This window comes from Oenanthe melanoleuca, chromosome 6, assembly GCF_029582105.1.
Source record: "Oenanthe melanoleuca isolate GR-GAL-2019-014 chromosome 6, OMel1.0, whole genome shotgun sequence".
Taxonomy (NCBI): Eukaryota; Metazoa; Chordata; class Aves; order Passeriformes; family Muscicapidae; genus Oenanthe; species Oenanthe melanoleuca.
In genome coordinates this window covers 6,396,721-6,540,899 of record NC_079340.1, presented here as the reverse complement: position 1 = coordinate 6,540,899, position 144,179 = coordinate 6,396,721, and the positions used below count along the sequence as shown (strand labels likewise).

General features: G+C 39.8%; 2 protein-coding genes and 1 long non-coding RNA gene across 8 annotated transcripts in view; 1 reads left to right on the top strand and 2 right to left on the bottom strand.

The window, feature by feature from the left end:
- The window catches only part of LOC130254879 (uncharacterized), a 2,194-nt gene extending 190 nt beyond the window's left edge, over window positions 1-2,004 (bottom strand). Inside the window, exons 1-2 of the long non-coding RNA XR_008840831.1 lie at window positions 1,786-2,004; window positions 394-521 (exon numbers count right to left, since the gene is read on the bottom strand). This is a non-coding gene — a long non-coding RNA (uncharacterized LOC130254879). The remainder of the gene's footprint in view (window positions 1-393; window positions 522-1,785) is intronic.
- Window positions 2,005-2,881: 877 nt separating this feature from the next.
- Window positions 2,882-11,728, top strand: CDK1 (cyclin dependent kinase 1). The gene is made up of 8 exons (XM_056494938.1): window positions 2,882-3,291; window positions 4,131-4,181; window positions 5,558-5,714; window positions 6,770-6,893; window positions 7,283-7,453; window positions 7,994-8,157; window positions 8,286-8,427; window positions 11,388-11,728. The coding sequence occupies exons 2-8, from the start codon at window positions 4,145-4,147 to the stop codon at window positions 11,499-11,501; spliced, it is 909 nt and encodes a 302-aa protein (XP_056350913.1). The 5' UTR covers window positions 2,882-3,291; window positions 4,131-4,144; the 3' UTR covers window positions 11,502-11,728.
- A 20,127-nt stretch (window positions 11,729-31,855) lies between these two features.
- Window positions 31,856-84,279, bottom strand: RHOBTB1 (Rho related BTB domain containing 1). 6 transcript variants are annotated; one of them, XM_056494754.1, is made up of 11 exons: window positions 83,879-84,279; window positions 79,517-79,612; window positions 54,840-55,041; window positions 54,395-54,498; window positions 42,660-42,845; window positions 39,960-40,927; window positions 39,425-39,543; window positions 37,458-37,608; window positions 35,815-35,903; window positions 34,619-34,724; window positions 31,856-34,115 (listed from the first exon to the last, which is right to left on the bottom strand). In XM_056494754.1, the coding sequence occupies exons 3-11, from the start codon at window positions 55,029-55,031 to the stop codon at window positions 33,946-33,948; spliced, it is 2,085 nt and encodes a 694-aa protein (XP_056350729.1). In that variant the 5' UTR covers window positions 55,032-55,041; window positions 79,517-79,612; window positions 83,879-84,279; the 3' UTR covers window positions 31,856-33,945. The 6 variants fall into 6 exon arrangements, with proteins under 6 accessions (XP_056350729.1, XP_056350731.1, XP_056350730.1 ...); XM_056494756.1 differs by lacking the exon at window positions 83,879-84,279 and adding an exon at window positions 83,655-83,757; XM_056494755.1 differs by lacking the exon at window positions 83,879-84,279 and adding an exon at window positions 83,650-83,756.
- Between the last annotated feature and the right edge of the window lie 59,900 nt (window positions 84,280-144,179).

The window sequence follows — 144,179 nt, the reverse complement described above, 5'->3', positions numbered from 1 at the left end:
TTTTATAGAGTTTTCACAGACCTTGCGCTTAACTACAATTGGCTAGTAGTTTTTTTGCCACTCAATTCATTGGTTAGTAAGTGTCATTCTACCCATCTATCAAATCTCTCTATTCTTAGATGGTTTACATGTTTTCTTCGCTGATTCTTATGAGATAGCTTTATTGTTTATGCAGGTGAAAAGTTAGTTTTTTTCTTACTAGAATAGGCTGTGATGTTAACTGCCTCTCATTCCTTTGATTCTGTCTTCTGGGAACTTATAGGCTAGTTGGTCATTCAGCAGGCATTTTATAAGGCCTTTCTTTTACAATATCTTTACCTGTATGCAACAGGCACGGCCACCAGTTCACCCAACACAGAGACCACAGCAAAATAATGTCCCTGAGCTGCTTACCTGATTAAGCCAGCACAGCCTTGGCCCTGAGGCACAAGAGCTGACACAAAGGCAGGAGCAGTGATGCTGGGCTTTGAGTGCAACAGCGATCAGACGGATCTCAAAGCCATCCACCTTTCAGACTTTTCCTAAAGGTATCAGAAAAGTCAAAATTTGTGACCTTAGGTGCTGACAAAAGGGATGACCAATGACCTCAAACAGATCACAGTGCTGTGTGCAGCTGGCTCGTGGAGAAGTCCCCTCACATATGAAACAAGCAGGGTTCCTTCACAAGAGAGAACTGCTATCTAACCAGCTTTCCTTCTGGTGCCTCCTGGTCCTTCCCACTCAAAGCCCATGACACAATGGGATGTATGGAAAAAGATGTGTTCTCAAAGAGCTGGAAAATTCAGCAAGCGCTCCGAGAATGAACAGTCAGTGACCAGCAGGAAGGACAGTCTGAGCACAGCTAAGGAATACTTGTGTATATTTAAACTAAAGCTAGGAAAAAAGACCTCACTATCAAGAAAATTCGGATCAGTGTATTCAGTACTTTCAGACATGGTACCATCACCAACCCCTGTAAATTAACTAGGGTTACCACATGTCTGGCACTTCCAAGACATGTTTTCTTTTCCTCTGAAGGGAAGTTGGACTTTGGCTGCATACCTAAGGTCTCTAGGCAAGCACTAGTCCAGCAGCAGTAGCTCCAGCCCTGTGCTGGCATCAGAAAACAACTCCCCCAAAGCTGCAGAGCACATTTATTGATAGTGATGCCTGTGCAGAGCCAGGCCTGAGGGGTGTGTTCCATACTCTGTCTGAGCTGTGCAGCTGATCCACAGGCATTGATGTGCCCAGACTGTCCTGGCTGCTTTGGACTTGGTAAACACACAGGGTAGAAATTCTCTGTCACTGTGCACAGCTGAGCACATCAGGCTCTTTTCCATGAATTGCACAAGATGTGAGGCCATGTTCCCATACAGAATTTCCCAGATATACAGAAGCCTGTTCCAGGCAGGCAAAGCCCCAGCAAGTGGTGAGAATACAGGATTCAAAGTAAACAGAGACCCGCGAGCATGCGCGCCATATGCTGCAAAAATTCTCCAGGAGGGCGGGAAAAGTAGGGGGGCTTTATCCCTGAAACACACTCAGGGGGAGGAGTTGAGCTGTCTGTCGCCTTTGCCACGGGGCAGGGATGAGAAGGAAGTGTAGCATAAATAGTCCTGCCTCCTGGAATCACCGTGCCAAAGAAATGCTTTAAGGGAGAAGCTGCATGTTTTTGTTCGCAGCGCCCTGCTCTGCTTACATTTAAGGCAAGCAGCAAAGCCGTCCTTCAAGAATGCTGTAAACTAGTGCAATGAAGTAATTTTAAAAGGCAATAACATCAGCAGTGTGAAGCAGTGCCTGTCTCACCCCTGCAGGGACTGCAGATTTCCACAGGAGATGTTGGTCCAGGACTGTCAGTGCCGATGATAAATTGCTGCTAGAGCGGGTCAGCAGCACCACAGAGCCCACAGTGGAACTGTCCTGCACGGGAATGACTTGTAAAACTAGAAACACTAACCTCTGCTCATCTATTCAGCATTTCAGTTTCTCAGTAACAAAATTTGTTTGGAGTAGTATTTTCCCAGGCTTTTTGTTAACTCGTGTACTGTTAGTCCCACTTTCCTGGGTACCAGTGGAACAATGTTGCAGCTGGCAGAGCACTCGCTGAGCAGGGCCCACACCTGCCTCTCTAATTACATCCCCAAGCTGCCTTTCAGAAACTGGGATAGCACAACTGATTTTTCTTAATCTGGGAGGAGGGATGCAGAACTCTATTTTGCCTACTGACACATGTCCCAGCTTCGGGGGAATTAAGTTACCTAATGACCTTCTATTAAGGCGTATACCTTAAAGGCAGCTCCCAAGGCTGCAGCAGCAGCAGCCAGGAACAATGAATTTGTGCTCTGGCCTGTTATGGCATCCAAATCTTAACAGATTAAAAGGACAAGCTGCAGCCAACGCCTAGCCTGGTCCAAGCACAGTTACACTCCCCAAACCATTCCAAAAGCCCAAAGTGTTATTCCAGTGACCCAGGGTCCTGTGAAGAGATACAAAGTTGATCAACTGGACCCTCTCTCCGAGGAGGAAAGGTTGAAAGAGCCGGGGCTGTTCAGCCTGGAGCAGAGACAGCCGAGGGGGAACATCATCCCTGTGTGTCCCTGAGGGAACACCATCCCTGTGCGCAGGGAAGGCTCAGAGCAGGGACTGGGCGCTGCTCCTTGGGACCAGCAATGGACAAGAGGAGCGGGCAGGAAGTGATGCCCATGAGTTCTACCAGTACACGAGGAGGAATTTTACTGTGCGGTGACCGAGCTCTGGGAGACAGATTGCCCAAGAGGATGTGGAGAGGATGGCTAGAGATATTCCAAAACCGACGCTGTCCGGTGTCATGTGCTCTGGGACGGCCCTGTGTGAGCAGAGATAGGACCAGGTGACCCTTGCAGCCCGACCCATTCCGTGATTCTGGGATCGTGACCGGTCCGCCCAGCGGCGCCATCCCAGGGTCCCCGTACCACCGGCTTAAGGCTGCGCGCGGCGACCCGCCCGCCCCGCCAGACTGCCTCCACTTGCGTCGTCCGTGAGCCACTGTGACATCCGGTGTATCCTCAGTTTGCAGTGCCCGGCCGTGCAGCATTTCTCTATTTTTTTTTCCCCCGGCGGAGCCGAAAGCCGCCCTTTGGGCCTCGCTTTGGCGCGGAGCGCGCTGATTGGCCGCTTTGAACGGGCCCGGCGCGGCGCCATTGGCGGAGCACGGCCGGGCGGCCGGTTCGAATGCGCTGCGGCCCCGCCTCCGGCTCGCGCGGCGCTGCGGACGTGCCTGTGCAGCGACGGCGGCTCCGGCTCGTGCGGCGCGCGCGCGCAGCGGCTCCGCAGGTGAGGGGCGCGCGGCGGGGCCGTTGGCGCGCGCGGCCGCGTGAGGGGCAGGGGGGAGCCGGGGGAGAGGGATGCGCGCTCCCGAGCCCGTGCGGGGTCCCGCTCCCCAGCCCGGGGGGACAGCGCGGCCACCCGGCCCCTCCCGGTCTGCGGCGGGGAGCGCCCCGGAGAGCCGGGCAGGGAGCGGGGGAGCGCCTCGGGCCGGCGGGAGCGGGGCAGGGGCTGGCCTGCACCGAGCGGGGCCTGCGCGGCGAGCGGGCGCTGCCCGCCCTGGCCGGAGCTGGCAGCCTCCCGGAGCCGTAGGTAACTCGGGTCTGCTCGGTGTCTGTAACCCCCTCGAAGCTGGCGCCGCTCCGGAGCAGCGGGGAGGTGTGAAGTGCCAGCTCCGGCTGCTGCCTCCGCGTCCCGCTCCGGGGCTATGCGGGGCACTCAGCCGGCGACCCTCTGGGCCGCTGTGCCCCGGCTTGGCTAACACCCTCTTGTTCCCGGATTCTTACATCCCTATCTGTCTCTAGCTTATTCCTCTTGAGCGAGTAGTTAGGTAAAAAATATGAGTAGGGTGCATTTTTTCAGTTCCCTAGACGAGCTTTCTTCAAAGATTTTTTTTTCTCCTTGGAATTATTGCCCACTCGTACTTTGTGGTGCAGTTTTTCTAGCTGGATTTCTGAATAAATGTATTCTGTATTTTTGTTGATGAGAACAGTTAAGTATTTCATATTTCATCTTAATTATGTGAGGCACAACTGCTAAATAGTTGCCATAGGTTCCATGACTTGTCTGTGTTCAGGACAGCAACTATTCACCCTCATTTTCTGTTTCTTTTTTCCTGTCCATTTCAGGGATAACCACAGCAATGGATGATTACACAAAAATAGAGAAGATTGGGGAAGGTAAGTATGGGGAACAGTGAGCTTTTAAATGCTCCACAGTCCAAGTTATGAAGTGTCCCAGAAGCTCTATGCACTCTGTTACCAGAACCACTGGGATTCAGTCCACTGGCTAAATAAGCCTGTGGCTTAGTTACTCTGGTAGTTATATCTATATCTGTAAAAATTTTCAACCTGCCCCCTTTTTTGAAAGTGACATGGTGTTTTTAAAACAACTTACCAGTGTTGAAAGGTGCCTTCATTTTGATGACTAGTGGTGTAACATTCCTCCAAAAGGGAGAAAAAATATGTTCTGAGTCGTGAAATCAGCTTACAGTTTAGGATGCTCCCTCATTTCTCTGAGTATGAACTTACCAGTTGCCCCTGAAGTTGTGCAATGTGTTGTTTTGCTTGGAGCTCCTGTTAGGGAATAGTATTTTGTGGATTGTTCTGCTCTATGATTATATGTGGGCAGTGTGGGTGTCAAGGGAAAGTAAGATGGTAAAACTCTGTGGAGAAATGAATTTTTAACAATTACTTACATTGAGGCACTAAGAAGATGGCTTCAATGCAGAAATCCAGCCTGTGTTAACTATATAGAAGTCAGTGTGTTTTATAACACACTACATAGGTCTCTAGCCTTATATAGACCTGAAAATTCAAAGTACATTGCTCTGAATTGCACACTGAGGCAATAGTGAAAGGTGTGTTTGGATCTTGCAACAAAGCTTTGTGTGTGAATCTTCCTGAAATAAACTAGCTTGGGCTTCAGGTGAGGGATTCATGCTTCAAGAAGGGTAAAAAGAGAAGGCTTATGCTGTCTTGGTTTGAGGGTTCTACTTCTGAGAACACTGATGATTAAGATGGATTCATTTCAGATTTACTATTGGTTCAGATTCAGCTTCTGCTGAGACCCACAGCACTAGCCTCTCTCCTGCACTGAGGATTGTGCCAGAGGTTTTTCTACAGCTCACACCCATGGATGGCTGGATCTCAGACTGCAGAAAGAGCACTGCTTCCATTTGCAGCTAAACCTTTAGCATTTTAATATGATGTTTCAATGGCAAAATCATACTCCTTTATAATGATCTTGCCTGAAAGTTAATATACTTAAAACACAAATAGTATCTGATTTTGTAACTACATCTGCCCAATATTCACCTTTCACACTTAGGCTTCTAAGTACCCTACCCTAACAGATCAGCTACACTTCATGGGTGGCTGCTTTAAACAAGCAGAAATGTTGCTCAGTTAAACTCCACAGCTAAGTACTAGTTTGTAATCTAAACCACTACTCCATTTGTAAGGACTTTTCCTATGTTAGCAGCTCGTGTTTGCAATAGCTTTTTTGTACCGGAAGCTGGTGCTTCCTATATTTGTTTCACTGTCTTTTTGTTCAGGTACCTATGGTGTTGTGTATAAAGGTCGTCACAAAACCACAGGCCAAGTGGTTGCAATGAAGAAAATACGTCTAGAAAGTGAGGAGGAAGGTGTTCCAAGTACTGCTATCCGAGAAATTTCTTTATTAAAAGAGCTGAATCATCCCAATATAGTCTGGTATGCATATACTGGTATTTACCTAAACTCTTTGAGGGGGCACTAGGTCCCATCAGATCATAAATTATTTTCACTTATCTAGTGAGGTAAGAACCTCTCTGCTTAATACAGTGGCTGCTTTGCAGCAAATAGTTTAAATGCCATATTTATGCCAGTTTCCTAATTAAGCCTTTCTTATGCTGCCTCTTTTCGTTCTAGGAATCTAACACATTTTTGTTAATTTAGAAATTTCTGTAAATTCTTTTCAGAGAGGTTTTTGTGAGAATGGAGGCAGCATACCTCATGAAAACTGGCTGTTACTTCAGGCTGTCTCAAAAGTTTATTTACCACCTTGGAACAGGTCATTAGACTTAAGTGTTCTGATGTTCCTCCCTGCTGTTCTGTAGCACGAATTTAGATGTGCTTTGATGCTGTCCTAGCTAGCACACCTGAGCTATGACTGAAATTTCCATCAGTGACTACTTGACTTGTAAAAATGATTGCAGTTATTGTCTTGCCCACGACATATTTGCTTGCTCTTTGATGCAGCAAAATACTTGATCTTTAATGTGCCTTAAAACTGGCCAAGTTCCAGCCAGGTAGTGTCTCAATGTATGCTTGGGTTTAGGACCTCCTATACTCTAATAAAGATGAAGAAGATACGTAAAATTGTGTGCAAATCCTGCTGTGTTTATTAGATTCCTATTAAGTATTCCCTTAAACCCTCCTAGTAATTCAGGCTCTGCTGTGACAAGCCAGCTTCAAAGGGAAGCTAGGCACCAACACCCACAGGTGGGTCTTTTTTTAACTGCAACAGTATCTTTTCTTGAGACTCCTGTGTCTGATTTGAGAGAACATAAGTTTAAGAGGAAGCAGATAGGCTTTTCTCTCAGTTTGACACTATTTCAGATACACTGTTATCTGGAAAATCAAGTGTAACTCACTAAGTCTCTTGTTTGAAGACTTTTACGACTTCTATAGTAGGCAGCTGGAAATATCAGCTTGTAACCCTGTTGAGAGAAGAAATGTGTGTTCATGCATTTTGCAGTGGAAGTAATTGTACACTGAATTTTTAGCCTTCAGGATGTTCTCATGCAGGATTCAAGACTGTACCTCGTCTTTGAATTCCTTTCCATGGATCTCAAGAAATACTTGGATAGCATTCCATCAGGCCAGTATTTGGAGCGTTCACGTGTTAAGGTAATGAGGACAATATCTTAACCTATGAGGGAATTTATTTAAAGATGACCTACTAAGCCATAAGCAACTAATTTTTAGTATAATTAACTCCTTGAGGAGAAATGAAAGGTTAAGTAAGCAGCTGTAGATAATAAGATGAATGTGAGTTTTGCTTTCAAATGCCACTTGAAAATCTTTTAATTACTGAGATTAAACTACCTTGAACTAATCTTCAGAATTAATTTGTGTAGCTTTTTGATTGATATTAACTCAATATCTGCCATGCTTTGGATCTCCATTTCCTGCTGCTGTGGGGAGAGCTAATGAAGGGAACACCTTTGTGTTGCAGGACACTGACGTGTACTAAAGGTAACTCCTTTCTTTCTTTCCTACCACCTCATCCTTTCTAGAGTTATCTGTATCAAATTTTGCAAGGTATTGTCTTCTGCCACTCAAGAAGAGTTCTGCACAGAGACTTGAAACCTCAGAATCTCCTGATAGATGACAAGGGGGTGATTAAACTGGCAGACTTCGGGTTGGCCCGAGCCTTTGGAATTCCAGTGCGGGTCTACACTCATGAAGTGAGTTGGGACATAGTTTTGGTGGTTTGGATAGTGTGTACTTGCTTCCTGCTAAGAACTGATTCTGAAACAGCTAAAGATAATCAGTTTTTTCAAGCCATAAGCTAACAAAACTATGAAAACGTTATGTTTTGTTTTCCAAAACAGTTTTCCACCTCTTTGACTGTGGTTTCACTCTAAGGTTCCAAAGCATTTTATGAATTCCACTCACAGTCAGATGAACTTAAACTTGTTGTTTGCCGTCTCACAAAGATGTTTTTGCTTTGCAAAGCATTTGGGTTTGAGGGGTTTTGTGGCTGGTTGCCAAAGGATTTCTGCCCTTAAGGAAGTCGTGCAGGCAGCTGCTTTTCTTGAAGTACTGCAATGGAGTTGGTTTGTCTACAAAGGAAGTTTAAAACTAGTATTACACTTTCACAAAAATTTATAGTAATGGCTACTTTTAGCAAAAAACTGAATGCTCCTTAATAACAAATGAGCCATCTATCTTGCAGTCAATTAAAGGACCAAATTCCACAAAGTTTACCTTTCCTTGTTCCACAGGTAGTGACGCTGTGGTACAGGTCTCCAGAGGTGTTGCTGGGATCTGCTCGTTACTCTACTCCTGTAGATATCTGGAGCATAGGAACCATATTTGCTGAGTTGGCAACTAAAAAGCCACTTTTCCATGGGGATTCAGAGATTGACCAGATCTTCAGAATCTTCAGGTATGTAAGGCTGAACCTTTCCTTGCTACCTCTGTGGCACCACACAACAGTTTTGTGTAATTAAAAGTGTAACAGCACATAACAGATTTAAGACTAAATTTCTTAATATTTTGCTTATGCCTGCACAGAGCTTTAGGGACCCCCAACAATGAGGTATGGCCTGAGGTGGAATCCCTTCAAGACTATAAAAACACATTCCCAAAATGGAAACCTGTCAGCCTTGAAACACATGTCAAAAACTTGGATAAAGATGGACTTGATCTGCTGGCTGTAAGTAGTCTGTCCTAAACTGCTGATTAAGAAACTGAGTGGGCTGTTTGAAATATTCCAGAATACACAAAGCTGTACTTAATTAGTCAGGGCGAGAAGGAAAATATGGATATCTTCAAGCTATCAGCAGTGGTATGAGCCCTCATTCTTCTAGAACACCGTGTATGATATTCACTCCTTTCACAAATAATACCAGACTATTTTTCACATGAAGCAATTATGCCTCAGCTTTTCTTATAATAAGCCAGTTACAACTTGAAAGTAAGGATGCGTCTTTACAAAGAGGTTTAAGCGAAGGCTTCTCCCCATAAAGTAGCTGTCACCTTTCTGCTGCCAGCACCAGTTGTGGCTGCATGGCTGCTGAGCCAGTTGGAAGTGTTTATTTTATGGTAGCTTATGGATTAATCTTGGCAGGCTCTTGGTTAAACTTTCACGATAGTCTTAACTGAACAAGCAGGGATAGAAACAGCCGATTGTATTGATTAGCTGAGATAAGAAACTTAGTTCAAGTCTATCTCTAGTGTCTGTCTCAATTGCCCTTACATTTTGAGTTAAATATTTTTAGCTGTGGTGTATTAACTTTTAATTGGTCTAGTGTGAGTTTCCTTTAGTTCTGTGGCCAGGCAGTTAAACTTTCACCAGTCTTTTAATTGGAGAGCTCTTCATCAATCTTTTCCATTTAGTGCTCTTCCATCTCATGTGCTACTACTGTGGGCTAATTTAGGTCACATCTCAGGAGTGCTCTTAGATGTCCTGAGCTATAATAATGTACCTTGGTTGTCATTTGGCTGTTCTGCATTTGTACAGTGCAGACTTATGTTTGGGGGTGTGGGTCGGGTGCTCTGTGTCTAAAGACAAGCTGACACTTCAGGACTCCCTTGTACAGTACCTGGTTTATGGCTGTAAGCAGTCACAAAGTAGTTCATTACCCATCTTAGTAATATGGCAGAATACTCTGCATGAAGCAGTGTTACCCAAAGAGCTCAAATGATCAGAGTTTTTCTTGGAGGACAGAGCCCCAGTTCACACGGACAGCCTGAACATTTGTTGAATGTGTAGTTGTCCTGGACAGCTCTGAACCTTGCAGCACAGTTGTCTTACAGAGATAAGACCCCTGACAGCATCTTTATTAAATCAGTTTGAAGTAGAATGTTGCTGACTGTATTTGCAAACTAAAATCAATGGAACAGGCAGAGAATATTGTTGAAACAGCTGTATTAAAAGGACCTGTCGAGGGCTTATCTGAGCTTAGGTGGGGCATCATTGTGTGAAACTAATGGTTGGGGCTTCTGCTAATAAAGGCAAAAAAATGTACTAGCTCTTCATGGTGTTAACATAATTCTAGTCTCCAAGCATATTAAATTCTCTAAAGTCTTGTACAGTTCTGCCTTAATCAATGTTGGCGTTTTAGTCTCCTATTCCTGACTGGAATCCCTTTAAGTTTCCCATGGCACTTTTAAGCCTTTTAAAGCCATAATATAACTTCAAAGGCAACAAAACTGAATAGTTTGTTCTAGAGCACAAGTGCAGGTATGTTGATGAAAATGTTTTAATGTTTTTTCCTATAGATTACTGCAGATGGAATCAATATGTAAAGGAGCTGTCTTTTTGAAAATGTCAAAAATGTGTAGTTCAAATTGCATGATTGAGGTTGTGAGTTTAAGAACTTCAGAAGCTAAATTACTTCTATGGCCAGCATTTCAAAGCACCTGATGTCTGTCCTTAAACTTGAATTATCAGAACAGTAGGTGCCAGGAAAAGACTAATATTCCAGATGGCTCAGAGAAGTTTCCTTCATTTACTCTATCAGTTGTGGTACTGTAGTCTCAGCATCCCTTTTTCAGAGAAATTTCCCTCTTTGAGTCAATTTTGAAAGAACCTTTGATATCAGAATTAACATAAGACACTGTTCTGGGTATAGGTAATTGTAAATTGGACATGCAAGGTTAAATCTAGAGGCAGCATTGTATTTGGCAGAAGTTCAGAGAATATAAATGCAAATTCAGCGGTTAAATTGACTTGGAAGACTCCCTGTAGAATGAAGTGTAAAGATAGCTAAATGTCAAGACTGAATACTGGGCAGAGTAATACTGGTTTTGTTCTGGAAGACAGATTTCTTGTGCAGACAGTGGAGAAGCAGCTGGTGGAATTCTGGTTTACTTGAATTTGAAATGGTCTATTGTTTAGTAAGGAGAAATAAGGACTTTGCTCATTTTGGGTCTAGTACAGACTTGAATTCTTCCTTCCTTTTTTGACCCCTTGCATGATATAAGCTATAGATACTTTTTTTTTTTTTTTTTTTAAATAGCTAGAAAAAAGAAATTTCCTACTGTTTTACAAACTTCTGAGAGTTATTTTAATGTCTCTGACACCCTCCTTTTTGCTCTCATCACCTTTGAGGTATTCAATTGAAGTATTTTATTGCAAAGAGACTCAAGTTTTAACTGTTTTCTTCAGTTTTACCTGCTTGTTGTCAAAATCCAATTTGGATTTTGAAACTGAGGGAGCATCCACTTATTTTAATTGTAAAGTCACCAATCTGAGCAGAAGCAATTTGACATCACTTTGTTCAGTGTCAGTAACAAAACCAAGTGTAAGACCACTTGTCCTTGTAACCATTTAGAGCTTTAACAGCCTAAAGCTTATTCATTTCCCTCAATAAGAAGCTGAAACAATTATTGCTGCTTGGTGCCTGGTTCTGGATTTAGATCAGTGGACAGGCACACACAAGGGCTTAGTTATTGAACAGGGGGGTAAAATGGGATTCTTCATTTCTAAGATGTTATGCACTGCTACTGACTTGCAGGGGAAATAACCTCTCCAACTAGGAGAGCACAGAGCAAAGAGGGAAAATGTCTTTATGGTTACTTTATTATTATTGTTATGGTTAAATATGTATCTATTTAACATTATTCTAGTTCACATTTCATGAGGAAGTAAATGTTTCTTTTTTATTTCAGAAAATGTTAATTTATGATCCTGCAAAAAGAATTTCTGGCAAAATGGCCTTGAACCATCCATATTTTGATGACTTGGATAAATCCACTCTTCCTGCTAATCTGATTAAGAAATAGACCTTTGGACTAAATCATCCAGGATGAAATAATTGTGATTACTTTTACTCTTAAGTCTGCAATTTGTATGTCTGTCTTTTTGCCCTTAAGATTGGCTGTATTCAGTTTGTTTTGATTTAAGTGTTATCTAAATGTAAATATTAACCTGTTAGTGCTTAGTTCAAATACAATGCAAATATTGCTGCAATTAATGCAGTCAACTTTCTATAAATAAAGCTTTAACCCCAGTGAAGGACTGAATTTATTTCCTGCCCATGGCTGCTCTACAGATGGACTGTTGTTTTCTTTGGAATGCACTGGAAAGGTACCACTTGGCTAAAAAAGCTGCTAACACGAACTTCTAAATGGTTGTTCCTGATACGATAGGAAATTCTCAAGTTTGAGTTGTTTCAGTGTCACATCAGTTATAATTTTAGTTGAGCATGGCAACTGATGCGCCAAAGGATATCAACTGTGAGAAATGCTGAAGAACAAAAGCGTGGATGGGGTGGCCAAATGGATTTTAATGTACCTGCGAGTCATTATTTGAGAATTCCTTTTGATGTTTTAACAAAAACATCTATGCTCTTATTATTTTGGCGGCCCAAGAATTTACCAAGATGTTGGCGTGTGAACTCCTAGGAACTGTAATCATAAACTGAGCTGCCACATGGCTGCAGACTTTCCCATAATTAAAGCAGAAGCTTTTTAAAACTCCCTGGCATTTAACTGAACAGGTGAGAGTATTGTCAAAAGTTGAAATAAAGTTCACAGGTGTGTACAAATAATGGATTGTGTGTTAGCTTCCAATTGCAACCTCCATTCTTGGCCTTCAGACACAGCAGTAGGGCTGGGGTGTGTATATGGCGTAAGTTTTATTGGCTCTAGGCACTTTTCCTTGCTTGTTAGGGGCCAAGGCTTGCAGCACAGTAGGGGATAGTAGTATTGAAAGCATTTCGATTTCTAAATCAGATGTGTGAAAGCACTGATAAAAACTATGGAGTGAGGTTTGTAGAAGCCCTGTCCTACAGCTGCTGAATCTGGACACTAAAAGCAGAGGAAATGATGACATCCATCCAGTTCATCGGATATTTATTATGTCCATGAGTAGCTGAAAGTATTAGACCTAGCTTTTGTAAGCAAGCAGCATGGTGAGAGATAAATACCACTAGGGCTGTTACTGCTGTTCTCTGCAAACTACCACTGCTCTTAATCTCCAGAAATGTTGGAGACTTGGCTTAATGGAATCATTTGATAGCAGAGCACTGAGGAGGAGAGGTTTTTTTTAAAATCATACAGATAAGTTACTTAATTGAAGGCAGGGGGAGAAGATTGTGATGGCTGACTCCTATCTGGTTACACCAGTGAAAGGATGCAATTTCAAGACAAAGCAGGGACCTAATTTGTCTCTATTTGCATGTAGTAACTTGATACACGTTTTACAGGCCAAGAGATTTGTAATGGTTGCTGCTAATTGGCTACCTTGGTGTAGAAAATGAGGGGAATCTGCCAGTAACTGCATTAAAAATCAGAAGCTAGTGCATAGACTAGGTAAAGATTTCTTCTGGGCAAACTAAATATTTTGTTGCAAAGCCTTATTTTTGTTTTGTGAATAACATGTCTGTCTCAGTTTAATGTGATACAGGGAATGCTTTAGCTATCTTAACTAACAACTTAAGTACTAAAATTTCCAAAGAGAGCTTTTCTAACAATAACTTACTCCAAGTCTGCAATCTTTCTTGTTTAGCCAGGCACTGTAACAGCTGCTGTGACATCACTAGTTCTGAAAGAGCTATTATAGTGCTCCTAGTAAAGGGGAAAGGCAGGGGAACACAATACTGTCTATCTGCACCTCAGGTGAGATCAGGTGCTGAATATCGTGCTGAGACACCTGACTCACTGTCACAGCTCCACTGTTATCAATGAGGTAAAGTTATCAGTGAGGCAAATTGCTTTGCTTATGGAAAATAACATCTGCTCTTGGTAACTGCCCTGCTGCCTGCACCTAGCATGTGGAAGGTTTGTGAAGTTCAAGCTTTGGCCACCTCAAACTCAATTTTACTCTAGTGAAAACTGGGTGTGCCCTGCACTTTGGGGATTTAATCCACTGTGGGTGATAATCAGCAGACCTATTTATTTCTCCCTATTGCAGTAGCTTTCTTCTGAATGTTGTAAGAACTGGGGATGAAATTACCTTATTTAAAAGCAATCTGCTCCTGTCTAAAATGAAGTTCTATAATGTAATGTTGCATCAGTATTGCCTCATACTATGGCTGCTCAAGATCTTGTTTTCTACTAGAGCACAAGTAAACCCCAGCTGAAAATGATAAACTTAACTTGGGTGTTTGACTTCACTTGCTTGTCCTCCATACCATTAAAAACTAGTGTAGATGAAAAAGTTTCATGTATGCAAGAATGGGATTTTATACAGGATAAAACTGGGGGTTTGGCAGTGGTCTGGGTGTTTTTTAAGTTGCCAAGTGCTAGTGGGCTGCTGAAATGTGAGGTAGGTATAAGTTTTATATTGGTCCAGAGGGGATGGGAAATGTACCTGTTGGAGTCAGAAAGAAGATACCTATTCAGTCTGATTGCATTTGCTACACTTAAAATTACTTTAAAGCAGCAAATGACTGGGAACTTACCAGTGTTCCTGTGTTGGTATCTGGGGTTACTTCTGAACAGCCAGTTTTGAACAGCACTATTTTCTTCTTGGTGCCCACAGACCTGCACAAAGGCACAGCACTTCCACTGGCTCTGATTTTATTTTATATCAAGTCTGTGAAGACTGAGTGGGAATACGGAAACATTGATCTACAGGCCCTACTTTCATTAAGCCTGACTATTTATTCTGCAGCAAGCTCCTTGCCTTATTTTCTGACAAGCTGCATCAATTTATGGAGTAATCTAAGAATTTCCCATTGCTTTTCCCATAACAAACTGCTCTGGTTTACATCTGCTGCATCAATGGCTCATTCCAGGTAATAGCTTTTGATTTTGTTCCCTGTTATTCCTGTATAAAGCATTGTCTCCTCGTGTGTAAATGTCAGCAGGGTGCTGGGTGTTCTCCTCTGTTGTTGGGCATATTTTACTTTCACCTGGCTATTTCAATATATTCTTGTTGTGTTTGAATTAATAGCAGGCTATTGATGCTGCTGCTAACTGATTAATTGAATGATCTTAAACATACATCTCCAGTACAGGTGGCTGGCTGCCTTTAATGGAAGAACTGGAGGTGAGAGCTGGTCTCTCCAAATTGCTAAAGTGATTGGCATTATGCCCTGAGGAATAATTAGTAGCTTTACAGGAATAGTTATATTCAGTTTTTTGAATTTAATGAAAACCTGCCTGCTGACATCTGAAGGATTTAGATTAGACTACTGGGAGTGGATTTTTAAAAAAATATTTTTCCCAAACTATTTTAAGTGGCAACCAATTGAATTCTTAAAAAAGTCTGCATACAACTCACAAAATACCTGGCCAAATGCAAGGCAAAGTGTTTGACTGGGAGCCAAAACCAGCGATCTGGGTACTTTCCAGCACAGATCCTTAGGCCTGAGGAACATGTTTTTCCCGTGACAGCCTGGGACCCTTTTTAATTTGCTCTGCATCTACTGCTTTTCTGCACACAAAAAACATTAACTATCACTTTTCCTGCCAATTGTTCGTCTTTCAGAAGAGGTTGGGGTTTTTGTGTAAAAAAGGAGATTTTATGCCTGTATCAACAGTCCTCATTGCCATTTCCAACTACCTTCAGTGCTATTTTTCTCCTCTTTTATCTCATCTATTGCCTTAAGAGGCACCACAAATTGACTATTTTTGAGGCCATTCCCCTAGACGAAGAACATCACAGTTTAGCCAAGGGCTGGCTCTGCATGTCTTGCTTCCAGTGGAAACTAAAGATGAGGAGGAGGGTTATCTAACCACCTGAGGGTTAGCTAACGCCCATCTTGACTCTTTCATATAAGAGGACTCTAAAATGCTCCCAGTTGGTGGCATGGGCAGATGAAAGGAGAGGTCAGTCTTTTTCCTTCCCCCTGTAGGGTCTCTCATGGATCTTGCTGTGAACAGTTTCCTGATGGGGCCTAGCAGGCCTTCAGACCCCTGTGGAGATCAGGAAGGATTTAACTAGTTAAAGGCAGGCAGGGAAAAGACTGTGTCTTCCAGTGTCCCTCTTGGTGGGTCATCTTTGGTAGCTCCCCAAAGGATCTCAATCTTTCTTGTGTTACCTCAGAGCTCCCTCAGTGTGAGCCAATTCTTGACTTTTTGTGCTTCATTTCAACCCTTTGCCATGTAAGCTATGGACAGGAGTGTAAATATTTCACAGTAATTTGCTGAACTGTGTTTGATTTGGGCTCTGAGCATATAATATTTTGTACTACAAACGTGCGTGAGACCTGTCAGTTTTTCTCCCCACAACCCAGATATGTTTCTGAAATATCTATTAATTCACTGGCTGCAAGAAAGGAGGGGAGGTCTCTCTTCTCTTAGATTTGTCTTGATTTTTTTGATTTTAAAACTATTACCTGAGGATGAGGAATTAGAATTTCTATTAATTATTTCACCCACCTCAGAATCTCTCCCTGAAGTGTACTGGAACTAATGAATTCCTGAGAAGCTACTCAGCATCCTTTGGTGACAGGCAAAAGGATAAAAAGAGGAATCAAAACTGTAGAATATATAAAATTGGCAGATGGATAAGAAAGCTTGAATTATTTTGTGTTTCTATATGGAAAAAAGTATTTCTTAAAAGTTGTCAAGATATTATCATGAATAGTTAAACAGCATTTAAAAGACTTCAGGAAAGTGTAATTTATTTTTTTTTAAATCTCATGATGTAATTTGGTACTTTTCCCTAGATCAGTAATTAAATAAATTTGATTTTCTTTCCTAGTATTTGGGACTTAATATATAAATATATGAAAATAAAAATAATGGAACTGTAGCAAAGATTATTTCTGATGAGCTGCAACAAGACATGTAAAGTCCTGATGTGTATTTGGGATATAAGTTACATTTTCTTATTATTCCTAAAGTTTGTGTTGCCTCTCCCTTGGCCACACGGTGTCACTCTGGCACCTCGGTACTGGCAGCCAGGCAGGGGGGGCAGGGAATAGGAGAAAAACTCTCTCAGACTCTCCTGGCTCCATGAAAAATTGAAGGGTATTTATTTTCTGGTAGGCAGCCAGGCTGAAAATAATATCTGAATTGAAAGCCTTTCATGAAACATCTGGGCAGTTAAATTTTGCAAACTTCAAAGATGTCCAGTACCATACTGACATACTGATTTCTCTCTTTAGTGAAGAATCACTTAGGCTAATGCACAAAAGTCTCTGCAAAAACTGTTTCATGCTGAAATTAATGATCAAAATGACTATGCTTAATAAAGCAACTATCACAGGAGTGCCAGTCAATATAGTTAAACTACAACAGGCTCATAATCAGTCTCTCAAATCACTATCAATTGTCCACAGTGGCCAGTTTTGCAGTGGATTTTTTTTAGGTCGGTATGCTTAATCCCCAGATTTTCCATCTTGGATTTGCTACGTGTGTGCAAAATTGCGCCTGTGGTTTTATTTTGCAGTCTGTCATTTTTTTAAGTACCTTTCATAAGCTTGACTAGATTCTCTGCTGGTAGATAATAGTAGTGATAATAAAAATAGAGGCACATTTATAGCAGTTGAGAATCTGGCCCTCAACACTGACTTCAAATATAAGGTCTTATTTTTACTTGTTGATATGTGTTCACCTAAATGCAAAAGCTAAAAGCAGAACTATGTCAAATACTTCCTAGATGACTTGATCTGCTCTTAGGGCCAAGGGATTATACAGTCACATGCCTAGTAAAATTCACCCAGTGCTGGTACATGAAGCATTAGGATTTTCTTCTCTCAATGTACAGAGTGATGTACTGCTAAATAACCACCATCAGTTTACACTAATAATTCTGTTCACTGAGCTGCTTGAGGCAGAAATGCAAGTGCTAATGTTTGATAGTTATTCTGGGGAATGTAAAAACACACTAGTAATTCTTCAGTTCTCATTCAGGTGCTCATAATATGGTCTAGGTAAAATTGCATTTTACACATAGTACAAGATCAGAAAAAAATGTAAAACATAGCAGGTGTCCCTCTCTTATGCCATGTGGACCTGTCAGAGTACCTGTTCTGGTAAGTAGGGAAAAATACTAAAGCAGCTGCTTTATACTGGAGCGATTTTCAAAGAGAAGCAAGAATCACACATAACAGTCTTTTCCATAAGTAACATTAATTTTATAGACAGAGATTAAGCACAAAGAAAAAGAAAGTCTTTAGCAGAATCTGTCATTGACTTAACTCTGAGAGTCTCCATACATCACTGTTCAACTCCTGGAAACCCCAGCCCATGACTGACTGTGATTTAACCCTTGCTGCACATCTCCAGCACCCCAGACCATAAGCCAGGCTGTGCTCCTTTGCAACCTCATGCTCAGGAGGTTCAGGATGGCTTGCAATGCAATGCACACACACTGTCAGCTGCAGGAGAGGCAATAACAAGCACCACAGTGCTTGAATGACCCTGTGCTTGGGGAGCTTGAGACAGCACTCAACTTCTTGCTGAAAAGCTACAGGAAAGAAATCTATGAAAAATGGGGGTTTTTTAAATTTTTTTTTTTTTTATTTCCTTAGAAAATTATTATATGTATCCTAACTAGAGTCATCAGACGGCTACTGCCATGTACAATTAAAACTAGACTGGTTCCCTTGAAGAAAAAGCTAGAGAAATAAGGTAGAGTTTAATTTGCTCTCATATCAGTAAGAATAAAAAAATAGCTCTGACATTATGGGTTGATGCAATGAAAAAATTATGCATAGCATTTTATTAATCTATGTAAAATAATTTTTTCATGTAATGTTTTCCTATTTAAGAATAACCCTGACTTAGAAAAAAGATAATTTTATGAATAACAAAGAGCAGTGCTTGTCCAAGTTCTCCTTTCTCCAAGCTTTGAACAAGTATCAACTGTTTTAATTAGCTCTCAACACCTTTATATTGTCATATGAACTAGGAGTACTCTGCATACATATAGGAGTTATTTTAAACAGGGAGCATTTGCAAAGCAAATGATTGTGTTTGACAATCTCTCTGCAGCCAAGCAGCATTAAAAATGGTTTTGCTTGTCTGATTTGATTTCTTTAATTTCTTAGGATAGAAGTAAATGGCCTTAAAATCCACTTGGTATTTTGAAATATGGAGAGTATCTCCCAGCTGATGAAGCCAACAGGCTCAGAGGATGTGCGTTCATGTCTAGGGAGTATGGACATAGCTGGGAATTTGAACTTTGGTGATTCCAGCACCATTTCCGCAATGAGTTTTGTGTGAACGTGGCTGTTTCCCTGGGAGAAGTTAAAGCAAAATTGCAGGCTTTGGGCCTCCCATTTGTAGATCTCACATGCCAGTTTTCCTCCTGAATGTGATTATTACATTTACAATACAACACTCAGCTGAAACTTCAAGAAAACTGGAAACTAGTGTTATCTCCAGCAGAGAGTAAAATAAACACATTCCTGCAGTGTGTTTTTCCATGGCCAGACTCAAATTTCACATCAAACAAATTTAGCAAGTGACAGGTCACAACACATGCCTTTAAAATACCAGAGGAAGGAAAGCTTCTTCAGCAGCAACCAGATAAACAAAACCAAACGCCCAAAATTCTGAACAGCCTCAGAGCATGTTAAGGGCACACCCCCAATAGTTTTCAGTAGCCCACAAACAGCACTAGTTATTCTGCAGTCATTCCTTGTGTTAGGAAGAGATTGTCCTGCTGTCTGGCTCTTAAGCCCTGTACTGAAAGTATTCTGTTACATCAAGTCTCCCGGGGAAAAAACAACCAAACAAACCAAACTAACATGCCACTGCCTTACAATTGTGGCTTGCTAAGACTGAGGAGGAACACACAACAAGGAGTAAACTCACAGGCTTCTTTGATTTGCCAAAGGCATGGTCAAATGGAAAGGTTATTCTGGGACATGACATTACCCTCAAGCAGCTGGCCTATACTAGGTGATACGTGCTGTTAACCTATGACAAATGAGAGGTAATCCAAGTTTAGTTCTTACAGAAAACATGCTTTAAAAAACACCCAAAAAACAGTCTTTAAGTAACTGAGCATTCAGAAAGCTCCCTGACCAGCAGGAAAGTTTCTCACCATCTGGACCATCAATTTCAAAGCGACAGGGTCAAAGCATTTGCCATGATTTTGACAGTGCCTGACTTTGCCATTTTAATAAACTGGCTTCCAAAGAAAAAAAAATCTATTCAGTGAATTCTCTTATAAGGGCCCAGAAAGACTTTTACCTATTGAGGAGTTCAAGTCAGCTTTTCAGATTTTATCCTTGGGATTGTGGAACAAGAGCACGGAGCTCCTACAGAAGAGTTTCAGGCTATGGGAGTTATATGCAAGCTGAAGGAATTGTCATAAAGATTTGTCATTAAAGTAAGTGAAGGTTTATTATTACTACTTTATTGTTATTATTTTAATAATTTCTGGCCATAAAATTATGAGCTATGTGATTTAAATTGGCCCCATAAGACTTTCTGACCAGATAAATGAGTCCAAGTGAGACATCAATACTACAGGCTTAATGTCCTGTGTCTACATGGGATTATCAGTGTGTCTGCTCTCTTTTAAAAGGCTTCTTATTTCAGAGAAGTGGTCACAGCACCAAGCCTCACAGAGCTCAAGAAGCATTTGGATAATATTCTTGGGCACATGGTGTGTTTCTTGGGGATGGCACTGTTCAGGGTTAGGAGCTGGACTCGATGACCATTGTGCATCCCTTCCAACACAGCATATTCTGTGAGTCTGTCCAGGACAGAGTCTCTAGACCTTACAGAGGGACTGCAAGATAAATAGCCCCACAGCAACTACCTGTACTTGATTGTGGCTTGTCAGCCTGGATTTGCAGGAAGAGCACAACCACTCCCTTGTACAAAGCACCTAAAAAAATTCCACATCCCCGCACCAGCCCCCTGCAAGGACCAAGAGAGAAGGGTGTGAGGCTGGGCTCAGCTGTCCCCATCTGTGTGCAGGGACCCGTCCCCCAGAGATCTCTGCTGGTGGGAGCAGGTCAGTCCCAGGGGCCACCTGGGCCTGTCCCATGTCCCGCAACAGCAGCGGGCTCCGGGCTCGGGAGCTGTTGGGTCTTCTCTCACTTGTTACCTGTGGAATTTTTCCCATTGACTTACTAAGAAGCACTGAATGGCTGAGTATTTGAGACAAGGGAGGGGAAACTCCTCTGGTTTTTGGGAGGCAGAGAGACACTGCAAGATTAGAAACGGGTAAGAGGGAAGAGCGGGCAGTCGCTCTCTCTCGCTCGCTCTTGCCTTCAGGTGAGGGAGGTCGCTGCTACCACTGCCATGACCCAGTCGGGAGCCTCCTCTTCTGCTGCTGGACCCCGCAGCCCAGCCCTGCTAGGACGCCCTGCTGTTTCAGCTTGCTGTTTCCGAGCTCCTGCTGGAGCACCGGGACCGACACGCCCCAGGGCTGGTGAGCAAAGCCTCTCTTTTCCGTCCCTTCCCGCCTGGGCCCAGCCGCCATCGCCGCCGCTCCCCAGCCCGCGGCACAGCGCCCCCTGCAGGCGCGGGGGAATCATCGCCCCGCCCCGCCCGCCGGGGCCACCGGCGCCCCTGCCGGCTGTGACGGGAACTGCGCCCAGGGAAAGCGCCGCGGCCCGGAGGGCTGGAGCCGGGTTACTGTTCTGCTTGTTGCTAATTCCATCGTTGTTTCGTTGTTTGCCTTGTTATATATACTAGTAAAGAACTGCTATTCCTATCCCCATATCTTTGCTGAGAGCCCCTTAATTTCAAATATACACTAATTCAGAGGGAGGCAGTTTACATTCTCCATTTCAAGGGAGGGCCTTGCTGTCCCTAGCAGACACCTCTCTTCTCAAACCAACACAGGAGGTCACTACCCCAGTGAGCAAACCCTGTTCGCAGTAACAGGGGCTGGCAGGAGCTGGTGAAGGGAGCCCACATGTGTTTTATAAAATACCCATCACTTTCCTGGTAGGAGGCATCTCCCCTACAGCAGGTAGAATTACAGCACTAGGAGTATTTACCTGGGTCACAGAACAGATTGGCAGAGCATCCCCGAGAGTTTCATCATGCTGAAGAAAACACACAGCTCTGGATGCATCCAAAGCATGTGGGTATCCCCCGTAATTTCTTCATATATTTAGTCACATATACCTGCTCCCTACAAATGTGGACTCAGCATCAAAGAAGGGGTGAACCTCTCACTCTGTGGGAGGCCAAGGAGCAGACACAGAGGAGTGTTTGCCTCCTATTGTGCAAAGGACAACAACACTGAAATACTGCAATCTTTCCTCAGACCTTGCCACCTGATGGAAGCGAGGAAGAAAGGTTACATTTTAACAATTTCAGGAAAATTTCAGCTGCAGACTGAAAGCGAAGCAGCACACACAAAAGGATTAAACACCACTTATCTTTTCTCTCATGATCAGCAGAATTCTCTTACCTTTCTTTCTCAAGATCCTCTGAGGAGACGCTCTCTGTGAGAGCCAAGCTCCGAATTTTAGACAGGGCTGTAGCAGATGACTCCACAACAGAAGAACATGTCAAAGCTTATGAGTAAATCTACACTATGATGTAAAAATATTTTAAATTAAAAGGCATTATTGCACTTAGTTGAACACAATTTCAGCAGAAAAAGATGGATATAATTAATTATAATTAAATTAAAACTTATGCTGAATTTAGTATGTTAAAGCTCACTGAAATAAAACCCAGGGGAGGAGAAAGAGGAGGGGAGGGACTGCAAAAAAGGTTTCTGGGGAGCAAGAGAGCTCTAAAAACTGAAGGAGCAGCAGAAGTGCTCATTCAGTTTGTTGCTGGAGAGCCAGAGAAGAGTGCTCAGAGCTAAAGGAAGTAGAAGGTAAACTGCTTCGTGCTTCTTGGGCTTAAATGGATCTTTTTCTTCTATTATGAATGAAGTGCAAACTGGAAAAGGAGATTTTTATCTTCCAAAACCTACAGAAACCCTTTGCATGAAATCTTCCACCCCATGGCACTTCAGTGATTGCCCACTCTTAGCAGTTTAGTTCTGTGTTTGTTTAATCTGTATGTTTGCTTAGCCTTAACTAAGGGGTCCTTACAGCTTCCTCTGTCTTTTTTCTGATATCTGGACTTCTGCTGGCTATAAGCCTTCTTCTGCTGGTTTCACTGGGGTTGGCTTGTACTAGTTTATGACACTGCTGGATGTCTGTAATAAGAAAATAGCTGTAAATTCCCATATTCTTTGGACTTCAGTCACTGCTCCCTGCTGCTATACTACACTACTGTGCTAAAGAAAGAGGTGTTTAATTAAGGAATAAGTAGTAAAACATCTAATAACTGTAGGGATGAGCTGTCATGTGGGATATCTTGACCACAAATCCCAGGTGGTCACTAATAGCAGGGCAAATGCCTTGCTTAAAGCTGTAAGAGGGAATTGTTGTTGTAGCTTTATAGAATGAGTGAGGACAAGTAGGTCTGGGGCTCTGTGCAGCTGATGTACTTACAATTAACTTTCACACAGTACTTTTCTATTACTTTTTCCCTATTCAGGGAGGTAATCCACCTACTTAAAAGAGGTGTTGTGGAGCAAAATTTATTAATCTTAATAATAAGCTTTTATAGCACTGCTTGCCCTACTATGGAAAAGTTAATGATCAGCTTCTGCTATTACTCGAATTAGGCTTCCAACAGCCCATTCAGATTTTAATTTACCCTCTTTAGATGTTGTAATGCATTTTTTGTAGATACATTTTCCTCTTCTCCTGGCAACCCTCGAAACCCTTACAACAAGCAGGTAAAATATCCCAAAACAGGAAAGGAGCCTCCTACTTCTGAGGGAATATGATGCTCCTTCACAACCAGCCATACAGCTCTGTTCTAGCTAGTGATGTAAAGGCAGATTTGATGTGAGGCAGGTTCCAAACCTCACAATTCAGCAGAAAGCTAAGCCAAGAGGAAGCCACCTGTGCAGGTGGCAGTTATCCAAAGGGAAGGGTGTGAAGGTTGTCCTAAGGACTCACCTGTGGCCCTGCCTCATGAGTTGCTGCAGTGCTTCCCTGCAGGAGGTCAGAGGGGGACGGGATGAGGTGGATGATCTGGAGCTGAGTGTGCATGAGGCGTGCAAAGACCCTTCTCAGCTGAGGGGAATCCACCCATGGGCATGATTCTGCATCTAATAACAAGGCCTGGTTTCTCCTCCTGTTCCCTACCATGAACACTTCAGCCTCTCTAAATATTCTTTTTTTTCCTGCCAGTCCAAAAGGCAGTAAGTGTTATAGTACTACTGAGGGCCTAGTCTAGTGAACAGGATGCCAGTGAGGCAGGACAAGGACAGAAGGTGCTATTCTCCCTGAACTTTAAATCCTCTGAATCTGTCTTCAGGAAAAGCTGTGGGTTTTGTTAACCAGATTAGTTTAATAACAATAGAATCCATTGACAAATATAGGTGTCCTCTCTAAGGTTTGGATCTCTATTAAAAAACCCTGGTCCTAAGCCTCACATAAACATGGCTTTCAGCTGAACCTGGGCACTTCCCAAAAAGCATTTATGGCAGATCAAGTGATGTGCTGTGACTGAAATCTTTTTATCAGCATATCTGAGAGGAGTGTGATGCCTCTTCATCCTTTCACAAAAAACAGTGAGGACTGGGCAGTGTCTGGTGGCTCTGACTGTGCCTTGGTCTGCTACCTGAGGTGCTGCACAAGCTCTCAGTCCCTGATGGCACTTGCACAAAAACAACTTTAGCTGTGCTCTGATGTGAACACACCCACAGCTAGATTTAATCACACTTGTTGCCACACTTTAGAGTTTACAAAAGGCTTATGTTCCAAAAGGGAGGAGAATGTATGGCGAGGAAAGAAGTGCTTCAGTTTTATAGGCAAGAGTAGACAGAGCCTAACCTTTTCAAACTATATGTAAGAAATATATGGAAAAATATATGTCACTTAAACTAAGGGCACAAATCCAGAAAACCCAAGGACAGCATCTCAGAGGGACAGTTGCAGTTTGCTGTTTAAATTGTCCTCAGCTACTCTGGACAAAAGTGAGATGGTCCCACTACAGGGAAGGTGCCAGGCTCTACTGTGTCTGCTGAAGTTGAGAATTGAACTGGTGTGAAGTGGCAGGAGTCAGAGGTCTGAAGTCTCATTTTGAGGTGAAAAATTGCACTGCGAAAGCAGAAAGCTACAGTAAAAAAAACCCTAAAAACTAAAAAAACCCACAACACTCATCCACTAGCCAAAAAAGAGCTCATCTGAGACATATAAATAGAACTTCACACACTTCAATGTGTAAACCACTCAACAAAATAAATTATGCTATGCTGGCAAAGTTGTAAAAGGCCTTACAAAAAGTGAAAAAGCTTATAGCAATGAAGGATTATTCCCAGTGCAATAGAAGGAATGTGTTTCACACTAAGTGACGGTGATTTGTCTGTGAAAATCAGCCAAGTGAGGAAGAAGCAAGGCCAAGGGCAGGCAGAAGTGATGCTGGACACATATTTACCTTGGCTCTCTGCAGTCAGCAACAGACTCAGGGCCATACTTAAGGCAGACATATCTCCCTCTTTCCCTGCTCTCACTGCTCACAGCAGGGATTTCTTTTGTTAATATGCTACTGTGCAGCTCTAGAATTGGAAACTGATTAATTCCCAACAAGCAAAAGGGATTCCTAGAGAGCAGAACTGTGTAGATGACCCCAGGGATCACAAGAGCTGAATCTACAGCATCACTTAGGGTGCTTTGTTAGGGCAAAATGATTCAAAATTATTTAAAATCCCTGGCAGACACTATTTGTTCTGTGTATCCCCATGTGATTTGGCATCATCCAGAACAAAAACCAGCATTCACTGAAATCTCAGGCCAGATTTCATCCTTAAGAACATTGGGCAGGACTAGTATGTCTCACTCCTAGGAACTGATGCCTGGGTGTGGCTCCTGTCCTCAAAGGGGGGTGTCTGTTTTGCAGTCTTTAAGTCCCACAGACACTTCATGGATCTGACCTCTTGTGACCTCCTCTTTGGCACACAACAATGTAGGAACATTATAATATTCCAGGGATAGAAGGAACAGAAGGATAAATCCCTCTGCTTTCCCTCCTCCCCTTTCATGGGCTGAACCTATACTTGCCACCAGGCGAGTGATGAGCTGATACCCAATAGAAGCCCAACCTGTACAAATATAAGGGACTCTGCTGCAGTACAGGGAGGGGAACAACAGGTTTTGGTCTTTGTAGTGAGGCAGGAGAGTCCTTAATCACAATCTCAGGAACAGCCACAAGCAGACGACCAAAGGTCTGCTATGCCCTGCTTCCTGCTTCTGACAGTGGCCAACAGCAGATACTCCAGTGTAGGAATACACTCCAGGAAACATAAAATAAAAGTAAGCACAAAATTATATTTGGTAGTATATTCCCAACTTTCAATGCCGTGGGCTTAAGTTCTGAAGTAGAGGTGATGATCTATATTTGATATTTTTTTTCCCTATAGGTTTCTTTCGGGAGCTGTGTAAGCTTCCAGCCTGTGTTCTCTGGCAAGAAATTTTGCAGCTCAGCTAACACTGGTGTGAAAAGGAGCTCTTGGTTGTCAATCTGCCTTGTGCTAGTTTCATTTGATGCCATCCAACTTTCATGCTAATGGAATGCTTAGTTACTCCCTGAAAGCCTTTCCACCTTCCATAAGTTTGGGGTTCTCCAGTTTCCACTTCAGGCTGAACAAAGGCCTCCATGTACCACAGATGCCTGTTTTCTTGGCTGGCTAGAAGAGCTAACTCTTCCTGAGGAGCCTGCTGGCCTCCTACAGTATGCCAGTGCACAGAGAACTCGGAACCAACACAGAGATTGTGCCAGTCTTCCCTCCCTGTGCCCAGTTAAAGCCTTGTCAAAGAATGAGGATGCTCAGGAAATGCCAAGTGCCCGTGTCAAATGGTTTTGACGTGGTTAGTGCTTCACTCAGCTGATGCTAACTCAGATGATGCTGTAGCTGACTGCTGAAGGGACAAGGGGAAACTGTGGTGGCTGGATTTTACTTGCTAGGTATTGCAGTTGAGGCCAAAAGGGAATTTAAAGAGATCTGTCTTGCATATCCCTGAAAGCAAATAGCTGATGAAGCAGAGAGAGGAGCAGTGGAGCCTGTAGCTTACACCTAACATGAAAAGAACTCTGTTGGATAGGGTTCTTAGGTTGGCTCATTGCAAAGGAACAAGTGGTTAGGTGGGAAAAGCCTCCCTCTTGCACTGAATTCTTCATCCCAGCACTTCTGGAGCAAAGAGATAAGCACTACTGGGTCAGACCAAGGATTTGTTTGTCCCTTACACTATGACAATGGCCAAAACCTGATGCCCAAAGAAACAAAGAAGAACGTGACCAGTTAGCAACAGCTCTTCAACCCCCCAGCTATTTGTTTGACTCTGGAAATTGCTCAGTCAGGAATGTTTTTCTATGCATTTATTAACTCCCAAGGAACTCAAAACTCTTCATACCCCCAGTATCATGTGGCAAGTTCTGCAGCTTGACTACTCTGCACGGGAAGTCTGACAGGAACTGAAAAACAGCTTAGAAGGGCTGAAAGTGGAGTAGGTGAGACTGCTGGACTTTCAGTGTCTGGGTACCAGATTTAAGGAAACAATCTTTTCAAGCCCAAGGGGAGAATGCACTTCTAGGATGACACTCCCTGGCCCAAGCCTTTGCATTAATGGGCTGGAGAGGTGTGCAATGTAAAAAGCCATAGATCCAGAAGAAAGCAGCAAGGCCATTAAATCCTATCCCTACAGATGCAGCAAGTGCCTGCCTTTTACAGATGCATGGCACATGTGCTCCCTGTACCCCCAGTCAGTGCAAGGCACAGAACACTTCCTGGAGCCCTGCAGCACCTACTGGATTGCCTTGCCAATTAAGTAGCAGAAAAAATTGAAGGTGAACAATCTCATGGATTCTAAAAAACTTCCAGGCATCAGCCTCCTTGCCCCTCTGTTCACTACAGAGGAGGTATCTCTTCTATTAACAGGAAAATTCTGCCAGCAATGCCTCACTGACCTTCAGTCATCTCCTCACCTTCAGACATACTGGAGGCTTAAGCAGAAAGGAAAGCAAGTCTTTAACTTAATTACCCAATTATCTTGAGGTAATCACCCAATAATCTTTGGATACAGTAATTTTTAATGTCTTATTCCTCCTATCTTCTCAACAAATAGCTTCCAGAAAACAAACCTTGCTGTGACTACAGCAAACAAACGAACAGACCCCCTGAGCAGACACACAACGCTATTAAGGTCAGACAATAGTCTGCAGCTCGTTGCCTTTCCTGCCCTGGAGAGCTGAGAAGGGCAGGGCTGTGCAGCTGTGGGAGCTGCAGCACCTGCCAGAGCTGCATGGTGCTCAGCAGGCCAAAATTCACCTCTGCATCCTTGCACTTAGCTGTCTCTGGCCAGCCAAAAGGAAGGGGGAGCAAAGCTGGGGAGCAGCTGCCTCAACAGAGCAGCCAAGGGAGTCACTGGAAGCTGAGCAGTAAGTGTGTGAGTGGTCACACTTGGTTGAGGCTGTTTCAGAGTACTGTTGGATGTCTTACAGATTGCAGGACGGGTGGCAATCAGATCCCCTGCAAGCTGATGCAGTTCTTCCTGTGCAGGGAGAGCTGTCCTGTTCCTGTGGAAGAACAGGAAGGATTCACAGAGATCTTCTCACCCCAGAGAGTCCCTAGGGGCTCCTCAGAATCCCCTTTCTTTAGAGTGTTGTGAGAAAAGGCACCACCCTCTGATTTGCAACATGGTGAGATCTGCCAATTATTTAGAAATTCACCCTAGACACTCTATAATTGAAAAATGTAAATGTGATACAAAGGGCACAGGGATCCACAAAATTTTACATGTAGCTGTAATTGAGGACCCAGGAGAAATATTTAAAGAAATTTCTTTGTAATATGTAGTGCATAACTAATATTTAAAATATTGGGTAGTGGAGGCAAACACATCTGATCATGTAGTCAGAATGACCATCTCATATTTAATGAATAAGATGCAAATTTAATAATATACTCATAAACTGCTAATTGTAGTGGGTTTTTTATAACCTGTGAGGATAATTTGAATACTCAGTATTAATACCTGGAATGCCATGTAATCCTTATTATACAGCCATACATTTAAAAATATTAATCTCAATGGGGACTAAAGGATCCTTTCCTTTTTTAATGTCAAAGACAAAAAAATTTCCTATGAAAATCTTCACTGTGAAGTGTCATCACCTGGCTGCTTATCTAAAACTTTATATAAGTGCAAGTGTGGAGGGGGAGACAGCCCTCCATGGCCTCAGACCTGTGCAATACAGAGGGATGACACCCAGCTTGCTAATTCTATCTAATGGTGAAGGCTGCTTTTCTTTAAAGAGGAAAATATGAGCTGCTATCTCCAGGGAATATTCTCCTCCCAGTTTAGCATCTTCAGATGGTACCTGAAAGACTCCTGTTCAACACATAGCTCATGCCTATGTGTTCAGTCAATCAGTCTCTGACTTTGAGTGTTTTTGCAAATTTGTTAATTTACATTATTTTTATCTTGAAATCCCTCAACAGGCTGCCTGGCTGCCACAGAGCTTTGTTCCAGTGTCTGCTGCCACTTGGAAGGAAACTGGCTAGACATCCTTCCTATGTTGGGAATATCCTCCCTTGTTGTTCTGGAATACCCTTCAAGATGGGACAAAAGTAGATATATGATGTCCAGGAGGTGGTACTGGACATCTCTGCAGGCCAAAGGACAGACTGTGGGGTACCAGAGTACAGGAAAACACTTGAGATGAATTAGAAATCTACTGTAATGTTTTCACTGTAACCTGTGCCCCCCATGCTGTGGGGGTGGGATGCAGGACCTGCCTCTTTGGAATGTTTATTGCTGTAGAACATCCCAGTGGGATGTTGTAGCTATGGGGCCTGCTTACAAACCAGCTGGTGAGGCTGAACAATTATAAAGGAGCCATCACAAGTCTGTTGTCCCATGCTAGGCTCACCCTGAATCACAGCTTTACCTTTTCAGTTTGATTTTCTCTAGAGCTGGGATACATTAGCATAACCATTCTTGCATCTTCTAATGTTCACATTTTCATCTTAGCCTCCTGCAGCCTTGATCCAAAAGCTTTTCATATTTATACCAGAAATCGAGGTTTTTATGTAAGCAGCAGTGAGGGATTCATTTTGCATATATAAATATACAATAGTCTCACTACTCTGGCTGCTAGTGCAAAGTGAACCCATGACATGGGTTGTGTTCTCTTAGCTAAAGGCAAAGGCATAAGTGAACTGACAATGAATTATCCTATTGTAGAGCCTTCAGGATGGGGATTATCACTGCTAACACACTGTCTTATCCTCCATGCAGTACACAGAGCTAACTTCTTTGGGAGACTTGGAACACAGGCAAGCGACAACGCGGAAACTCATTAGGCGGCACCTCAAAGCCCAAAGTGTGTGTGTGTGTCTGGTATCTCATCCATTTCAATGGGAATGTTTCCTGCAGGAGAAGTAAACTCATGCAAATGCTGCTAGATCATTTCAGTAGACCAAAAATTTAAGGGGATTCAGGAGTGGCAAGCAGACACATTAAAGACATCTCACTGCACAGTGCGTACTTTGGAATCCAACCCAGAGTAAATAAATGCTGGCCTATCCAGTGGCAAAAGTAGAAAGACTGATTTAAAATAACAGGACAGAATAGGGACAAAACTGTAGTTTCATCTGACAAAGCAAATCTCTTCACCAGACTTTAATCCTAAAGTCTGGAAGAATTGAAATATGTCACCATCCTGGAGTTTGCATACCAAAATTAATCCTATTTAGTACATTTGATCTTTATCTAAACCTCTTTATACAGAGGATGAGAGACTTGACCCTGAGAGAAGGATTTCCAAGATGCCTTCAGTTGTTCTATCAGTGCTTGTTATTTGAACATGGAAAAAAGAAATCCCCCAGTTTCACAAATCAAACACTTCTAGGTATAAGCTGTTCTTGAAGGCTATCTGTAGGCAAGCTGCTGAAGAATAAGGGCAATAAATCACTGTGCTGCTTTTCCTTACACCCTCTGTTAGAACCATGCTTTCAGTGCTCAGAAGGGATTTCCAGATTACTCTCTTCTAGTAGGCAACCCTTCTTAAAATACCCACATTTTTAGTACTATCTGGCTTACCTTTGCTCACTTTGAAGCCAATCTGACTAAAGGACGCTAAGAGTCGGTCTTCAGTGAATGAAATCAGGGAGCTGTGGCTGAAGTCTGGCCACTCCCACCTCACACAGCAACTCTATTTCTGGCATTGGTGGGCTACTTGTGGGTAGGAAGTCACAGAAACTGGTTTCTGTTGTGGTGCAGAGAAACTTGCTGGCAGAAATTCTGTCTTAAAGAACAAGTAGGAAAACATTATTTCTAAGAGGTAAGATGAATGAGACTCTCCAGAAACAACAAGTTCTTAATATCGGTCTTAGTATTTTAAAAAGAATAGCCCAGAGAACAATGCTTCTAATTTGCTCCTTTTTCCCATGCTACTGCTTTTATCATTAACAAGAGAAACATTTTTACACCTGACATCACCACTCTTTCTTTTGAGCCCATTACCTTTACTAATGATTTCAATGAAATAAAATTTTGCTTCCAAAACTAAATTAGATATGCAGCATTTGCATAAATTAGTACTTGAAAAAAACCCACTGTACTGAATGTGCTTACTTTCAGTGTCATTGGCATTGCTTTGTCATTTTTTTCAAAGCTCTTGACATGGCATTCTTTGCATGATGTCTTGCAAGAATTGTCAAGAAAAGTACCAAATTTACATCAATTAAATAAGCTGTATTCAGGAAGGTAGTTGTTGAGGGTTTGCTAATGGGTAATGAGGAATTCTGTAAGATGGCTGACATCTAAGGCAGTGAGAAAGCAGTGAGAAGCAAGTACAAATTTTAGATCATACCGAAAACTTTACAGACATCCTGCTGTTTACCTACATTTTTCCTCCCTGTGTCTGTCATGACCAATTAGTTTCATGTCCCCTGGGTAATATAATGCTAATTAAATATTACAAACCATGGGGGAAAGTGCCAAGAGGTCTGTTTTTCTTTTGCTGTGCATTTTAACAGTAAGGGACAAGCACTAACCTTCCAATATCATATGCAAACTCTGTAGGATTTCCTTGTGACATTCCCAATCATAAATACTAATGTCCTATATAAATATGCAAAAGTTCAGTAAAATTCAATGAATGACAGCACAACTGAATGCTTACAAGCAGCACTAAAAAGGGAAGGATGAGAGACAAAATTAAGCAAGTTTCTTCAAAGAGCCAGGAGACAATTTGTAACTAAACAGTTTTATTGACTTTTTTTCCAAAATAAAAAACACAAAATAACCACCAATATTAAAGGCCATAGACAGCATTAACCAAATGAACCAGCCACTTGGTTATAGTAGCTGATAACTAGAATAACTGGATATTATTGCATATACGTCAGGTTCATTGATATATCCATTTCAGTTTGGCAAGATTACAATCATACAGTAGCTTTGGTTGTGTAAAACCTAGTAGCAATACTTACTTAAATGTGACTGGTTAACATTTTATGACAACAGCTATTTATCTTAGTCTTGACACATCTTCCATGTTCTCATTCCATGTTCTTCTCTGCATTGTCACTGACCAAGAATTAAGGAGACATATTTGCAACCATCATTTATAGCCCTTCTTTATCACCATGTGGTGATGAATCTCTCACTTGCTTTCCTCATAAAGGTTTGTAGAGCAGCTTCTCCTCCCATTCTGGGTGGCTCCTACCACCCAGCTGTGGTAGCCTCAGCTGAGCATGAGTCCATGCAGAATGCAAATATGTTGAGGTGATTATGGCTTTCAGGCCAAAGCCTTTCCTGACCTACAGAGCTGGGGGTGACTGTACTGCCTTGCCTTTGGATACAGAAAAAAAACCACAAAGAAACAGCTTTTCACATCAGTGTGCTGAGCTGCCAGCACAGAACAGTATTAACAAACCTAATACACAATACTACCTTGGTTACAGAGTTGTGCCTGAGACGCTGAACAGGATTGCATGTGTATGCTCTACAGTCTATGTATTTTAGTTTTGGTCTTTTAAAAAATGCTCTCATCCTTATATAATCTAGTGTAACATTGCAGCTTTAGAGTAATTGTTGATAAAAAAGTCATAAACACACAGACTATTTGGAAACACTGGAAGCTTTTTCTTGTCTTGCACCACTTGTGCAGAATTCCTACCTTTCTGCCATCAGTCTGCCCCCAGCATCCTGGGAACAGGAAATATATCCATAGGAAATATATCACTTAAAAATAACCTAAAACTCTCAGTTCTACCTGGGAAAAGCTATTAAAGAATTTGGATCAAACTGAAGTAATCTTGTGTGTAAAGACCTTTCTTCACTTACAAAATGCTGGAACACCAGATAAATTCTATTTGTTTGTGCAGCCCTTTCATTTGCTTACACTAAAGCAAAAAGGAATTCAGCATGAGGAACGGCTGCATGGTGAAGATCCTGCAGAACAAGGTAACTGCTATGCAGTAATTCAAATGCAAGCAGTGTAACTGCTTTTTGCATTCAGATCCATACTTTTATAAGGATATAAATTAATAAGCCCTTCTAAATGATTTTAGAAATATCCTCTTTGATCTAGACATATAAAACCTCTGAATACTTAGAATCACTACATTTCACATGGCCCACATAGTCATAATTATTTGCACTTACATGGCAAATATTAGAAATACATTTGCCTGCAGTTGAACAGGTCTATTATTCAGCTGAGCAAAGATCAAGCACTCTATATCTTACAGTTATTGGATCTTATGCTAACCCTTTGCTTCAGAAAGGGGAAATAACCATCTAATTGTATTAGCAGTGCACAGTAATTAGTTTAAAAAAGACAACCTATAGTAGACAACTAGATTTTTTCCTAAGATGACTTTTTATGAGATACTCTAAAAGCAGTCTCTTATGACTGAAGATTGTCTATTTCACTGTACTCGCATAGTAAAAATAGTTAAAATCTAATTACAAAGCTGCTACATGGTTATTTTGTGGTCTGTAAAATAAAACAGTATCCCGAATTTTATCTGAACAAAATACACCAGACAGTATAAAAATATGTCCCAACTGGAGACTGAAACATTAATGCTGGATTTGTGGGTTTTTTATATAAAAAATAATGTAATAATGGTTGACATTTATCTGCTTACCAGTCAAAAATATACATATGACTTCAAGGAGCTGTTCCAGGCTCATTTTCAGTGAGATTGTGCTTTTGACCCTAGCAGTAATAAATGCACACGTGGAACACAGTTTCCTGAAAATCTGAACTATATCTTACTTCTAACAATAAGATTAATTTCTGGCTGTGAATTTCCACTTATTTGCTTTGTTCAGGCAACTACAGCAGAGGAATTCCAGAAGCACCACTTCCGCTTTGAATGATGTTTGTTCAGTGCAACATCTTCCTTTTCTCTCTCCTTTTTCACTCGCTGGTAGTGATCTTCTTCCTTTAAATACCACACGGGTGGCCACCGATGCCTCTCAAAATATTCTTGATTATCTGATTAAAAAGAAACAATGAAAAAAATTCCCAAAGATGCCAGTAAGATACACAAATCCCAGAAATATCTTGCAGAAAGCTATGCAGCTAATAATTTATCCATTCTCTATGCTGGCTTGCTTATCAAGGATTCACCCAGTTTCCTCAAATGCTTTAAGTATGAAAAGACTTTGAAAGTGGTTACACACAAGAGGCATTAGTTCACCAAAAACTGAAAAAAATCAAGGCCTCTACAGAGTGTATTTTTCATTGCAGAGCCTGAAAAGAGCTCTGTTCCTTTTAGCATCACTGAATAAGGTAAAGAACACGATGCTTGCCCAGCAATCAGGCTAATGATTATGACCTTTCTTTTCAGATAAGAATTTATGAATGCTGTTCAGGATAGCACAGAGGTTCAGTCATGGCTTAGCTTTGTGAGCTCATCTTTGTCTTTATGTTTAATCAACTGGGTGGGGAGAAAGAAGGGGAATCCTGATGAAAACGGGTGGGGAAGTTGCCCATACCTGAAGATTTAGCTTTGATTTCCTTGCGGAATTTGGAGCAAACGCTGTTGTAATTGGTGCAGATGTAGTGCAAGCACCAAGCTGCCAGCTGGTTAGCATTGTGAAACTGTGAGGAAAAACAAAGAGCTTACTCAGTTTGCTGGGGTTGTCATTCATTTTGCAGCCCCTACTAACAGCTAAATCAGGAATGGTCCCAGCAGATGTTTCCTGGCCATACTCTCCCAGGAGTTCATTCTGACTACCAGCTCCGATCTCAGGTTATAAACATGAGCTAGATGCTGGCCACAGAGGATATGGTAACAGTAGTTAGAGATACTGCTTCTGTCTCCAACCAGGAGAAAGAAATGAAAGAAAAATTGTCCTTTTTAAGATAAAAATGAAGTGAGGCAAGCTGCTTTCTCTTGGGACGGGTTCACTTCTGATTTTGCAACAGGATTATAGGTATTGCATAGAGGGTCTTGAAAACAGCTGCAGGGAATCTTGCATGATGGCCAGTGCTTTAGTGCTACTTTTGTGCAGTGTTATAGTGCTACTTCAAGCCAAACTGCAGCTGACCCATTATTAGTGTGAAATCAAGAATAATAAAATTTAAGCAATATTTTAACTTGTTCCACTGTAGCTGGGAGTCTGCTGCATTTTAGGAAACAGAGGTGTGCAGTTTAACTGTGAGCTGGGGGCTCTCTCTTTTAATTATTTATGGGACTCAGGAAATATTGAAATGCATTTGAACTTAAGATTTGCACATACTCTGAATTATCAAATGATTGACTTTAAGTAGCCAGTTAAGTATTCAAGAAATGTTTTCTTTGCAGTACAGGTCTAAATATATCTCCAAGAACTGAATTGAAAAGAACACAAGAATCAATCACCATTACAAAGCTGAACAGCTTCATTACATGGCTTTTCATGTTAGTGCACCATGGGCATGAGAACATGGAGCTTGGAAGTTCCATAATCAAGACAAACTAAAATATATATTTGAAAGACAACTCCTCTGAGGTTACTTAAAGAATATTCTATCTTTGAAGTAATGAAAAAATAGTCTTTAAAATAGAAGATAAAACTAAGTTTTATCATCAGTCACTCTCAGAACTGCAGACTTTGAGCCATATAGAAGCAATGCTCAGAACCAGTAAAGAGCTAAAAGCAAGTCCTGCAGCAGACCATAATAACTTCAGAAGGCTGTGTACACTGACCTGTGCCAGTTCCAAATAGGAGAGGACTTCTCCATCTATTGCAACGCCGCTCATGGAGGCCTTTGTCAGCTCTTGCACTGCATGCTGCTCTGTTAGGGGAGAAAACTCATCACTCACGGGGGAAACAGTCACATTGCAAGGTCACATCATCTACTGGTAGCAAAGAACCCAGGCAGCATGTTCTCCCTCCTCCTGGCGTTAACCAGCATCATGCAGGGGCCACATTCACATCGATATCCTTAACAAGCTGAGATTTGGGGGAAGTCAAATTCTGACCTGTAGAGCTGCGGCTGAAGGTGTGGTTCATAACCACTTATAGAAAGACAAAGTTCAGCAGCCACTAGTCTCTCTCTGGCATGGGTATAATATTCAATTTCAATTAGAAATATGGATCCGCTGTCTCCCTTCAGTCATATAAAGTTTTTAAACAACAGTGCACTTGCCACTTATTTATTAATAAGTATACACACAGCATTGATAGAGAAAAGGTCATTTGCAGGCCCTCTTTAGGTTTTCAAATCAGCTGGTCCTAGGGATTCAGATGAAGGCTGACCAGCCCCCACAGCAACCACCTCAGTTCAAGATTCTCCTTAACTCTTTCCTAGAATCTTAAAAGTCTGAGTGTTTTTTGGAAACATTGGCAGTTGGTTTGATTCTACTGGGTTCAGTTGTTGGCAGTAGCCTTTGAATCCAAAATGATTTCACCAAGAATTAAATGGAATGAAATATTCTTAATACTGTATGTATGTTTACACTGCAATTTCCTCAAAAAATATTGAAAACTTCAGCTAAAATGTGCAAATAAAATCTGGCAATAAAGATTTGGTCTGTCAGAACCAGTAAAGACAAGAGACACAGTCCTGATGCACAACTGAAGGAGAGCCAGGGTTTGGTATGAGATTAAATTTTGCCTAAATGTAGTCCTGTAGGTAGGTGTAGCTTTGTTTTATCTTTCTCTGAGTTTTGATCTTGGTCATGTCTTCAGAACAGTGCCAAATTACTGACATAGAGAGAAATAAACACAACAACACAACCCAAACAACCCCAGAGGTCTGGGTTGTGTATGGATTTATTTCTAAAACTTTAGTTATATTCTAACCTGTAATTTTTCTTTAAATATGGGATTGAAAGGGTTTTGTTCCTGAAATGAGGGTTGAATCCCCATGGATATACCAAAACATCCAATACCATCTAGTGAAAAGGGACCTAGACAGCATGTCTAAAAACATGATCATCTAGGTAAGTTTTGAATTGGCTCAGTTACTCTCTTGAAGTGGAGCACTTCATTCCTTACTTAATGGAAAACCCAGAGTCCTTCCTGGGACTTCTTTAGGTAAATTAACAACAACAGAATGGATATTACAATCCACAGACATTATCCTCAATGCTAAAGAGCAGGTTTACTCTTTCTGTTTTTAAAGCATAGAAAATTTCAATGTTCTGAGCTGGATTAACATGAAACTAAAAAAGGCAAGAGAAAGACAAATGCATTTCTTGGTGTGAAAATACTGATTTGCATTACAATACTCCTCTCAGAAAAAAAAAAAAATCTAAAATCTCTGACACTTGAGAAAATTTTATATTTTTCAAAAACCATTAAAGCACATTTCAGCTGTTGCAGAAGATACTGCACAAATTGTTACCTGCTAGAGCAATCAGGTGAGGAAGGCAAAACCTATTTGCCAATGCAATTAACTCAAGGGTATCCAGTTCCTGACTGGAGGATAGTTGCTTGGTATACAAGTAATCTAAAACTGCTTGCATGGAGGTCTTGTTTATGTTGGGCAGAACTACCTGCAAAAGATATTTAAGAAAATAATTTATAATTATTAAGGGATTTTCATATAGCAGCTATATTGCACTTCTCTCACTTTGTTTGACTGTCCCTTTTTCTCTTCAAGGTGTTTCAGAAATGCAGGGAAAACATTTTTCAAAGCAGTCAGATCATATCCAGGTTATATCCGAGCTGGAATTGGATCCACATCAAACAGTCAATCTGTTCAATGCTCTCTAGCCTGCAAATTGACAGCTACACATAACAGTCACTGAGAACTTCCCATGCCAAACCTCCCTTGGTGGACTCCTTGAGAAATGTAATCTATCTGCTCCTGGCAAGGGATATTCTGTGGATTCTGAGAATAACAGAAAACAAAGGATAACAGAAAACCACCCCTCTCAGTCTTTTGGTAAATAACCAAATTATCCAGGTAAACAAAGTTGAGAAGGAATGAGAACTGAAGCAGTGAGGGAAAACAAAAGTAAGCCCTTTTGCCCCACACATGTAATGTGTAACCAGACAGAATGAAGCTACCAAGACTAGGACAAAAACTGTCTAATTTCTCATTGTAAAGCATAAACCTTTCATGCATATCAGCCTGGGAACTCTGGGAAGCAGCTCAGTTCTCCAAGTGAGAGCAGCCAGCTGTAAAACTCATTCATTATTGATGTATTTTTGTCAATGCAGAGAACTGTAAATTTAATGAATGAATTTATAAAGTGTGCTTCAAATACAGAAAAGGTGACATGTAAAAATAAATGTTTTTTTATTATTTCTAAACCATTCAGTTCATACCTACCTATATTTTAAAACATCCAAAAGCATTACTGAATGCTTTAAACTCTACAAAATGGAAGCTAAATATTTTAAATTGGAAAGATGAGCTAAGACTGTGATGCTAATCATTAAAAATAGGCTGGTAGAAAATAACTATGGATTCTTCATAGTAAAATGCTGCATACTAGAATCAAACTATGTATTTTTATTGAACCACTTGTTGAGTATGCCTCTGGGAAAAGAATTATGTTTATAGCTGAATTAGAAAAAGCCAGAAAAATCTAAGTAGAAAAATATCTATTAGAATATTAAACACAAAAAACATGAACACTTCATATAAGCATAATTGTATGGAAAGCAACAAGAAAACCAAACAAAAAAAATAAAACTCAGTATGGCACAAGAAGAAATATTAGCAGAGTGTTTGGAATTTGAAAAGTATACTATGAAGGCACATGAAAATGCAGGGCTTCTTCTGCAAAATCTTATTCAAAGTTTGAGATCTTTTAAATTGTATTGCATACCTGCTTTACTCCAGAAGACAAGATGGTGCATTACAGAATCTATGCTGAGTTTCTACTAAAGTTAGTATAACTTCTCCTAAAGTTAGTTCAGTTTCTACAGTGTAAACAGCTCCCTTTTCTAGTTTAACACTCAAATGTTCTTTAACCCTTCTTTATCTTTAATTTCTTTATCAATGTCCCTGCCCCAAGTATTCTTTGCAGTGATTTTAATTATATAAATATATATTCACAAAATCTAAAAAAATATGTTAAAGAAATTCACAAAATCATACTTAATTTCTTTCCTCATATTTAACATTTTACAGGACTTGGAGTTTAAACACACACTGCAGTGCTGGAGGAAGACTTGTGCATTTGAGAAGGTATGTTATCTTCCTGGGCAACCTTATTTAATGCCTTAAGAAGAAAAGGTTTGCAAGGAAGAATAAATCCCTGATTCTAGGGATTGTTGCAACCTTTCAAACAGATGATGCTTCCATCATCCTAAATCCATCAGACATTGTAAACAAAAGAGACAAAAATAGACAAATACCTCACTGTTGGAGCTTTCAATAAATGATCCTCCAAACATAGCAGACATCCACTCACAGCTGCAGATCAGCAGTGGCTTGTGGGCCTTGATGCTTCCATCATCCAATTTAAATGTCACATCTGCCATGGGAACAAAGGCACAGGACTGCTGCAAGTCTGTGTCTAAGGTGTAACCTTGTCTCAAGAATGTGTTTCATTGCATGCTGTTAACCAAGGACTTCCTTCATTTCCCATGAGCTCTTCCTCAAAAATAACTCTTGCATTTTAAATAGTGAATGAAAAGCCTCATTTGTAAAGGGGGATATTGGATGTTCAACATTTCTGAGAATTGGGTCACTTATTTAAAAGCTGTGAGTAGATTTTGAAAAATGAAATGACAGAATCCCAGGTTGGAACAGTTGGCCTGAGTAACACTATTTTGGGCTCATCCCTCCACTCAGAACAATGTAAGCTGTCACATTGTTTGAAGTCTATGAAGTGAAAGTAAAATGAGAAATAAAATTGTTCTCTTCCTGCTTAAGCATGTATTTACTTACCAGAAAATGTCCCTTTGCAAAGGCACTCTTTTATCCGATTGGCTTTTCTGACATGAAATGCTTTAGTAATCTCTTGATTCATGAAGGCTTCTTTATTCATAATATTCTCCACCATCATTCGCAAGTCAAATACTTCCAAGATTTCAGCAATCTGAGCCAGTCTGGTGAGGTCTTTTTCGTTTTCATCCAGTTGGCCTGTGTACAAAAACTGCAAAACAGTTTTAAAAGGTGTGGCCTGCACAGATGAATCCATTTTTACCACAGTGACAGGACACGTCCGCTTTGAGACAGGATTCACTTGCATTTCCTTATGCACACTAACAAACCCTTTACCCCAGGATGAGAGAGATCTTGCTGCAGAGTTTATTTCACCAGATTCAGGTTCTAGCATGTTTAAAGACTCACTGCTTTCTGGTGGGGGAATTTTAACATCAGAAGATTTCAAGGATGCCTCATCACTGTTACTGTTTGTCTCGAGGTGACTTGTCAGAACATCTGTATTTGTATTTTCTTTATTACACTGTGTTTCATCTAAGTATGGACTTCCCTCACATTCCATTAAGAAAAGGTCATAAAACTTTGAAGAGGAGGTAGCTAGGTAAATCTTGTGAGCAAAAATGCAGTCCTGCTCCTGAAGAACAAACATGACATCTGCACACAGCGGGCTGTCCAATAAATATCCAGCTTCATTCATGCTCGGCATGGGACACTCGGGGATTTTGATAACCGGAGGAGGGGCTTTTGGAGGTAGGAATGGAGCCTGAAGCAAAGGTTTTTGGACCTTCTTCAAATGAGATTTCCAGAACTGCAGGTGTCTTCTGGAGATCAGAGCAGCTCTAATTGCATTGTCAAACACATCTTTAATCCCAAACTGGTCAAATACACTGGTTTCATAGTAGGGTATCCCGAGTTCCTTGGCAACCTCTCTGCCTCTCTCTGGTGGCAAAATGTCTCCCCTTTTTATCGGCCTAAGGTCAAACAAAAAATGAACCTTGTCACACAGTTACACTAGAAAGCATGGAATTTTACCAAATATTCAGCACTAAATCTGAGAAAACTATCACTCAAACGAAACAAAATATAAAAACTAAGCACACAAAGCCCTTTAGAAATCTACAGTCCTGACTCCACAGAGTTTTAGAATAGCACATACTTGTAATTTCATTTAAGTTTAGTCTTCACAGTGTTACTAAATATATGTAGAAATCATTTACGTGAAATGGAGCTGCTTCTTACTTAAAGGGAAATTTACAGTAAAAAGATTTGATAGGATGCCTGAGAACATTAATTATTTAAGAAACCTCCTACCACCCATTACTACTCAGATATTCTGTCAGAACTTTTCTTCGTATCCATCATTTAAACCCGAATTGAAATAAAAATAAACATAAAAAATGCCAGAAATACAGCTAAATACGAAATGGAAATATTTCTTAAGCTCATGGATTTAAAGAAAATCATAGTAGCCTATGGCAAAACACTAACTGAACATACACTGCAAGAGATAGGCTTGTTTTGTCTCTAGAAGTATTATGTGGGAACTCATGAATTTCCAGAGCAACTCTAGTACATGATGCAGGGTAAACAAACCAGTAAAAAGTCTGGGCTAGGATCCATTTTCCCAGGAAAAAATCATTTCCCCAAAAGACATGACCCAAGAGTGTGTTCTCTGAGCCCACCCTATTGGGCAGACACGAGCTGGCACAGATGGAACATACCCCAGACAACAGCTTGCTGAGTGCCAGCTAATAAATAACCAGTTCAGGTGGCAGAAGTCTGTGCCAGACACGCAGAGTTCTGACTCAAACTTAGTAATGGTGAAATCGGGGAGGAGGATTAGGGCAGAAGAAGAGTTTTGAAAAAAGACCATTTCCTTTTAAAGAGTCAACCAAAAAGCATGCCCTGCCTGTACAATAAAGAAATGTTTAATAAGCAAATAAACGTATAAAAATCATATTGCTAAGTCACAAGTTTGACTGCAATGCAATGCAAAGTTTTCTAAGGGCCCACAAAATATTAATTCAATATCTTTATGGACATTTGTTGCAGTACAGTCATTAATTACGCAATCATGGATATTATTTCCTTGAATCTGGTCTCACTGAGAGTCCCATAAAAGGGAAAAATTAGAAGCAAGCCAGTTATTGTGGGACTGTTGTGGCCAAATATGTGAATAGTTGTATCTTGTATCTGGGAGAAACAAAGCTTCTCCAGAACAACCCCCAAACTCTCTTTTAATCTCAGAATTTCTAGAAGTTTAATTTGCAACCATTTCATTTTCTGCTATGATCTAGGATTACATTTGCAAAAAAAAATTCAGAATTAAGAAAATTCAAGTAGAATCTGCCAGTTTAAAACAGTACCTGACAGTAGTGAGACGGTAGAACATGATACACATGTTCATGGAGAAAGATACTTAAGAAAACATTCAATAATCCCGACCATCTCTATCTTACTGTAGTGTTCTGCCACTCAAAAAAGTTTACACATCAATGTGCAAAAGTTTTGTGGGAAACTTAGTAACTGTGTGTGTTAAAGAACTAACCAACTCAGACAACAGAATTTAAAAAAGAAGGAAGCACAAATACTCTCATTGTGCAATACAAAAGGAAACTAGGCTCTCCAGTTTCTGTTTTGCAAGTATTGTACCTGATTACCAAACTGATTTTTTTTTTAATCTTATTTTTGTTTAAACTTTACCTTGCCAAAGGCCGTCTGGCTCTGTTAACAGCCTCGAGATCTGCATAGCGGAGATCCAGCTGGCAGCCCACCAGAATGACAGGTGTGCGAGGACAGAAGTGCTTGATTTCTTGATACCACATTGTTTTCACATGATTCAGGGAATTAGGATTAGCAATTGAAAAGCACAGAACAACAACATCGGACCTAGAAAGGTAACAAGAAAATACCTGATGAAAACCCACAAATGATTTTTGCTGCAGTTTCACCTATTTTCATTAGTACTCCACGCTGCTCTTTGACAAACGTGCTGGTACCCAGATGTCAGAATACATGTTGTTCGTGCAGAGGTGTGAGAGAAGCTACACATTTCACCACAAAAGCATGGGAGCACAAAGCCACATACCTAGGAAGCACTGCCCCTCCATGCCGAGATGATCCCAGCACGTGAGCGGAGAAGAAGAGAGGTAGGGCTTTCCATTCTCTACTTTTACACAACAGTTACTCACAGGCAGCCATTGCTCCAGAAATAATTCTGCTGACTGGACACCTAAACTGCAGTTCAAAGGTCATTAGGAATTAGAGAGGAACTGTGCAAAACTTCAGAACAGCCACACAGGCAGACACAGACCACTTCTGAACTCATCATGGAGAAATACCTTTACTGCACTGTTTGAAGTACTGTGGTGGTTGCCTTTGCAATGTGCTTTGCACAGCAATTCTCCAATGTCTTTAATAAATAACCTGTTAGAAGGGCAAACTACAGCAGAATGACCACTTCTACAATATCAGCAAAAATAAACATTACAGTGAAAATAAGGTCAGTAAACTGTAGAATAGGACACTGGCTTAAATTAGAGTAAGCATGACAATATTTTCAGGCTTTTAAAGGTTTCTAAGAAAACAGAAATTACTTCACTAAATAAACTTGCTATATAAATTCTAAGTATAAGGATTAAGGTTGACAGTTCATCCACTGAACCACTGCTTAACTCTTGTCAGAGATGGCACCCAAAGGCAGAACAATGATTGAATACTTGTCTCAGGGCATACCTAACTAGGGGCAATCTCATTATTTACAAATAAGCAATTCTCAAGCTCTTGGGTCTCTTATGGGAAAAAAAATAGAAAAGAAAAGAAGAAAAAAAAAAGTTGAATTTAAACTCTTGAGAAAAACTGAGGAGAAGGGATATTTAGAGGAGGCTACTTATTGCTACAGAATTGTCAACAGGATAAGCTCTACCATCTCTATCTCAGTTCTATTATTCTTTAATTTAGCACCAGTGTGTTGTATCTGCAGTTTGTGTCATGTACAGAGCATCAGCAGCAGTGAATCTTAACATGCACCTTTTAAATAATGAAATACCTCCTCAGTAGTGCTGCTTTCTACATTTCACTGAGGGCATAGATATATCCAGCTGTTTCTAAAGACAGCTGCACACAATATGGAGACTGCTGTGAGCATCAATTTAACGCAAGAGAAATGCTCCTGGTCCAAATTTCTGTCTTATATAAACCTGCAACACATCTGTCATATCTAGGAACAAGGCCTTTTCAAACTGGAAAGTTCTCCAGTAAATAGTAAAGGGCTAAGCAGCCAACAGAATGGTCTGCTGCATAGCTGAGGCAAACTCACTCTACTCAAGGTCAGGTAAGAGTAAAATCTAAAACCCAGCAGACATTTGCTCAGCTCCCAGAAAGAGAAATCAATGTACAGTTAAGATAAAAAAACCTCTATGTTACATGTATTCTAATATGGTCAATTGTTTAATTCAAGGCCACCACAACTGCTGGAGTGGCAAGCATTGGCTGCCTGGCTGCTCCTAATGACAACTAAGCACCTTAGAGACACAGCCTGTCCAGCATCCTTCAGAAATTAATAGCTAAGCCCAGTAATTGCAGTCACGAGGATCCAACACTCCTGACTTTACAAGCCACAAGACATGCACCACATCTCCCAGAAAGCCGAAAGGAAACAACTCCAGCAGGCGTTCACAGGCAGGACACACCAGCTGCCGGTGCCCGATGCTGGGCTGGGCACAGCCTGCGCTCCAGAGGGAGCCGGAGTGAGCTGTGTCCCTGGGCACGGCTGGCCCAGACACCCAGCAGGCTGGCCCCAGCACAGCCCTGCATGTGTTACAGCCCTTGCCACCGTGGTTCTTGAGCAGCACCTCCCCTCTGACCTTTGCTGGGCAACTCTAAAATGGAGCTGAGCAAAGCTGGGTTAATTTCCCAAAACTTACTGCACTGCACCAACAGGACATTCTCACCTTACTGCCTTCTGCATGAAAAAAATAACAAAGTAAAGAGGTAAAAAATTTGATTTGCAAATTATTTATTCTGTATTAAAACCTGGACTTCCCCATAAAAGTTCTGCACTGGGCAGAGAGAAATTAATGGTTCTGTGCCATAAAAGGGACGTATGGGAAATCACTGGGTAGTGGCGGAGTTCACATGCTGAACCAGCACCACAGCTGGCTCTCCTAGCTCACAAAATACAGCCACTCTATCATAATAAATTAAGTTTTCATTCAAGTCATAAGCACAATTTGCACTCAGTACAAACTGGAGACAGAAGTGTATGAGGAAGATTAACCATCTACATAGAACTGAGCATTTGAGGAAACATGTCCTTTGGAAACTTTAATTAAAGTACCTGCAATTCCTGTTAATGTCAAAAGCACTTTTACAACTTGCTAACCACAGTACAAAGTTTGGTTTGACATTTGTTCATAAAAAACAGACCCTGTCTGCTTTAATATTATGCATTTAATGCATTAATATTTCCTAAACATTAAAAATTTACCAATGTTATTTTAATATTCTCAGGGAATGTAAAAGGGTATGATTTTTAAAAAATGTCTATTTTATTGCTGTTTTTGTGCAGTTACTTTTTGTGTTGGTTACCTAGAGAACAAGAAAGAAGAAAAACAGAAGTAAACCTGATTCATCCTTTCTCTCTGCAGCAACATATTTAAAAATACCAGCTGCATTTATTCTAAAAGCAAAATTTCATAGCCATTTCCCAGTAAAATTCAGGAACAATTAAAAAAAAATTATAACTCTGAACACCAAGAAGTGGTTTATAGAATCATTGAAGAGTTTGGGTTGGAACAGACCCTTAAGACCAACACTTTCCATCCCCCTGCCATGGGCAGGAAGACCCTCCACTAGCCCAAGTTGCTCAGAACCCCTTCCAGCCTGACCTTGAATATTTCCAGGGATGGGAGAGCTACTTCTCTGGGCAACCTGTGCACTCACAATGTATTTAATGTCATTTTAAACATTTAATGTCTATTTTAAACCTCTTTCAGTTTAAAGCCATTTGCCCTTGCCTTGCCACTACATGCTCTCGTTAAAGATCCCTCTCTAGCAAATGCTTTAGAACTTCTCCATCACATTCCTCCTGGAGTACCATCCAATGGAGATGGGCAATAGATAAGGCACTGTGTGCATCCACCTTTGTTAAATACAACAAATGTATATATATATATTGGATATACCTTTATTTGATATTGAAACATCATGAGAAACAAAGCATTGTAAATATATATAACTCAGCAAACAGAAATGGAACCTTGGATGTCCAACACTGTCTTGTAGATTCTGTGGCACAAACTGAAAATGCATAGCTGTTTTATATTTCATATTTTCATAGGTTTATCAGGAAAAAATTGTAAACCATCTATTCTTATTTGAACTTCTGAGCCTACTTAAACATTACCAAAGCCCCCTAATTTCTTTGTGACTTGCTCTAGCACGTGATCAACCACCAGTGAAACACTCTGTGTCACCAGTGGAAGAAAGCAGGTTTCCTTCTACTCCCTGGGGCTCCAAACAGGGAAGAGCACAATGTAGATGTGTGGCACTTGGCAGGGAGAAAGGGGAGAAGATACTTTCAGCTGTAGGCAAACCACCCACCACTCCCATTTTTGTCACTCCCTGTCTGACCAGGAGTCTCGCATTAAAAGTAAGAACAGTGTAAGAGTACTTCAAATGCTCCCCTTGGAATCACAGAATTTTGCATTTTTTAATGGAAATTATAGAGATCTGAAGTCAACTCAATGTGGTCTAAACATTGCTATGGCCTTCCTTCCATAGGAGATTCCTGTGGGCAAATAAGAGCCTTACCTCTGTCCTGGAAAAGCAACATGTCTACTCAGCACAGGTACCACCTCAAAGCACGCAGGGATATTTTCCTAAACTTGGATAAGAACTTTTGAGGGAAGCTACTACCCCTTTTTAGAGTTCAGAGGATGAAAAGAAACCCACTAGACAGCTGAATCTCTGGCAGGATTGAGCACATGGTGGGCTGCCACGCTGTGAGCTCCCCAGTGTGTGAGATATGAACTGGATCAGATGTACAGAGAGCATCCAAGCCACTGCCAAAAAACAGGTGGCACAGCACTGAGAAAGACAATTTGACAAGACCAATCTCTGCTGTCTTCCTGCACCATCCTTCAAACCCCTGAAATGAAAGACTGTGTAGGGCAGCAGCCTGAATGCAAATACCAGCTCCCAAGTTCCCAAACACAGTGGGTTTAGGAATTAGAGGTCACCTAAGAATTAATTTGAGAATCTAATTTATGGCTGAGAAAAACCCTGCTACATTTCTATGTCAGCCCAAGTACATTTTGAAGAGAGAGATTAAATCAGTTAGACAACATTTTTCACGCAGACATCTCAACAAACTGAAAAACAAAGAAAAATTGTGCAGATAAGCAAGGCTGACATGGGTTAGGTGGACTCGGATGAACTAAAATGCAGGGGCGTGCCTGGCAGGTGAAGAACTGAAGATATCCAAGTAAGGCAGGGCAAGACCATGCAGTGCCCTGGATGTGAGCAGGTGAATCAATTAATTCTATACTTTACCTACAGCAGTGAAGCTTCTTAAGTACCGGTGTAATGTGGGAAACTGTGAAAATGCCCTGAATTACATTCAGATGTAGTGAGTAGCATGCAGGTCTGTTTCTGTAATGTCATTTTCAGTTGGAAACAACAACAAAAAGAAGAAGAAGAAAAAGCTACCTTTAAGAAAATTGCCTATTTCATGACTGTGCTTCAAAAAGTGGAAAGTGTTTTCCCATAAGTTCCTTGCAAACAATACATCATTTTTAAATATTAACCATTTAAAAATCTATTCTATGTCCTTTGAAATATTCATGGGAAAACTCTGGTGCAATTACAGAGGATGGCAAAAAAAAAAGTTTTGATAATAATGATTAAAATGCCTGATTTTGCAGAAGCTTGTAAGAGCTACTCTTATAGTACAAATGGCTGACCAGCAATAATGCTAAAAACAATGGCAAAGTTGTGTGGAACTATGTAACAAGAGAAAACTAAACAAAAAATTAATTTAAAGGAAGGCTTACACAGTCTTGGAATTTGGTTTATTTTGTTGGTGACTATATGAAGTAAATTCACATATAAGTCTGATTCAACATTTACATATGAAAAATTCCAGCTTAGTGCTAAATAGGACCTTGCAGTTTAAACAGGCTGCCTGCAAGGTACCCCAGCATGATTCTGGGCCAAATTTGGCCAGTGGACTCAGGAAACCCCTCTTTGGAATCAAGTATATACATTCACCATAAAATACCAATTATGTGCCTTTTTCCCATTCCTGAAGCAGAGATCTTGGTTACGGCATTTCTAATAAAGGAATAAGAATTCTACAATAAACAGAATCCTAGAGACAGTTAATTGATGCTGTAATACTGAAATATTCTGGGTATCACATGCCAAGTCAGGGTTCAAATAAGTAAGACATAAATCCTGAGATAATGGAGAAGCATGAAAGAAAATGCTGTGAAGGTACAAGTGAAGGTACAGGGCCCACTAGAACATGACTGATCAACTCAGGGCTAAACCAAAATATACAAAAGGGGCTTTTAAGACATATCAGCTGTCTGCTGCCTCCAGACAACAGTCAGAAAACAAAATAATGAGAGATAAATTCACAAAACAATGGAGAAACCAGAAATGCAATGAAAGGTGGGCAGTCTTACTTTTGGTTATTGTAAGGAGGCAGCTTACAGATGAGAACTGCATGCTCACTCTTTACAGAGAACCAACTAACTTTCACAAAAGACACTGAAAAAGAATAAATGAAAGAAGAAATAAATAATTTCTTTACTCCTGGCAACATCATCTAAAAATACCCCAGGAACCAATAGTCAATCATAAAAACATACTGAGTTTAAAAAAGGTAAGAAGAAATTTAGTTAAAACATCAGCCGAAGCAGCATGTTTAGAAGAAAAAAATTATTTCCAGGTAGCAGAGGGATGTAAGGATGGAACAGGAAAAAAATTAGAAGGAGGATCCAAAGTGAGATCCAAAATTTATTGAAAGTGTAATTCCTTAAAAGTACTGCTGAAGCCAAGGAGGGAAAATCCAGAGAAGATGAAAAAATGATAGGTTTTTGTTTGCATCCAGTATGGGAGTGGCTTCTGAAGTCAGAGAAGACATGGATACTGGACAAGGAGATTCGTCTCTTTCTCTCTGGAGAAAATATGATCTTTTCCATTTTTTGCTTTCTTTGGGCTATCACCAAAGCCAGCCTCCATCTTTTTTTAAAATTTAAATTAAACTATCAAGAAATGTTAACTGGCAAGTTGATGTTGCAAAGTTATTGAGAAGAACTCATTTTAAAACAGTCATAACTGGTTGCGCAGAGTGTTTTACATAGTCTGACATGTTTCAGGAAACCCAGACTGAGATCCTGAGACCCTTGGAGTGGAAAAAAGAAGATATACACCTAGTACCTATTCACAAATAAATAATTCACTAAGATCAAGATTTTGACAGAAAGTAGCTTCCCACACTTATCATTTCCAAAAGATTTTGAGGTTGCTTTGCAGCCTTTCAGTGTAGAGCCCAAATGCTCCCTTTCCGTCCAGCCCCTGACTTGGGAAAGCAAGGCAAAATGTGAAATGATCTAATACCACAAATAACAACTGCCACATACATTTTTACTCCTTATGGAAGGCTTAAAGCATTGGAGGTGTCCTTCTATTACAGATAAATTACATATACATCAAGTTGAGCCTCAGGCCCACCAAGCGCCATTTGGCACACATCTTTCTAAAGAAGGAAGGATTCCTAACAGAAATTCCATTCCAGAAATTTCTCTTTCTACTCACAGTTTGGAAACATGGTGGGATGCAGGGGAGAAAAGTGAATCTGCATTAATTGCAGTGGCCTAAGTATATAAAGCATTTACTTCCCCATCAGCTGAATGAAAAATCTCAAATGTTCATGTACGTAACAAAAGAAAAAAAAAGTGCACACATACAGCATATCAGAATAAAGTTACTGGAGAAAACTGTCTCTGCGAACCTCTCTGCTTATTTCAATCTTTCTTGGTCATAAGTCAAACTCAAAAGTCCTTTGTGATCACGTGATAAAGAACCTGAATAGCTTTTAAATCACTGTAAAGTAGAAGGGGAGCCTCACAAATTTGAGTAGCTGAAGATTATTTGAATATACTGCCTATTGCTTTTTTGTGACAGAAAACATAACAAAAGGAAGCAGCCAAGCTGAGAGACATCTGAAAGTAACTGGATTCCCCATCACCTGAACCTTTGCTAGCGAAGCAAGAGACTGTCCTGTGTCTATGCTCAATAGACATCTCTGAGGATCCCTTCCAACCCAGGACAGTAATGGCTTTTGAGGCACAGGGAATGTGTGAACTTTCATTCACAAGGCACTTCTGAACCCACAGACCTTCTCTGAAGAAAGAAGGGGAGCTGCTGGCCCAGTCTCAGTTTAGGTACCATCTGCTCTGTGATGGAGGGCACTGATCTAACTAAAGGCAGACCAAGTAACTCTGTGAAGCCACAAACCTCACCCTAATCTCACTGATTTTGATGAATGCAAATACCATTTTATATCAAAACTACCTTGGTTTTGTTTTTACAGAAATAGCATAATTTGTCCCCTGAGGAAAAAAAATCAGAAAGAGATTGGTGGAAGTCTTCAGAGATCAGTGATAAAGCCCTGTTCTCATGGCCTCCTTTCAGCAGCATTCAGAAAGTATATTTTTAGGGATTCAATTACATTGAAGTAACTGGTGAAGAGAATTGTAATCACACAGAAAAAGTTGAATGCATGTGCTCCTCTGCATACATACAATACCCACAAGGCTTACAAAATCCATTCACAACAGAGGAAATACTCTAAATATACTCTAAGAGGTTTTGTCAGCAGTCTAACAACAAGGCTCATTCACATTTGTAAGTCATGAGGAAAAAGCTGTTTTCTGTCCATGCTGTATGAACAGATTTTGTTTGGTCTACAGCTCATATTTAAGTTGCAAGTAAATAAGTCATCCTGGCTGAATTAGCTGACAACCCCCATTCATGGTATTGAGAATAAATATTTGATTGGAACTGAATTAACTCTTTGCAGGTTTGTGCCCATGTTTACACATACTAGAGTGCATGTTAAATAAACCTAGAATATGGAGGCTATCGAATTAGCCAAACATGTTTACCTGTGGTGGGTGGGGGGAGAAAGGTTAGGTGCAAAAATCAAGAAAAATAACTACAAGCCAGCTTCTAGAATTAGTTTGAACATGATGATATGTTGACGTTCTTATTCAAAACCAGATTGGACAGGAGGATGGAAGATAGTGAATCCTGACAAGTTGAAATGTAAATGAAGATGTTTTGTCTTTACACTTGCCTCCCAGAGAAACTGCTGCAGAATAACACCTTGGGCCCTAAATGAAGTCCACACCTCATCTGCAGGCTTAGAGAATACAATAGCACCAAGACTAGACTGTTATTAAACAAAGAGGTGCCTGGGAGCTGGAAATCAATACACTAAATGGTAACCACGACATTATCATTTTACAGCATTTTCGGATGATTGTGCACCAAATGAAACCCTAATGGAAATTATTAATAAAAATAAATTATTATTAAAAATAAATTATTAATAAAAATGCTGTTTGGCATTACATACTGCCTAAGCTGAACTGAACAGGGTGTTTCCAAAACTAAAGCACACACTTTAATCTAAGGGGGAGGGAAATGTCATTCTGTAAAACTGCAGCAATATTTCCACAAGCCTCTGCAGCCACATCCCCTTCACTCCCTTAAGCTGTGAGGAACTGTTTCCTAGAGCTCCCAGAGGAGTGTGTTCATTAAACTAAACACCACAGAGCAGAATGCAAGCTGATCTCACTCTCCATACTCCCATTAAGAGATGGCAGAGAAACATTAACTATTCCATTCCCAGTGGCATTTAAATGTTTCTTTTGTTCTGCCACACAAAACCAGTGGAAAACAGATTCCTTTTCTCATTCTCTTTTCATGTTTCTATCTGTGAAAGATAAAGCTAAGAAGGATTTATCTGTGCTACAAGTAGTATTAACTGTTCACCCTATCATCTATAGCATAATCTATTTATGTAACATTTTCTAAAACTGTATGGAGCAAAATTTCCAATGAGCAGCAGGCGAGTTAATGACTCGCTGGTTCTTGTTACACCAGGTTTAGGACGATTAGAGGTCTTGGCTGGATTAAGCCTTCCCCTGCATCAGGTGGAGATGCACAGAATTTTTTTAAGAGAACCAAAGGATTCTTTATTATTCAAAGGATATATTATTATATGATTCTTCAGACAATCAAAACATGGGGCATTTGCAGGTGTAACCTTCATAAGTTTGGCATAAAATAGGCCTTTCACTGTATTGCAAGATTTGACACAGCTGACTAGACTGCAGCCCAATGTACAGAGGTGATTTAAAATAAATTTCTATAAATATGAACATTCAACATTGAAAAACTCTTTTTAAAATGCCAACCCAGATAAAATATTGAACAGTCTGCTTTAAATGCAACATTAACATTTTTGAAACAACCAAGTGAGCAGTGCTTACAATCACAACATTCTAAAACTGAAATTTGATTTATGAAGTATTTCTTTAGAGTTTCCAGTTACTTTCTTTATTAATAGACTTGCAGAAAAACCACTAACAGGAGAGCAGACTTCCAGAGAAGCATTTTAAAAGCTAATTAGGATATAGCAAACCTCATTCTATACAAGTTCAGTTCTGCTAACATCACAAAAGAATCACTGTGTTCATATGCTTAATCCTCGAAACCTCAAGTTATTCACGTCCTCCTTGGTGTTTGCAGGATTAGAGTCTAAGTATGTTGTTTCCTCCCTCTCCCATCCTGTCAGTAAACGTGGGATCAGGGTTCAGAACATGCCTGATTTTGTGCTCCTAATCTCCAGTAATCTTCTCAGTGACACAGTATCTGTTGCGGAATATCAGGAGGCCACATCAAAATGGAACAGTGAGTGGAAACATGAAGTTACACCCAAATTTATCAATGCAGGCTCCACATGCTGCCAAAGGGTTTAACAATATCTATGGACACCTTCCAGTATCACTAAATATTAAGGTAAATATTACCTTAAAGTCCATAACTTTTCCCACAAAGCTTATTTACAAACCATACAGGTTGTGCAGCCCAGATGTGTTGCCATTTAAGCTCCTGACAGAAAATTCCAGGTAAATCATGGATCTGTGAAAACTCAACTAACACAGTGCTGTATACAAAGGAGGGTTTGTACAAACATACAGAATTCTACAGCCTGAAAATTTAAAGGATGCATTCAACCAGCAGAACCCTCTACAGCGTTTCTGAGGGGTAGAGAATAGAAAAGACCATCCTCCTTCAAAGTCACTTGTGTCATCAGGCAGCACAGAGAGAAGAAAAACAGCAAGACAGTGCATTTTGGCCACATGCAATAGAAAGCTGGGGCTGGCATTCTACAAAGGGCATTCCCAGCTGGAAAAAAAATGCGTCTGTCTTTGAAGGTCTGACCAACTGCAGCGACTGAAGCAGATATGAAAAGGGTATGAAAAAGTTCAACAAGGTGAAAAAATGTGTGAGGACTGAGATTTCTCAAATGTGAGTTATGAAAATATACGTCCAAAACCCACCTTCAGCTCAGTATTTGCCTAATACAGCTGTTCTGCTGTCTGTACTGCCACAAGGTCAGATCTAATTAAACAAACCAGAAAGACTATCACTGGCTTCAGTCCTTGATGTAACTATGCTGAACTTTTACATACATATATATGTATATATACACACACATATATAATACATGCTGGAAAATCTAGATCACATTACTTTAAATATAAATTTATTATACATGTACTTTCTAGAATTTCCAGGGTTAATTGATGCACTAACAGATATTTTATATTTATAGAAGAAAAACCTCAGCTTTAATTAAGGAAATACAGCAGATTGTCATCTTTCATGAATCTGGCTCTGCTATCAAGAGGCTAGCTGCCCATTCAACATTAAAGGTTTAAATAAAATAAATATTTCATTGAGTGAGAGTGATATTTCCCAACCTCTCTCCTTGTTTCTTGCTTGTTAGGCAATTATATCAAACACTGCTTATACAGGCAGAGAATGCTCATGCTCAATTTTGTGAAACTACAATCTTATTTTGGAGAATGTTATTTAAAATTCAAAATAGGACAACAGTTGTTGACAGAGCTTAGCAGGCTGTTCAAGGAAATGTAGCATAGTAAAACTATGCTGCTTTTTAAAATATTTATATCTTTTTAATCCTTGCAGCAGATAATCCTCTTTGCAGTGGGCAGGAACATGAATACCCGTGATTGTTAAGTCCTCGCTTTTCAAAATTCAGATTTGCTATTTATTTCTACCTTAAAATTTGAAGGCAAGTATTTCTTAAAATTTTGCTTAGATCAATTTACCTTCCATAGGCAAAGCGCCTGTCTTTGTGGTGGTCCCCAAAAGTATCCCACAGCCTGAGGGAGACACTCACTTCATCCACAACATCTCTTGAGCGTTCAAGGACCTAGAACAGAACACACAGAACATTCTCTTTCCCTCCATCAAACAATTACTTTTCTAATTCACCCCATCAAAAGGTCCAAAACATGCTAGGTCAAGGGTCTATCTCATGTAGTTTTTGCCAAATGATGTATCTTATAAAACAGGCAGAATATTTATCTCTCTAAAAATACGTTTGAGAAATTGCTTTAGAACAAGAGGTGTATCAGACCATGACTGCAGTAGAGGTCACTCATAAAATACTTGTGAGCTCATTGCTGCAGCCTGGCAGGGTAAGGCTTGTCAATAAACAACAGCAGCACCTCACAGCATGTGCTGCCCGCTTTGCACACCTGCAGTCCTTACCTCCTGGCAGACACGGTACTGATCAATGGCCCAGACGGTCGGGACGTGCGTTGCCAGCAGCTGATACTGAGTGAGGGTTGTGTTGCAGGCTCTCGCACAGATCAGACGAGTCTTTCCCACTGCATTATCTCCAACCACCACACACTTGATAGTTTCAACGTTGGGTCTTTCGTAGTCCATGTCAATGTCCATTTATCAAAAACTGGAACAGACAGTTAAACTTGTTTTCTACTTCTGTGTGAAAACAGTGCTGTTTAAAATCAGAGCCTTTTACTTCCACTTCTTGAGAGATGCCTGGAGACAACAAGCTCTTAAAGAAAAGTGTGTAGCAAACTGTCCTAAAGTAAGCCAGACAGTCCTTTAAATACTGCTTAGTTATGCAAATACACAACTATTTGGACGGCAGTGGCTTTATGCTGTTCACATGCTTTTTTCAGTTTGGTTTCTGTAAACACAAGCCTGTTTGCAGAAGATAGATCTTGGTGAAACAAGGACAGCTAGCATAAACTTACCTCTTGCTAATACTTTTTATGTCAGGAGGAAAAAAAGTCTGGGCATCAGTGGGTTTAACCTGAAGGATACCAGTATAAACCTGCTTTCTGCAATCCTACCCATTCTGGATTTGATTTAGGGCTGTCCAGACAATATTGCTAACAGCAAGTCACACAGATGGCTTTAGTACACAATAAAACTCACTTGTAAGATGACTCCAGAGACTGTTCACTACAAAACCACAATTCCCATTATATCCAGCAAGTATCACACGCTCTTAATCGTCCAAGGAGAAGTTTGTACAGATCATGGACTAAAATGAAACCAAAGAGTCAAGCAAGAACTTGCAAATATACTTATCTATACCTAGAAATTCCTCTTGATGTGAAATGGAATGTGAAGAGAAGAAGTTTTTTGAAGATACTGTCCTCTTGGAAAGTTATTATTGAAACTATTTCCTTAAATATTCTATAGCAATATATTGAACAAATGCCTGGATACAAAGACAAGCTGGAAAAAAATGGGTATTTGAAAAACTAAACCAACTCATGCATGTTTACTAGAGTCTGTCATTTTCATGTGTGGGATCATAGTTTGATAAATCTGAATTTGGTTTTCTAATGTCTAGCAGCCTGCTGAGCAATCTGGTCTCTGCCAGGGAATTTTAATCAAGGAGGGAGGAAAGGGAAAATGCAAGTTACAAACCTTTTCAGGAAGGCTTGCCTAATAGTTATTTTAGCAAGGAACCTACAGCAATTTAATTGACAAAACACAGGTCATCATCTGGAGTGATGGTATCCTCCTTTCTGAGAAGAAAGCACTACCGATAAAGAGATCCAATGATTTAATATTTTTTTAATACTCACATCTCATTCACTCTTAAATATTGACTATATATTAGCTATCAGGCTGTTTAAAATTACAAATTCAAGCTATTTTGGTGTCCATTTTTCACTGTTAGAGGCACTATGTTCTGATTTAAGAAAAAACATGTTTAGTAACTACTAATCAAACACTGATTTTAACTGTATTATTTTTCATTATTTAAACTGATGTACACCAAGAAACAAAAGGTTTTGTTAGAACTCAAGGTTACCCATTTAGATAAAATTTTGAGAATGGACTCTGTGCTAACAACTATAATGGCTAAGGCACATTGGTTATCTTCATTTGCACATGGACACAGAAGTTAGGGATGACACAGGCAAGGTGCAAGAGTGATTTTTGCCACTACTGTGTCACACTGATGTTTCCCAAACACTGAATGCTTCTGGAAATGCTGCAGCACAGACTAGCGCATGAGAATACATTTTGAAGTTATCCTACCAGAGACTGACACGTGGGCCCAGACACTTTGCATCCTGGCAAAGTGCATGGTTGCACAAGCAGAGCTCTGCAACCTGCCAGAGGCAGAGCAAACACACACAGAGAGGATCGGCACAGGGCTCGACCCGGTGAGGACACAGAGCTGTTCAGAGACAGCCTTTATCCCATCACCTGGCTTGTAGCCTGCATCCTGAGAGGTTACTAGTCTTGAGGTAGAGCACTCCAGAGGCTCCCAGTTCCCTGTCTGTGATCCAGCCGGGATGGCCATAGGCTCTGTACCCTTTCTGTGATTCCAAACACAAGAAGAGAACAAGAGCTAGCTCCTTGCTCCTCCTCAGCATCCATGGGAAGGATACAGTCATGATACAAACAAAAGTACAAAAACAATACTTCTTTTTTCTCCACACTACAGAGAATGTGGCTTGTTCATACACCATGGCCTCATAGGCAGGGCCCCAAATGAGTAGCAAAACCCCAAGAGCTTTCAGCACATGATCTTAAAAAGTTTCAAGTCTGAGAGTAAATAGCAACCTCCTTGACATATTACATGGTATTAAATTCCTTCATATTTTATTCATGCATGGACTAGACATCACAGATGGAATGAGGAAATGTTTACAAGGCTAGAAAGCAAAACAAAGGAGCATTGCTAGCCAGTGTGTCTGGTTGGTTTTCAACTACCAAGCAGAGATGCCAAATCAATTTTTTTCCAACCCAATATTCCATTAAAATGTTGCTACACAGATTAGCTGTAGTATTATATACCAGTTTGATTTAGAAATTCTTCCAAAGTCCTTAAATGGGAGTTCTGCAAAAATGTGCTTCAATCAGTCACAAAATATGTATTGAGTACAGAGTGTGGAGTCTTAAAAAATTTCCAAGAGGATAACATAGCCAGTTTAAAATTAACAGGAAAATCTAAATAAAAGTAACTAGATAAATCAATGCAACTATCTGAGAATCCTAGAAAAGGAACACAGGAAAAAAAAAATTAAATTACTGGGGCTTTAATTTTCCAATATATTTAACAACTTAATTAAAGCAAAGTTATCACAGGACTCAGACACAGCATGCCTGAATGCCCTGCTGTAGATCAATGGCAATCTAATGAAGATATTTTTAGCATGACTCAATACTGCACAGGACAGAGATTAAAATAAACTGGCAATAAAAACAAAAGTAGAGCTCTGTGGCTATGTTAAGGAAAGTTCTTAAATACCCTGCAGTATCTATAATGTAACTATGTGCTAAAAATGCACATAATTTTAATATTGTCCACTAGTTTTCAGGAAGTGATTAAAGCAGAAATAGCTCCTGAAGAGACAGACAGACAGAAGCCCGGACAGATATTTAGACACCTCAAGTAAAACCAGATGGTAACAAAAAATTACAGTATAAACAATTAGCAAAACAAGTTGATTAAATGCTTACAAAACTAGCCAGATGCCTTCTGGCTACTGGAATGATTAAAGCCAGGAATACATACAAGATCTAAAAAATACAGCCACAATTAGTTTATTTAAGGTAGCCTCTAGGTTAAGCTAGTGCTAAACCTATTATATAATCACACTGATTAAAAATGCTAAACATGTATTTAGAAAACTAGAATTAAAAAAAAAAAAAACAACCAGCAGTAAGACAACTAGATTTGAGCTTTGAAAGTCTGGTAGTATCTGGGAAGACCAACTGGAACTGAAACAGAACTGGTTAGACAAGAACAAAGCAATGTATATAAAGATTAAAAAAAAGTCATAACATTCTATGATCAACAAAAAACTTGCTAAAACCAACCTACAACCAGCAGTAGTTTAGCTTACCAGCAAAACAAAGCAGGATAAAACTATGAGGAAAGTTACTGGAAGTGCAGCCAGCTCCAGAAAGGGCACTGACAAAAAAGCCAGAGAAAGAAAGAAAGAAAGGCCAGCAAATGAGGGACAGCAGTGAACCTACCAAGGAAAATATCTGATCAGAAATCACTGTTTCCAAAAGAAAGGAGCACAAAATTCAGCTGCTAAATCCAGTTCTAAAGAAAGATGAGCAGATGGATGGAAATGGAAAAAGATAAGAATAACACAGGATCTCAAAAATCTCTTAGGATGTTCTATTTTCACATTGTCACCTGTGATTGTTTGCAGATGAAGAGAAGACACAGGCAGCCAAAAGAATGCAGAAGATGTGAGCAGACTCAAGATCTAACATAAAGCCATTTAATTCATTCACTTGATTAGCAGTTATGAAATATTCCAAATAAAGATGATTTATTTCCAAAGAAATATAAGGCTACTGTTTTGAACCATGGCTTGCAGATGGTTATGGTTGCAAATTTATTTTTCTCTTGCTTCACCTCAAATTGCTGTGGGGTTCTTGGTTTTTCATTTAGTTTTTCCTTATTACTAAATGAGTTGTTATTATTATCACTATAAAACAGTTGTGGTTGCCATAACATGTGAGTTGGTCAGCCTCAGTAATGAAACACTCTCTTTCTTGAGAAATTTTCCAAAAGATCTGTAGATGAAGCACATCACTTGATTATCGAGTCCGCTGGTACACAGACTAAACACAACAGACACACACAATCCCTCTAACTCTCTGTATTAGTGTGAGTATATTAATATACAATAGATAACCAGATCATAACCATGAACTTGTTTTAAAAATGCAGTTTAATATATATAAAGCTATGACTGCATTTTTCTCTGTTAGAAACAAGGTGGATGAAGAGCCAAAGCCAATAACGAGTTGCCCATCCTTGTGGATCTCTAAGTGCCTACTTTGAAATGTCCAAATGTTTAAAATCCTCACTTAGCTTATACAAAACATAACCAAGATTTTTTTTTTTTTTTAAACAGTACCTAATTATCAACCCTTTTCTCTTCAGCCCAAACAAATCACGAACACCAGAAACAAGTGTCTACATTAATCAGTGATTATGGGGTTATCCTGCAGCCATTTACTTCTTAGCTCTGTACTTACAGGACCCCTCAGAGCAAGCATTTTACTTAGCTCTTGTGCTAAGAGCAAACTCTTCAGATGACAGTTCAGAATGACAGCATATAAGAACCTTACCTGTTCAGTGGAGTTTTTCTTCAAGTTATTCCATGCCGAAAAAAAAATCCAACCTGTGTCAAATAATCTGATCAAACATACAAACCAGGAACTCCTTCAAACAAAGGGGGTGCCAACCACAATTATAATGTCACAATTTTACCAAAGAAATCTAATTTAAAGAGACACCGAAATCTAACATGACTTAATATGAATAGTGGGCATGAGAATTATCTCAAAAACTCAGGCCACCAGGCAATAAGATCATCAAAAATTATCCCCAAAAAAACAGACTTTCCTGAAACTATATGAAAGTGCATTTGTAGCTACTTCATATTTTAATCTATTCTGGAGATGTATTTTTTAGTATAGTTTTGGAGTGACTCCTTCAGAGAGCCATTAGGCAACAACATGTCAAAAAGAATATAAAAAAATTTACAAGACTATGTGACACTCTTGCCTCCATCCCCAAGTAGCAAAATTACTGCTTGCAACCATGGAAACTGGAAAAGGAGATAGAAAATGCCAAGTTCTTCAGGCACTGAAATCACTACTTTGCAGTGCAGAATCCCAAGGCACCAGCACGCTGGCAGGGACCAAGGAGCACACGAGCCAGAACAAGTGTGTGAAATGTTCGTTCTCAATATATAACCCACCATGTGTTGTTTCCGAATCTTTAGTGGATTAACACAGAAATGCCAGCGGAAAAAGCATTTGTGTTCACTTGTGCAAGACAGTAGAATTCACAGACAGCTCTGATTTGGGGAAAGGTTAGGGCCAAAAGGCTGTTTTGTGGTTTGGCTCAATTTAATCAATGAATTTAGGGCCACACCAAGTATATTTGTGAAGTTAATCACAACATGCAATCAAGCAACAGATAAACTACCAGCTGCCAAAAGACCATCACAAATCATTTTTTACAAGGTGTACTTTAATATCAGTATTTTATTAAATCACAGGAGGCCTGTTGGAGAGATGGGTTTCAAAAGGAGAACTGGTCAGCATCAAAGAACTAGCTGGCGACAAAGAGTAGTAAAACTCAAGATGGGATCCAATCATTAGGTCAGCAGGGGACAAAGGTGGACATGATACATATCAGGCTGGATTCTTGTCCAGGATGAAGATGCATTACCTTATTGGCATTACTTAAAGTTTTGGCAATTTACATGGAAAGACTGAAGAGACTACCTCAGAAAGAAGAAATTCAAGATTAACTCTGGAATTTATCACCTACTTGCCCTACCTGGTCCATCAGCAGAAGAAAACAACAGATATACCCATGACTAGGGAAGGAGAAAAACCCTTATATTCTAAAGCTGACCTGACTGTAAATGCCAGACCCTGGGCTCTCCCATAGGTAGAAAAAGAAGGGCACCTGATAGAAGTTTCACTGCACAAGGTGTTAAATGAGATAACCCTGGCTCCTGCTGCCCACAAGAATGCATGTCAACAGAAACACCTTTATCTTCTACAAAGGTAGAACCTGATTCTACCCTTTTTCTTCTGTCCTGGGATAGCTTAGGGCCAGTATCAACAAAGAAATAAATCCCTCAGAATGCTGCTAAAATTTGATACAGCTGGAGAAGTTAAACACTGAGGCTGTCATCAAGGAAGACTCCACTTGGCTTGCCTGAACCAGCTTCTTTCATGTCAGCTTTTGATCAATAAGCATCAGATTAATTTCTGGATGCTATCTCTTACTTTTTAAGGACAGAAGGTCTCAGAAGGTTCCATTCAGCTGCCATAATCCCTACACTATCCCTCAAGTTTTAAAGGGATTGACCATGGCTTCCCACAGAAATGAAAGGAGCAGCCCCTAATGATGTGAAGTTGAAGACAGAACAGATGTCTCTAAGTTTGCTAGAAAACTTCTTAGACAAATGTTCACCACAACCCTCACAGAAATTGCAGAGACAGGGAATAATAATTCCTGGTTTGCAGTATCAGACACCTGCCACTCTGCTCTTTCTCTGTCTGCATGACTCCAGATTTGTTTGTTTCTGTTAATTTAGGATCCTTCATCAAGACCAACCTACCTCTGTGATGACACAAAAATTTTTGATCAGTAAGAATGAGCATTTCCTTAGATACCCAAAAATCAGAGATACTAGTAAAACACAAATTCTTCCCATATAATAATAAAACAGACTGCCCTCTGCTGAGGGCAGACAGTTCAGTAGCTGAGAATGAAAACATTCCATTTTAGGTACAATAACAGATTATCCAGAGCTTCCTCAAAATAAATAAATTGCAGCTCACAAGGATGTGTTTTTGCATTATACATGCTCAGTCTTTTAGACCAAACAGAGACCCAAATATAGAGCTCAATATTAGACTTGAGCTATGTCAATTATCTGACAAGTTCTGGAAGACCCAAGGGACAGAAATCAAGAAGCTGATTACACTGAGCAGCTTACATATTATTTTGACCCGTGACATACCTTGGGATATCCTTTGTGACGAGATCATTGCCCTAGAAATTAATCCACATGGCAGGTGAAGGACATTTAACCATTTCAGAAACTTCATGTGTGGGTATCTGGGATGAGTGTTTTTTACATGGTGGCAAAACCTGCAGCACTGCCACTCCTCCCTTCACCAATTTTCCAGAGTCCATCCCAAGAACAAGCCACTACACAAGGCAGCTCCTTGTGCCTCCTATTGCTTCTTATTTCTTGGTGTGCACAGGCATGTGGGAAACAGTGCCCATATGGACCCACCCCTGGAAATGGGGAATCATCCCTATAGGTGTGTGACTGATTAAAGGCCAGCACTTTAGCTTTGCTTGTATTTTGTGAGGATTCCAGATATACCTGGATGCTACTGACTATTCATTCCACTCACCAGAGATAATCATAGCAGACACAAGAGACTAGGCAGTGACCAAGATCTGGCATTGCTGTGGGTCATAATCTGTCACATCATCACAAACTGAAATTAACTGTGGCTGACATGAATAAAAGTGGCTGAGATCCATGTACGTGAAGAATGGACAATACCCATTGATGGTGATAACCATCACCAAACATCTTTTTAAGCAGCCACCCATAAAATGCATAAAGTACTCAGATCAGTTCTCCTTCTGCAACAGAAAATTATGCTGAATTATGGAGCTGAATAAGGGTGCACTGCTAGTAGTGTGTTAATTCAGCTTAAGAATACATTTTTTAAGTAAATATTCCATGGTTTGATTCCCATCAGGTGCAGCCAGAGTGCATAAATTCTGAAGGGAAAGGCCACCCACCAGTGAGTCAGTCCATGGGACCAGATTAAAGGCAATCTGAAGTTAACACCCTTTGTCCCTGAGCTGTGTGCAGTGTGGACACTGGGTCCTCAGAACCAATTTTTTCATTCCCAGGTCCCCTGCTACTGCATCACATGATCCATCAGGGTAGACAGAGCATCAGGTGCTCTGATTCCTGCTTTGGTATTTGGATCAACATAACTGGGGCAAAGCTGCAGCTTAGTGTGACTCTCATGCCTAAGAGTATCTGGGATAACTTATAAAACTCAAAGCGTAAAGGAAGATGGGTCCCTGGAAAATTCTGACTCAACACTACTAGGTTTCAAGGTAATAAACTTCATGAAAAGCCTGATTTTACTCTTATGTAATTAAGGTGCTTGTGTAGTATTAAACGACTGATACTGCAGCAGAGATTGTTAGTGATTTTACCCACGCATAAAACAGGTGTTGACACTGTATGCTGTTCCTAAGCAGTATTCCCAACAGTACTGAAAGAATAACAACAAGAACCACCAAATAAGGCATTCTCACAATTTCTGTGCATTTCTGTGGTAAAAATATTTATCGAGCTTCACAAGAGCTACAAACAGAGAATATTTCAGAGACACTGGTGACCTTCTAGCACAGAGAGCTGTTGAATTCACTTTCTGTACTTGGTCTCTTTCCAAAAGATAGAATCAGGCTCTTGCTTCTTGAACTTCATGTGACATTTCTTACACATTCTCTTCTTTGTTAATCAGCGATGTTAGAAATACATTCTATGTGATTTTGTTCATTCCCAGACATTATTACCACTAGGAAACTACCAAAGAAGAGTGAGATGTCATAATGACAGCAGGAAAAACCCACCCGAGGACTTAAATACTGACTGGAACAGCAAATACTTCAGGATGGCAGATTCAGGTAAATGCTATTTTCAGATCATGGATCAAGTTCAGCGCTTATGCCTCAAATGCCAATCCAGCACCATTAATGGAATAGTGCAGAAGGCACATAGATACGGGGTTTGCTTGTAATGCCTAGTGCCACACAGAGACTCATTTGCAAAAAAAAAATAAAAATTAAAAATAAGAAAGAAATTGCTATCTTGTGTCTCAGGTCAGAGAAAAAGGAGATGAAAAGAGAAAAGTAGAGTAGTGTTGGATGGGAGGCAATAGGAATCCATATTTTTATTTCATGACCTGTCTGCAATGCCAAAAGCCTAAGCTATGACCACACACACTGCAGGTGCACCAATTATAGCTCATGCACCACTCACTCCTTCAGCAGAAACTTTTGAGCTCTTTTCTGGAAACCCAGCCAGTGATCCAAGGATATAATCACCCAGTTTCTCAGTTGCTCTGCAAGTCTGCTGTATGCAGCAAGGATGTCTAAGCTCTTCCTTTTCCTCCTTCCCAAGCACACACTTTCCTCTACAATGTTTGTGTACTTTTCTGGCATGATGGAAGGGAGCAAGGGAGGAGCATGTCAAACACCTGTTGCTCCTTTGCTTCTCCTCCTTCAAGGCTTCTCTATCCTTTCATCCCCTTCAGCACAGGGTAACATCTGGATACAGGACTTAAGCATTTTTCCAGCAAATAAAATGTATTAACAAAGAATCAAACATCAGGATTTACTGGTCAAGTGATCAGCTCTTCCTCTCAGCCTAATGCTTTACAGTATTTATGAAGCTTGTAGTTTTAAAAGGGCAGGAGTTTTAGAAAGCTTCCCAGAGCTAAAATTGATGTTTATTTCTTCTTGGATAAAAATACTTCTGTATATCTGAGCCTGTCCCAGATCTTATGCTCTTTAAGTATTATGTCACTTAGATAAAGAACCCTAGTACAAACACTGAACTCCCTATTTCCTTTTTCTGTTAATAGTGTGTAGATACATTGTATATCTGAGACATAGAATCAGGTGCGCAAATGCAAACATGCGTAGATAGAAGAGAATAACCTAATGGAAGAGGACCTCAGAAAAATACCGTAAAGAAATGAAGCCATTCCATTTCCCTAGTGTGTGACTCCTGATCCTGAAATACACCCTGTACTGAAATACTACTACCTACACTGCGCAGTCATGACGATTCTTCAGTGTAATCCTAAAAACGGTCGGTTTCTCCCCACATGCATTATTTTTGCCCAGAAAGACTAGTAGCTAAAGCACGCTGGAAAAGCTAATATCTACCTCAGCTTCTATTACAGCTCAAGCTATTACAGCTCAAGCTGAACATTTGGCTTCAAGAGAGCTGTGTGTCCTGAAATAATACACAAACTGAGGATGAACAAAGTCACTGAGACTATTCTGGCATCACTTCCTTGCTCTTGCTGTGACCATATGCAGAGGCTTTCTTTTATTATTATCATTTTTTAAACAAGTATATTGTTGCCTTCAGAGTAGTGTCTTGACCAATAGACAGCAACTCGTCCACCTAGTCTGCCTCAGGATGTCCCGTGACAGATTTCTCTTCACTCTAGGTGTCAGATGCCACAATACCCACTAAAGGCTGACTAAACAAAGACCACTACTGTTTGTCTCTACAGCCCTTTGTATGGCCCACAAACAGGTCCCGACATCGACACCTGATAATGTGTGCCACAAGACCCCCCAACAGCCTCCTGCTGTTGTCATAGCAACTCACGGCCGACTCCACAGAAACATTAGGGGGAAAGAAAGGGGAGGGGAAAAAAGGGGTGGGGGGGAAAAGAGATCCTTCGGGTTTTCACTAAATGACACTCAGAGGTGCCAAGGGCCAGGAGGTTTGTGCTTCCCGTACACATCATACCCCTCTACTTTTGCCCTGCACGTCGTGGCCTCGCTGTAAAAAGAAGCCAGACAAATCTGCTTCTTCAAGGACTCAGTCCTCTCTATCCCTGGAGGGAGGAAGGATGCCACCACCTCCTGCTCTCTCCCGACGAGGCGGGAGAGACAAACGGGACGCGCGGGGCGCAGCCACCCGCTCCCTGCGGAGCCGCTGGCGGCCGGCCCGGCCCGGCCCCGCACGCCGGTAGCTCGGAGCACGATCGCGCCCGGGCACGCGGGACCTACCCGGGAGGGCGGGACGCCCGGCGGCCGGGGTGCGTGCAGCGGGGCTGGCCCCGGCCCCGCGGCACCGGAGGAGGGCCGGCCGCCGCCGCCGCCCCCTTCCCGCTGCTCCTCACGGCGGCGGGGCAGCACCCGGAGCCGGCGCGGCTCGGCAGGGAGGCAGCATCGCCGCGGGCGCGGCTCCTCCGCCCGGCCCCGCGCCGGGGACCCGCCCGGCCCGGCCCGGCCCGCGGCGCTGGCTCGGCGGCGGCGGGGCCGGCGGCAGCCGTGACGTGCCGGCCCCGCGGGCTATTTTTAGCGCGGCGATTAGATTTCATTCATGAAACCGCGGCCGAGCGTAGAGGGGCGGAGGATGGAGCCGCCCCGTACGCCCGCCCGGCGGAGAGACCCACGGCCCGCATCACCGGGGCGCATCCTGCCCCTGCCCCACGGCCCGCATCACCGGGGAATATCCCGCTCCTGTCCTAGGGCCCGCATCACCGGGGCACATCCTGCCCCACGGCCCGCATCACCGGGGCACATCCTGCCCCTGCCCCACGGCCCGCATCACCGGGCACATCCTGCCCCTGCCCCACGGCCCGCATCACCGGGGCACATCCTGCCCCACGGCCCGCATCACCGGGGCACATCCTGCCCCTGCCCCACGGCCTGCATCACCGGGGCACATCCTGCCCCTGCCCCACGGCCCGCATCACCGGGGCACATCCTGCCCCACGGCCCGCATCACCGGGGCACATCCTGCCCCTGCCCCACGGCCTGCATCACCGGGGCACATCCTGCCCCTGCCCCACGGCCCGCATCACCGGGACACATCCTGCCCCTGCCCCACGGCCTGCATCACCGGGGAACATCCCGCTCCTGTCCTAGGGCCCGCATCACCGGGGCACATCCTGCCCCTGCCCCACGGCCCGCATCACCGGGACACATCCTGCCCCTGCCCCACGGCCTGCATCACCGGGGAACATCCCGCTCCTGTCCTAGGGCCCGCATCACCGGGGCACATCCTGCCCCTGCCCCACGGCCCGCAGTGCAGGCTTTCTGCCATGGCCTCGCACGGTAAAAGCTCGGACACGAAACAACTTGAAAACAAAGCGACACCCATATGCAGTCTTTATATGTATACACTGTAATTACTGTTAACACATACAAAGTGCAAAGGTCCTGAAAGCATCTCTATGTGATGCCCAAAATTGGACATGCGATTTTTTACTGCAGGTGCTGCTGGTATGTTTTGAAATCACTTCTCTTTATTCGCACTAATGCTTGAAACCTTAATGTAAAACAAGCACATCATAATTAAACCACAACCTCCCTTTCTCTTACAGCGACAATCCAGACTTGCTGTTTTCAAACCAGCAAAAGCAGCTCTAGGCTGTGTTACAATCCAGACCAGGCTCCCTCTGGCTCTTCGTTTACCACTTGACATCAACACAACTGTCAGTAACCAGTAAGGGGCATGGGCACAATCGTTGTAGCTAAGGACAATTTTGGGTATAGCTGTGACTATATAAAAAGTAGCCACTATTAAAAAAATATTCTCTTACAGCAACATGGACTCACACATTGCACAGTCTCATAGCATCAAGACAGTGATTTGTTGGAAAACATTATAAAGTTGCTTAAAACCCCAATTAGAAGAATAGTTATCTGTACCAATAACGGGTTAACAGTATCCAAATGCATTTGGTTATAGTCAATTACATATATCTTTCAAATACCCAGAAGCCAAACTTACATTAACCAGTTCAGACTGCAACAATTTTCAGATGAGTACATCTATGTCAGGACAAATTACAGTTTGCAACTTCATATCAAAGGAGGCTATTAGGGGCAGAAGAACAATGTACATCATGGCAAATATTAAGTGTTACTCTCCTAGCTTTGCTCAGTTTGGATGAACAAGACAAATGCATTAGAAACTAAAACAACTCTCACTCAGACATATACTTACAAGCAAAGAAATATCAAGTTGATAATGCAAGCAACAAAAAGTAAGGAAAAAAGTCAACAGATTTATAATGTATAGTATAATTACCTTCCATTTTTAAAGTCTCAAGTTCTGTGGGAATTTTTCTTCTCCACAATTTTTTAATTCTGTGCAAGAACAACAACCCTATGTATTCACTTGTTTCTCAGATACACAGGTTTTAGGAAAACAATAAAATTCACATTCATCCCACTCAATTCAGAAGCCTGAGGAAAGCCGTGCATACAAAAGGTATTCCTTTTACTGAATTGTTTCAGTATGGCAATTTTTAATGCATTATTGGTACCTTTTTTCTACAGTCTAGATGATCACTTTCTGAAGACAAATCAGAGCTAGAACCCATGTGTCTATTAAAAATACCTAGATATCACTGCTGCAAACAGTGAGTATTAATGTGAGAACAGGCGAGTTAGCATGATGTGAGAGAAAATTGATACAAAGCAACCAGACTTGACATGATACTCACTGAAGAAGTGTTGGACTGCAATTCAAAAAAATTCCCAAACCAAGCCAATAAAAAACCCACAAACCTTTAGATCTGATTCCCACCACTTTACGAAGAGGACAGGAAGAAAGTGGTATTTTTAGTGTACAATACTAAATTTAGCAGAATACAGCAGATTAGTCAGGTGGTTAAAATGGGAAAAAGAGAAAGAGGGCATTGCTTTTGATGGGAATAAAGAAAAGGTCTCTAGTTTCTCTCTTTTTTCCTTTTTCATCAAAGGGTGATAAAGGCTTTTACTGCTGTGGAAATAGATGCATGCTACTATATAACTTCCATTTTAATGACCATCTACAGCATTTTTTACCATTCAGTGCTTTCCCACCACAAATGTAAAAGTTCTTAAATAATTCGGATCACAGCTTTTCCAGCAAAGTATAAAATAAAAACTAGGACAACCAGTAGTTCTCTGTTCTCTGATACATAATCCTGCATGGAAGCATACTTACATTTTCCCAAACTTTCTAAACAAACAGTTGAGTTTTGACCATAAACTTAAGTGACACATTGATAAGTGGTTGGAATACATCTCAAATAGGGTGTAGAGCAACTGAGAGTTTCTAGGTTTTAGTAAAAGAAAGTACAGTAATAAACCACAGGTATTCCCACTGACTTCGCACAAGCACTAAAAATGCACAAATGATAAAGTTTTACTAATTTGAATGTTTAAATACTCCAGGTAGCCAGCTGGAATTTTTAATTGTCATTTGTTTGTTTTCAGGGAGGAATAACAGCTAGAGGGAAAGGGAGAAGGGAATAAGCTCTGTCTTTGCAAGCAATCCTAAAGGACATGGTATTGCACCATGGTAGCATTTAACTACAGTGTGCTTTTGCCAAGTCGATACAGCTTTCCAAAACATGTTTATAGGCTGCCAAGTGAGCTCTGTCACTGCAGCTCAGTTATGTGCTTTAAACACTATCTCACAATTGAGAGAGAACAACTGGATAAAAAAAGACTAAAATAATGATTAAAAAATGCATTCACTCCCATGGAGAATTCTACTTAAATTATCTTAGTTTTGCTAAATTACAAAATGCATGTGAAAGCAGAAGTGTAAAGTCACATCCTCATATGCTCCTATGTATTATTTTTTACTCTGGGGCTAAACTAACCTTTTGGTTTTGAAACTGCATTTCTCAGATGATTAAAAAACATCAGGAGGGAGCATCAGTTGTGCATAGACTGTAACTGAGTTTACAAATAACCTTTCTACTCCTGGAACTTCAGAGTCAGTTTAATTCCAGAGGCTGCTCCAACGTGCAGTGTTAGCAGAATTCCTTAAGGAACTTTCTACCAGCTCAGAAGTGCTGAAGTTCAGTGTCCTCAGGCCCTTCCATCCTCTGCACTTCTGAGACACCAGAGAAAGGCTCAGGAGGAGACAGGTTGAAAAAATACCAGTCAAGGAAGCGCAGGAAGTAGGGACTACAAGCACTTGGTTTAGCTTCTTTGACAAACTCTTCTGGAAGGGGAGCCCATCCATGCTTCTCACCATCCCATCATAATCTAAGTCTGCTGCATCTGCAGAGGATTGGTAGTCTAAGCATGGTAACTCTGGGGTTTAGATTTTACATTTCTGTTTATCAGCATTCTGAGAAAGTCTACATCCCAGACCCAAGGGATATGTGGAAGCAAGAGGCTCTTCCCTGTATTAGAGGTCTAGGTACGGTATGTTTAAAAAAAAAAAAATTAAAAATACAGTGACGTGGCTCTTCACTCCCTCTGAGGACCTACTCAAACTTTTAATTCAGAACAACTAAGGTTATTTCTCTTCTGCTATAGGTAGTAACAGCCAAGCACAAATGCAGTTTGCTATGACAAGCTACACCCACAACACTCAGCAGGAACAGTTATGGAAGTGAGCTTGTTCACTAAAAAAGAGCAGATCTGACATTGCAGAGACTGCCTGGGACTGTCCAAACTCAAAACCAAATACTAGAGGACATCCTAGACTTTATCTCTCTCCCTTATCCTTGAATGTTGCAGCCTTTCATATTAAAAGACTTTTAAGTGAATGGTTAGATTAAAAAAATGTTAGTGGAAATAATTTAAATACACAAGGGATTAGATGGAAAAAATTAGTTAAATTGTCCTGTATGGGTTCAACATTGCATATGGCAATGTCACAGGGACAGAAAGTGTTCTCTACAGTCCACGAAATTTGGTTTCAACAATACAAAGAGAGCATGAGTGAATGTTGTACAAGCAAAATAAGGAAACTTAATACTTCAGTTATGGACTTCACCATCCACCCTCTGTATGTGGTATATGTAGTCTCAGCCAACTGGCAGCATGTAAATTAAAATATCAGAATTACCCAGCTCCTGCCATTGAAGTCTATTTTCACCCCACAATTAGGCTTAGAGACTTTGATGATGTGGCTAGATCAAAATAATTTCTAAATACTTTTGTAACAGTTTAGAATATATTTAATTAGATTTCATCCATAAAAAATTCATAAAGAGAACACATGCCTTGAATTTATGTAAAAATTTATGAAAAAAAAATTTATGGAAAACTATGTAAGATTATATTCTCTAAACATTGAAATAAAATTCAACTCATTTCCTGTCAATACAGTTTTTGTATTAAAAGGTTTGCATTCAGAGCTGCAATGCACCCTTGCCAAATGCTCATGCATTCCTAATTAGCTTTCTTTTCAAAACTATTGTACATTGTACCCAGTCCATTCTTCTCTTTGGTTAGAATTTGACGTAAGGTGTCTCTATTTAGTGACATCAACATCTACTCTCAGCCAGCTATGCAAATTGATTAGGCCAGTTGCATTCCTTTTCCTACAATCCCACATTTGTCTTAATTCTCAGAGATGGAGATATGTAACATACACAATGATACCTTCACTATGTTCATTAAACACCAACATAGACCATTATGCATTTATTTGCTAGAGTTTTTTTCAGTTCTTCATTGAATGCTAAATATAGTGCAAGACCACCATCACTTAAGAAGCCTGCAGTGCACCAGATTTTATTAGAGCATTCTGTGAATGACATACAGCACCAGTGGTTTGCTTTATGAATTATATTTTCCCATTCTTTTTCACTAGAAAAGGGATATAGAACACTTACTATAGGCATACATTTTGAATAGCTTAGTAAACAGGAAAGAAGACATCTACAGAAGGAAAATGCCAATACTTATAATTTGGAATAAAAATTAAATATCTACATTGTTTTCAGAGGGTTGTATTTTGACAATGCTTTAGTTTTCAGTCTAATTATGTGTAGGATATTGGCTTTTGCATTTCCCTGCTTCCACATTTAATCTTGTTAATTTCAAGACTCTGATTTTCTCCAGAGGTCATCTAGTCCAACCTCCTCCTCAATGCACAGCTTAGTTCAAAGCCTGATCTGGTTAAGGACAGTCAGTCCACAATCTCCAATCCACGTGTTCCATTGCTTAGCCTCTCACTTTGAAAAAGGCTTTTTTTACAACAGTGAGAAAAATTTTTCTTTACACCCACCTCACTGCTACTTGTGACTGCTGCCTTTAATCCTTTTGTTGAACAACTGTGAGAAGATCTGGTTTCCCCATAACCTCTTCTGAGTACCTGAGGTAGTAATTAGATGCCCTCTTAACCTTCTCTTCTCCAGGCCAGATAAGCAGCTCCCTCAGTGTCTCTGTGTATATCTCATGTTTCAGTTTCCCCTTGTGTTAGTGGCCCTTGGCTGCACTGTCTCCAGTTGGTCAATCTCTTCGGCTCTGTGGAACCTGAACCTGAGCCCAGTTTCTCAGAAGCTGCCTCACAAATGCCGAGCAGAGGGGAATAACCCCTGCCCTCACCCCTGCACACTGCACTCAGCCTCAGGCAGCCCTGGACGTGACTGTCCCCTGCTGCTGGAAGGGTGCCCAGCTGAGCCAGGTATGTCCAGCTTGTTCACTTGCACTGTCACAGTCTCTCTGATGGTCCCTTAAACTCTAATAACCTGCCTTTGCTGCCTCCTCTCTCTTTCTACAGACTGCAGGGTATGGTCTTAAAAGGGAGTGGATTACTTGAACAGTCCAGTTTGCAAAGTTAGGTGTATCAGGATACAATTAAGCAAAACAAAATTTTGGCTTAATAAGAAGAACAGCAAGAGAAACAGCTGAGCAGTTATGTAAGAGTCTCCCAAGGGAAGAAGTGGCAGAGTTATGGCTCACTGCATTCCCAATCCAGAGAGGACAAGGCTGTTTTAAGAATTGCTTCTATGGCAGAGTTTTTTATCACATGTGTAATCTTTTCTAATGAGAGCAATTTTGCAACAGCTTGTATTTGCTATAATCCACACTTCTAGCTCCTCAGGACTACAACATGGATATAAAAGATTTAATCAATTTACAGAAACTGTTCCAAACAAAAATTACATAGAAAAAACTGACTAGTAGGATGATTTCTTCTTGACTGTGCCATTTTGCTGTTTGGCAAGGGAATGAATCTGGAAGTAATAGTGCTGGCATCTGCATAACTGTTCAGAGCTTCTTAAAATGTTTCTGCCATCTAATCAGATGTTAATGGAATGGAAAGAACTCCTTTGTGGAATGAAATAAGAGTCATAGCAAACAGCCAGCTCGGGAAGATTTTCTGTCTGTCTGACCTTGTGGCTAGCTGTCAGTCTCCATCTCTCCTCTATGCAGATCAGTCAAAATTCACTTGTCTCTGAGTACTGAGTTTCCAAGAGACTTGAAACGTTTTTATACTACAACTACAGGAGGTTTTCAATGACATACACAGTCTTTGCTTCTCACTCTTGATCTAAGCTACTGAGCTTTAAAAACCATAAATAAATGGATCAGCCTTTTTTTCTTTCAAGCATTGTAAATGCTCTTTCTGCCTTTTCAGGATTGCATAAATCACCTATTAAAAGCCTAGTAGATTTATATGCAGGAGGATACAAAATGTAGACCAAATTTTAGAAGCTAACATATTGGTCAAAGATTTCAGAAATTCAGCAGATAGAGATGCCTGCAACAATGTGCCATCCTTGCTTGGAGTTGCTTAAATTGGTGGTATAAAGAGATCATGAAGACTGGTCCTGAACACAGATCTCTAGTTACATGAACTGGAAAAAGTCAGATAGGAGTGGTGAGGGGAAGCGAAACAAAGTGTGTTTTGTCACCTTTTTCACAGTTGCCATAGCCTAGTGTTACTGGTCTCTGAATCACTGCTTATATACAAGAACAGCAGCCACCAGCCATACTCTGATCTTTACAGGCTGTCAAACTAACAGAGCAGGACTAAGAAGAATCAAAGGCAGCTTAATCTCATCATCACTGATCTCAGAGAAACAGCCTTAGCTACAACTTACTCTTCTCACCTCTGTCCCACAGCAAGCTAGACACAAAAATAAGACCCATTTATGGCTTTAAGAGCTTGATATAAATCCTTCTGAAACTGTTGAGGAAAAGCTTCCAGTGACCCCTCTGGGCTTTAATTCAGGGAGGAATTCAAGAAGAAAAAGTCCACTGATTAAGTTGCCTAATGCCTGTCTTAGAAAGATGATAACTTAAAGTGGCTGAAACAAAACAGAAATTAATGAAGCACATGTAACTTCACTATTTTTGCACTAGGTTGTTCAAAGAGTTTACTTCTTTGAATCATAATACCCCTCAGTACAATTCCTGATTCATTTTGAACAGTGTGAATCTGCATAGTAACAACATTGTGGGATTTTATGAATTCAAGACCAAAATTCAAACTTTGTTACATTCTCTGTATTTTATACCTTGGAACCACTCATTTTTTGAAAGAGAAAGCTTTTCCAGAAAGGTAAGACCCTGTGCCTCTTACCACCACCTTACACCAGTTTACTGATGTGATTTGGTCACACTAGCAAAGACTGCCTTGCAAATCCTGCATTTTTGCAACACAACAAATTCAGTGTGTTAGACTGGATTATATTAACACAAGGTTTCTACTCATGAACCTCTGAGGTTGAAACACCATTCATGTATTTTAGTGGTTTACTTCAATATGTCTAAACAAACCTAGTTATCATTTTTTGTTTCTCCAATGAGGTAAGGTCATAAACCATATACAGAAAAAATATTACCAGGGTTGGTTCTGATGGATACATTTTACTCCCTGAAACACTTCCTATACATTTCAGCAGAATGGTGAAGGATAACAGTAATTGCAAAAATTGCTGAAGAATGCACACAAGTGACCCATACAAAAAACACATATGAGTGATTCCAAGTCTAAAAAGCAGACAATAAACAAAAAAAGTCTAAGAAACAGTTTGCATGTTTCACCAGAGGCTGCCTGATGAAACTTCCCTAATTAGGTTTATTAGGAATAGTTACCAAGAAGGATTCTGTTCTTTTAAATGCTACCATTCAAAAGCTATCAACCATGAAATCACATACTTCTTGCATATATTTGCAGTTTTCACAGAGGGTGTTGGACACTACTTCAAGACCTGCCAGAGTATCACTGCTACAGGTTTGAACTATAGATTAGGCACAAATCTGAGGGCCTAAAGGATAATTTGCAAAGTAATGAGTAAAAGACATCAGTTTCTAATTACACTTATAAGTGCAGCATTTAGATAAGTCAGGAACAGAATATACCTTTGTAATTAAAAACAAACTAAAACCAGCAGCAGCAGTGGTTTTGAAACTAATCAGGCATTCAGGGAGCTTTAACAAAATCAAAAATATCCCAGTGCCTTGGAATTTCTCATCCACTTATTGCTTGCAAGTCATATTGCCAAAGCAATATGATGCTAAAGCATTATGAATTCTACTAGCAGGGTTTTTTTTTTTTTCTCTTTCAACAAAATAGCAAGACATGAAGCATTTTATTTTTAAAGTTTTTTACAGTATTTACCAAGTCAGGCAAGAGTTTTTTCCTGGGTAAAGGTAGAAGAGAAGAACTACAAAGGTATTAATCTTATTTACTCCCATACATATTGACAAAATTGCTAGAGCAGGATGCATTTTGTAGCATTATAAAATCCTCAAGAGAACTAAATTCCTCCCACACCTTGTCCCCAGAATATTTTTGCAGGAAAAGGTATGAATTATTTACAAAAGAAATTGCCAATAAAATGCATCTGTTACACGATAAACATTAGGCTTCTAGCTGAAATTCAGATCTACAGCCAAAAGACCATTCTACCTTTATGTAAGAGAAACATAGAAAGTTCTTCCTTAATTATAGTGTTGCCAGTGGGGAGCACAGTTGCAAACACCTAAGAGAATTAAAACAACAAAATTCACCCCTGAAGAAATTCAATGGAGCTGGATTGCCTCAAGGAAAGCCTGATCCACAGGTATTTTCCTCAGAAGACTGGAAAGTATTTTATGAAACGTACTTCTGCATTTAGTGACCAATAATCTACATTACTGTCATAAGCTTACATGGCAGTTAAAAAGATATCTCTGATATAGAAGTGACAAATTCAGGAAGTTCAAGTGTTATGGAATAGCCATAAATCAAGAACTGAAACATGGACAGCCATAAGGCCCCACAACATGTACATCCATCTCAAGTGCAAACTGTATCTGTTGCTCAGGACAATTACTGGAACACCTGCCCATGCTGAGCACTTCTAGGAGCCCATTCAAAAGCAAATTTCATCACTGACAAAGCAGCTGAAGAGAAAAAACAGCTAAAGCTCAGGTACTGTTACCATAATATGTTTTTGTTACTGCGAATCCTCATTTTGAGGGTGCTAGGCCCTTGCTTCCGAAAGTGTGAGAGACAGGTAATTCCAGCTGGCAGGAGAATATTCTGATGTAACAGCACTGATTTTATATCCCAGCTTTGATTTCTTATGTTGGGTACCTTGATGCTTAAGCTCCCCAAATTAATGGACATTTCAGAACTACATTATTTATTTATTTATTTCCCACCTAATTGGGAGGGAAAGAACAAATTGTACCAAATTGTTCCTGATTCTGCATAGGTGTTGTGAAACACAGTCGTTCTCCTTTATGTAAAGCACAGGAAATCCCATGATAAAGTTAGAAACATGGATTTCAACAGTATGATAAACAGTGTTAGAGAACATAAATGTAATTACAAAGATCAAAAGCAACAAGCAGCAACGCTGCCCTTCCTTTCACACCTGAACCACCCACACAAGGCAGTCCCCCACATTTCTAATCTCTAGTCACAAGCAGTCGTAAGTCTGAAAACTAGTTCAAGCAGTTTTAAAATTTCCTCTGATAAATTTAATTCTGCTGAAGATAACTGTTGCACACACACTCCTGTGCTGGCTTTGCACAGTCCAGGACCTTGTATTTACCACTTTGAATTGTCAGCTACATTCAAGTGCCAGATTGCACTGTAGAGGCAATCACACACGTAGCTGTTTTATTCCACTGACTGTGAAGACAGTAATCTCTGAGAGAGCAGTAGCTTCTTTATCCAGACAGCTAAATTTACTACTACTTGTCTCATAATGCCTCAAGTGACACAGAAGCCAGAAGTAAATAAGCTGTGACGGGGATATTAAGGAGCAAATAACAGCTCTACAAAGATACACCTTCCAGAGATGTAGCGTTTTCTGACTGAAGCACACACCCATCCACAAATTAGCTCTTTTTCAGATCTGCAGATATATTCACTTTAAGAAGTGAGACCAAATCAGAGAAACAACAGGAACTGGTGTGGAAACAGAAAGTTTATGAGAATATTGTTCTGTAATTTAGCTACATGAGCTATACATGTTACTCAGAAATTCATTTTAAAACAGTCTGGGAAGTGAGGCTTGACACTGGGAAGAGAGGTGAAAAGAGATATTTGGATTCTTGGGTGTTTTCCCTCAATACATACTTTTTGATGGCGAGACCAGTCAATGCATATTAAATCATTCATAGCATCACTGTCCTGGTTTCAGCCGGAATAGAGTTGATTTTCTTCCCAGCTGCTGGTACCGTGCTGTGTTTTGGACTCACTATGGGAATGCTGATGAAGCACTGATGCTGTAGGTGTTGCTTGGTGCTCACACCAAACTGAGGACGTCTCAGTGCCTCATGCTCCCTGCCACTGCGCAGGTACACTGGAAGCTGAGGGAGAGCAGGGCTAGGGCAGGTGACCCAAACTGGCCAAAGGGATATTCCATACCCTAAAAGATCATGTCCAGTGACAATAAATTGGGGGAGTTGACTGGGAGCTGCCAATTACTGCTCAGGGCTGGGCTGGGCCTCAGCCAGCACATGGTGAGCCACTGTATTGTGCACTACTTGTTTTTCTGGGGTTTTATTTCTCTCCCTTTCTTATGTCTCCCTTTTAATTCCAATGATTATTATATTTAATTTCAATTATTAAACAGTCCTTAGCCCATGGATTTTACCTTTTTTCTGATGTACTTCCCCTCTTATGTACTGAGGGTACATAAGCAAGCAACATGGTACTTAGCTTCTGGCTGGGATTAAACCATGACAATCACAACTTGAATATGTATAATACTGTATAGCAGCCTTCAGGAACTGCATTACCTATAAAATTACTTCTATTTTTATTCACAAAGTATATGCTTGTCTTTGATGATGTCCTGAAAGGGGCTCATTAAATTACTAATGTAACTATTAAAGCTATTAAATTACCAATTTTGAGGGATCAATTCAAAGCACATTGAGATAAGCATAAATCCAAAGCAAACCAAGTGTCTCTTCACTTCACTGACCCTTCCATGAGGCTCTGAATGCTAAAATATTTTCCTCCTGACAAGATTAACCCTTTCATTGTATAATCCTCCCTGGCCAAAACAGTGGAAGTAGTTACTCCTAGGGCTCACAAAATGTTCTGTTTGGTAGTATGTAATGAGGGGGGGAGGAGGGATGCGTGGTTTGTGTTTACTTTCAGAGCCCAGGGAGGAGATTGCTCCCTAAGCTTCCTGACAAGATGCTTATTTTTATTCCCATTGTCACTATGTTTTCCCATGAACAAATATTTATACTTCAGAGGAAATGTTTCAGTAACGTGTTTCAGACAAGATAAGCAACGTGTTCACTTCCTTTTATTATGAGAAAGCAATTTTGCTTACAGGAGGCAGTAAGTAAATAGATTCCCCAGAGATGTCTGGGAAGGGGTAATTCTTGCAGGGAGCCCATCTTGAAAATCCTGGCAGCATGACAATAGGTCAGTGTTAGCTGACCTGTGGAGGTTTCATTTGCAATTGCAAGAAATGAACACATCAGAGATTGTTCAGAGAAACAGACCATTCCTGTGCAACCCTGTCTTAATTAAACATTCTTTCTTCTGACAAATTTTAGTAGCATCTTATGTTCCTATCTGCATTAATATAATGTACATTTAATACATACGGCAAGCTATAAATCCATCTTTTGTTAATACTTCTGAACATATAACAGACTAAGAAGGCAAATGGGTGAAAATGACCTAATTTCATTGACTACTCCAAATTGTGAGAAGCGGGTTTGACTCTATGAGAATTTCCTGAGGTTCCTTACAACATGAATTTTCCCATGATCCTAAATTAAGGACATGTATTTGGTTTTACTAACTTACATGCTTATTGCAGGAACTGTGGAGATCTGGCTGTGATACTAGACAAAAACAATATAAATATACACCTGTAACTCAGGCTGGGAAAAGCCCCACTTTTCCTTAGGCTGCACAGAGCAGGAACTCAGAAAGCTGCCTGGATGTATGAAAAAGTACTACAGGTACAAACTCTTTCTTCATCCCAGGATCTCACTCATTTCCTGCACCTGCAGTTAGCCTGTGTGAGTATTAACTTGAAAATCAGACGTAGCAGCTTCCGTTTCTTTGATACTTGGAAAGAAGCTTGACATTGGGTCAAAAGCTACTCTGTGCAGAAGCTGCTCATTACCAACCCTGCAACACCAAGCCTTTATACATTTGTTTTTATCTGCTGGAATAGCAGAACAAAGCTAACTAATCTTGTACATGAAACGATTATTTGTAGGACTTTTCAGCTAAGACTTTTGCTACAAAGTTTGCCAAGACATAGATGTTGTAACTCTAAAATACTTGACCAAAAGCTGCTGGTCAGAAGTGATGACAGGCAACACTAAGTGAAATGGGTCACGTTTTCTTTTATTTCTCCTTGTCAATACTTACCTCACAGGAGAAAATATTCACATCCATTTTCAGCAGCTTGATCAAATGCAGAATTTCATTAAAAATACTTCATGTCTTTCTCTTACTGTGGCATTCCTAAGGAGGACAAAAGGGGAAAAAAAAAGAAAAAGCCTTACTATTTTCAACCTAAAATTACAACACATTCAACAGCAAAAACATCTTTTATGATCCATTTTATATTCTAAAACGGGCCTGATTGGTCAACAAAACGGTCTTTTAAAGTTTTAAACAAGTACCCTGCATATATTTACTAAAACACTCTTTGCTCCAATACACTGAAGAAATCATGGGTAGCTTGGTGAGATTTTGAGTGTAACTGGAGATTGACACAACTCTGTCAAATGAAGCTTGCAAATAATTTCCCTACGGATTTAAATTTTAAAAAACCAAACCACCTTAGGTGTCAAAACCTAACACTGCTGTATCCCAGTCAACCAGCTCCTCTCTCTTAGGCAACAGACTCTGAGGAAGGTTTTTTTGGCTGCCTTCAAGAAGGTGACAGACTGATGGCACATGAACTGGGAATTCTGTGTTGCTTCCCCCTTTGGTAACAAATGAAATTAATTATAAATGTCCTTCATTTGGTTTGGTAAATGCCTACTTTATTGTGGCGTGGTTCCCACCCAGGAGCAAGGTGGAGGTTTTCCAAGAATCAAAGGTGGGAACAACATTGATTTCATCTCAGATGCTGCCCTAAAAGCAATGCTCAGTGGCACAAGTAGGTTTCAGAGGTTCATGCTAGCTTGAATAGCAGCAGTGAAATGCAGTCTTCAAATGAACAGAGTAGTGGCCCACTGGGCATTTTTCACTTCTCATCAGGATCACTGAATTTAGGAGTGAAGTTAATTTCTCACAGAAATTACAACCCTCTGTAGATACCTAGCACAACGCAACAGAGTGAACAAACAGAAATGAAGCAACACTTCATTCCACCTTTGTGAAACAGACAAGCCACAAGGATTGACACTAGAGCTAGAGGCATGATGTTTATGTCTTCTAAGAGTTCTGCCCTTCCCTTTGCCACTTATGAATAAGCATTTAAGGGGCAAAGACATATCAATTTTCCTGAACTGCAATGTTTCATGCAGCTACAACTGTGGAGAATCTTCTCACCATCTTTTCTACCGTGTTCACCCTTACTTCCTCCAAGGCAGGCCCATACAGCTCCCCTACAAATAATAGCCTTAACCCAGAATTAAACTACCCCCCAAGTCATTAATTAGTGACATTAGTATACTCAGGGCTCTAAAACTGTTTAAATAGATACTTTATGTGATACTGTATCATTCATAACTGTTTACTTGTTTCCTGAGTATTGATGACAGATTAGAAGTTACTTGCAGCTTCTTTCAGAACATCCCTTTTCAAAAAAGCCAAACTACAAAAAGGGCATCTGGATTATCTGATCATAAACCCAGAGCTTTCTATGATTTTATTTCACTGAGCTCTCATTCACTTTCAACAGCCTTTCTCTGCTTCACCCTCTTTAAAATCTACCGACATGACCTCCAAGGATATATAAAGATCCTTCTTACTTTCAGACAGACGTGTAAAGCTCTTCCACAAGCTCATTCACAATTCTTTTTCATTAATCATTAATCACTTACATTATTGTTCTATTAAAGGCCATATTAAGACTGTCCTGCTTGCCGAGATTTTTTTTTTTTTGGTTATGTTGTAAAGTCAGACCAGCTGTCTGAAGAATGTAAGCAGATAGAAATGTAGCTAAACTTGATTTTCATCATTACTAGAGCATAAGCCTAAAAGTTCCACTTCACAGATAAAAGTTTATGGCCTTCATCCCCCTGCTCTCAGTCTTCCACTTTCTGGTTTTGAAGATAGTTGAGTTCTTAATTAGCATTGTTCTACTCCATTACGACTCCAAAATACAAACATCATTCATACCATGGCAGCGGAAGCAGATTTCTCTGTGATGATGATCTGCACTCAGAATAACAGAGCAGCTACACCTTACATGCACCTTCCTTACCAGAGTCTCAAGGAGCTCGCAGCTGAGAAGAGAGCTGGCTTGCTCTGGCTCTCCCCCTGTGTGCCTACAGAGAAAGTATCAGTTCTGGTCGTGGCAGTGCACTTCCTTCTCTCTCCCATCTGCTCTTCACCCAGGCAGGCATTATCTCAACTAATTCTCACCCACAACAACAAGCACACCGAGATATTGCGTGCAGGACATGCAGCAAGGTCACTGTGGGCTGAGGGAAACTAAAACCTTCTGGAACACAGAGTAATTCAGTGAGGGATGTACTTGCATGGTGTAATTCTCCAAAGGGGAGAACTTCTTCTAAATAGGCAAGAAGCTGAGGAACAGGAACACCTGCTGCAGGTTGGCAAGTGAAACATTTGCAGTGCAAACCAGGCCTAGAAGGAATGCAGAAGATGCCAGGTGGAACACTAGGCTCCCTGGATGATTCCTTGTGGCCAAGCCATGTCTAATCTGGCCTAAAAGCCTCTTTTGTGATAGACAAGACACTCCTCTTACACACTGACACTACAGAAGACTCAAGAAAACTCAGCCCAGTTTTTCCCTCAAATCCACCTTAGCTTCACCTTTGTGAAAAAGCTTCAGAAGCCTTAGCTGATCCAGTCTTTGTCTCATTCCTGTTTTGTTTGGTTTGTTGGGGGTTATTATTATTATTATTATTATTACCACCAAACTAACACAATTGCAGAATTTTATCCTCTCAAGATTTTTACGAGTTTCCTTTAACTAACCCATCACCTCTGTGCATTAGTTTCAGTTTCTGTATCATCACATATTCACAGTACATCTGCCCCAAATCTCTTCAACATATCTTTGAGTGATTTCATGGAAGAAAACTGCTTTTAAGCCTTATATTTCTGACTTGCTTAATATGGTCCCACTTCAAACTGTTGCCTTTAAAAGTTCAAATACTGGGAGAAGTTTAGTAAAAGAAAGAGCAGAACCTTAGTTTACTGTTGCAATCTTTACTATGACATACCTCACTTGCTCTGCATTACATGGTTGAACAGACAGTAGAAATGTTACTTCCCATTGATACTTAAACCAACATTTCCTCTCACCATATTTTCAAACCTTTAATGTTGTTAGATCCATAGCAAATGCAAGTGTTTTGCCCTTTCTATTTCAGTTTCAGCAAGTATGCTTTTTTTCTGGGGTTTCTCAGAGAAAAGGGAACTTTTTCCTGTATTGATTACACAGACAATAGCATGATGACATGTAATAGAAATATTTCCATTTAACCAAGTACAAATGACAACATTTGGTGTGAAGTTGACAATCAGGTTTTAAAAGGAGATGAGATATTATTATTGCCACTAACCCTAACTTAGGAGCACCCCCAACCACTCAGTTAAACTGCTGCTAAACAAAAGTGCAATCAACTCTAAAGCTCTACTTTCCTATGCTCCCTCAGTAGGGAAAAGTTCTTTCCTTTTCTCACTCCTTTTTTCCAAAGCTGCAAAAGAGTTGGTCTACTGCTTCTCCCCAGAAGTTCTCAACAATTGTAAAGAAGAGAAAGAGCTCTTTAACATCATTCTCCTGCTAGGTCTTTTTAAGAGGCACATCCTTCTCTATAACCAGCTCATATCCAGTTCTCTACATGCATTTGCACTGTATACCAATTACAAATTTCATTCTTGTAATGCAGAGAGCCATTAATAATTTAAGATTAAAAAGGAACCTAAGGGCAGGAATATTCCATTTTTGCTCACGAGATAGATGGTATGCTGCTAGTATGTCGACTCAAGTTATCTTTGTGCATGTTAATTCAGCAAATTGCTTTTCAAAGTGCATGCAGAAAGTGCCTGGAAGATTCTACGTGAGAAGAAAGTTTCATTTCTATGGCAAATATGCCAAACCAATACCCAGAAAGTGAAATATGAACGGATTTTAGTTTTGTCCATTTAGTTTTCACAAAACAGGGGTTAACCAGGATGAATTTTGTAAAAAAGTTCAATGCGAGCGAGTAAAAGTCATGCCAGGTGTAGTGATAAATACACCGGCGCCCTGCCTGCACCATGAGAAACAGCGAACACTTCTAACGGTATGGAATGGCTCAGGAGCGATGCAGCAGGACCGCCTGACACCCAAGTGAGCTGTCAGCATTTCTGACCTTACCGCGGAAGCGAACGGGACATCAGGGCGAGGAGGGCAGGTGCGGAGACCTTCCTGGGGCAGGAGCCAGGGGCTGCTGTCGGGAGCTGCCCGGAACGGGGAGCGCCCCGGCCCGCCGGTCCCGGCCCCGCGGTGCCCCAGCGCCCGCCGCAGCTTCCCGCGGCGTCCGGCCCCGCCGGTGCCCCGCAGCGACCGCCGGCGGCGCCCGCCCGTCCGCGGCGTCTCACCTGAGCGCGGAACGGCCGCCCGCGGACGGGACACAAGCGGCGCTCGGCGGGGTGCGGAGGGCGCTGCGGTGTCTCGGGTGCGGTGCCGTCCCGCCCTGCCGCGGTGTGCCGTGCCGTGCCGTTCCGTACCGCGGTGTTCTGTGCCGAGCCGTTCTGTGCCGTGCCGTGCCGTGGTGCACTCTGCCGCGCCGCTCCGCTCCGTTCCGTTCCGTTCCGTTCCGTGCCCAGCGCGGAGCGGAGCGGGCGCGCGCGTCCCAGCCAACCAGCGCCGTCACGTGAGCGCGCCCTGCACGCGGTGCTGCTGCCGCGGCCGTTACGGCAGCGCGCGGCAGGGCCCGGGCGGTGCGCGCGCCGCTCCGCTGCGCTCCGCTCTGAGGGCCGGGGGTCGCCGCGCCCCTCGCGGGGCTCTGGGGCTGCCGGCGGCGGCGCGCTCGCCCTTCCTGCCCTCGGGAGAGATCGTTTCCAGGAATTGAGGGGCTGCGGAGGCAGGAAATCCTGCGGAGCCCCGTGCGGGGAGAGGCCGCAATGGCATCACCTCCGCGCGCGGGAGGGTGGGGTCCCAGCCGCCTCCTCCCTGCTCAGTGTGAGCATCCGCGCGATGAAATGTGGAACTTGACAGTGGAATCAGGGTGTGTGTGCCTCCCTGAACTGCGAATACACCTGTGTTTAACATTACTGACGAGTCTGACGCGTAAATCCCACCGCCCTGCTCGCCTCAGTTTCCCCACACAGAACTTTCATGCTACACCGTAGCTAAAAAACAACGTTAAGGCTGTTTTCTGCCCAGGATGCTTTCCATTTACGCTGTCCTCAGGGTGTCTGACCTCTCTATCAATAATATGCTAACAGAAGTTCAACGAGAACAGCAGTGGGATGCCCGTAAGTAATACAGCTCCATGAGGCATTTCAAATGGTTGTAGAATGTATTGCTGAAATGCTTAGGTAAATTTGAGGAACGGCACAGTAGCCTGGTGTTAAAGGAATTTTCTGCTTACTCAGAGTCTTGGACTCCATTTTCCGCCCTGGGTCACCCTGTGCTGTTGAGGAGGATTCGGGAGGACTGTCAGGGCCAGGTACTCAGCTCTTGTGCCAGAGCTTCACATCAGCGATGTTTAGTGTTGGTCACGGGGAGTTTCTGACAGCACGGCCCTTCTGAAAGGGGAAGGGCTAGGATGCAGGGCCTAAGGACAGCAGGAGCTGGCAGTCTTGCAGCTAGAGAAGCAGACTGGGCTCGCAGCCAAACTGCTCTCCTATCTGAATGGCAGAGATCAGGCATTCTGTGCAGAACTAATGAACCTAGCCCCCATATCACAAAAGCCGTAAGAGAAGCAGGGTTTGTTGAATCTTCTTTCTTATGATGATTTCTATTTCATGTGCTTCCCTATGGAGTCACGAAGGCTTGAAATGTACCTGCTGTGTACTGTATCAATAGTGCAATATACATGCATTGCTATATCAGGATAATGAACTGTGCAGCAGGGAGAATTAGCCTATGTGGAGCTCTGTGATGCCATGGACAGACTGCCTTCAGCACATAAATGAGCTTTAGACTATTGTCAAACACTAGCATATCCTGTGCTTTACATTTGTAAAAAAAATGTGGGAGAATGATCACAGCATTCGAGGACATGACCCTTTAAAATGAATGATGCTGTCCCTCATTAAGTGGACAGAAACTGTTAACAACTTGGCTAAATGTAAAGTTTAGAATAAATGACTGAAAGATAATGACCTTTGTTGCATATGTAGTACCAAGGACAAAGAAAGATTGCTAACCATAGTTACTCCCCAGAACTGGATTGATTATTTTATTTGGGAAGAATTTACACAGAGTCCTGGTAACTCATATTTAGAGCCCTAACAAGGAAGCCTCCACTGTACTTCCGTAGTATTTTGTGTGCAGAATGGTATAGTTGTGCAATTTCACTTTGTACAAACAAACAGTCTAAATTCCTGTAATTTATGCTGGAAACACACTATCATTTGCAAAGCAATTGGAGCATACAGCTGAGCTCACAAGGGTTATCATCTACATCTGTTCAGAGGACAGCCTCCAATCTTGTATTGGCTAATATTTTTAGCTCTGCTAACTAAACCCACATGAGATAAAAGTCCACCCACACAACAGGTTATAGAGTTTGCTTTAAATTACCTGTGTTTTGTGAACACTGGATGACTTGTTTCTATTTCATGTACTTCCTTCAGGACTTGAAAATAAATTTAAGTTGTTTGAAAGGTTCTTGACTGACAATTTTAGAAATTGAACTCCCATGTTTAATCCCAGACTGAGTCCAACACAAAGAAGCTTCTTGGCTGTATCAGAGAAGAAACTTTGCTAGTCTGAGGATAATCTTATTTACTTGGTTTCTCATGCCAGTAAAGGCAGGATTTCCTGATTTTTCACTGATCTATAGTTACTGGGTGTAGGATATTTTCATCACATTAAAATTATGCCTTGAATATTAAGACTGTGTGTTTAATTCAGTGAAAGAAATAAAGCAAGTATTTAGTAAATCATCTGCCCTCTAAAGTATGATAATTCAATTTCAGCCTTAAATTAATTAGGCAGTAGTATGGAAAGCTAATGATCTTCATAGATCATTGCTCTCTTTCCACCAACTTTCATTTATAGTCGTTATTGATTTTTGAAAAATTATTTTATGCTTTTAATATTGTGCTTATTTTTGTACAAATTGCAGGTGTTGAATCTATAAGCAGAGATGGAGTGCCATTGTCCTTCAAAGTGCACGTGGAATAGATGAGGAGAAGCTATGTAAGTTCTAGGCTTTCATGAATGGATGACAAAATAATTTATGAAATTTGCTATTAGGAATAATTGTTGGCTGACAGTTGTGTAACTTTTATGACAATATCTCTTGAACCCAGACATAAGACAGATTGATACTAGTCATATCAAGACTTTGATTTTTCCTCATTCATGGAAAATACTACAGTATTTCTACAGGACTACAGTAGCTCCAGGTGACTCATGGCTTTCATTAAATGTCTGAGTTCTTAAAGGATAAAAGATTTGGGAGAGGTAATTTTTTTTTCTGCAGAAAAATGAAACAAAATCTGTTTTTGATAGTAAGTGTATTTGTACTCTTCAGCACTCACTACATGTTATAGGGTGGAGGTAGACTGTGACCTTTCTGAAAGTCCTCTCAGGTGTTTTCAACCAGTGCCTTGAAGCTAGAGGAGTCACTGACAGTGAAGCAAGCATAGACCTTTGTGCTATGGTGGAGCAGGGAGTGTTTGTGTGCTCAGCTCTCCAAGTGAACTCTGATGACACAGGAGGTTGTATGGGACGTGGGGATGAGCAAGTCCCAGGCTTTCCAGACAGGCTTGGAAGCCAATGGCTCATTATGTTACAATTTATTGAGATGTTTTTAATGTTTTATCCTCTATTGTCTTAGGGTTATGAGTGTGGTTACTGTAGCCCTTTACTTCCACATTGGCCTGGAACAGGCTTCAGACAGTGGAATTCTCTTGCTGAATATTCTCCCACTTTGCCCCCTCCAGCAGGCTGTGGCCAGCTCTGGCTTCCATTCCTATTCCCAGTCATTTGGTGTTAGAGAAGGTGGAGCTCCCTTTCTCCACATCCATGTGTGGCAAAGGTTGTACTAGCTTTGAAGTCTGCTGTCAGAAACCTTCCTGAGAGCTTTCAGAGCCTTTCTGAGAAGACCTTATTACAGCTTTAATACAACAAATCTGAGTAGTGAGAGGTTTTAGGTCTTTCCCATGAGGATTTGCAAGTCCAAACCTAAAACATTATACATAGCTGTGAGAGTTGTGAGCAGAACAAGAGTCAAAATGTCAGGAGGTACGCTATTACCTTCTGATGAAGGTTTATCTCATCTTTATACAGTGTTATAAAAATAATTTTATAAACACTGAAACAATCACCACCATGAATCACATTGTATTCATACTAGACTAACCTACATAAGACTGGAAAAGGTTTGTCTGGGTAAAGATGCTGACTTGGAAACGGTGAGAAAGGAAGGATTTCACTGGCACATTGTTGTAACAGTGAAATTTTTTATCCTGAGGAGAAATAGGTTATGGAAATGTCGAATCTGTATTATACAGAAGTAATGCAGAGGGAATCCAGTCATAATTTTGGAAAACCTACCTCAACCTCCCATTGCTTTGGACTCATAAATATCAGGAGTGAAGTGACAGCAGAGTTCCTGAGTTCTAGTGGTTCTAACAAATAAACATTTGTTAACTCTGGTTTGATGGACAGTTCCTGTTTATCCAGCATTGCTCTAAATCATGTCCTGATAGAGTGAGTTCTTTTTAAATAAAAAGGCTCATAACCAGCTTGGACAAGCCTTTGAAGAATACACTCCAAAGAACACTGGAAAGAACCAACAATGCAGAATGGCAGAAGAATAAAGATAAGCATTTCCACTAATTTATTTCCACAGTTTTATTAAATGTAGTAAATACGTCTAACCACACCAAACTAGTCTTTTGCAAAGAACAAAATTGATCAAGGAAAGCTTGTATGACTTCATAATTACACAAAATTGATCCAGGAAAAAGAGATCATGAACTAATGTAAAGTGTTAAACTGTTTGAGGCATCCTTATGTTCAGATGTAAAACTGAGGCAGAACAAGAGCGGACCAAAACATTCCTATCCTATCCTATCCTATCCTATCCTATCCTATCCTATCCTATCCTATCCTATCCTATCCTATCCTATCCTATCCTATCCTATCCTATCCTATCCTATCCTATCCTATCCTATCCTATCCTATCCTATCCTATCCTATCCTATCCTATCCTATCCTATCCTATCCTATCCTATCCTATCCTATCCTATCCTATCCTATCCTATCCTTTTTCTACACTTGTGAGTACAGAGTTCATGGATGAATTTGCTGTGGGGAAGAAGTAACTAAGTCTCTCCATTTGTGTGTGCTCCTGCAACATAAGGGTTTGTGGCTATATAGTTCATCTGTCTAGCCTGAGTTGCAGAATTTAATCCCCACTTGAAACCCAGATGGATTGCAACACTGCATAGTGTGTGTGGTTGTTTGCTCTGCCAATATGGAGGATTTGCACCAATGTAGCCGCTTTCCTAACAAATCCTCTGTACAACGAGCCAAGACCTGTGATACCGTGTAGGCTTAGCTCTCAACACCCTTTCACCATAACCTTTCACCATGCAGTAAATGTCAAATGCTGCCAAACTAGAACAGCACAGTTTTACCCTGCTTGGAAAGCATTTGTGATCAGCTGTAGCTCAAGGAGAGCAGGCCCATTGTGAATTAAATTCTCTTTAGCTGAAAATGTGCATTGGATTTAATCCAATTACTTGTTTGCTGGCACAAATTCTTCTGGTGACCACGAGTTTCCAAGAAAAAGATACAATTTTATCTCCCTTCCTAGATTTAGCTCTATTCAAATGTCAAATTATTTTGTGTGTTTCCACCCCTGATCTTGAAGTCTGGACCAGAGCACACCACCTCAAAATCCTTATCATCTAGGCCCAAACTCCTCTTGTGCAGTGTATGTGTGAGTCTCTCACAAGTATCACACTCAAAAAACATATCTTTTTGTTGTGATATATACATCAGGTCAAATGCTGGCTGCTGTAAAATAATTCCGTGTTTATATCCTCAAAAATACCACTTACAGTACCAAGGGACTTTGGCCAAAACTAGCCAGTCTATATAACTACAGGAAAAACAGTGTCTTCTGATAACTCAGATTATGATTTGCCTGCAAAAATGGATGCACACATACATCTGAAATGCCAAACTGTCAATTTTGATAGTTCTCAAGCTGGTCTAATATGTTACTGTAAGTATGCTTCATCGTTGAATGTTTGAATCTCATGTGAACATCTTTTCCTAGACCTGGTAATAGGCTGCCATCCATAAAATGATATTTAACTGTAAGTAGTATTTTTTCATGCTGTTTAATCTACTTGTGACTGCTAGGGCTTGAGGTTTGCCCCAAGCTGCCACAACAAGCCTGGATAAGATGTCCCATAAGGAACAGCTTCTCCTGGTGTCTCAGGCAGGTTTTCAGCCGCAAGGTACTAGGATGCAAGCAATGCCTAGAGTCCAGGCCATCCACTCTCATTGTGATTTCTGCTCAGCTTGCAAAGTACATTCTTGGCCAGCAGAGAAAGAGACTGAGAAAGCTGCACGGAGGCTCCGCAGACATTTTATTTCTTCCATGAAGGGGTCCAGGCAGCAATCCAAATGTGTAAGGTATTACAGGGACTTTTGTAGGGTCAGGGTGTCTTGGAAATGGATCAATGGTACAGGGAATTGTGAAACTAACCAACTACTAGGGATTTTAGGTAAAAAGTGACCAATTACCTAGGGGATCAAAAATGGACCGATTAAATGACAAAGAGATAATGCGGGGGTTTGCAAAGGGGGGAAATATTTCTAGTATTAGTCATTCTAAGTAAACAATTTCTTATCTAAGGGATGATTTTCCAGGGAGGCCCTGTCAGGATTTTTGCTCCTTCCACGTCTACTTTCTGTTTTCACTTTTTGTTTTGTCTTCTCTTTATCAGCTAAAACAAAATGTAGGTGCTTAAATAAGACTTTTCAACAAAAGATTTTGCTACTAAAAAGGCCCAAACTCAAACCTCAGTTTCTGCTATGGGCTGTAAGCACCATGGTTCCTCAGAAGCCAAAATCAACACAGCAAAAAGCCCTTTCTGAGACCACAGAGTACCTGAGTGTCAAGTAGAACTTTGTTGCTCTGCGTGCACTTGAAATCCTTATTTTGCTGTTAGCTTACAGGAACCTAAGATAAGTTATACGTTATCACCTTGCAGTGTACTACTAGTGGAGACCAGAGTTGTCTCGCTGCAAGTAAAAGAGGTCTCTACAAATAGCAGTATCAGTAAATAAACCGTGTGTCTGGATTCAGATTCTGACGACTTTGTTCTAGCAAGATGTTGGATCTCATGGTCTGGATTTTAATTGTTTGTGGAACTGGAGAGTAAAAGAAGATCAAGAAAGAGAATTATGATTTTTATATTGCCTTTATATTTAAAGATTGTGGTATACTGCATGAGGAAACTTTCTCTCCATTTTCCAACAGAGAGACATTGAAAATATACCAGATGCATTTAAATGAACCTATTAAAAGTTTAGAAAATTTGGAAATATGAGGAAAAAATAAAGGGAAAACTGATTACTGCATTCAAATTTTCAGACTTCCATTTGAATGGAAATAGTTATTTAAATGATGCCAAACTAGTATTTAATCTGCAGGTCTTCACTTGGGCTTAATATCTATGTGTCTTGATAGAAGAGTTGTCTTCTGGATACATAACTAGCTCATGTAGCTCAAAAACAGAAAAATGTAAAGAAAATTTTAGTACATATAGAAAATTTTGGGGATGTTCCACAGGACATTGTTACCAATTGATTACTCTTTCCAGACTGAGTGCATGTGGCACTAAATTCAAGAATATTTTCCATTGTCTCTAACAAGGTAAATCACTGTCAACAATCCGTCACTGTTTCTAGATATTGATTGCTCTTCTGCTTGAACTTTCAGAAAACACCAGTGAGTTTGAAGAATCATAGTTTGAAATATTTCAGGAAAATTCAGATGTCTTGAAACTTGAGAAAGGAGTTGGTGTAGGCAACGTCGGTACTTGTAACTTGAACTACTTGCTCTTAAGCAGGTGCTTTCACCAGTTTATAAAGAGTTGATAGACATCTTTATAAGTACTTGATAGTTTGGTTAAGCCTTTACAGGATGATACTTCTTTGTCCACATGTTTAGAACATATGTAAATCATTCAAAGAACTTTTAAGTATTGTATTGTCAGTTCTATATAGTTCATAAACTATGAACTATTTAATTTTCAATTTTGGGAATTCTGTAAATTTAGTGATAAATGTCTATTAGAGTCTATTGTGGACAATGTGAGTTTTGAAAACTTCTTGACAACTTCCAAAAAGAGTTGTTAGCTGTATTTTGATGTTCTGAAGATGCAGAGCACTGTCTGTGATGCAACCTCACTCTTTGTACCCTGGCATTTGTCAGGATTTAGGGTTAACCCAATCCACTGGCATAAAAAATGTAAATGGATATTTGTGCCTCTCAACACAAGTGTGCACCAATTTATGCAGTTGGGAGTGTACGCTAACCAATCAACAGAAGATACAGGAGAAAGGAATGAATTAAATCTGGCCAGAAATGCTGAAAGAGAAAAATAATAATAGAATCAGAGAATAGTTAGTGTTAGAAGGGGTCTTTAAAGTTGCAACCCACCAGCAGAAAGCAGGGACATCTTCAAATAGGTTAGGATGTTCAGAGCTCTGTCCAGCCTGATCATGAATGTTTCCAGAGACATCACCTGTGGCAGTGTTTGACCACCATTGTAAAAATATCTCCCTTGTATCTAGTCTAAATCTTCCCTCTTGTTTGAAACCATTATCCCTTGTCCTATAGTACAAACCCTAATAAAATGTTTCTGCCCATTTTTTTTATAAGTCCCCTTTAAGTTTTCAAAAGCTACAATAGGGTCTCCACAAAACCTTTTATTCTCCACACCAAACAACAACGACTACCTCAGCTTTTCCTCATAGGATTAGGGTTCCATCCTTCTGATTATTTTTGTGGCCCTTTTCTGGACCCACTCTAGCACATCCAGGTCTTTCCTGTGCTGAGAAACATAAAAGAAGCTTCCTATCAGTTTAAATGGCAGCAACTAGAGTTGCTATGAGAAATTGTTACAAATTATCTCCGTGGATCTCAGTTATCCCGATGTCCCTAAATAAAACTGCGTCACAGAGCCAAACGGCTTTTAAGACTGTCAGTGAATCTTCAACACACAGTCAGATTACAAGCTTCAAGGACCAGGCATCTCTGATGCTACAATAACCAGCAGTGTCTACAGGGCATAAAAATTTAGTTCTATGGAAAGGAATTTGAACTTACAGTGATATGCACTTTCCCTACCTAGTACAGACAAGTAACACTTTTGCAGGGAGCTGCAGGGACTCCTCACCTCATTAGCAGGTCAAACACCTTATTATTGGTAGCAAAGCAGTGTCAAGGTCCTAGCCTGGCAAGTAAGGAAGAAATGGGAAGTCAGTGTCAATACTTTAGACTATAGAAATTTCCATTCTTTCTAACCCTGAATCTATTTTGGTTTTTAAAAGATAATGTAATCTGTTCTCTCAGCTGTTTATCACAGCACTTGTACTGTTACATATTGTAGGTCCCAATAACAGAAAATAAAGTGGAAAAACTTGATAAAATCTATAGTTAAAAGCCAAGCTATTTTTAAATTTGGGAGTTGTTTCATGGAAAATAGATTACTTCATCTTTTCTTAGTCTAAAGTTGATCTGTGAGGAAAAAAAAGCTGTGACCTTAGTGTGATGACTGACTTTCTGAATTACTTGGCAAGGGCATTTGTACTTTGGTATTAGTCTGGGCCATTAGAGAAGTAAATAGCAGTTCATGATTGGTGACTGCAAAATTTTATTCACAGAACACAAGCATTCATCTGAAAATATTTTAGTTCTTAGGCTGTATTTCTGAGCTTTCAAGCACTCTTAATATTTTTTCATTGATATTTGATCCTGACAGGAAGTAAAAGCACAGACACTGCTACCTGGATAGTGAGAATAAAAGGGATTCATATCTATTTTTTAGTGGTAGAATAAAGCAATGAAAGTGAAAAATCCCATGGTACAAATTGGTGCAAATCTGATAAATCCTGGAGCATGGGGATTTTTTGTCTGGAATGAGTCTCTTTGGTAAACTGAGTGTCTTCAGTAGTTGCGGTATCCAGCACCTGGAGAAGAGAACTGTAATTTTTGAAACTAAAAGGATACCAAGGGAGAAAGTCAGCGAGAACTTTGGTGGATCTACCAAAGCACCTTGTCTAGTTTATGTCACTTGGATTACAAATAGATCTATGAGTAGCAGAGATAAGGAAGATACAATTTCATGTTCACATCTTCTGGGGATTTAATAGTATCTGCACCATGGCTAAACTTTACTCAGCAGTTGGCATAGGCTGAAATGGTGAGATATTTAGGTAGGACTAGGTATATGCATATAAAGAAATTGTCATGCCATAAGAGTGATTGTTTATTAAGGAGTTCTTTTCTTACTAGCCTGGTTTTCTGTGAAATATGTTGTGTCTTACTTCTCTGCTGCATAATGGTTTTGGGCATCTGGGATAAAGTCTTTTTTTTTCCTTCTGTCCCCTCTTAGAATGCAGCAGCAGACTAGGTAGAAGACTACCTAGCCTTTCAAGTAGTTTAGGTATTAATAAGGATACTGTCATAGGCTCCAGTTGCCATTAGTTCGAATACTGTCTTGGGCCAATGGAGTTACATTGCTTTTGGTGCTGGAACAGTGTAGTCTTCCCAGAAATGTGTGATGTTGATTTCCTGTCCATGTTGTGTGGGAGAAACTGGCCTACTCTTAAGCCTTTTTTTTTCAGCTGATGCACAATCGCAGGCATTGTCTCAGCCCTAACAGATTTAGCAGAACAACTTCCTTAGTGAAAGATTTACCACTATGAATAAATTAGATACATTGGGTTTGTAAGAATTTATACCCATTGTTTACAAATTAAGTGTGATAAAGTCACCGTGTGTTAAAGGTAAAATAAGGTGGATCATAAAAAAGGACTTTACGGTTTAGTAATGCATACATATATGAAACATTTAATTTCAGTTCATTTTAAGTCCTGCACTTTGCTGCCTCAGTGTTCACTTTTTTCCCCACCTGTAAATCATAGGGTGAGTGTTTGAAGAAGATTATGTCTCAGAAAATGTAGTTGGAATGGAAGGCTATACATTGTGACTGCCATTCAGGTGACTCTTGTGCAATGAATCCCAGTGATATCATACTCAGTCAAAAGAATTTACAGTCATGGGGAGAAAAAAGGGAAGAGGAAGATGAAGAGGAGGCTCTTGAATATGTTTTCAAACATTGCATTTAAAGAAAAAAAAAAGGTCATTAATTCTTGGCTGCAGCTGGGTCTCTGGCAGGTGTGAGGATGTGCTAAGTGCTCGCCCAAGTGTTCAGGAGCACAGGGAAAAGGGCTTCAGTCCAGAGTCCCCCTGCTCCCATTCTTCCTGAGACAGAAGGCAGATGGGGAGGAAGCCAGGACTATGGCTGTATCCTATGAAACAGTGACTGTTTCTTTGCATGATCACAGAAGAGCCAAATATATTTGCTTTATGCATCTTGTGCTATCTGGCAAAGCAAGGAAGTGTAAGAAAGAAAACATGGTATTTTTTTCTGCAGTAAGATGCTGAAATGTGTCAAAGATTTTGGTGTTCATAAATACACAAAGAAGTCTATGTTTAGATAGTCCAAAGGAGATTCTAAGGGAGAATAAATTCTGTTCAGCATGGAGTTCAGGGTTTAATGGGCCAGTTCTAGCAATGGTGTCCTCGCAGGTATCTTTATACAGTAGCTAAAATAAATTATTTTAAACCTAACTTGAGAGACAGAAAATCCTTTTGCATTCTTTTCCAGATATTGTTTCAGTGAAGTTTTCTCAGCGTATTTGTAGCTTTCTGATGGTTAGCACAGATTTCATATTCTTGCCATTATGTTCACAAATGTATACCTGACTGGGAAAAAGTCTTTCTGAGGGAGAAGAGGTAGTGGAGGATGTTAATAGACAATGCATGAAACTTCATATTTCCATAGGCCTTTGGAGGGATACCAAGAGTGATTTAGAATCTGAGGAAAGGTGGGACACAGAGACAATTAGGCAGCTGTGGATGACAATGCACTCCTAAGCAGTTTCACAGTCCTGTAGGAGTAAGAGTTACAAAATAAAGGTATGGACCCAAAGTGAAGTATCATCAAATATATAATCTTAAAAGTGAAAGGTGAAAGTGAAATCCTCTCCTTTGCTTTCTATTTTGCTGCAGCAGTGAGTGCAGCTATCTGGGTATGTCTGCTGTCACACCTGACACAGTTACTGTGAGAACAGTCAAGCTCCAAGGTCACTGCACACCAGACACTGGGGAAATGTAAATGCAGTTTATCTTAAAAAGATGGTAGAGGTGGTTTGTACTCCTCAACCTGCCCTGCCCCTTCCCACCCTCTTGTAAACCACTTACCATTTTAGCATCATCACAGAGGAGGTCTTTGATTACATTTATTTTATTTAGTTGAACACAATAACTGGGTGCAGCACAGCAGAAAGGACATATAAACAAACTAGGGGAATAACAATATTGTCCTCTGTGTAGGTCTTATAACATCTACTGTAGCTGTTGCTATATTGTGATTTTAAGGCAGCTTTATGAAAAATTCTGTCTACTTCAATGGACACAGCAAGGGAGAGTGTCCTCTAAATACAAAAGTTTCCACCTACTAATAAATAGTATTTTATGTAGAATTTACTTCAGGATTTCATAGCGGTCCGTTTCCTTACTGCTGCCTCTTCTCATACAATCATTAAATCACATAAGCTTTGCAAATGCTGGCAGGGTTTTCAAGTGCCTAAAGTAAAATGGAAAAAAATTTTCCTGAAAGTAAACAATTTTTCTTCTTGGAATAAAGCCTTTCTTTTCCAAGATTTACTGGCTCATTGCTTTTGGTAGTGCTCAAGCTACCTTCTTTCTGAAAACAGTGGAATACTTGTCCTTTGAAACCCCAGGTTTTTATGATGTGGCAAATTTTACATCCCAAAATTGAAGTACTCAACAGAATCCTCACTGTTATCCTTACTCAGCCCAGGTGACCTCACATTGCACCATGGGGAATTTACTTATCATTAATTTCTAGTTAAATTTTGAATCTCTCTCATACAGAGCTGCTACATTTTTTTCTATTCTATATTAAAATAAAAAAAACACATTAACCAAACCTAAGGCTGTGCTCATGAATCCAGAATGAACATGCAAGTTGACTACGTAAGCTTGAAATTACATACCAAATCAAATTTTTTCAAGTGTTACTCTATAAAACAGCACGTAATTTCCCCTCTTACACATTTGATACTTTGTGAGCTAGGACAGAAATAACATTGCCAGTTATAACATAAAGAACCTAGTCCAAAATAATGAGGAAGGGAACTCTTGCAGTAGTAGGTCAGAAAGCACTCGTGGCTGTGGGGATCTGTTATCAACCTTATTTTTTTCTCAGCATCATTAATATGGATGAAGCTAATTAAATATCTTTGGTGCAGTTGAGATATATAGAACACATACATGTTTTGTACCTGTAGTAGCCTGCTCCTCACTTGCTTAATTACTGATACTAAAGTATAGTTGCTCAGACTCACAAAGGCCATTTTTATGCAAAATAGTGAATTACTTTGGGTCCAGGAGAAGAACAAGTGAAATATAGTCCTACTCCAATAAAATATGGCATTTGGGATCTACCGGAAACAGAAGTGCCAGACTAAGAACATAGCTTGTACTTTCCTTGAGATGCAGTTCTTGCATCTCATTCTGTTAGACGTTAAGATGACCATTTTCTACCTCTGTCAAAGTGAAAAGGCCATTTCAAAGAAGAACATTGAATGTGTTCATATGGTGTTCCTCTGCCACAAAGCCTGGCTGTGTGATCTCTTAATACTGATACGTTCGCTAATTCCTGGCTATGATTCTTAGGGCTTATCATCTATGCCTGGTTCTGCCATTTGCATATGTAACACATGTTCTATGTATGCCTGTATGGAATATCCTGCTGTATTCATTTGAGGTTCCGCTACCTACACTGTTATGTAGAAATAGACATACTGTAAGATCACAGGCGCATTAAAGCTTTAAGAGAAATGATATGGAAAGGTGTTAGTCAATGAACAGGCAGTGGAAAATTGAGCAAAATTATCAGATCAGAATCTGATCATTTTTTGTGAGACACAATATGTAGCTGCACATGTAGCAACTTCTTCCAAAAAAACTACATTTGAAGTAATTATGTAAGGGAAAAATAGATCCATACATAGAGAATCTGGAACTTCCTGGAGAAAAACACCTGCAATGCCACCTTTTCTTGTGCCGATTTCCATCACTGCACTCTGGCTCTTCAGGTGTGCTGTAACTCATTCCTGACAATCCCACCTACCACGATTAATATCAACTGAATATAAAGGAGAACTGGCTGTTTGGCAGCTTGCACAGACATTGCAGCAGGGCAGTCCAGAGTCTGGTTGCAGCTGGCAGAAAGCTCCACTCTGTGGCTGCAGAGCTGTGCTTGTCCCAGTGTCACAAGCACATGTGGCAAGAGCCATGGCCCTTGGGATCTGTGCCAGCCAGGAGTGCACACTGCCTGCTCCTAGCTGTGCCTCTTGCTAGAAAAGAGGTCCATTGGAGGAGATGGTGAAAGAAGCTATTCTGACATATCCATGCTCCCTGAGAATTCCCTCCATACAGCAGAGATCACTCAGTCAAATTCAGCAGACTTCAGGATGTTTTGAGCATCCCATAGAACAAATTGATCAGTAACCCAGTCCTTACATTCCCTTTGATTGCTCTATTGAACTGGGATTCCTGATGCCAAAGGGATCCCTGGGGTCTAATAAATTTGGTGTGGAAAGAGATGTTTGAACTAAGCACTGCAGTCATAGAAACTGCAGTAATACTTAGATTCTGATTGCAGGTTTTAAATTGAAAGATCATCTTTCTGTGCTGTAGTGTAATGTTTAAAACATTATATATAGTAGGCACTCTAATATGTATTTCACTTTTGTAAGCAGAGATAAAGAAAGCAAGCTTCTACTTCTGTGACATTTGTAATTAGAAGTGTATCAAAAACATAGCAGCAAAAAAATTTGCTGGCCTATGAGTGGAAGTGACTGTAGGAATGTGTCCTCCACATGTGGGATGGAATGTGAGAATTTTTTGATGTTTTCAAAAGAAGACTGATAAAGCTTTGCACTTGTATTAGCAGTGCCCATATTTGCTGAATGGGACTGGCTTTATTTCTGATAGCAAACATTTTTGTCTTGCAATATTCCTCAAGTGTGGATAATTCTCTCTCAATTCATGGACAACCCTCCATTCAAAGGTTCTTTGACCCAACTGCTGCAATGGAGAAATTTTGTTTTTCTTTCCTCTACCTCTGTCTGTACCATTCCCATACACTAAACTTCATGAAGTGTAGAGTGTTGCTGGTATGCTTAGGAAGTAGCTGCAGTATTACCAATCTCACTGCAAACTACTAGTTTCAATGAAATCTTCAATCATCCAAATGCATTAGCAATCTTTCACATATAAGGTAAAAGTAGTCCCAGTTGAGTGAGAATAAAAAGTCACAAATGATAAGAGTCTAATGAGATCATTCACATATATAAAGTGATGGTGATCATGATTATCCAGAGCACTGGCTTTGTCAGAAATTCATTGTTCTACCATCAAAAGATATTAATGCTTTCATAGTAATTTTCTGCAGCAAGCACTAACAAGAAAGCAGTTTGGAAAAAAAATGGTTGAAAGGCCTATTTTACAACTTGGGAATGTGAGAGATTACATCAGTCTGGAGGTTTCTGATGGTTACACATAGCAGTTGAAAATCCAAAATATAAAGTTAAATTCCAGGTCATTAATGAATCACAAATGCTCATTGTTGTCAGGCTTTCCTATGCATTGCTTACAGCATCTAATTCTTCAGGACTTACTCATGGATGACTTATAACTCACGTTGGAATGAATACTGTGTACAGTAAATTATGTAAGAAGATTGCACAAGGTGCCTCTCCCATGATGTAACTAACATTAAAATGTTAATCATAAACCTAGGGCTTCTCAGCTTTCACGGAAATGCAGCTGTTATACAGCCAGGTGAAACACTCCCTGAGGAGTCTGTGAAGTTGCTCTGTTCTTACTGGCATTTATTGAAAGCATATGGCTGCACATAAACCAAGACGTCACACAGCCTTGCTACAAAAAAATAAAACTTTTGTGTATGGAAAGGATGCTGAATTTTGAAAAACTGCTTTATTTTAGCAAGGACATGTTTTTATTTGGTCTTTCCCGGGCACATGGCAAAACCGAACCCTAAGGGAAATCATTTGCTACAGCTTAGTGGTGTGTTGTATTATTCTCTGACAAGATTTGTTTGTCAGTTTCAAAAGCAGTTTATAAACTAGCCATGTAGATCAAATACAGAAAACTGAAACATTCTAAAACATTCATCATGGAAGAGGTTTTTTTCCCTTAAAACAAATCCTCTTTCCTTTTTGTTATCTTGACTAACATAAACTTTTACTCTAATGATGATTGGGGGGAAAAAAGGTAAGCTGGAGTTGTGCCTGTCAGCTGGAGTGCACTATTCATTATTGTTATTAATCATAAGCCAGTCTATAAAACAATGTTTCTCTGCATGGGGTATGCTAACTAGCTTGCAATGTCACTGAGTTTAGCCTAGCTTTATTCTCTAGTGATCGAAATCTACAAGTAATGCCTATTTCACCTTGAGAGGTGTGTTTTTCACATCTCATGTTCTGTTTTATTGTGGCTTTTTTTGCTCTTCTTGTATTCTTGTCTTTCTGTGTCATGTTTTTGGAAGGCAAATGCAGAAGCCAGGAAAGTACTGGTGTGTTTCAAAGTACCATATTATAGCACAGTACCTTACACTGTAAGGAATCATGAGAAATATGTAAGAGTGGTCTGGATCAGTTCCTTACAACCTGAATATTCTGATGAGAAACTCATTAGATAGTAACTGTGTCTCTGTTTACTGATACAATCACCAAAAATATTTTCTTTCTTTTAGATTCAGTGCTAATTAAAAAAAAAATAAGGTAAGTTTAAAGTATTTAAAAATCTTTCAGGCATTTCTAGGCAGGTCTGTATATACTGATTCACCCTTATTCATACTGTTCTATTCCTTTATGCATATCTGGGCTTCTCCAAAGCCAGTAATACTTTTCTTTATGCTGTTCAGGAAGGGACCAGGTGTAATTGCAAAAGAATAATACAGTGTACGCTCTTTATGCACAGTGGTTGTGAGTGCTTTTGCCATTGCAAAACTAATATGTCCAACTGTTAAAGAGAGTCTGTTCCAGCCTCAAAAGACAAGAAGACATGTCAGATGTGTAGAAAAAAAAATTAAAAGGACTGGATTTATAAAATACTGTTCCACTAAATCTGTAGACACAAGGTTTTAGGGCTGGCCAGTGAAAATGAAATGAACTATAAGACAGTTGCACTTTCATGTTATGGTACTCATGACTGTGAGCAAACCATTTCCATAATTCATGCACTGAATTATACTGAAGGGAGCAGGGTCATGTATCTCAGTGATTAGAATAACACCTTAAGAAAGGAAGAGGATAATTCCATTTTGCAGTGTAAAGAATATTTCTGACTGCCATGACATCTTTGAGTTACAAATAGTAAAAGAGTGAATCCACCCCTATGGTTTACTTTGCATAGAGTTGAGGTTCTCCAGTCCAGATGCCTCATAATGCTTCAATGACAGAAAATTTGTATGTCGAAATTCTTTACACCTGTGAATTTCCTGAATTTTACTTCTATTTCCACAGCAGGTCTTCCCAAGATGTGCTGTCTACCCCACATGACTAGAGGAAAGTGTTTGAATTAGCCCATGAACCAAATATTTCTGGCTGTATTTCTCTGAAAGACACTGACAATAGTTGATGAAGCAGTAGATTTTTCATGTCTGCTCCTGTGTTTTGCAAGGCCTGGTAGAGTTTGGATTTCTGCTTTCAGGATAAGGATTTGGGGAGTGGGATAAATCACCTCCTCCTCTGTGCTCACATAACCTGACAGAAAATTTAGCACAATTCTCTTTCTACTCTGGCAGTACCCAAACTAGCTAAATTGAAAAATTTAGGTTTTTAGAGAATAATTAAAAACTCTCATGCAATGTATGTGTTTTAAGAATACATTAGCAAAGGGAGGATTTTATTCAAGTCTCTGTCAACTGTAAACAATGGTTGAAACTGTGTCCTGCTGTGTGTTTTCTTTGGTAGCACATCCTCACCTGTCAGTCACTTGCCCAGGCAGAGCTGAGTCAGACCTCAGCTCACAAGTCCATGTCTAGAGTTGCACCCAGTGTCCTAGTCCTTTTTGGCTGGCACTAGCATATTTTGCCTGAGGCTGCTGGTGGCTGAACTCTGTACTTGATGACATGGTGGAAAGAGGCTTAAAATATTGTGGTAGGTGCAAAAGTCAGTGTGCCACTGTTGCTGCCTGTAATGGCCTGACGTCAGTGCACTGGTATGGCATACCACATTGCTTTCTTCTACTGCAGACCATATATAGCCTGTTACACTTTGATCTGCTCAGCAAAACAGAATGGATTTCTTTTGTGTGTAAACAGCAGCTGGGTGAAAGGAAAGGGTAATGGAGCCTGAAGGTATTTGATGGATCGGCATTAACTTTGAATATATTCGCTGACCAGATAATAACTCATGTGTACTGCCAGTGTCTGTGGTTGTTACTGCTTCCAGAGCACAGTTGTGGTGTAAGATAATCTGCTCTGATTTCACCTTGGGAGGTGTGACTCTGGAGGAAAAATGTGGCCTGGCTAAACTGGTGTGCTGTGCCTTCCTGTAACCCTCTTGTCACATGAGCTATTTCAAATAAGACTGTCCTTGTTCTTGGCAAAAAGGATGTATTCTTCAGTGGGTGGTTGTCTTGGGGTGACTTTATGATGCTAGTATCCCGAGCTGTCTGTTCTGTTAGTGTTGAATATTGAGTTCTGCAGCTTTAAGACTGGTTCTAGGAGTGAAGGGGGAGAGAAGAGGTGCAGATTTTGTTACCAAAGACTGCACTTGCTCCCCTGCATCTTTCACACAGACTATTTTGCCTGCAGTAGACAGTGGGAGAGAGCTCTCCTTTGCTCTTGGTTAGCTTTTCTGGCTAGCTGAGGCAAAGAAGTTCCCTGGACTGTGTTGTTTTGTTTGGGGTTTTTTTTTCCATTTTCTTAGAATTGTTCGAACCTGCTCTGGACTGAAAACCCGGACGAGCACCAGGAGCTCACACCTATGGCCCACGAGGCCTGGCCGGGGCCATGGCATTTCCTGGCACCAGAGGGACTGAGAACAGCCTAAGTGAGCCAGGCTGCAACCCACGGAAGGGATGTTCTGAATTTGTCATCTCTTCGGAGTGGCAAGAGGTTTTGCTGTTTAGTATTGTTCATTTTTGTGCTGGGAAGTGCTTTGCCTGTTAATAAACAATTTTTTTCCACTTCTCTCCAAGGAAATATTTTCCCCAAACCAGCTGTGGGAGGGACTGCTTGAATCTGTTTCCTAGAGGGACCCCATTCAGAGGTTTCCTCCCAAATTTGCCCTAAACCAGGACAGTGTTACTGTTACATGTCCTGTTGCTGCTCAGTATGGATTTTCACATTTTAGACGTTCCAACTGCGCAAATGGAGTGTGTCTGTACTGTTCATCAGATGCAAAGCTAACTTAAAACAAGCATATGGAGGCATATAAAACGTTTGCACTGAAGTTAATTCTGTCTGAGGATCAAGGAGGACCAAGTAATTTAGAATAAATACTTGCATTTTAAAACACCTATTCTTATTCTTATTCTTCTGGGGCAAGCGTGCCTGATCTTTACAGATAGCATCATCTCATCCTACCTCATCTCACATTTTCTAAGCAAGTGTTCATGGTTCACATCTGCTTTATTTACTGTCTGGTGGATTTGAACCATTCTTATATATTAGAAAAGAAATATATCTTCACATAAACATGGTTTGAAAATGGAATTATAATACCAGGGCCCTCAAACACTCATGTTCCAGTGAGTAAAAGCAGACTTTTCTGATACAGTTGGGGCAGAAATGCTTATTATATGGCTCATACTGTGTGAAATGATATAAAGCAGTTCTCTCTTTCAGTATTAAATCACATACTTAGTAACAAGCATGGATTTTTGAGTGCAGAATTTGTTAACTCTTACAGTAAAGTGTAGAATGTGAGACGTATTAAAATTCTTAGCATACCAAAGGGTGTGAACCAGATTTGGAAATATGACAAGGGTTTTTAACACCTCTTTTAAAATGAGGCAGATGCAGAATAATCTAATCAAGATGTGTATCCAAAGTATGAAATGAAATTTCTTCTGAACCCAAATTCCTGCAATCATGTGCATCCATGAAACTCTTAAAGAAAACAATGTGCAACCATGCTTCTTACTCTTAGACAACAGAGAAAATGTGAATTATTTATGATTCAACAGTACTGCTTTTTGTGTGTGTACTGTGTACACAATCCTGTGTTTTTTGCAAAATCCTGCTCTAAAATTAAACCTTGAAAGCAGTTGCAAGCGCAGAGGCAAATGTGCTGTCTCATGTGCATCCACATCAGCTGATTACATGTGATTATAAACATGCTGTTGATTATGGTGGAGGGGCCAGGCCTCATGAAGGCTTTGTGTGGAATTATGGATTTGCAAATGTAAAGTGTCTGAAACCACTTGCAGTGACAGTAAGACTGCTGCAGAACAAATTTTGTCCTACTTCTGTGAAATTAAAGATGTTCCTCTGTTTGGTTTAACCCCGGTTAAAGCAGGTTGAAACAAGGCAAGCTCTTTTCTTAACATCCAAAGTAGGTAGTGCTGGGTTGAAGGGCAGGTTTAAGCCTAGAAGTGGTAGGGGAAAAAGGCCTTTTGCCTTAGAAGAAGAAGGAGCCACTCTCATTGCTGTGTATGTTTTTCTCTGTCTCATCTTTACACCATTAACCTGAATATCTTTTAACATTACTAAGTTCACTAATTTTTCCTGTTGCTGAAATTTTATTTAATTTTAGCTGCTTTTATTTAGTTATCTGTAGCAGTAATCAATTGCCTAAACAGAGACCCAAACTGCCATTTGAGATTCCCTAAGGTTCTGCCATAGGATTGGCAGGTATGACACAGGACCTAAGGCAAATTGTGGCTTTTCTGGGGCAGCAGTTGTTATATTAGGGCATCTCACATGGGACTAGACCCTTGCATTTAGTCCATAGTCTACACAATTTTCTTGGTTTCTTATATGGTCGGAGAAGAGAGAGGCCCTTTCAGCAGATGGTTATGAGAGCCTGTCTTGGGAGTTGAGCTCAGTCTGTCACCCCCATAAGTATTTGTCTGTTCTTTTACCAGTGAGTCCAGGCAATGAGGTAAGTTTAGGATTTCTAATTTATGGATGACAGAAGTCACTTATGGTGAATCTTGTCATTTGAGAACAAAAAATATGGAAATTATGAGCTTTTAGTATAAAGAGTTCGATTTCATTGTATTACTAAGATTTGTTACTATAGATGAACTGTGGAAGGTCCAAAGGATGAAACTAGCTAAAACGCATCTTTAATTAAAGGTGCAACTGAAAATCTGGATTATGATTTTTCTCCTAAATGTAGTTGATATTTGAAGAATTATGGAAAGGCTTTTATTTGTTTGATTAACCAGAGGAACTTAACTCTGCAGTGTAACTGGAAGATAAAGATATCTCTTTATATTAAGCCATTGCTCTCCATTTTAATCTGGCTTCTCAACTATCACCTTTCTAAAGTAGATTTGTTGCAGCTGTGATGATTTAGGGATACAAATGAAGCATAATTTGCAAATGGTAACATTATATTATCTTTTTAATAGACTGCTACTGTAGCAGGAGAAAACAGAGGAGTATTCAACACACAACCCGTCCTTTATGGTCTGCAAGCTTATCTGTTTTCTTCCATTATCTCAGTATAACTATTAAAAGATACTGCTCCCCTTACAAGACTAGCTTAATTTACTACTGTCTTAAGGAATGCAAATCTATTAATAGTGGAAATGGGGTAAGGAGGTCAGGATTGTGAACAGAACACAAGATATAACCTTTAGAGTTCTCCCTGTCTCATTTCAATTAGACACAAAATGATAAAAAGGATTCCTTTGACGTTCTAAAGCAGCACAGGAAACACAGCAGTGCAGTTTAGTGTGATATGGTTTCCAGTGCCATTTGAATGCCAACAGCAGGATTCCGAGTTTCAGTCAAGTTATTCAACACAAAGCTCCGAGAGGTGGGAAAGGGCCATTTATGCCACTGTCATATATCACAACAGATTCACACAGGGTAGACAGACACATCCCATACCAGAGAAAAGTCTCTTCAATACCTTATGGTGCAAGTGAAGGCCTGTGGAGAGCAAAGCATAATGAAGTCCAAAACTGGAACTTTCCCACATGTATAAATACAACTCTTAGCTTTATTTAATATCACCTATGTTTATCCTTTGAAATAGTCAGACATCATTACTTACACAGACCCCCTCACTGTAGATTTAGGGAATTCTAGCATTTTGAAACAGAACAGAGTAGAAGCAAATATATTTCTTGGCTTTGATTTTAGAAGCTTAGGGACCTGTTTAAATACGAATTTCACAGTGACCAGCTTTGAGTTAACTCTGCCAATAAAGAATTTACAAATAAGGAGACTGAAGGCATTAGCTGGTGAAGCTCATCCTGCAACACTGAGGAAAGCCTGTACTAAGCCACCTGTAGGATATTAGATATTAAAATGGGATTTAATCAGCATGTAATGGCTTAATAAATGTCTCTTGAGTTTGTATTTGGGGTTGTTTTTTTCTTTCCTCTCTGCCTGTGGAATTTGTCCCATTGACATGCTAAGGAATTCTGATGGCTAGGTCCTTGAGACCTTGAAATAGGGGGAGGGAGAGCCGCTCTGCTTATTTTGGGAGTTTCTCTCGGAGGGCAGAGGTGGAGGGGGGCAGGGGGGTTTAGAAGATTAAAAGTAGGTAAAGGAGGGTGGGAGGGAGTTGCTCGCTCTCTTGCTTTTTGGCTTCTTAGGAGTCCGGTGATTGCTACATCCCACCCCTTTTCCCCACCATCCCAATGCTGGGAGCTGCTTTTTCTGGTGTTGGACCCCACACCCCTGCTAGGACGCTCTCCTGCTTCATTTTGCTATCTACAAGCATCCTGTTGGAGCACCAGGACCGACAATGCTCCAAGGATTTCGTGAGCAGAACCTCTCCTCCACCCTTGCCATCCAGGACACAGCCGCCATCACCCCAGCACTCCTGCAGCCGCGCTGAATCGCAGTGTCTGCCCCTGCCCACCGAGCTCCACCACTGAGCCTGCCAGAGCTCACTGCCAGCCGTGACGGTACCTGCACCAGAGGGAAGGGTGCCTGCGGCCGAGAAGGACTGGAACTGGGTTACTAGTCAGTTTTGTTGTTAATTCCATAGTAAAAAACAGTTATTCCTATCCCCGTATCTTTGCCTGAGAGCCCCTTAATTTCAAAATTATACTAATTCAGAGGGAGGAATTTTCCTTTCTCCATTTCAAGGGAAGGCCCTGCTCTTCGCTAGCACACCTGTCTTTTCAAACCGGGACAGTTTGGGAACTAAAGTGACTTTCTGCTGCTTGGCTGTTTTGATGCTGGTATTTGAAATGCGTCCAACGATAGCATTATTCTCTTCATACTGGAAAATCTTCTGTATAATGGCCATAACATGCTGAACTCAGAATATTTATTATGTTTGTCTCATCCCTGTGCTTCCTTGCTTGCTTCCTTGCACATATGAGAATATGTATGTATAGTTTCTTAGGTATTCTTTTCATAGACTACTTTAGGGCGGGTTCTGGTCTGCCAGTGAGTTCTGGACCACAGGGTGAAGAATGTTTTGAACCATGAATACTGTCTTATATGTGCTGTGGAAGTTCTGAAAAATGTAACTTTTATTTTGTTAGAGTGAATTTACAAGGTTATGTGCTGTTGAAAAAAATTCAGCTAATACCGGTATTTATTTTTAAAGGGGAAGGCTTTGTAAGATAATTAAAAGATGAGATAGGATACAGTCTGCTGAAAATTACTTCCTGAGGATTTTATGTCATATCTTTCTGTGACTAATAGAAATGTACTTTTGATGGTACTAAGGATGAGGCTACATAAAAGATCATATCTTGCACAGACTGAAGGGTCTGAACAGACAGGAATGAAAGCTCTGCAGGATACCCTGGGACTTAATTCAGCACTGGGCCACAGCAGCCTGTGTGCCGGAGACGTCAGGGGCTGCACAGGACCTGTTTCCATAGGCTGTTTGGTGTCCTGGGACTCTGGGCACTTCAATGACTGTTAGAGAGAGAAGGTTACCATAGTTCTTTATTTTAAATGTTTTCTTGGGAATACTGAATTAATTAATTATAAGCCAAAATAATATTCCTAGCCAGACTAAGCAATATAGCTGTTGTTTAATGTTTGTTTCTATTGTAGAGCTCAGGATGCAGGGTCTATAATGCAGAGTCAAATAATGTATTGTTACTGCTGAAGGTGTGTGATGTTGTCTTGATAAAACTTTCAATTGCCAATCAATCTTCCTTAACTACCAACATTTTCAAAAAGTACAGGTGTTTGTTTTGTCAGATTTAAATACACAAAAATGTTGAAGCATGTCCTCAAAAAGTAATTTTGTTCTTTTTGAATTGCTTAGTTTCTGTTTCCCATTATGCTAATTTTTTTATGATTATCATAAAATTAAAACACTTTGATACTATGTGTCCTGAGTTTTATACCATTCCACATTCCTTGAAAGGGTTAGTTTGGAAAAAAGTTAATGGATGAGAAATTGGTTGTAATTTTTTCTGGAAATAAAAAGAGAGGTTGAAAAAAGTTGAGATTTATTTTATTCAGAGCTCTCAGATAATCTTTTAATTATTTAATCTTCCTTTTCAGTGAATAAAATCATGTTAGCCTAATTCAGATAATCCCTTAAAGCATGTTTTATGTTTTAGAATGTGATAACTTCACAAAAAAAGTGCATATGGATTATTTGAGGACTATTATGTCAAGAGAGATTCAGTAGAACACATTCTCACCTTCAGAAACTTGCATTAGGACATGACCAAACATTCCATTATTTCATTCTCCATCCTCATATTTCAGTTCTTTGTGTTTATTGCTATTTGAGGAATATTTTCTGTAAATTTCTTCATTGAACTACTACATCTGAAAAACTGCTTTCTGGACATAAGGAAACTTGGGCGGTATGATTGATTTCCTTAAGGCTGAGGTTCAGATCAATACTGGAAAGTATTAAAAAGTTCATTGTTTAGATAACAGATAAATTATAAAACTGGTCCTGTACTCTTAAATGAAGAAATTCAGCACTTTGAAGTGTCTTAAAATCTACAATTATTTCAATTTGGGATAACAAATTGAAGATGTGAGAATGTCTTATACACTGCAAATTTGAGGGCAATAGAAATTTGCACTTGAGATTATAAAGTAGGGGCATGTTAAAGAAAATATAAACTTCCCTAAAATATGCCACTTAATAATGCACTTATTATTTTTAGCTGGCTCCTACATGGCTATTTATATTTATTTATATTGCTGTTTCTTCTGTAGAAGAGAGCTTGTCACCATATCTTGATATTCTTCAAGTACAATCCTTAGAGAATAATGCTTGCTGTGGAAACAATTTGAGAAAAGAGACATATCTTTTAAGTGTAACCTTTTCAGCTAAGATCAGTGCTGTGCATCTGGAAAATCTTAAAAACTTATTGATAATAGTAAGGTAAAAAACATTTTTAGGTACAATAGTATAGTGTTATATAAGCTTTCTGCTCTTATTCTCTTCCTTGCTTTTTCAAGCAGGAACATCTGGACTATTTGATTTTTTAAAGAATCTTGCCTTTCTGGTGAAGTCTTTCCTTGACCATTGTAGCTGTGGTGCTTCAAGATGCCATTAGAAACTGTATCAGGACATGAGAATTTATATACAGCCAGCCTAAAAGGCCACTCCAGAAAAATCTCTGTTTCTCACATGGGGTCAATATAGTAGATTTGCTGTGGCAGGAAGAGCTCAGACCACTGAGTAGTGGCTGTGCTTATACAATTTCTCTTATAAAAGTAGTAAGTTTTGATCTAAGGATGGTAGGACTACGTGCATTATGTGGGGATAGATTATGTGGGGATGAGTGGATAGATAGATTAGATAGATAGATAGATAGATAGATAGATAGATAGATAGATAGATAGACAGATAGATAGATAGATAGATAGATAGATAGAAATCCTAGTAAATCTGGTATTTGTATTTGAATGTGCTAGATGAGCAGTTCAAGCCAACTGTAAATAATCAGAATAACAGGTTTGTGTTGCATGTCTATATGAAAACCTTCATCAGATATTTTGAGCTCACTCAGATGATACAGTGAAATCTGAAGAAATATTGATGTCAGTTGTGTATCATTTAGGTAAAGTTAGTTATCTTTGGGAGAAATTGTCTAATCTATATATTTAATTAATAGACCAGTGGCCAAATGATCCTAACACGTAATCTGCTCAAAACCCCTGAAGAATTAAATGGGCATTTGCCTAATGCACTTATCTTCTAATCCATGATCGGGGTAAAGTTGAGCAGAAAGTTTAAGTTTCTGTAGAATCAGTAAACTGTTATAAATATAGTGGCTATTAGTACTTTTTATATCATAAATTTTAGCACAGGTAATATCCTCCTTTATTATTGCAATTTCTTGTCTGCAAATCTGTCAATTAAAAATTAGGAACCTTCAACAAAAGTCATCTCCTGGAAGATGAGAACAAATTTCTCTGATCTACTGTCAGTAGAAGACAGCAGTGACATTGAAGCTCTTACTATCCCACATCTTCATCCAGATCTGATGAGGAAAGATAGAACAATCAATGATTTGATGAGCTGGAAAAAAGAATTTAAAAATTAAAGTGAGCCAAATACAGTAACATAATGTGTAAAGTGACAGATTCTCTACCTCTTGGAAAATTTAATCAAGTCTGAATGCCTTCTGGGATATATTTGGGCAAACACCAGTGTTGATAGCAACATAGAGGTAGGAGGGGAACTACATGATTATTTCAGTTTATTTCAGTTACATATTAACTGCTCTTTGGCATCTGCAGTCATGAACATTATGTACGTCAGAAAAAAGAAAAGCTCAGCTGCTTCTGAAATCCATCTGTAAAATGCACAGTAGTACAGCCGATAATATCTCAGTACAGGGCACCTTATTCTCATTCACAATTGACTGTTCCCATGTATCATCCTCAAAATCTCATGGGCATAATAGAAACAGCAGGAGTCAGAGCTTATCATAGCATAAAACCATGGTCTTGTGGTCATGACTAATAAACTACCTGTATGAGACCATTGAGTCATATCCTCTGCAAGGCTCTGCAAGACAAGTGGTTGTTTGCATCATAGCAAACATGTAGCCAGCACAAAATAGAACACAGTTGTCATCTTAACTGGCATCAGAATAACTTTTTTTGATGTGCTGAAGATATCAGCAGAGCTGTGTTTATGTGAAAAGTAATAAATTGTGTCATAGAAGACAAGACCAGATGTAATTACTTTATTTAAAACTTACAAAAATATGAAAGGTAGCATCAAAACTGTTCATTTTTTACAAAGACAAAACATAGTCTGCTCTCATCAAAACTTTCAGAGGCTCAGAGACAACTGCTAGGCTACTGGGCTGCATCTAGCAAAAGCTATGTTTTTTCTTTCATGTATGATCTGTACAGATCCAATGCGTTTTTATAGAGAATTAATGGTGGCATGGGCAGTTTAGTAGCTCTTGACCTTTACGGCATTGCCAGTGAGATAAATACTGCTTAGGCAGACTTCAGATAGAGCTTTGTATCCCCTTTTTTGGCTTTTGTGTCTCCAATTGTTACATATTTTTTGTTTTGTTTTTCTTGCCACTGGCAGGGGAACCTGAACTCCTCCAGTGACAGCTATATGAGCTGGAGGCTGTTGATTACATGCACAGAAGGACAGGATCTCAACATTGTGTCAAAGCCTCATCAATACTTAAAGAGAAATACCTCTATTTGGAAAATCAGATATTTATCCCAATTTTATGCACTCCAAGAGAGTCCCTGGACAGGGAATGAAAATCTGCAAGATTGCACCAGCACTTCGCTTTCATTATCTACAATAGCGCAGAGTTTTCCAGAACAACCAAACACCACTACATAATAGTCAGTGGTGCAGGTTCTTAGGGCATCCTCTGAATTATTACTTATCCTATAACAGTACCCAGTCTCCTTCCACAGCACTGTACTTTTGATAAAAGAAGTGGCATTCTAGTATAGAAACAGTTCCCAGAGCTTACTAGAAGTGGCGTATTTTTGGATGGCTTTAATAGAATGTTCATGCATTACAGATCTATGCAGTTGCTTTACTCAGAGGTTTTTCTTGATGCAGCTTGCATAAGTAATGATTGTTTTAAACTGTGCCAAGTATGTTTGAATTAAGGACTTCTCTAAGGAAGCCACTCTGTAGTTATACAAAAAAACTGAACTTTCCCATCATACCTCAATACAAAAAAATGCTATTTTTCTACTTATTACCCAGCCATAAGTTGCTAAAAATGTTATTTGCAAGCTCTTGCCTTTAGGAAAATTTTCCCTTCTTTCTTCTCTTACACAGATGAGAAGTATGGAAAAAAAAAAAGAAGAATACATTTGTATCCATTCACTGCTACTCAGATATTCAGTTTGTACCATACTATATTACTTTTCAAAGTTCAGCATTCATCAAACTAGCATGAGTGGTTATAAATATGCTTTACTGAGTGTTTATTATCTCATGGATGGATTTCATATGCATAGACACATATGCAATATGCCTATGTATAACTTATGACTGAAATATAGAAGCCCTGGTATTTGTGCCGATACTTGAAAGTCCAAAAAAATTCATATATTCCAGTTAATATTATTTCATCTGTTTCTGTATCTCACAGTATATTTTTCTATTGATGTTGTTCCACATTGCGAAAACAGCATATATTGCTTAGCCAGCTGCTGCAGAAGTCATCTAAATGCGGATCAAACAATGACTGTCCTATCTAAGTGCTAAATAGAAAATGAGGTTGTCGTGTGAGGTTAAGCCAGGCTGGGTGCCAGAAGCCCACCAAAGCTGCTCTATCCTCCCCTCAGCAAATATAATGGAACATGGGTCAAGATCTCTGGGGGGAGATCACTCACCAGTTACCATCACAGGCAAAACAGACTGGTCCAGCATGGAGTCCCTTGAATTGGAGACACTCCTTCAGGAGCAACCTGCTCCAACGTGGGTCCCCTATGGGGTCACCAGTCCTAACAGCAAACCTGCTCCACGTTGGGCTCCTTTCTCCACAGAGCCACAGGTCCTGCCAGGAACCTGCTCCAGCATGGGCTTCCTATGGGGTCACAGCTTCCTTTGGGCATCCCCTTGCTCAGACCTGGGGTCCTCCAAGGGCTGCTCCACCACGAACCTCCACGGACTGCAGGGGGACAGCCTGTCACCACAGGCTGCAGGAGAATCTCAGCTCTGACACCTGGAGCATCTCTTCCACCTCCTTTTCCACTGACCTTGATGTCAATGTTGTTTCTCTCACATATTCTCACTCCTCTCTCTTCCTGTAGTTACTGCTACAGTTTTTCTGCTCCTTCTTAAGTCAGTTATCCCAGAGGCTGACAGGCTTGGCCTTGACCAGCAGTGGATACGTCTTCAAGCTGGCTGGCATGGCAGATAAGGAAGAAGCTCCTAGCAGCTTCTCGTGGAGCCACCCCTGCAGCCCCTGCTGCTGATAGCCACAGCTACCAAAACCTTGAAACATAAACCCAAGACACTGAGTTAAGATGTATTTTAGATATGATAGAGGACAGTTTTCGTGTTGGCCTCTGGTCTTTAATTTATTTACTCTTGTTTTTCCAAGACATTACATATCAGAGAGGTTCCCTCCATGTGCCATCTGTTTCCTTGCAATTGGGAATGTGGAATAATTTTCTGAAGAATTGCTGACAAGATATGGCAGGGGAATAGTAATCTATAAGAACAAGATTTCCCATTAAAGTCACTCAGCTCATCTGTGATACAGTAAGCTCTTGATTTACACTGGTCACCTCTGGAGCAGGGAGGACAGTGACTGCTAAGTTACATTTTTTATTGCACAGGCTTATGGTGAGGTTCTTGACAGTAACTGGGATTGCTGTCAGATCAATTTTCATGGCACAGACACACTTATCTAAGTGAGATTATTCTATTTAGACAGTTTCTCATAATAACAGATGTCATCATAGATGCCTCTTGACCTTAGTTACTTCACATTGCCTTAATGTTGGCTGGCTGTTGTCATATCATTCCTTAGGCTTTTGCTAGGAAGAGCAGGTGGACTGCACAAGATCCCTCATGAATTATAGAAGTCCTCTTTTTTTGGCCTCTTACATTTCTTTCCTCTGTGTGCCTCCCAGTCTTGTCTTATGAACAGAGCCTTAGTGCAGATCACTGCTTCTGCTCTTGCTGAGCAGCCAATTTATGATATACTGGCGCAGCTGGACACGTCAGCCAGCTGATAATTGTTGCAAGCAAAGGAAATTGCTCTAGGACAATTTAAAAATTACATATCTGCCGTAAAAGCTTGGATGGGATGAAGAGGATAAGGAATAATATGATAGAAATGAGAGAGAGTCACAGAGCTGGTGGTCAGAAGGGATGTTGCAGGTCACTTTGTGGATACTGGCGAAGATTCAGGGAAAGATGCAGCTTGCATTTTCCCTAAGCTGCATCTTTCCCTGAATCTTCACCAGTACCCACATCACTTAGTCTGGCTTCTTGCTTAAAACAGCACCCTGGAGGCCTCAGACCACCCTGCTCCTCAGACCAGGGGAGCATACATGGATAGGAAGTATACCTGGACTTAAAAGGAAAAGAGATGTCTTCTTCCAATTGCAGAACCAGGGTTTTCCACAGTACAATGAAATCTACTTTTAAGTCATGATCAGCTCTTCCCTACCCCTCTATTTCTATATATTATTTTACAATAAATGACACCTGTCTTTTCAAGAGGGTCCTCAAAGTATTTGAAAATACAGAGAAAGTTAAGCTTCTATATAATTTGAACTAAAGAAGAATCCAATACAATGTAAAAACAAGAAAGAAGAATCCATGATTATTGTGTAAATCATCAGCTGGAATAAGGAACTTATTTCTCCTTTTCTGATAAATGGAAGCTCCTATGCTATTTTTTTTTTTTTTATTCTTAGTGAATAAAGAGCCTTGGGGTAAAGATCTTTTCCTATCTTACACAAATCTGAGTAGAGAAGTGTAGAAGCTCATCACCTTTCAAGCAGAATCATGCTCAGTCTTGAGCTGATTGAGTATTGTCAGGTGGATTTCAGAATGTAGGTCTGTGTGCCTTTTCGCTTAGCCACTGTTAACAGGAGAAAAATGAAAAGTCTGAAGTTGGAATTCTATCCCAAACCTTAAAGAAGCTAAAATATGTGCTTAGTTTCATATAGAAATGTAGTTAAATTTTCTAGGACATTATTTCAGCTGAATTCATGTGTTTGGAGTAGCTCTTCCCTAGTTATCCATGCCAAAGGATGGTAATGGGGTGCTAAACAGGTTTTTGCAAGAGTGACTGTCTACTTAAGGTAAGACACTCTGTCTTACTTGGCAGATCTGAAAAATAAAAAAAAAATTATAATGTTTCACTCCAAATTTTACCTTTAAAGTTTGTTATATTACCCCTTCCTTCTAGCAAATACTTCAAGGAAAATGTGAAAATACATCTGGAGACAGTTAGGAAATGAAGATCATAGCACAAGGTAGAATATCTAATCAGAGTAACTGTTTGGTAGATAAAAGAGTATACACCTTAAAGCAGTGACAGCCCCAGCTCTGTCAAGAGTTGGTGGATATACTGATTTGTATTAGGTCTGCTTTGCCTCCTGGCATGCAGATTTCCTTTGGTTTTGTTGCAAACCCTCTAGATGGGATCCTCTGGGAACAGGAGCCTAGAGGAACAGCATGATTGGCTTCAAAGATTATTTTGTTGTGATTGCTAAATCAGCTGCATTCTTCCACTAGCTCGCAATGTCAGATTCACATAAGCATGCTTCAGTGCCTAAGCACACTTGTAAGATGCTAAATTCAGCCAACCATCTCTTCACTCCTTAGGGGCTGAGAGGAAGAGGAGTGTGAATAGCAGACTGTGAAGGAAGAGACTAGCAGATCCCACAAAGCCACATTGAATGTTGAGTTCTAAGTCACTTAGTCAGAATCTCTTAGAACCACCTTAATAATTCAATAAGGCAGATAACAGTTTGAACTAGCTGAATAGTAATGAAAGATTTTATGTAGTCACCTCAATAGCCTTTTCTCACCGATACAAAACATTGGAGCAAAATGTGGTTTTGTAATTCCAGGTAACTCCCAAGAAGCAACTTGAGAGAATGTTCCCAGAGAAAGTTGCATAGTCCACCTATCCAGTATGGTCTTGCTGCTGGCTAATAACTTTTTGCTGGCTCTTCCTCTAAGCGATACACCCATATGTGTGACCTCAGTCTGGAATCTATGCTCTCACTTTTCTAGAAATATTAATACAAATAATAGAAATAAATACAAATAATACAAAAATCTGAGTCAACTCAATGACTTCACTAGGATAACACCATGTAAACATAAAAATTCTTTTTTGTTGGGTGAAATATTGCCAAGAATCATTAGCATCAGTGCACAGATACTTGAATATTCTGTAAACATGTAGCTTTTAAAGTGGTAATTTTTTGAACAAAAAATATGCAAAACATGTAAGATATTGTATATGAAGATGAAAGATGTGTGGTTTAACTTGAAACACTCCTATAAGGTACTGTGTCTAAAGAATGAATTTTCATTTCATTTCTTTCATTAATCTGATGATTTTTGCCTACTGTTGACTTTTTTCAGAAATAAAAAGCAAAACTACTTATTTGCAAATAGACAGTTCTAACTCATCCATAAATGCTGCTATGGTGAATTACATATGGGTTTTTCAAAACCAAATTCTTCCTGTGTCTTTGGTCGCTTGCTTTTGCAATCCTTAGTATTTCCAGTGAGTCTGCTAAGAAAGCCTCCAGACTGAAAGAATATATGAACTTTAACTCATAATTGTGAAATAAGAATAAATTAAAAACTTAAATAAAAAACAGTGATCATTGGCAATATATTTACCATCATGGATCCTTTTGCTATTTCTTGCTTGTCTTGAATAGGCAATGACAAAGCTGAGAAGAGCAGTTTGTGATTTCTCTTCATCTCTGTGCCTGGGCCTCTCATCGTGATGGGATCCTTTTCTACATAGAAAGAGGGAAAACTACTGCTGTTACAAATATGTTCATTAAATCAGACTGATGGTTTCCTTCAAAAAAATATTTGCACCTGTTTATATGTTTTTCTTGATGTATTTTTTCTGTATGGTGTATGCATACACTTAAATACAAGCAAAGCTTAAATGTACTGAGGGGAAGCCCTCAAAATGCAAATCTTATACTTTTTGAAGCTGGATATTAGTCTCATATTTGACAGTGATTATTTAGATATATACCCTAAAGGAACACATCCACATTGCCTTTGTCTTAATAAACATGGTGTCTTGGCTTGCAAAGCAGGATGCAACTAAAAGTATTGAAAGTGTTGAAACCAGGTGGGGCAGTGATCCTTATCTCAGGAGGAGGTTATCTTCTGTTAATGGGTTATCTTAAAACCAGGTGGGGCAGTGTTGTTTATCTTTTCCACAACCCATCCTTCCTCCAGGGAGGTATCTTCTGTTAATGGGCCATTAAGTCCCACGACATGACTGATAAAATTACATCATGCCGTTGTGAGATACTCCACCCAGGGGGAGGAGCCACATTTCCTACCTAGATAAAATCTGATATTTGGAACACCAGGGCAGCCTTTTTCCACTGGATTCCAGAGGAAAACCAGATCCTTCTACATCATCACTGGACCTTCAGAGGAAAACTGCACCCTTCTGCAGGACCACTGCTTCAACTGAACCCATCTGTTGCTCCAGGAGGACTGCAGCCACCATTCAATTGGACTGCTACAAAAACCCCGACTGATAGAGTGTCAGGTTGTATTCTGACTCTGTCAGTGTTCTGGGTTTGTTTTTTTTCCTGTAATACTGTATTTCTATTTTAATTTTTCCTAGTAAAGAACTGTTATTATTATTCCCATATCTTTACCTGAGAGCTCCTTAATTTCAAAATTATAATAATCTGGGTGGAAGAGGTTTGCATTGTCTTTTCAAGAGAGGTTACTGCCTTTCTTAACAAACACGTGTCTTTCAAACCAAGACATATGGTCCTTATCCTATGATTTGTGATGATTATAAAGTGAGCAGACAAGCTTCTCCATTCTGAGAACATGCTGAGTAGCTGATGCAAGAAAAAGCAGTTTTGAAGAGATTTGCAACTAAAAGGTCACCTGGCAGTATGGCAACACGTTTAATGAACCAAGAGTAAGCTGGTTTAACATGCTTTTCAAGGATTCAGAAAAAAAGGCCTGGAGTTCCTCTGTGCCTGGTATTACGGCACTGTGTTTGAAGACCTTTTAAAACAATGCACAAGCGTTGTTGAAGCAAAACTGCCCTATCCTGGTGCTGGTCACAAAGATAACTTAAAGGATTACATCACAAATTGAGGTGGACTTTACAAGCGTTTAAGGTTTATGTAGAAATCTTTACCTCATACCAGGCATGTACAATGACAAATACATTGTGGCATCAGGATATTAGCATATGTAGGAGTTTGGGCTTTGATAGCTGCTGGAGAGAAGGACGCTGGCTATTTGTCACCTACACAGCAGAATGATTCTGAATTTTACCTTTGCCACTTGATAAAGCATTGACTTCCCCCCCTGCCTTTGATAGCCCATACAAGAGAGAAGGCGTTTCTCCCATGCTGCACCTTCACTTAGATTCTCCCAGTTCTTCAGTTTACAGCTAAGGAGTTTAATTGCTGTTTCCTTTTACCAGGACATGCCTGCAAGAGATTTATAATGCCTTTCTCAGGCACTTTTTTTCCTCAAATCATTTTATCAAATGGATGGGGCAGAAGATGTCTTGCTAAATAATAGGATAGGGAAAGACTTTGTCACAAGCACAGGCTAAGTACATCTTAATCACTTAAGCTCTTGTCCCAAGGAGAGACTTTTGTTTGAAATACACCTCCTTAGGCTGATCTTGCTAGACATCCTTAAGGAGTGTTTTCTTATCAGACAGGCGCCCTGTGCTGATTTGATTATTGGATATGGGGACTGGGATTGCTTGCACTTTGTGTGACGCAGCTACAGCTCTTTGCTGAGACCAGTGCTATTGTCTTTACTCATTGGCTTCTTCTTGTCAGCCCTAATTAAACTCTTCCAGAAATACTCCATAGAAATTAATCTACTGCCAAATATTAAGAGAGAAGTAATAGGGGTGAGGTAGCTTCTGATGTGTTTTCAGAAGAAGAATAAATAAAAACTTGAATTAACAACCATTGTCCTAACAATGCCATTGCAGTTTGAACACTGTAGAACTTTTCTGTACACAGTATTTTCTTCTTAGTTGTTCCACTGGGTGGCACAACTCCTACATTGCCTTTTTCAAAGATATCACTCAATATTTGAGTATGTTAAATTATTTTACTGTATTATTTTGTGTTGACAGCTGCAGGCTTGAGTTCTGATCACATTGCCTAGCCAGATGTAATAGGGAATTGAAGTAATTTGGAGGCCATTGCTACTGTACTGTCTTTAATCCAAGACATAACCTACAATCTTCATCCCCTCTCTCTCCTCCTCTCGCCCTCCATCCCCCCCAAATTGTGGTTATCTGACTTGGAACAAAATTGAATATCTTAGGAAAACACATAGATCAGACCTTAGGAGCAACTAAAGCTTTTCATAATGTGCATTGGTTTTCAGACAAAAAACAAAAAGTGCTTACTCACTTAATGAGAGCTAGTTGCCAACCTGTGTTTCAAAAATTTTTCCTGAGACCCTCATGCTCCCAGGGTGGAAGGATAATGAAATAGTCTTGTATTTTGGGTGAATCCACCCACAGTCTTATTTAATCCTCACTAATGGCAAGGAAGAATTCTAGACTTCCAAATCCTGTCTGCTCAGAGAAATGGCACTTAGAACTCATGACAGCATTTCTTACCACGTGGTTGCTTTGCTGATGAAGATTATCTGGGTTTGTCCTTCAATTTATAAAATGTTCTGACAGACTGTTGATTCACAGCTTCCCTGATTGTGATTTACTCCCCAGTTCATCTCTTTGACTTTTCCTTAAAAATAAAATTTAAGTAATCATTGTATTCCTCACAAATCAGCCTACTGCAATTCCCATTTCTAACCCAGTGAAGGACTTCAAACCTTAGAACTCAATGACTCCTGACATGACCAGGCTATCCTGTTACTTCAGCTTGTCCTCAGGCAGGGGACATGCAGTGGCAACAGCAGCACAAGCAACTCCTTTGGAATTACACATTTGCTGGCTCGCATTGTGAGTGAGTATGATTAAGGACAGAAATCCTGCAGTGTTTAGATGAAGCATTTTGTTATAGTGACAGGAATTCTGAGGTATTTCCACATGTTATCTTTTATATTTGTTCATCAGGTGCCCAAAGAAAACCCCTCCATTGTGAAGCGATCGTCTCTCTGTCAGTTCTGCCTCCACCAATATAGAACCCAGGGGTTAATTTCAGTGAAAACTGAAAGAGGAATAGGTAGGACATAAAGGTGTCTAAATGGGTTAAAAATTTGGGAGACTTGGCCTGACTAGAAAAAGAAAGATCACCCTGACAGAACTCACATTTGGCTGTAGCTAATCAGTCAAAATGTACCTGACCATCCAATTAGCTTTTGTGCACTGTCAGATTAGCTATAACTCTGCTTTCTAGCTGTCTCTTGCAGGATGCAACTGGAAATATTGCTGCAGGAACTGGGTCATGACAGTAGGGGTCAAATCTATAAGAAAATCATTCATTAGTTATGCTACTCATGCAGAGGCTAATTTTAAATGAACAAAATGTCTTACTAGTCAGATTAATGTAAATATTTTGTGCAGGAGATTTATGCTTTTATTTTTAAATACACTATGTTTTAATTTTTCGAATAAATATGTTTGGTTTTGTAGATTCAATTTTCTTTTGCTGAAATCCCACTGCAGTAGGATTAGCTCCTTTGTAACTTCAAGAGAAGCCAGGCTATAAGGGTATTCTATACGGCAGCTCCAGAGCAGTGAATCAGGATTATATACTAAAGCTCATTATTTTATGCATTTAAGCAAACTTCTACAATTAATTTTTGTGTCTAGAGTGCTTTAACTTCTCTGCTTTTTTTTTAAGATACAGCTGTGCCCCCAGATCTTTATACGCATGGGATAAATTCCTCTTGACTTCAGTGAGTTCTACCAGCCAGAAATTTTGCTTCTGGCTTTCTTTGGGATTTAAACGGTGTGTGTTTGGAAGAAAATGTCAGATTAGACTCAGGAGAAAAACAAATATGAAGAATACCCACATGTCTAAGCTAAGGACAAAAAAAGGAAAGTAGGAACTGGTGCTGAATTATTTTAATTTGTGTTACATTTTATATTTGCTTGGAAATTCAAATGTGTCTTTAGCTTTCCCAGGTTAGATAATGTATCTGAAGCATTGTTTGGGACAGCAGATATTTATGAGAATGCTGATTGGAATAGAAATTTTTAGCATCTTTTATGGTAAATGTGGCTTTTTGGCCTAAAATAGAACATGGCATTTTCAAGAGAAATAAGGAGACTCTTTTCTAAAAATCCAGTTTTCAGTAAGAAAGTCTCAAAGGATAGTTTTGATTTCCTTTTATGGAAAAAAAAATGTTACAAATGTGAATTATCTTGGCAAAGAACTTAGTTTTCTTAATTGTATTTAATATTTGTGTTGCTTCTGCAATTCCAATTATATTGGTGTATTCTGATGCAATGTCTGTTAATCAATGTCCCTGCTAGCTCTTACATTATTAGTTCCCAGTTCTGTTGCAGCTCCTGCTGAAGGGCTGGGGCTCTGGAAGGCTTGCACTTGATTACATTGCCCTTGCAGATGCCAGACAAAAATGTGCTTCCGTGAGGGCTCTGAGAAATTACAGAAATTAAGTTGTTAGAGTATGTGTCTCTGTGCAATGGTGAATGACTAAAGGGTGACCAAGGGGCGGGTGGGGCAGATGACACCCTAACTCATAATGCACATCTGTAAAACAGGAATGTGGCTAGGTTGCCAGATAAGGAGAAGAGTATTTCCCCTGTGAGCACTCCAAGCTGTAGATACTCTGGACAATCTTGTACCTCTTTTGAAAGCAAGACCTGTAACAGTGAGAAACAAGGATGTGTATGTGAAAGGAGAGGTCCTGTATGAATGAGAACCCGCAGGTAACGCAAGAGTCCTCTTGCTGGGAACTGAGAGAGGGAAACAAGAGATAAAGTTGCTTGCCACATGTTTTCTTTGCTGTATTCCTTTCTTTTTTCTTTCTCTTATTCTTTTCTGAGAGAGAAAAGAGCTTCTCATCACCTCTGTGTTTTCAAAATGCATTTTTCCAATGCTGGCAAATACCAACCATGAACGTGATTGTACCAGAATAATCCCCTTTTATTGACAGTTTTTCACTATGTTTATGGAAGAGATGACAACTATTCTGGCCAAAACACTCTTTCCAAGGAAAAGTGTATCTCTGCTAAGTGATCTGAGCACTACCTGCAGCTTAGTTTCTTCCTTTAGAATCTTTGTCTGTTTGGAAAGGAGGATCTGGCTTTTGCTCAGTGCACGCAGCAATCCTAATAACTGTAACTTGGAACTTTTTTCTACTCCTAGTAAAATGAAACATTTTGTACTATTTACTACACAAGACATTTTCTTTATGAACTATTATCTAAAAATAGCACATATCCAACAGAACAGCAATGAATGCTCATAAAACAAAGTGAGAGCTCATGATTATTTGTGGCTTCTCATTAGGGTGTGAAATAAATCCTCTAAACCCTAAATTGTTGATTTATTTCTTTAAGCCATTTCCCTAGCTGATACTCACACACCTAGCAAGATGAATAATTAGCTCCAGCATAAGAAGGACTTCAAATAGAGCAGTGCTGTGAACTGTGTTGTCTGGTTCCTTTTGAGTGCTTGCCTACTGCAAAACACAGAAAGTATAGGGTTTTTTCTCCAGATTTTAACTTTACACTCTGAATTGCACTGATGGCTTTAGTATTAGTAAAAAAAAATAGTAAAAAAAAGCATTAGGTGATTAAAATAATTTTTTAAAGAGAAAATTGGACAATATCAAGCTGTGCTTAAGAATAGCTATTGAAGTGCTTTTGATGCCTTATCCCAGGTATGCAATATTCAACAGCAGAATTTGTATCAGAGGAAGAAGCAAGAAATGGAAATTTCATACAATTAAGATTACCTGTTTTTAGAGAACTTTCTGCACCAAACTGAGCTATTGGCTTATGCTCTCTTGGGTTGTTTTAGTGTCATCTTATAAGGAAGGAGAGTTCAGGGTCCAGGAACCTCTGTCATAGAAAGTGACAGTTTAGGTTATGTTGTGTATGTGACATCTCTAGGGTATGTTTTGTTTGCTGTTAAATGTAGAATTTTCTGCTATTTTCTCACTCTGCTATCCTCTCAATATTGGTGTTCTTTAGGCCATCTAGCTCAAAGCTAATTTTATCTACATCCTGTCTTTGATGGTAAGCATTTCCAAGCAGAAAGTCTATTTCTCTGCAGCAATCGAAGGCATATAAGTAAGTGAAATTATAAAAGCAAAGATACAGAAGGCCCATGATAAATCTTGAAATAAATCCAAACTCTGTTGCGGCAAACTGGTGATCCCTAGATGTCTTATCTGCTGTATTATCCTGTAGAAGGCTTTTAACACCTGCAGCTTTGCAAAGTACAAAGGGAAGACTGGAACAGGGCTGTAGCAAAAAGTCCAGCAAAGAAACAGAGGTGGTTAATGCCAGTCATAAAGGATAAGGGATGTGGAGGTTGTCGTGATTCAGGTCATGTAAGGACTTGCAGGGAGAGATACAGGGAGGAACTTTACAAATCAGAATGTACAGATCGAGCATCAGAATGTACTGAAGAGAAAATAAGCTTTGATTTTCAATGATGGGTTTGATGTCAATGAGATGGGAAGAGCAGAAACACCTAGCTTTTCCTGTACAGGTGTTTTTACTGTTTTTAATTATAAAGAAAAATAAAAGTAGTATAGGTGATGAAAAAAGCTGATAGGGAAGATCTCTGCTTGCTGCCTGGAGAGGGGTTCTGAAACCAATACTTGAAGGAACAAGAGCCATCTTTGTAAGGTATATATAAATTTTTTTAAATGTGTTTTTTTAAATGAATGGTATTTCCACAGTACTCACACTGGCTTGGAATTACTACCAGAGGTAAAAAACTCCAGACTGCTGAATGACCCAAGGACGACAGAAAGAAAAATATTAAACTGTAAACCAGTCTCTAGAGGAACAGACAGTAAATGAAGTGGGACAAAACTAAAAAAAAAAAAATTGCTGAAGAAAACTCCTTTAGTCCTGCATTTAGTCATGTAATTGGTGCTGTATGTAGATTCAGAGGTTTTCCTGTACATATCTGCTTGCAAAATGGGGAAGAGAATGATCTAATGTCTTCTATATCCATATGTTCACATCAGTTTAACTACCCCATAACTCACAGAAACATTTTTTCCAGCACTGTTCCCCAGTGGTACAAGACACATGACTTTAAATGTACCAAGGACTATCTTTCTGTATCTGTATATTAGGTAAACCTGATCCTTTATTTAAAGAAATAAAACTGTGGATGAAAGAACCATGAATTCAAGATGTTAAGGTTAATAGGTCACAATCTAACCTAAATAAAACTCTCAATGAGAATTTAGCCTGGGCAAGGACTGTGGGATTTAGCCTTAAGAGAATTAACAAGGTACATCAGGTCTCGTCACTGTTCTGATTGCCAGAAGCCTGTCTGGACAGTGTCCAGAAACACATTCTCAATCACAGCAGATTAAAGTCACTAATGCAGGAAATGATGTATGCTGTTCTGTTACATGCACAGGTACAGTAATAATCATATGGAGAAAATAGGAGGGAAAAATCCTGAACTATTTTAATCAGCTGACATTTTTCTCATATACTTCTCTCTGGGAAAGTAATTATTTTCAAGTAATTGTTAGCTGAGTTTTTAAAATCCCATTATAGTCCTTTCTTCACCTTGGGAATCCTTTTTGATTTTTAAAATCTGTTGTGGATCCCTCCCTTAAAAAAACAAAACCAAAACCTCATAAAATGTTTACAAGTCTTGTTTATATTCCCATAACATTTTTCATTATGCTGCGACAGCTTCACTGAAAAATTATTTTAATTATCTGAAAATGAATCGCACAAAGAGGGAATATGAAAATATAAATCTTATGTCTGACTGTACTTTAATTGCTTCAGCTAATGAAAGGCATGAGATATCTACACAATGTGAAAGCTAAATTGCATGAACAATATTTGAAATGTGCTGAATTCCTAGTACTCACTCTGCTTCAGTTGGAAGATATGGGGACTGTACCTATTTTGCGATGCTTGTTTTCTGCTTCTGGTATGGCAAACTAATTTCAATGGGAAATGGTGCTGAAAACACATAATTATTATCTCTTCTGTTGTCTAGGTCAGAAGCATGGAGACATTAATGAACAAAACAAAGTAAATTTATGTTCCAGCACCTGTGGGTTCTCTCCTTCAACCTGTCCACAAGAGTTCAGTTATGTGAATAGTTCTTATGCAGCTGTAGTCTGAGACAATGCTTGTATATGGTATTAAACCACATCCATAAAATGTCCATTGATTATAATAAGTAACCTAATCCTACAAAAAAATTTGATAAAGCAAGATAAAAATGGGCACCAGGAGGCAGTAGAATGATTTTAAATGTATACACATATAATGGATCAAATCTATTGGTCTAATTAGGTATTATTTGTTCCCATAGGAGAAATTTTTGCCTCATCAGATCATAACCTTGTGATCTTTGACTGAATTTTATCCAAGACATTGCACATAGGCATTTTATTCACAGACTTCTGAACTTTAGAAGCTCTCGGTTGAAGGTGATGAATTTAACAAAGAGCAAGAGCATGAGAGAAAAGCAGTGTTCATACTGTTACTTTGTCTGTGACTCTTCCACCAACATAATGCAGGAATGCTGCAAGGTTATTAGCCAACAAATCTCTCCTCTCTAGTCTAAAAATATCTCCCAATTGGGTGCCTTAGTGAAATGCCATGTGTTATAAATGGCAAAGCTGATTTCCAACTTACCGGGATAGTGAGGAAGGACTGCAGGAGCTTTGATATTTAGCAGAAAGGTAACGGACATGTTGCCGCACACGTAGCCAACCCTGAGCAATTGTTTTTCTCCCTTAGATTAGATGCTTCCTATCTTGTGATAATGTCATAAGTCAAAGTCCTGCCATTGCTCACCATTGTCTTTTTAGGATTGTGGGGGATTTTTTTTTTTTTTTTTTTTTTTTAAGTGTTGGGATAATAGTCTTTAATAATCTTTCAATCTCAGAGGGTTTTCCTTTCACAAATAGTGCACTGAGTTGTAAATCTGTGTGATTAGTGGCAGGCATTAAGAGAACACGCTGACTCAGGAAATTAGTAATGATTAGGAGAGGCTTTCTCTAAGGTCAAATCAGCAGTGACAGGACATTTTCCATCTGACGGCCGGTTTAGTTTCATACAGCTGGGGATGCTTTGAATTTGTCTAGCATATCATCACCTCTGCCACTAGGAAGTTTTACCTGCTGTGTTTCTCACAGTAACAGTTTTATCCAGTATAGAAGTGGGCCAGATTTGTCAGTAGTGTAAATGAGAGCAGTACAACAACGTCTTCTGCCAGCAGTTCTTCTGCCTATGTCTCTAATACCATGACACTGAGGCATTGAGCCAAAACTGGCAGACTTTTTCTGGAAAAGCTAATTTATGTGTTGTTCGTGGGAGAAAAGATGTGAACATTTCTAATAAATACTCTCTCACATCCAATAAAAGTATGCGAGACAATTTCTCACAGTATACAATCAAGCAAGAAGCACTATGTAACTAGGATATAAAGTGTATTCAAACCCAGATACGTTATTTATAACTGTTAAATATGTTTCTCCCAATAATGTCTTTTCTAGTTCTGATTTTTTGTCTCTACTTCCCACCTTGCAGTCCAGCATTCTGTCACTTTACTGCATTGCCTTAACCAGAGTGATAATCTGGCTGTTTGTCAGTGTGAACCCACTTTCTACAGGGAGCATCATTAGCTTCCTCTCTTCCATGGTAATATCATCCCTTGGGAGTAACCTCTCATGTGCTATTAAAGCAATGCTTAGGCTGCTAATGGATCTTCTTGTTATTTTATTGGTTTCATTTAAATTTCAAGTATTATAAATACAGAGTTCATATATAAGTCAAATGAACAGGCAGTAATTTCAGGAGATATGTTGCAGAGACAGTTACGCATACATGTCGGATTAACCAGCTGATTTTACAGTCTCATTGAATGAATATGGGTAGATTTTCTTCAGTTGAGCATCTACCTTGTAAATTTGTTTCAAGCTATTGATTCACCTAAGAAATGTCCCACCGGTGAGCAGCAACATCTGTATTCTTCTTTCTAAATATTTAAACTGGCTAGATATTATTTTCTGGTCATCAAAATATTTCAGGGCTTTATAGCCTTTCTAGGCTGTAGCTTGGAACCAGTAGTTTAGAATCTGTTATTGTGTGTGCTCTTGCTGCTAATTCTGTTTCACTATAATTGATGTGTTTACTTAGCTCCCTCCAGTGACTTGATGAGCAAATAAGTCCATGGTGTGCTATCATTCTAGATATTGCAAAACAAGTTACCACAAAAGGCAAGATCTGTTCTTTAAGATGATATTATATGTAATATTCTGCAGCATGATGGCTAAATGCTATCTGCTAAACCCATTTTAAAATAAAATAAACAGAGCATCTAAGATCTATCACATGATTCTACTATTATTTATTATCAATACTTTTTTATCCTTGGCAGAATTAATGTGTGAATCTCAACATTAAGTGGAAGTAGAGAAGCTCCACACTTCTAAAAGAGGATTAGTATTTGTAGGAGAAAAAGGAATTCAGGTCTGAATTCATTTTATGATCCATTTTGAAGAAGCTCCTTTGATCTTTGTAATGATATGCAGAAAAACACTAGCTATGGAAACAAAAAGTGTTATGAACTGCATCCTGAGGGAAATCTCTGTGCTTTTACTAATGTTAGAATAAATTTTACTGAGCTAGGGTCCATTTGTAAAAATGGTACCATTATGAGAAATATATTGGAAGAACAAAAAATGCAGTTGTTTATGAGCTAAATTGAATCAGGAATGCTCTTGGAGCTGAAAAGCTATGGATAAATCTGTGCAGACAAATTGCAGCAGTATTCATAATAGGAAGAGAAAAAAGAAATTACACTATAAAGAAAACTGATTAGATTCTCAGAGGGAACTTTTAGTCCCATTGAAGCAAATGGAAATTTTGCAGCTGATTTCAGCTGTGCCACTATGTAAATACGTGAGGATGAAGCTTTGGGAGAGTTTCTTTAGATTTGTGTCTTCCCCACTGCAAGTACATCCTTAAAGGCCTTAACTTTAGAAGACTGTGCTTTCAGTGTGAAAAAAGATTTTGTGATTTTTAAAAATTTCTTAGTACCTCACCCCAATTCCTTTAGGTATGTCAAACCAATCCAAACCAAACCAAACTCAAACAAAAAGTATCTGAATTGTTTGTATTGTGACACATTCTCAAGAGTTATAATTTGTTATTTGATTTACTGTAGAATCTAGGAGGTCTCTCTCAGGACTAAGTTATCACTCTATTAGGCCAAACCCCTCATAATATAGTGCCAGTCCAAAGAATTCAGAGAATATGAGAAGTTAATGAAATACTTAATGAACTGGAGTCAGTTTAAAGGCAACGACAGGAATTTAAATTCTGGATAAGGCTGTTAGCATCTCATTTTCATGCAAAATAAAGGGAAAAAAAATCCACAAACCTAAGAAATTTTTATTTTCATACTTCTTTTTTCTATACTTGTTTCTTCACCTCTGCCCTACAACTTCCTCTATCTTCAGTGGAAAAAACAGTGAAAGCAGAAAAAAGAATGAGGAGGAGTGGAATAATGTGAAAACAAATTTACATTATCTTGAAATGATAAAAAGGTGAAAAAATTGCCAAAAATCAGAAATCATGTTTCCATAGGGATATAACTTGTGGGAAAAGAGTTTCAAACAAATCCAGTGCATAGAGGTTGACCTACACCTGCTGTGTACAGCTGTAGAGCCTGTGTAATCATAGTTCAGAGTACAGGAGACACAGGAAGTAGAACAAGGTCTATTCTCTGACCACCTAAAAGGATACTTTTCCCACTATTTTTTACAATTTACAAGTACCAAAGCCAGTTTTAGAAAGTGGGATAAAAGCTAGTGAACATCTACTACAAAAAATATGAACTTTCCTGTGGAGATTTGATAAAATAAATTCAAACAAGCAACTATCAGGAAATAGAATGTCCTGAAGCCTTGGGACTGGATACTTGTTTTTTGAAAGTGTTTAATGGTAACAATTTTCTGATTTTCCATGCTAGAAATTTTATAGTATAAATCATTTTCTTATGAGCCACACAGTTTTTCAGTGTGCAATAAAGTAATTCAAAATAGATTGTATTTCTACCACAACTGTCAGTGAAAGAGTATTACCATTTCATGAACTTTAAATTCATTCATTAAATTCATTAAATTCCCATTCAGGGGAGAATTTGGTCTGTTCCTGCATGGGGGAATTAGTGTGTGTATGTGTACGTACGTGTTTCTGTGTCTATAAAGTGTGACATGTAGTTCTGATGGAAATATATTTATTCATCATTTCACTGTAATTGCTATTGACATGCATAATTTTACCCAAAGTGAAACACTGTCTATAATTTCTGTGCTTTTATGCAATCTGTAATAAATAAATCAGGAAAAGCTTGGTCAGAAAGGTTGGCTTTGTGCTGTGCTGTGTTCATGCCAAGAGTACTGCTCATTAGTAGCTCTGATTCCAGAGGGAAAGTTGTTCTGTGTTCTGTGTCATTGCTCCCAAAGCTGCCATGCTCAGAATATCTTGCAGCTTAAAGCTTCCTACAGTTGCTACTCCTGCAGCTCAGTCCTTATAGCTGTACAGGCCAATGGCAGCCACTATCAGTGTGAGCTTGGCCTGTCTGCTGCCCCTCAGGAGGATATTTGGGACATCTTTCTTCTTTGCTTTCTGGCTCCTGCTCTTCTCCTATCAATTGAATTGTTCACACAGGACAGAGCTGATGTTGAGCATTGTATTTGTGCACCAAATACCTGCCCAGAGCCACAGAGGACTTGGGAGTCCAGAGTTCAAGAGCATGGCTCTAATCCATTAGACACAAGCCTGGAGATCAGATCAGTGATGAAGTAGAGGTACACCTTGTGCCTTAAGAAGGAAACTGTTGTCTTATGTACTAGTTCACACTGAATCCCCTGAACAGGTGGTCTTATTCCTTCTTAGAATTAGGAGCTTCATAGCAAACTTTGCGGGCAGGAACACCCTGTTACATATAGCCAGGTCTATGATGGGTCAGATCATGCAAGAGCATAACCTTTTCATCAGCAATTGAAGAAAAATAAAAATGGGCCTCCAATTTGTAGACTAAACTACATCTGTGTAAAAACAGCATAAATGCTTTAGTTCATTTGGCCAGTGAGACAGAAGAATTATACTAGAGTTGTTACAGATAAGAGTTTAGGTTTTGTCTTTTTAAAGCTGTGAAATCAGAAATATAACCCATCTGGAGTATTAAATTTTGATAACTGAGTCAGAATGCTAGAGCCCTTTTGCTAGATCCTCTGAAATTAGAATGTTGCTCCGTTGCTAGGCTAGGTCTCTCTGAATCTCAGTTTCTGCTTTTATGTTATAGTTTGCTCATGATTAATAAAAAATTATCTCTCTTTCTGGAGAGAAATAAATGGACAGATGGGGGAATGATCTGATTAACTCTGTGTGTACATATACTCAGTCAACAAATACAAAAGTAGGAAGAATCATGCTCAAATGTTACCTATTTAAAAATATTACACAATCTCATACTATCTGTGCCAAAGGGGTGGATTGACTAAGGAAAATTTATTATTGTATGCATTATTTATCTGCTTTCTCATTCACAAAAGGTTTAATTTAAAAAATGCAATTTTTCTAAATATTTATTCAGGATGTTGTTATTAAATGTAAGTGTGGCATTTTGCATAATGTCAGTGTTAACATTAGGATTTTAAAGAGAAATGAACAAATCATGAGTAATTTCTTAGGAGGCATTTATGTGCTTTTCATTTCAATAATACCAAGTCAGCTGGGAAAATTGTGTACAAAAGAAGTCTCTGTGATGTGTAAGAAATGGCTTTGGAGCACATTCAAGGTGTCTTTAACATGTTTAGGGTTGCAAAATCCAGCAAACGCCTTACATAAAGTAGCCTGAACACAACAAAAGATTAAAACCAAAATAATCCTTGTCTGATAAAGTAAACTGTATAATTATCTAGTTCACCCTATGCCATTGTTAGAGGGGAGATGTCTCACGGAGCAGAGTCCAGCTGACAGTTGTCAGCCTTGGGGAGAGTGACTGACCCCAGGGAGATGTGAGAAAACAGCAGCGTTGGGAGGGTTGCATCCTCAGTCGTGGCTGCCAGACCAGAAATGACAGTCATTAATCCTCATGGCATGGATAGGCCTGATGCAAGTCAGGGCACTTTAGGCTGGTGGCTCTGCTGAGAAATCAGGCTCAGATGGGGTTCTTTGGCACAAGACTGTATACACAGAAAAGTACAAGGCAAGAAGAAGCCTAAAAGGAGGCACAGTGGCTCGGTGCTACAAGGATATTGTAGCCCACTTTGAGCTGGTTGCATCTATCAATTTGGTAATAGGAGTCTCAACATCCAGGTTTGCCCCTAAGGTGCCCTGATGCTGGCAGTGGCAGTTCTAGAGCTTGACTTTGTAGGAGCCTCAAGGACACAGCAGGCACAGCCCTGTTGAGTATCCAGGAGTAGAAAAGGCGTGTGTCCAATGGAAGATAATCCCTGGCATCACAAGGTAAACTATGTTTGGAGGACCATGACCAAAAGAAGGAATGCTGTGTTCAGAGGACAGTTCTGAAAATGGGATTTACACAGCCTAAGCTGTCCATGATATTGTCTCTAACCTTGAACAAGAGCCACCCACTATTGATTTAACACTGAGCACAGCTGGAGTAATAAAAGACATGTTGCTTATCTATTTCTCACTTCTTTGCATCAACCCTGCAGAAAGGTGATTTCCCTATTGAATGACAGTCAACTACACTGCTATTAATAGAGTTGAAGAAGAATACATCTGCTCTAACCTCCCTTCTCTCTGTCAAGGCTAAGCACCTAGGAGACAGAAAATGTTTCTGTGTACTAATGGAAAAGTACCTGGACAGACCTCACTTGCCCTGGGAAGACTAAAAAGTGGACCACAGGCACTTTATAGATAAAAAAGAAGGCCTAGATAGGAGGCAAACAAAGCCAGCTATGAACCAATACAGAGAAAATAAAGGAAAAATTTCTATTATCTATACTCATCCTTATGAATTCTAGACAAGACGAACTTTCTACACAGCTTTCCTCTGTTCACCAGAAGGTCTGTGGTAGAGGAAATATGCAATTTTCCCAATCTCAAGCCTTCTAAGAGGACAAGAGTTTCTGGAGTTGAGAAGTTGCCTCTCCTGTCTAGCCTGTCTCTCCAGGTACTCTGTACTAAACAACCCTGAATCATTGATAAAAACCTCATTTTGTGTGTGCAAGGAGACAGAAGGCATTTGGAAAAAACATGGTATAACAAAAACTGAATCTCATTTCATGATAAATGTCTCTTTCAGTAGCTCTTTCCAGAAGCAGCCTCCAGAGCATGCAATTAGTGAGGTCATTATCATTTGGAACAGGGAAACTGAGTCAGCACCTTGCAGTCCTTTCATAGAAAGTTGTAAGCAAAACCACAGAGGCATCATTAAAAATTACCAAACATGATAATTGCTGTTTATTATTTGTGTTGCCTGAGAGCTATAGTGATGAACAAAGCTCTGCTTATGTCTGTGCAAACACTGTGTGATCTTACAAACACATTTTGAATGCATTATGCACAATGACTTGGTTCAAGGACAATTTAAAGCTTCACCAGCTTCTTCAGTAGGCTTGACTAAAGGTTCTCTGACCTCCCTGGGATAGGTAGGATTGCAAAGATGGTGTGAAATTATATGTAAAATGATAGAAAGTGCCCCATGTGCACAGTTTCCAAAGGCTCCCATATAATGTGTCACTTGGATAGAATAGAGTTTGAATTCAATACACTGCCAGTCGTTGAGAGAGCTCAGATTAATGCCCAAAGTGTCTTTTCATGAAAAGGGACCTTGTGTAAATAGTAAAAAATATTTACCTCATACAGCAATTGTTGGACTTTCCTAATATAAGAAAGGAAGTGTAAGAGTATAAATATTTAAAAATACCTTCAGAAAAAAGCATCTCATATGCGATTGTTTTGTTAGTATGTAGATTGTTTAGCAGTATACTGATAAAAGTTAGTAAAACCTCAGATCTCATTTTTGTAAACTGTAATCTAGCTCTGGGCAAGTCTGTGCTGGAAAACTGCTCTAACTGAGGCAGAATGTGATCCAATGAATTTCTGAGTATCTCTGTTGAACAGATCCAATACCACTTCACCTGGAGTCTCTTTATTTGGGATACAACAGTGCCATCACAGCCCTGGCTTTTGTAATAACTTAGAATATTGCAGTAGTCAGAAAACTAAATTTGCTGAAATAGGAATGTTTTGTTTGATGGTGCACTCAAAGTAGTTTTCTCCCAGTCCTACTGCAGCTGGCTTTGTGGAGCCACAAAGTGTTCAGAGATGTCTCACTTGCTAAACAGGCTATGAAGCATGGCTTGATAAAGACTGCTTGGGACAGTATCTTGCAATACTTAAACACAAGTGAAACTGTGCCCATACACGGTTGCTATTGTGTCTGGAGCTGAGAACTGAACCTTTTGATGGAGAACAAGATGTAAAAGTTTTACTTCCTTATCAACTCTGTGATTCGTGCATGGTCAATTTTTTGGATCAGATATTATCAACGTAAACTGGTTTTGACTGGATTTCTGTTGGATAAAAGCCATTAGACAGACCTCCTTGCAGCCAAGTATTATCAAATGCTTGGAAAGATCTTAGCATATGGGAATGACTTCAGTCCTTCTGTGAACTTGTGCTTGTACTTTGAAAAGATGCCTCAGCATTTTCTGCACATTGCTGGGGAACAGAATCCTTGAAATGGTTGGAATTGTGCCTGCAAGTTCGGTACAGGTCTCCTCCTCTAAGCTACATGCTTTATACTCTGGAAAAACTTAGCACTGTTGTAGTCAGCCTAGTGCATCCCAAAACAAGTCTCTGTAAATTACAGAGTATAAAAACTGTAATTTCCCCTACTCCCCGTGGGCAAAGGGTAATTCATACATAACATTATTTTAATGGAAATCTCTTACTTATTCCTTGGTGAGGAGGGAATAGGTAGAAAGTATCAAAGTGGCTAAGTATTTCTCCTAGGATATTCATATGGATGTTTAAGTTGATTTTTCATTTGGTTTAACACAAATACTTTACACTCTCAGGGGAAATTATTTTACTTCATATTTTCAGTGTTCCTGTCTTTCAAGGACTAATTTGTTATATACAGCTGTTCCAAGGTGGAGGTGAAAAAGGAATGAAAGGAGAAGAAAAACTAAATTTCAGTAAGAGTCTTGAAAAAATCCAAAAATTTGTGAAGTATCATAGGATTTAGTCAAGTCTTCTCTACTGCCCACTAAGCTAAATTACAGCTGTTCTGCATGCTGGGAACCATTTGTATTTGAATAATTTTCACAGTATTTATAAATCTTTCTCAGAAAAAAAACCATTTTTATTGCTTAGGTCAAAATACCATTTCATTGCAGCATCCTCAGCTTTGTACAATTTTAAATGAGAACAGAATCTAACTTAGTGAGATTACAGGGATCTTTATCAGACGTTTTGTGGCGAGAGTTGTTGCCATTAGGGATTACATCACTGTTTTAGGCAAATTGTCCCAGATGTCCTGCTCATTAAGAATATCAATATTTTTAAAAGAATATGAGAAGTTATTCTTTAGAAATCATAGTGAACTGACAGACAATGATTATTTCTAAATGTAAGTTTCATGTAACTTGCAGCTCCTGAAATGGAGTAAAGCAGGGAAATTAAAGGAAAAAGTCCCATTTCAGTAGGCAGAAAGAAGTTGAACAGTAAATCACTTACTGCTCTCACTGCAACTGAGGCTGAAGACCTTGCCTTTTCTCAGTGGAGGAGGAAAAAATGTGTATAAAAAAGGCTTTATTTATCCTTTTATATCGCTAATTGGAATTTGTGTAATACATATGCCATAAATCAGCATTTAAGGCTTTGTAATGATAAAGCTGAACAGATGCTTAAGAAATGAGAATTTTCTCTGCATGACAGTGAAAGACAGTCCTTAAAATCACTGGTATGTATGAATGGTTTTGCTGGAGTTGAAATGTTGTGAAAGGGTATTAAAGTTCAGAGGGCTGTATACATGCGAGAACCCAATTCATTCAAGCCCTCCTATGGCTTGTAGTATTGTGCTTACAAGCACATTTTCCTTTCTTAATATTTACCATCTGTTCGAAGTGACCTGAGAAGCCATAATTGAATGTATGCAAATTCATAAATAAAGCACAAGATTCCCACATTTGAACATAAATATTCTCAATTATGTGCCAAGAAGAGCTGTTCTTCAAGGAGATGCTTCAGTGATTGTGCCGTGGCTGTCCAGACAGACCCTTTTTTATACCAAAATGGTAGTGAACGCTGATAACTTCTAGGTAACAAAAACTACTCATTTTTTCAGATCTTACTCTGCTTACAGATCTTATGAGAGTAACAGCTTCTAAAAACAGTGAGCACAACTAGTCCTTTTTAAAAACAAGACTTTTCTGATGAAGGACCATGTTAAAAAGTCTTTTGTGTTAGGAAGAGAAGCTGTACAGAAATGGAAATCTTTGATGTTACTGTGTTTTTAGATTCTCACAGCTATATTCCTAGAAAACATTTGTACTTTGAAGTATTTCAGAGTCAGCAGTGTTCAGATGATGTATTTCATGGAATGTATTTTAGTTGCTTGTTTGCAGGCACATGCACTCACTCAATAGGTCTAGACAGAGTTTTTTAAACATGGATAATTTTTCCTTATTTTTTTCCCAGTGTTTTGACCAGCTTGAGATACTAGTTAAGTTTTTTGTGGTTGGAACAGAAAATAGATAATTAAAAAGTGTGTACTATAGAAACATAGGACAGCAGAGAAGAATGTGTAAGATCTACAAAAATATGGTTTGTGGGTGGAAAGGGAGAGTGGGAGGAAAGGGGAAAAAAAGAAGAAGAAAAGAGGACAGACTTATCACATGTGCTGCTAATATTAAAAAAAGAAATAAATAATATAATGTCTGCACAAGTTATATGATTCATCGTGAATTTTTTGGCTATCTATAATAATACTCCACTATCTTTCCTGAGTAGGTACAAATACATATAAATGCTAGTTCTAACTTTGACATGGCTTTAATAAAACAAAATTAAATCCAGCCTTTATGACAACATTTGGTTTTTGTATCCTGGAGAGGTGAATCCCATGGGCTAAAATCATATTTTGAGAAGTAATGTGACCAAAATGAGTGAGGTGTCTTAGTACCATTGAATATTTGTAACCTTCAGTACTGACACATCTGGCCCTCATTGCACACGGGGCAATTAGCATAACTTGTTATTAGTGAAATCAGTTAGATTTCACTGGGAGAGTTACAGGGGTGTTTAACACATTTCAGAATCTGAGCATTCAATGTCATTTATCTTGCTTGAAGAATAATGAAGAAATTAGTGCACTATGTGGAGCTACATTTCTTCTGTACATTCTACATTTACAGCTATTATTTCCAGCTGAATTCCTGTCAGCAGATATAAAAGCAGATCTATTAGATATCAAAAGAAATACCTCTGCAGCTATTTCAATTATGATATAGAACTCAGAGGATAATAGCCTTGATGTATTTCCTGCTTAATGAAGTAACATTCCTGTCAGACGGGTAATTGCTGCAGCAGGGCTCTGTTCAAAGACATTTCTTCTATCTGCTCTCACTGCTGTGATACCTCACCTTCTTGAAGTTTAGGATGCTACTTTCCTTTTCTGAGCTGCCATCTTAATGAGGGTCATTGCCCTGTGTTGGCCAGCACTGATTATTGGCAGCAGGTCCTCTATCGCAGGTATGCTCCGTGTGATCCCCATTGAAGACAATGGGGCTGTAGGCAGAGAGTTTGTTGAAAACACTCATGGTTAAATGGAGAGACTGATCTTGCATATCAAGATCAAGCGAGATTAAAGACGGAATCTCCACTGTATTTCGTGGGAACAGGGCAGAAAAGAGTCAGTGGCATAAAATACATCTTAAACCAGGGAATCTGAGGTTCTGAAAGCACTGGCCCAGCAGAATTTCTTTGTATTTGTAGTTGTACTAAGTAAATATCATTATTACCAAGAGTATAACTGGAGCCTTCTTACTAACAAAGTTCAGTGACCCCTCCACTGGGGAACTGATATGGTTCCTCATTAGCTGAAGCAGAAATGAGAGCCAGAATAAAGAAAGAGAACAGATTTTGGAAATTAAAAAAAAAAAAAAAAAAAAAAAAAAACCACAAAAAAAAGCAGTCAAAAAAAAATCAAACACATGCCAATACTCCTACTTTCGTCAGTCTTCTGATACCAGCCTCCAAGCTGCATTAGACCTCAGGTCTTAGCTGAATCCCCACACTGATGATCCTGGGAACAATGAAGAAAAACAGTGGCCAACATGAGCCATGAGTCTACTCAAAGGAACTGGGAAGCAGAGAAACATGGATTTTGGTCTTTCTCTGTTTTTCCTGGTTGCTTCTATCAGCCTGTGAGCAACTAACGTATCTACTGCCCAGTTAGAGAATTGCTGCTGGGCAATATTGCTGCTTTTGTAATGAAAGCAACCGTGCAGGTGAACTTAGTCCATGTAGCAGTGCACATGGATGAATATTAAGAAAGCATTGGGGTTTTTTTGTAATTCAGAGTGATTTCCTATCAGGTTCCATAATGAATGTGAGTGCCAGAGACCTGTAAAGACCTGTGGGTCATAATCTGCACTCATGTTAAAATATCACGATTAAACCAGCCGAACGGAGTATATTTATATTCCATGAGCACCTACATATATATCTATAGACACATATATATATAGGTGACAAAGCATAGGGAGCAGATTGCAAACATTCTGCATTGCTGTCAGGCTTGGAAATCACATTAAGCTTTGGATGATATGGCTTGCTCACTTTCCTCTTACTCCCTTTCCCAGTCTGTTCAGGGCAGCCATGTCTAAATACTTGAGGCAAACACTGGCATAATTTATTGAGCTGAATCAGCTCTATAAGAAAGGTATTTCTACAGAGTATTTCCAATTGGATATTAGAAAGACAGAGGTCATTGGCGTTTACATAAGCAAATCATCATTACAACAGATGAGGCGAGGGTTAACTTTCTTGGTGTAGTTAGATTGAATTCAGTGGAGATTTCTCTCAGAATAGAGGAGAAAATTGAAGTGCATTCCAAGCAAATGAATTCCCTTATTTTCCTTTTTTTTAAATTCAGATTGGTTCGTATTTGTAGAATATGATGTTATAGCCAATTCCAATGACCTTTAATGGCATGAGGAGTCTTGTTTGATTTCACGTCTAAAGAGACAATGCCAATTTCCCTTTGATTCAATTGCTCACTGCAGAAATACTTGCATTTGTGAATCACGAGCTGGATCTCTGCAATTTACCACGGTTTTAGTAATTTCACCGATGATGAGGGCAATGTGTTCTACTATTTGAAGGAGGAAAACCACTATGTGCTTTATTGCTGTGTGCATTTTAGTTGATGTAAGGACCAGAGCTCATTTTTCCTCCAGGATCATCTACCTCAACACATCTCCGCATCAGCACTCTGGAATCAGGAAACTTGTCCTAGTGGAACCTTTGGGCATCATGGAAATGTGTAAGAGTGATTTTCCTCCTTTTCTGGGCCTTTTTTCATCAGCCCCAAAAGAAAAAAACAGAAGTATGGTCACTGCAGAATATAAACAAAAGTAAAGAACCTGTGTTTAAATGATCCTTAAAGAAACTGTGATAAGTAAACATGAATTTTCAGGATCAAAATACATATTGTAGAATGTCACTAAGAGAGACTGGATAACAAAAATGAAAAAAAAGGGCCATAAATGCGCAAGTAATTCCCTTTTCTGTTCATCTGCTCCTTGTTTAATTCTGTCAATCATTGCATGTTCTATATTTCCATTTCAATGCATTATTTAATGGGAAAAGGGAGTTTGGAGGAAGGGAGGAAGATAATTTGATTTGGACAGACGTCAGAATTTCTGTAAACATCTGGTTTTGTTTAAGAGGGTTTTTAAAGCATTTAATGTGAGATGCTATTAGAAGGTAGCAAATGAATGCTGACTGTTCTCATTGTGTAAGAATTGTAATTTTTCCCTCCTGGAAGTTTGCTTACAAGTGAACTTGAGTCAGGTTTGTAGAGAGGTTTTGCAAAGATAACCTTGCATTATCTAGTGTGAGTGAGAGACTTGCAAGAACAACAGTTAAAGTCATTAAAGACCTCACTGAAAAAGAAGTTCAAAAGATGACGAAGCCCAACTGGATACATTTCAACCAGCTGGATTTCAGTAATTGAAAGAACATAGTTCAACAAGTAGTTAGAGATGAAAAGAGTGTAGAGAATAAAAATGGATACAATGAAAAATTCATGTCACAATGGTCTAGTCTTTTTCTCATTTGGACAGTACTCAGCAGATGATTTGAAGAATTGCCTGAGACTTTGACATTCTCATATTAAGTGATATGATCATATGATAACAATGAAGAGTATGTTTTTAGCACAATTCATTATTAGTATCATGCTTTTTATTGTCTTGAAACTCTTCAATCACATTTTTTATGCAATAAAACAAAATGCACCAAAATATATAAATAGGATTAATGTCACATCTGCAAGTAAATGCCACCTGACTTAGAGATTATATTGAGTAATTGCAAGTTTTTAAGTGTTCATTCAGAGAGGAAATAACATATCCCAAGAATGAAAATGACGCTTTTGTACCCTACTGCTCATGCCTTCCTATAATGCAGGTCAGCTGCTGTTGATGCACGATGAGCAGGCTGTAGTCAAGGTTGCCCTACATGTAAGGGTTATCCTTGGGTCAGGTTTTCATTCTAGAACAGAAACTCTAAACAGATCAAAAGAGACTAAAGACAGCCAAATTCCTCTCATTTTCAAAGCAAGGACCTCAAAAAGGTACCTGAGGCCCAAACAAGCATTTTGAGACAACTTTAAGTATGTGAAATGTGAATTACATTTGGTACAAATCTGAAAAAAAAAAACTCTGAAAGGGGTTGAACTTAGAGAGGGGACATTTTAAAATGTATTCACCCTTAGGACTTCTGTCAGCTTGTATTCACCCTTAGGACTTCTGTCAGCTTGCTGCTTGCATTTTCTGAAGAATGTCCTCTCAGACTTGCTGGTTTGTGTCTCTGCCTTGTATTTCATGTGTCTGGTAGCGTTCAACCCAGATCAAATGATGGGGTGGCAAACAAAGCAGCTTTGTTTAACATTTATTTTTACTCAGCCATTATAAATAAGATTGTTTGTGAAAAGAATACTCAGAAAAAATGTTTAGGTTTTTCTTCAAGTTTTGATGCACCTTCATCCTTTCTCTAAATGGACTACCAGTCTTTTCTTCCTCTTTGACACAGACTTTCTGAAACAGTTGCTTCTTTGATCAATTCTCATCCTTCTGAGGTGTTTCCTTTAGAAATAATTAATAGCTAAACATGGTCTAAATTAAGGTCCAGTTTTGGATTTATTTATGTTGGTGAAATTGCACTTCAGGAATAAACAGCTGCTTCCTACTTATCTAGATGGGAAATGTAGGACTGGGGTTTGCTGTTGAAGTACAGTCTTAGTCATATTTACTTAACACTTACTCATCTATTTTAATTCACGTTTCCTTTCATGGTTACTCAAACCCTGAAGTGCCAAATCATGACCTTGTTACACAATCCAGTAACTTGGCAAGAAAACAGCTGCAACAGCTGTTACAATTCTCATCTCAAAAGAACTCTCAAAATCAAAAAACAATAAAGACAAAAGAGAAATTGTATTCCAAGACTCAAAATGTAGACACATCACAACTGTCCTCTCTTAACAAGGACATCCTGTCTTTTCAGAGTACTTGCACAATATAGCAACACCATCTTTCACTGTGGAGAAAAAGGATTCTGTATGCCACTGGTACTGAGAGCCCTGAGAGTAATACATCTGTAACACAAGAAATATTTGATAAGATAAATGACTAGCTTGGTCTATTTAAATTTTATGAAAATGAATACTGGGAACAGCACTTTTTTACATTTAGAGGAAGGGCCAGAGGGAGAACACACACAGCACAGTTTGCCTAATGCATAACATGACAGATTTTGGATCCAGTTGTCTCACTATGATAAATCTCCCAGGGGCAGTTTAAGATAGGTCTCTGTTCTCCACCTCACCTTCTGATGGAGGTTTCTGAACTTGAAGCAGGAAAAGTGTGATGAGGATCATATGTCTTAACTCCCAGTGCAAAACAAATTTCATGGTCTGGAAGGCAGAGACTCAGCCACATAATCCATTCTGCTGGCTTTGCACTGGGAACAGCAATGGTCACAAGCTCAGAAATGGTCGTAAGGAACAGTACCTTCTTAAACCAGCTCAGGAAGTTATGCTAAATTGAAGGGCATTGAAACTTCCCCTGGGAGCTGTATATTTTACTTGAGTCACCTATTATACATACTGTGTGGATGGTGAGCACTAATGGAATTTTTAAAAGTGGAGGAAGAGGAGGGTTGAACATAAACTTCTGTCCATCCAAATCCAGTGCTCCTGACTGACACCAACTTGCACTGCGTATAATGAGATGATATGTCTCAAAAATGCTACTCATAGACCAGCTTTCCCAAGTAAGGAACTTGAATGACATGAGCTTGATTTATTAAGCCAGTTGCTACTTTTATTGTGGGACACTGGGTACCCACCACCAAAGAAACTAATGTGAGTTTCTCTCTCCTTTCCTGAAAACAGCCTGAAGACCAAGCAGTATGCAAAGAATCACTTTCCTCACCACTAATTTGTGTAAAGGTCATTTGGAATAAACTGTTTCAATGTCTGCTTTGTGATACTGCTTTGAATAGAAGTAGTAAGAGGAGCAGAGAGTAAAATCAATCTTAAAGCAATGACTTCATTTCAGAACAGTTTCATCTCAGCTTTCTAGGGTTCCTCCTTCTACTTCAAAAGAAACAGCAAAAAGGAAAAAGAAAGCATATTTGCATATCTGTTAAATTGCAGGTGGGTTTCTGTGCAAAACTTCTGTATTATACACATGGAAGTACAGTACATGATTCTAAAATACAATTACATCTTCATTAGGTGTTTTTGTTGGCATGAGTCCTGTGGAGAGTTCACAGAGCTCTGGTCTGTTCCTGATACAAGTATACAAATTTTCAGGAGACTGGATAATTTTTCCCTGGGAAGAGAAGTCATGCCTTTTTTGGTTTTAAGAACAGTTCTGTTAGCTCTCTCTCTCGGTTGAGGAGTAGAGAGCGAATTCTGCTAAACTCTCCTCAGATGTCAACTGATTTTCCCTCCTTTGATTTCAGTGAACACATATCCATTTTATACTACTGCAAGTCCAGAATGAGGATATCTTGGTATTGCATCTGGTATTCTGTTTTATTATTATATTTATATTATTCAATTTACATAATTCTCATGCAATGGGAATCACAGAGTTACATTCATATAGGAGATGGCACAGGCAGGCAGATAGCCCACAAATTATAGTGTTTTCTTGCCTTTCAGTGAAGGCTGATCTTGACTGTACTGCCATGAGAACTGTATAAACCAGCTGGAATTCATGGCTATGACTGTTATTTAGTTATTGTAGTAATAATTTCAGACAAAGAACAATTCAGCATCTGACCACCAATTAGCAAGGGGTACACAGGTGGAACATGAAAGGAATGAAATCTTCGCAATTAATTCATTGTAAGACACACCATAGATTTCTTTGAAAAGAACATTTAGGAGGTAGACAAGAAGACTGCACAGTACATTGTATCTGAGAAATATAGTATTTCCCCTAAAATTATATTCTCTTTTGTCTACTGCTTACAAAGAGTAGATAATTCCCAGTAAGGAGATGCTGCACTGATACAGGTAGAAACTCTTCTCCATTTCTGGTTGTCTGAATTCATAGTGGCAGGTATGTTATCCCTGCAGGAAAATACAGAAAAAACAATGCTGCCACTCATTTTCACAACTGTTCTGGAAAAAATAACTCCTTAACCTGCAAGAACACAGAAGCATTTCATCTAAACCACACTGACAGTCCTGCTGCAGTTCCATCTTCATCACCTGTGCCTGGCTCTTGGTGAGAGAAAAGCTTAGCATCTTTCCTCCCGGACACTTTGCATAATGTGTTTATGTTCTGGGTTTCATGCATTCTGGATCACAAGGAAAATTAAGAAGATAATTAACACTTTCAAGCAGTTGTTAGTGTGTTCCATGGATATATAATTTTCTTGCTGCATACTTATAACTGTAAATATATAATTTTTAAAAAACCTTAGAAGAATAAGCCCATGACAAGAGCTTATTTATATTTAATTATTTGTATTTATAGTATATTTAATTATTTTATATTTAATGTATATTATAGTGGGAAAAGATGTTTGGAATTTTTTTGATTGGTTGGTTCGTTTCATGTAAAAGACTTTCTTTGGATATTTTTTAATTCATAATTTCACTCAATATGTTATGTGCAATAAACTTGGATATCATGCATGGCTGGGATTGAGCAGGGAAAAAGGGCCTGACTTTTCCAGCCTTCACTACTGTTGGATGAGTGTGTGAACAGGAAATAATGAAAAAGTATTTATTTTCTATTTAAGCCTTATCCCATAAGACTCTGGATGGTTCTTTTCAGTTTTTCACTGTAAGTCCTATTAATCTAAATTTTTAACAGGGCAAAGCACAAACTCTTGGAAATAAAATGCACAAGAAACACACATATTGGAAGATGCCATAAAAATGATTACTTTGCAACTGGTTATTGTCCTCAATAGACTGTAACTGGGAGATCTGTCTTTGAATTTTGGAAACATTTGCAAACTGTGACCTCTCCAGTTCTGAGTAGTGCATTTAAAGGGTGTTAAAAGACTCCAGGCTGCACACTTCAAAGCTGTACTGAGGGGTGAGAGTTGTACAAGTGCTAACGCTCCTC

Coding starts and splice junctions, on each gene's coding strand:
- RHOBTB1 (XM_056494754.1), bottom strand. CDS start 55,031: ATGGACATTGACATGGACTACGAAAGACCCAACGTTGAAACTATCAAG. Junction 39,544..39,959: donor TTGCAAAGGGACATTTTCTG/GTAAGTAAATAC, acceptor TTCCCATGGCAG/ATGTGACATTTAAATTGGAT. Junction 35,904..37,457: donor TCACCTGATTGCTCTAGCAG/GTAACAATTTGT, acceptor CTCCCCTAACAG/AGCAGCATGCAGTGCAAGAG.
- CDK1 (XM_056494938.1), top strand. CDS start 4,145: ATGGATGATTACACAAAAATAGAGAAGATTGGGGAAG. Junction 5,715..6,769: donor AATCATCCCAATATAGTCTG/GTATGCATATAC, acceptor CTGAATTTTTAG/CCTTCAGGATGTTCTCATGC. Junction 7,454..7,993: donor TGCGGGTCTACACTCATGAA/GTGAGTTGGGAC, acceptor CTTGTTCCACAG/GTAGTGACGCTGTGGTACAG.